This window comes from Dipodomys merriami, unplaced genomic scaffold (genome assembly GCF_024711535.1).
Source record: "Dipodomys merriami isolate MVZ:Mamm:240054 unplaced genomic scaffold, mDipMer1.0.p SCAF_19, whole genome shotgun sequence".
Classification (NCBI taxonomy): Eukaryota; Metazoa; Chordata; class Mammalia; order Rodentia; family Heteromyidae; genus Dipodomys; species Dipodomys merriami.
The window spans coordinates 31,371,812-31,513,811 of NW_027203270.1; the positions used below are offsets into that span (position 1 = coordinate 31,371,812).

The 142,000-nt window shown below is 44.2% G+C and overlaps 4 protein-coding genes across 9 annotated transcripts in view; 1 reads left to right on the top strand and 3 right to left on the bottom strand.

Moving 5' to 3' along the window:
• Window positions 1-244: 244 nt before the first annotated feature.
• Window positions 245-7,468, bottom strand: Slc35b1 (solute carrier family 35 member B1). 2 transcript variants are annotated; one of them, XM_070028315.1, is made up of 9 exons: window positions 7,216-7,468; window positions 6,500-6,603; window positions 5,797-5,927; window positions 5,480-5,510; window positions 4,762-4,919; window positions 3,712-3,838; window positions 2,864-2,970; window positions 1,845-1,998; window positions 245-574 (listed from the first exon to the last, which is right to left on the bottom strand). In XM_070028315.1, the coding sequence occupies exons 1-9, from the start codon at window positions 7,425-7,427 to the stop codon at window positions 522-524; spliced, it is 1,077 nt and encodes a 358-aa protein (XP_069884416.1). In that variant the 5' UTR covers window positions 7,428-7,468; the 3' UTR covers window positions 245-521. The 2 variants fall into 2 exon arrangements, with proteins under 2 accessions (XP_069884416.1, XP_069884417.1); XM_070028316.1 differs by having other exon boundaries at window positions 5,797-5,902; window positions 7,216-7,434.
• A 2,555-nt stretch (window positions 7,469-10,023) lies between these two features.
• On the bottom strand, window positions 10,024-63,149 carry Fam117a (family with sequence similarity 117 member A). Of its 3 annotated transcripts, XM_070028322.1 has the most exons (9): window positions 62,309-62,439; window positions 61,879-62,017; window positions 30,809-30,978; window positions 20,665-20,760; window positions 18,442-18,552; window positions 17,896-18,030; window positions 16,351-16,531; window positions 14,489-14,639; window positions 10,024-11,254 (listed from the first exon to the last, which is right to left on the bottom strand). In XM_070028322.1, exons 2-9 carry the CDS (start codon window positions 61,928-61,930, stop codon window positions 10,954-10,956), a joined length of 1,197 nt encoding a protein of 398 aa, XP_069884423.1. In that variant the 5' UTR covers window positions 61,931-62,017; window positions 62,309-62,439; the 3' UTR covers window positions 10,024-10,953. The 3 variants fall into 3 exon arrangements, with proteins under 3 accessions (XP_069884423.1, XP_069884421.1, XP_069884422.1); XM_070028320.1 differs by lacking the exons at window positions 61,879-62,017; window positions 62,309-62,439 and adding an exon at window positions 62,932-63,149; XM_070028321.1 differs by lacking the exons at window positions 61,879-62,017; window positions 62,309-62,439 and adding an exon at window positions 47,979-48,103.
• Window positions 63,150-84,331: 21,182 nt separating this feature from the next.
• Kat7 (lysine acetyltransferase 7) lies at window positions 84,332-124,978 on the top strand. Of its 3 annotated transcripts, XM_070028317.1 has the most exons (15): window positions 84,332-84,468; window positions 87,855-88,002; window positions 92,633-92,809; window positions 94,145-94,384; window positions 99,840-99,922; window positions 105,910-105,999; window positions 108,360-108,458; window positions 109,579-109,689; window positions 113,585-113,776; window positions 117,790-117,879; window positions 118,106-118,246; window positions 119,463-119,556; window positions 121,903-122,049; window positions 122,671-122,777; window positions 123,348-124,978. In XM_070028317.1, exons 1-15 carry the CDS (start codon window positions 84,454-84,456, stop codon window positions 123,447-123,449), a joined length of 1,836 nt encoding a protein of 611 aa, XP_069884418.1. In that variant the 5' UTR covers window positions 84,332-84,453; the 3' UTR covers window positions 123,450-124,978. The 3 variants fall into 3 exon arrangements, with proteins under 3 accessions (XP_069884418.1, XP_069884420.1, XP_069884419.1); XM_070028319.1 differs by lacking the exon at window positions 108,360-108,458 and having other exon boundaries at window positions 84,341-84,468; XM_070028318.1 differs by lacking the exon at window positions 105,910-105,999 and having other exon boundaries at window positions 84,343-84,468.
• Window positions 124,979-133,596: 8,618 nt separating this feature from the next.
• Tac4 (tachykinin precursor 4) overlaps window positions 133,597-142,000 on the bottom strand; it is a 10,246-nt gene continuing 1,842 nt past the window's right edge. Inside the window, exons 2-4 of the mRNA XM_070026871.1 lie at window positions 139,052-139,145; window positions 136,684-136,716; window positions 133,597-133,955 (exon numbers count right to left, since the gene is read on the bottom strand). Coding sequence (XP_069882972.1) covers window positions 133,867-133,955; window positions 136,684-136,716; window positions 139,052-139,145 — 216 coding nt within the window. The 3' untranslated portion in view covers window positions 133,597-133,866. The remainder of the gene's footprint in view (window positions 133,956-136,683; window positions 136,717-139,051; window positions 139,146-142,000) is intronic.

Genomic DNA, 142,000 nt, shown 5'->3' on the forward strand with positions numbered 1-142,000 from the left:
GAGAACAGAGTTCTCAGGTTTTTCATGACACCTTTGCCCACCCAAGCTCTGGAGAAGTGATTTTCCATCCTCTGGCTGTAATAGCCAGCAGCCACCTGTCTTAGCACATTTAGAGAGCTGGCCCAGGGGAACAGAGGCTGCTGGCACAACCAGTCTCTCAGAGCCCATCTTGGTCATGCACAGGCTAGTGGGGAATTACCCGGCCAACCATGCTAACCACAGAGCAGCAGCGTGGGTTGCAAGCTTCAAGCTCTGCCTCTTCCTCTCTTTATTTGCTTTAGATTGTCCTCCAGGTCATCAGGAACAGAAACTTCCCATGTTAAAATCCAGATGCCCCTCCCTCTTTTTCTCTTCCTTTTCTTTTCTTTTTTCATAATATATGATTTTGTGGCATTTCTTTTTCTTTTTTTTTAAAGACAGAACCCAGTCCCTTATCATTACTAAAGTCCATTCTCCCAAGAGATGTCACTACTGGAGAGAGCAACCAAAGTGTTCTTGGAGTGAAGGTAGTCTCTCTCTTGCTAGTGGGATGTCTTCTTTGCTCCTTTCCCAAACTTGGCATCAAGACCCAGACCTACGGAAAGCAGAAAATGAGCTCAGTTTTATTGGAGGGGAAACCCAATGATTTGAAGGAATCAATTTTAGTTCTTCAAAACTGGGAAGTAGCTCAGTGGTAGAGTACTTGCCTTACATGCATGAGGCCCTGGGTTCAATACCTCAGCACCACATAAGCAGAAAAAGCCAGAAGTGGCACTGTGGCTCAAATGGTAGAGCACTGGCCTTGAGCTGACGAGCTAAGGGCCAACACCCAGGCCCACAGTTCAAGCCCCACAACTGACCAAAAAACCCCACAAACTGGGGCTTTAAATAAAACTCACAACACTGATTTTATATGACCTTCTTAGAGATAACAGATTATGAAATGAAAAAAAAATCCGCCAAGATACTGGTAAATACACACACACACACACACACACACACACACACACACACGTACGCATGCATGCGCGTATGCATGCACGCACACACGCATACAGAGACTTAAGTGTCTGGCTGGAGGCATGGTTCAATGGTAGAGTACCTTTCCAGCACTGTGAGACTGGAGTTTAAACCTCAGTACTGCAAAAGAAACACAATCTCTCTCTCTCTCTCTCTCTCTCTCTCTCTCTCTCTCTCTCTCTCTCTCTCTCTCTCTCTCTCCTCTCCCTCTCAAGCTATTTTTCTCAGCTCATCCATAGCACCATGAGTCAGTAAGGAATAAGCACCTGTCCTGTACAAGATCTGGGGAAGGCCACACTACCAAAAAAAAAAAAAAAGCTTTCTTTTTAGCACACACCTGTACTGTAATTCTAATTTGGCAGGAGGCAGAGATAGGAGGCTACCCTGGTCAAAAAAACAAATAGGGTATAGTGGAATATGCCTGTAATCCTGGTAGATGGGAGACAGAAGTAAGACGGTGGCCTAAGGCCAGCCCCAAACAAAAAGCCAGGGGCTCTAACTGGAAAAATAAAGCAAAAAATGCTAGAAGCATGGTGCAATGTTTGTCTACCAAACAAAAGCCTCAAGCTCAAACCCGAGTAAAAAATTTCCCTCTCTGGGTGTGGTGTATACACCTGGTCAGCACTCAGGAGACTAAGGCAGGAGGGTTTTGAGTTTGAGGCCAGTCTGACCTTTACTGTGAATCCCTGTCTCAAAAAAAAAAAAAAGTGGGGGAGGGAGTGGGTTCTCTAAAACAACTAAGTAAATCTCAAATACACAAGTAAATGTTGGGGAAAATACCATACTAAAGCTCAGCCACTATTCTTTTGTGGCATAAGGAAGCATCTGCTCTGGGTAGAACTTACCTAAGAACACAAGTATAGTGCCCACCCACTGCATGGAACTGATGGGGTTGGCGAAGAGGATCACAGAGGCCAAAATTGTGAAGAACTTCCGAGTTGTAGTGATGATAGAGCAAGTCAGAGGACCAAAATAAACAACTGTCATGAAGATGAAACTCTAGAGGGTGAAAGAAAGGTGGATCAGGCTGGTTATTGGGTGTCTTCTATGAAATCTAAAGACAGATAGATACCAGGAGCTAGGTGCTATGACTCATGCCTATAACCCCAGCTGTTTGGACAGCAGAGATCAGGTTCAAAGCTAGCCCAGGGGAAAACGTTAGCAAGACCTCATTTCAACAAATCAGGTATAGTGGTCACAACTATAATTGTAGTTAAGGCATAGGTAGAAGGGCAAAGAATGGAGGTTCTATCTAAAAAATAACTAAAACAAAAAGGGCTAGAGGCATACTTTAAGTGGTAAAGTGCTTGCCCAGCAAGATCAAGGCCCAGCATGAGGCTGTTGAGCCCAAATACCAGTACTGCCTTACCCCTCCCCTCCCAAATGCAAACTTTTTAGGAAACCAATGCTACAAAAGGGAAGTCAAATTGTCTTGTCTTTAAGAGGGCTGGGAATGTGGCTTAGTGGTACACTGCTTGCCTAACATGAATGAAGCTCTGAGTTTGATTCCTCAGTACCACATACAGAGAAAAAGCAGGAAATAATGCTGTGGCTCAAGCCTTGAGCAAAAGAAGCTCAAAGGACAGTGCCCATGCCCCAGGACGGGTAAAAAAAAAAAACAAAACAAAACACTAAACAAGGGGGGCTGGGAAGGTGGCTCAGTGGTAGAGTGCTTGCCTTGCATGCATGAGGCCCTGGGTTCGATTTCTCAGCACCACATAAGCAAAAAGAAAAAAGCCAGAAGTGGTGCTGTGGCTCAAGTGGTAGAGTGCTAGCCTTGAGCTGAAGAGCTGAGGGACAGCACCCAGACCCAGAGTTCAGGCCCCACGACCAAAAAAAAAAAAAAACTAACCAAGGAACTCACCTGACCCAGGGCACTGGTCAAGCCAAAGAGTACGATGTTATAGATGACAACTGGGTACTTTTCAGCAAAGCTCAAGAACTCCCAGAGCTCCCCAGTGAACAGGATTCCTATAGAGAAATGTCAAAAGGAGAATGGTACATGCTGTATGGCACACACGCACGCTTATACACCGTCTACTGAAGTACCCAAAGGAGATGGGGAGCAGAAGTATATGGAGTGAGTCTGGGGAGCAGAAGTATATGGAGTGAGTCTGTACTGTTCCATCATGCCTCTCCAGTTTCTCCCTTTTTATTTGATTAGAGAAACTAAAGACGATTTTCACAAGAAAGGCGAGTTAATAATTTACTTCAAACAAAGTGATTGCAAACAGAGATCCTCAGTTACTGCAGGGACAGTAAGCCACAAATCTCTAGCTCAAAGAAGTTCCTAACACAGGTCACCTCCAGAAGCTCCTCCAATGACCCCAGAGTGCTGCCCAAAATGCTCTCTACAAGTACCCAGACTTGAACAATTAGGGAACCTTGGTTTCAAAGTAAACACATTCATGACAAACTCTCTTCTATGTGTATCTAAGTTTGTTTCCTGTGAGCACTACACCAATACTCATTTGCCTCTTGAAAGGGAAAGCTCCCAGATACTCCATGTATTTTACCTGGCACAGATCTACCCCTACTGTGTTAGGTAACAGATAGCAACAGACTCTGCTAGTGCAGGTTTTTGGGGTTTTGGACAAAAGGGCATCTCGAACCAAGTCTGGTCTAAGCCTGTGCATCTGAGCCAGGGATGACTATATGAGAGTAGTCTGCCCTCTGGTGCTAGGTGGGAAGAATAGCAGAACTGCTCCTTACCACCTCCCAGTAGCAATGTCGACCAAAGGTTAATGTTCAACATCATGTGGTTGGAGCCTGTTTGGTAATGAGCTCGCATGTGGTCCTGGGAAACACCTGTCAGTCCATCCAGGGTCAAAGACAAGAGCTGGGAAAGAAAAAGGAACAGTCTACAGTGAGCTGACCATCAGGGTCCCTCCCAAACCCAGGACACAGGATTATAATCCTTAGGTTCCTCAAAATGCAGAGTTCACAGGACAAACAGGAAGACATGCTATCTGTCCTTCTCCAACAGAATTGACAGGCTGAGCCACATCATCGTACTGAATTCAGGAAGCCAACCACCTCCAAATAGAATGCCTTGAAACTGCTGTACATGAGACTAAAATAGGCTGTGTGAGCCACCCCCTTCTTTTGCTAAAGCTAGAAAGAAAATCTAGTCCCAGCAGGTTAGCGTTTTAGCTTGGAGTATAGTGACCCAGAGAATGAATTCTGTAGGCAGACTGCCTGGATTGGAATGATGACTCTGCTCCTTAAATAGCATGTGATAAAGGGCAAGGGACTTAATCTCTCTGACCTTAATCTGTAAGATGTAGATTGCTGTAAAAAAATTCAATCAATTAACATGTGAAACACTTGGAACAGTGCCTAATACACAATGACCCCTGCTGTATTATTTCCAACTCTGCTTCCATGTTCTTTAGAAACCCAGTTGAGAGAGATACTAATCCTCCTCAGCTCTCAAGTCTCTATGACTTAACACAAGGATCTGGACACAGGCCTCTGAATTCTCTTCACTAGGGGAGCTTGCCTATAGATAAATATTTCAGGCTTCCCATCAGAAATGAAGCGCAATAGCCTTGAGCTGAAGAGCTGAAGGACAGCGCCCAGGCCCAGAGTTCAGGCCCCATGACTGGACCCACAAAAACAACAACAAAAAACAAACAAGAAATGAAGCGCAAGCAGTACCACACCCTCCCCTGAGAAACACTGGTCTTCTGGCTGCCTTGGTGGGTCTGTCCTTTGGTTGACTTTGCCAGAAAAGGTTTCCCTCTTAGCAAGACCACATACCAGGAGGAGCTCTCCATAGCCAATTGTATGTTCTTCCATTCCAACTACTTTCTTGGGTTTGTACATGAAAAGGGCCACTCCAGCCACAATTAGCAACACACATAGGTACTTGGCCAATGGGTACTTCTTCTTCAAAAGAGTCACCCCGAGGAGCATGACTACAGTGGAAAAAATAGTGAGAAAAATTCAGGCATCCACAAGCATCAATGACCCCAACACCCTTCTCCTAGGAGCCAAGAAAGACTCAAGGAGAAAAGAATGTCTGGGAAGGAAGATCTATAGAGAATAAAAGTAGGGGTGAAACATGTTGGCATCTAGATAAAGATGATTGAGCAATATTGCTGAGTAGAGTATAAGGTGGGGAAAAGGTAGAGAGCAAAGGTGAAAGGTTCAAGAAGGAATAAAGCAGAGATGGGGAACAGTAAAGAAAGGTGAGGTTGAGAGAAACAGATAGACAAATTGAGATGACAATGTAAACCCACAGAATACAAAAATGAGTGAACATGTGAGGCAAAGTAGGTCTGCCTCTAGCTTCTACTGAGAATTACCAGCTTATGCACATCACGGAAGTCACACAGATGACAAGACAGGCAAGGAGAAGGCCTGGAGGAAAAGTCCCTGGAAAGGCCTATAATGGGATTTTGAAACAAAGAGGGACAGAGAACTCTAGCAGAGGAAGAAAAAGGACAGAAGATGGAGACCATCTTCTTGTGCTTACCTGGGATTGGCTTGCAGGATTTACCAAGGACCTGAAATTAAATTCAGCAAATAATTTCTGAGCATCTACGATGTGCCAGGAACTGTACTAGGTGCAACAATAAGATGAATGTCAGGCAGCACCAGGAACCTCAGCCTCAGAAAGCAGCCCTATCATGACCCAACCCACCACTAAAGTTCAGCTGTTTATACACTGAATCCATCAAACACACTCTCTCAGGACTCTTTTATTTAGGTCATCACACACCTGAGGAAAGACTCCTTAGATAATTCCAAAACAATTTCTGAGCCAACCCTCAGCCCACCCTGAGGTTTCACCTGAGTTGGGTAGTTGACAAACTGTAGTGCTGAGTTGCTGGAGACCATGGCACCCAGATAGGAGACAGAACAGGCGGCATAGAGCCAGCTCCGAGTACGATCCACCCTGGCAGTGTCAAAAAACTGGATCACTGGGAGAAGACAAAAAAACAAAAAACAACAAAACATACAAGAGAAACCTAGTGGGGCTAGGATGGACCACTAAGCAAAAGTTGAGGCCACATGAAAAGAACCTATCTGTTGAATAAGACATAAGCTATTTCTGTCCTCTTAGACTGGGAAATCTGTGAAAATTATTCAACTCTCCAATTCCATTTAAGCCCGACACGTGATCACATGCAGGGTGCATGTAGGGATTTCATTCAGTTCAAGAGAGGACTTATCTCTGCTGGTAGACTATAGGGAACAAAGAAAGCTCAAAACATGTTTGAAGCTGACACATAAAGGAAAGTCAAAGGAAAATTTTTTAAGTATTCTCAATAGAAATTTAGAAGCAAAGACCAATTCTCTGAACATCTGTGACTCAGAAGTTGGTCTAATTTGTGGGTATAATATTTTAATCTCACTTTACATTAGACTTGTAGACTACACAGAGTCTGTATGAGGGTCAGGGAAAGTTAGACCTCAGAGTGGAATCAATCAATGCTTAATACCCAGAATGGGGGAGGGGAGTTCCCCAACAAAATATTATCTTAGTACTCACAGATCTTGGCAAACATAGCATTGATCACACACTGGATGAAGACCAAAGTTAAGGCAAAGGTGAATGTCTCCTGTTTGGCTCCCTCTCCATACTTTCCTCTTGTTCTACGATGAAGTGCATAACAGAGCAGAGAAATGAGTATATTTCACTTACTGTCATCTAGAATGTCTACAGCCACTGAAGGCTTTGAATTATCTTGTCTCTGGAGGTAGAGCAAGAGTTCGTAAGGGATATTAAGCTCATTTACAAAAGGAGTTGATGTAATTGGATCTAGATACTAATTACCCTAATGACTCCCCATCTTCCCCCTCAGAAAAAGAATCCGTAGAGGATGGAATTAGCGGAAACGAGGGAAATCAAGCAGTGGACCGAAGAATCCCAGGAAGAAGGTATTCAAGCTAGGAAACAAGGCTGAGGGCAAAACAGGCTGCCCACAAACACCTGGGGGTTCCAAAGAACGCTTGGTTCGGGTCGTGGAAATCTGCTTGAGAATTAGAAGTCCCAGGTTCTTGGAATCAACAAGGGTAAAAAAAAAAATCTAAAGGAAGAAATACTATCAGGTCCTGAGAACCCTAAACATTAAGTCTAGCGTTTTAGAATTATGGGGATAAGAGGAAAGCCTGGGGGCTGACAGGAGGCCCGAGCCCGGCCTCGGGCTGGACAGAGGGTGTGGAAGCAAGGCAGGTCTGTGTTCCCATTCCCAGGGGTCCGCTCACATCTTCTCCTGCAGGATCCCATAGTAGAAATAGCAGACAAAGACACCCAAGAAGCAGAGCGGCAGGCGCAGCCGGTCTGGCACCAGGGATTTGCTAGCGGCCATGAGACGCCCAGACGAGTCGACCGGAGACCCGCTCACAACCGGCAGCGGCAGCGGCGGCGAAGGCGGCAGCTCCAGGCGGACATCGCCGACCGGCAGCAGAGGCCTCATAGGAGCTACACGCGACCGTGCCTTAGTAGGACCCAGCAGTCAACTCCAGAACTGCCAGCTCAGGGTTGCCAAGAGGAAAAGTCCTCGAAATCCAGAAAACACTTGAGGAGAAAGAAAACAGGCTCTTGAGATCTTGGCTCTATTCCTGGTGGCGACAGGATTCAGCTTTCTCGAGGCTAATACCTCGATTTTTTATTTTCAATCAGGCAATATTGAGGACCACTGCAACCCGGAGCTCGACCGAGTGGCCTAGAAGATACGCGGTCGTAGAGTGATGACGTAGAAGGATGTGGAGGTCACCAATTGGTTGGGCTGTGCGAAGACAGGCAGGTGGGTGGGGACGGAGGCGGTGCTGCCGGGGGAGCGAATTAAAAAGTCTCCGGGTGGACATCCCGGCTTCTCCTGGGTCCTAACGCCTTGAAACGTTTAAAGAGCCTCAACGCCCTCTAGCGGATGCCCACGGTCAGTGATTCAACTTCGCTCTACCGAAGTGCTCAAAACCTGGCTTTGGAGAGTCCTCACACAGTTCCTGGGCTTCCTATACTAGGAACAACGCAGTAGACGTCAGCTAGATCCGGGGTCTTGGGAGGGAAAAGGTGGGACAGTGTACACGTGATGCTTAAATTCTGAGCCACAGTTTTCCCAGTCTGTAAACTAGAAATCTTTAGTAACAGCTTTGTCACCCCTTGACTGATCTGAGGATCAAATGAGCTGAGTTTTATTAAAGTGTTCTATAAACTGTAAACGGTGCTATGCAAGTTGAAGGGATTGTCATTACCCTTTCTCAACTCCTATCTTATTTTCTGACATCTTGGAAGTGAAAATGAAAGCTCCCTGAAGTGAAATTTCAAGGCCCTCCAATTTACCAACAATGGACCCAAAACTCCTAACTTCCTCCAGCATCTTTCACATTAAACCCCTCATTCGACCCCTCCTCCACCCAAGGGCTGTGTCTCCAGCCTGCTGTGCCAAACTGGCAGGGGCAAGACTGACCCCGATTCTTTCCACTCAATTCCCATGTATTAGCCCAATTCTCAGGCAACCAGTTGGACTCTAGGCTGTTTTGTTTCTTCTAGCTGCCTGCTCTTTGGCACTGACTCAGGCAAAGGAAGGAAACATTGGGCAGCACCACACCCATCACTGGAGGTCTGACTCACTAAGACTTTGGGGGCAAGCCAGCCACCTTAGGGGGGCTTAGAGAAGTTAGAAATAGATCCAAGCCAGCCCTGGTGGCTGAGGCCTGTAATCCTAGCTACTCAGGAGGCTGAGATTTAAGGACCACAGTTCAAAGCCAGCCCAGGCAGGAAAGTCCGTGAGACTCTTATCTCCAATTAACCACCAGAAAACAAAGTGGTGCTGTGGCTCAAGTGGTAGAGCACTCGCTTTGAACTGAAGAGCTGAGGGACAGTGCCCAGACCAGAGTTCAAGCCCTCATGACCTACCAAAGAAAAAAGAAAAAAAGAAACAGAAGATCCTATCCTAGTCTACTGCCTCTTTTCTATTACAGTGGGGAATTCCCAGCATATGCTCTCTTGCCCAGTGCCTTAGTCTACTGAATCAGTTGGCACATCCAGGGAGTCAAGTAATAAGTAGCTGGGATCAGAGATTTAGGTTCCAGTCCCAGTTTTGGTCTTTTTGCCAACCGTGACCTCAAACAATTCACTTGACTCAGGTCTTGTGAGATTAATGTGAATATAAAAACATGGGCAGTGGTATCAAATGCTAAGGTTTTCAATCCTAGTGCTCCCATTTGCTATCTGTCTGGGAAAAAGCCAATTAAAAAAAATCTTCCCTCACCTTTCTCTCATTGAGTCATTATCATATTTCAATAGCACCTCATGTAAAGCACTAAACATGATAGTTAGGATAGCCTGACAGAGGATTTGTCTTGAGGTCTTATAGATAAGACCCAGTGGTACTCATGATTGCTGTTGGGGTTCTCAATTCGCCACCTGATATAGTAGTAACAATGTGTGTTTTGTGAAAATGCTTTGTAAATTCAGGGCACTATCAGAAAGTTGGGACGGTTATTTCCACTTTCCCCCAAGAGCTCTTATAGAAGCAGCATTGGACTGAGAAGCTGCAGAACAAGAGCAGTTTCTTCCTACCAAGGTTGTACACTGGGTTGTAGGTGCCCACTGAAATGGGAAGAGCCAAAGGGAACATAATGGCCTTAAAGGTGTACTAGGAGAATTGATCTTAATGACATCCCCTTATCTCCTTCCCTTTGCCAGTGCAAGGAACATTCACCATGCCAAATTGTCGTACACTCCCTCCCACCCCCCACCCCCCCAGTCACTCTCATTTCCTCTTAATTCCACTCTCCAGAATCCGGAGCCTTCTCAGACTCAGTGAAGATGGGTCACCTCCCCAATGACTTCCTCCCTCATCCACTCACAGGCAACATCACACTCTTTTCTGGACAGACTTTACATGGGTCTGCTGTTTCTGTGTCTTGTGAAGAAGCAGGATGTCCATCTAGATAGCACCCAGACCCAAGGCATTATGTATTTAATAGTAAAGTTAAATGAAACAATCAATATGATCCTGCCCATCTCCATTCCACTCCTCCCATATACTTAACAGAACCTCAAGCTGCTGGGAATACTTATTTATTTGGTCTATTAACAAGATCTGCACAAAAAAAAAAAAAAACCAACCAACAACAACTTCTAAACACAAGATAAGAAAACTCAAACATTAACATTCTTCTTCAATTGTGTGTAAGCTCTGCAATATGGAAAATATACAAACTTCAAACAGCTGCAAAAATAGTGTCTTTGGGAGAAAATAGAGTTCTACATCGATACAAGAAAAATAGGCATTTTTCTAATCCAGCCCAGCCCTGGGACCGGTGGAGGGTTTGGAGCTACCACTGTCACCTGAAGGAACACTCGCTCTCCCTCTTCCTCCACCACACACCAGCGAGCTGGGCTGCTGCTTAAGACAATCTTTAGTCAGGGTGAGGGTGAGATGAAATGCCACTTGGGAAAACATTTGGTTCCCTGCACTGCCAGCAGCTGAATTGGTCAAGTGTTATGGCCCTTTAGGGCCGCTTTGGTCAGTCTCCAAGAGGAGGGAGGCATGAGGATGGGTACTTATCTTCTGATCTGCTCTTCTGTGTCTCTAGAGGTGGAGTAGGAAGAAAGCTGTGACATCCCTTCCCCCTCAGTCACAGCCAGCCTGCTCCATGCCAGCAAGAGCCTACTCTAATTCAACTGTACTCACACCCTGGGGTGGGGGACTCAGGACCTAGGTGAGTTTCCATCAAATGAGGGAAGTGGCAGGTACACAGGTGTTGAGTTTTGAGTTGCCCAGCTGCTAATGGAGGAAGCAAGACCCCTCACATTCAGAGAGGCTCATATCCATCAGAAAGAAGACTCAGGGCTTTGACACAATAAAGGAAAGTGCTCGAAGGTCGAGAGGGAAAGGCCTTCCATCCCTCAACTCAGGGAGCTAAAGAAAGGCCTGCCACCAAGGCACTGGTCTCCGTAGCAGAGTATGTGTATGTGTGGAGGGGGTCCCCTCAGACTACCAAGGAGCTCTGGAAAAGTACAGACTCTTCTGATGGCGGGTTGTGCTGCCATGGCTCGAATGGCAGTGGGGAGGCCTTGGAAGCCTCTGGATCCTTCCGAAGTGGTGCCCTGGGGCTGGCAGGAGGAAGAGGAGATCCCGGATTTGAGGGGCAGTTGCGGAAGATGAAACCCATGCTGGGGAAGAGGGGCTTCATCAAACTGACAGGGCAGAAGGCTGAGCCGGTCGGATTGAAATGGACTTTGTTCTTGTCAGGACAGGAAGTCAGAAAGGCCAGATCAGGACCTGGGGACCTGGAGAATGAAGAAACACAAAGGTACACAGAGAAACAGCCAGTGAGGAAGGGTTAGACATGTCACTACAGCAGGGGAGTTGGATCTCTCTGCTCAAGCAGATGGCAACTTGACCAAAAAATAAAGGCTATAGTCTTTAGGTCCCTCAGTTCTTACCATTTTTGTGCTGCACTGGGGATAGTACTGCACATAGTACTTTTCAGGTATTTCGCTCATGTTAGGCAAGTACGCTCCACTGAGCTATAATCTATAGCCTATCGACTCTTAGTATGGCTAAACAAGAAGAAATACAAGATAGCTAGAAACAGGAGAGGTAGCTACCCAACAATGTGATTCTAGAAGAGGGAACGAAGGGATTCTTTCATTTGAAAGATGTCATCAGGGAAATGTGTCAGGAGCAGACTATTTGCCAAAAATCAGAGCTCCAAGCACAAATGGCTTTCTTAAATCTGTAGTTGAAGGTGTGGCTCTCAGCTTTTGTCCTATTCACATTAGAGCTGGATAATTCCCAGCTGCAGGGGTAGATAGGAAAGTACTTTAGGATTATTTAACAGCATTTCAGATCTCTACTCACTAGCTGTGAGTAGTACCAGAATGCCCCAGGCTGTGACAACTATGTCTCTTGGGCTAAAGGTGTAGCTCAGTGGTGGAGCTTGCTTACCTACCATGTGTTTCCATCCCCAGTACCACACACACACACACACACACACACACACACACACACACAAAAGGTGGAGGGTGGCTCTTGACATTGCTATTATCTGCTGGGAACAAAAAAAAGTCTCCCACTGAAACCTACTAGCTTAACGAATCTAATTCTTGAACACATTTGAAAGATGTGATTGTGAAATATTTTGCTGTAAGGAAAGACAGCAACAACCATCAGGATGGCAGTTAGACCGTCTCAGAAGACCTAGGTTCTAACTTATCCTATAATCTTGGCCATATCTGTATAACCTTTACTGTGAGAGAAATGGTCTCTGCTCTTCTGAGTGTTAGGGGAAAATGGAAGGATGAAAAGCAGTTCAGCTAACAAATTCCTCAGTGAGGAATCCTGATGATAAACTAGAAGAGCATGTATGACTAGAGGGAAAGAAACCTGAGGAGTTGCTGGCTGTGAGGCTTCTGGTGAGAAGACAAATGGGCGGAGATGGTAAACCTTGGTCACTAATGGTATTATTGAAGTCTAGGCACCGAAAAAATACACTCAGAATACAGATTGACACATTGACTTTCGTTTTAATCCTAGCAACCTCATAGTTTAAAGGCCCAGGAAAGAGCGAGGTGTCAGGTACAGCATGAGAAATGGTGGCAAACAGTGGCAGGCTGGGGGGGAGGGGGTGTGTGTGAGCAAAGGCCAGAGGGCACAGGTACTCGGCAAGGCATCCTCACAGACAAGGGTTTAAAAGAATCCATTCTGGCTGGCGCTGGTGGCTCATGCCTGTAATCCTAACTATCAAGAGGCTGAAATCTGAGGATCAAGGTTCAAAGCCAGCCCAAGGCACAAAAGTCTGTAAAACTCTTATCTCCATTTAACCACCAGAAAACTGGAAGTGGTACTGTGGCTCAAAGTGGTAGAGCACTAGCCTTAAGCAAAAGAGCTCAGGGACAGCACAGCACCCACAACCGAAAGAAGAAAAAAAAATCCTACTTTGTTGGGGGGTGGGAAATGGACAGGAGAAGGAATGTTCTTGGTGTGTGACAGACCAAGAGAACACAGAGCAATACTCAGAGAACACAAATGCAACTAGCAGGACCCTGAGTAACTTGACCGCTTATCTGGGAAATCCAGGTGGTCTTAAGAAAGGGCAGCAGCAATGAGGAGGAAAATGTGGCAAAAGAATTGCTACATGCAAGAAACTTGCCAACAGGTAAAATGCAGAGACCCTGGGAACTGCAGAGTTTCAAACCCAGATTATGTTAACAAATAATCGATGGACTTTGTGGTCCTACATGTGTGTGTGTGTGTGTGTGTGTGTGCGCGTGCACGTGTGTGTGTGTGTGTGTGTGTGTGTGTGTGTGTGTGTATTTGTGTGTGGTCATGGGGTGTGAACTCTGGGCCTGTGTGCTGTCCCTCTGCTCTTCAGCTCACGGCTAGCGCTCTACCACTTGAACCACAGTGCCACTTCCGGCTTTTTCTGCTCATGTGGTGCTGAGGAATCAAAGCCAGGGTCTCATGCATGCAAGGCAAGCACTCTACCACTGAGATACCTTCTCAGCCCACATGTGGACTACTTTAAAACCACTTCTGGCATCAAGAGTCTGAGAAAGAGTCAGGACAAGCAACAACCAAATTTTAGCCAGCATTTACAACGTGGACTGAGGGAAAGCACAGAGTCCAGTCTGCTTGAGCTACAAGAGCTGGTCTCTTCCCTGCATAGCACTCCAGAGATCCAGGGGCTTGAAGCATACCAGGCAGCAAGGATAGTACTAGTAAAGTCCTGCAGGCAGTGGTTTTCTCCAGAACTCCTACCTCATGGTTTGTCCGCTCCCTCATTTAAGATATACATGGTGCTCTTAATACCCCAAACAATCCCACACCATGACTAAACTTCCTGACTGCCATCAAAACCACAACTTCCAGTGTGAATCTGCCCAGTCCAATACGGAGCTGCAGGAGACAATAAAAGAGTTCTTGGGTCTGCTGAGGGAGACAGTGTGGGCCTGGAAAGGTCCCTCTCAGCCTTTTGTTAAGGGGAGGGAAACTGGAAAGAGATCAAGCAGAATGGCTTCTGAACTACCCAATCAGGTTTGGGAATATTCCTTAGTCCCTACTTGTAAGGACTAGAAATTTCTGTCTAGGAGTTCACAACACTTTATACTCTTCTCCCTCCCTCCCCTACCCCTCTGTGTCTGTCTCTCTGTCTCTATCTCTCTCTCACTTCCTTATTATGGTCTAGCAAATCCTCATACCTTCCCCCAGGGATAAGGGTAAAAAATAGCAGAAACAAAGGTTAGGTTTCAGATATCTTTCTTTTCCAGCTCCTGCTGCACTTGTGGCTGCCATGTGGGCAGAGAACAGGTTTCTATGGAGATAATGATAAGCAAAGATTTAAGTGCTCGGAGGAGGTAATGTCAACAAGTTTGATCATGGAAAAAACAGTCATACTCATAATCTGATGTTGACAACACCTCTAAGACAGGAGAGACATCACGACTGGAGAAGGGCCTGTCAGGTGGGATGATATGGGGCTGGCCCTCCATCCCTCCCACGCCTCCACTTGATGTACTCACGTGGCTTCTTCAAACACACGCACTCTCTCACAGCCTTCTGGGGGCTCCCGCTTGAAGACATAGCTGTGATTGGGCCGAGGGGAGGCAGCAAAGGCAAGGACTGGAGACGGGCTGCCATCTTCAAGGAAGGCTGGGTGACCCAGAGAGGAAGCTGTAGACAGAGCAAGGCTGAGTCCAATGAAAAGGAAGGAAAGGCCTCTTTTTTTCTCAGTTCAGGCCTGGGGCAAAGTGGCTCTGCTAATCTGGTTGGTTTCTTTTATATTCTACCTTTAAAAATCCTACTTACTAGACAAGGGCCAGTGGCTCACACCTGTAATCCTAGCTACTCAAGAGGCTGAGATCTGAGGATTACAGTTCAAAGTCAGCCTGGGCAGAAAAGTCCATGAGACGCTTATCTCCAGGAAACTGCTTAGAAAAAGCTGGAAGTGGCACTGTGGCTCAAGTGGTAGAGCACTAGCCTTGAGGACAAACAGGCTCTGGGACAGTGTCCAGACTGTGAGTTCAAGCCCCAGAACTAGCAAAAAAAAAAAAAAAAAGGCAAATAAACAGAAACAGTCCAAGGGGCTTATGTGCTGATGGTTCACGTCTATAATTCTAGTTACTCAAATAGCTGAGATCTGAGGATTGTAGTTTGAAGCCAGCCCAGGCAGGAAAGTAAGTGAGACTCCTATTTCCAATTGATCACCAGAAAACTGGACACAAAGTGATAGAGTGCTAGCCTTAAGCAGAAAAGCTCAGGAACAGCGCCTAGGCCCTGAGTTCAAGTCCCATGACTGACATAAAAGGGGAGGGAAAAAAGCCAAAGGCTAGGATTTTATAGCTTAGTGGTAAGAATATTTGCTAAACATGTATGAAGCCCCAGGTTCCTTTCAAAGCCCTCTCCCTCCAGGAAAAAAAAAAAAAAAAACTAAACAACACCAAAACCAAACAAAAATACATTGATGGGAAAAGGCCTTATACCAATTCTACATTCCAGGAGACGATGGGGACTGGATCTCCAGACCTCAAGACTTATAGGAACCCTTCCTACCATCCTTCCTTCTGAAACTGCAGTGTCCTGCCTGCCAGAATACCCCAGCTGCCTTCTGGCCACAGTCTGGAAAGCCTAGCCCTCCTTGTGGAGAATGCTCCTCCTGTACCAACTCCAAGAAGCAACCTTGACTCAACCCCACTCAGAGGATAAAATTTCTCTCCCTTTCCATACCATGAATGAACTTTCCTAGGTTTCAAATATTGACTTTATCTTTATGTGTATTTATATCGCATTTATTCCTCCTTACACTATGCTCTATTTACTTATGTGTGGTGTTAGATCATGCTCTTTACCAACCTACCATGTGGACTTGCTGGGAACCTCACATCAGACGGTGTGGACAACAGGGATCCCTGTATTAACCTGTCTGTGAAGAGCTGGGGTGCAGGAGGAAGTAGATTTGGAGTCAGTTCAAGTGTCAGCCTGGGTCCATCTGAGGGATGCTGGGCAAGAGATACCTTCTCCTACTTTATATCATTTATAACTGCCTTGAAGCCCCTTGGTAGGAAATGAGTAGAGGGGACACCTGAACAGAGATGTCCTAGCTTTCCATGTTAGTCATAAGACCAGGATGGGAGGACTGCTTTTCTGGATTCTACTGAAGATTAAGTAAAAGTATAGGTGCAGAGACTTTATAAACCACAAATCAGAATGTGCTGAAAAGCACCATTATTATTTTTGGCAGAGGACAGAGTGTAGATGACTCATAGATAGTCTAGATGGCTCAGAAGTCATAATGCTGGACCTGAGACTGCTTGGAAGGAAAAGAGAGTGAAGCACCTCCTGTAGCTTGAAGCCAGCCCCCTGCTACTTCAGCTCCTCGGCTTACCTTTGTCACTGGGGAAGGATGCCAGCTCCTCAAGACTAGCCTGCCCAGAAGGCTGGGGGGATGCCAGGGCTGTGGAGGGAGAACTGGCAAGGTTGCCTGGCTCCAGGAGGAGGAGAGGATGATCGCAGCTGTCCCTCTGCAGAGGAGCCGGTGCCCGGTGCCCATCAGGGACTTCAAGAATCTGATGGGGAAGGAGGGGAGACAATCAGTCTAGGCCTTCTCAGGCCTGCGGCACTGCAGTTAACCCCAAAGTACTCCCTGTGCCCTTCCTGTCAGCCTGTATTCATATTACACAATGACAACAGTACACCGTTTCCCTAAGACATTTCTCTTTCTGACCTTGTTCACTCTAGGAGACACACACCTGTTCCTCCCACGGCACTTTATTCTTTTCCTTCATAGTAGGAATAATCATTTGTTCATGTGTGGGGTGTGACCAATGTGTCACCTCACCAGGCTATGAGCCTCACAATGTCAAGGACTCTTGTGTGCTGCACTCTGGAATAAAATGCTGAGTGATAAATGCAGCGGGACATAGTAGGGGCAAGGCGCCAGGACACAGTACATTCTGTGAGCCACTGCAGGACAAGCAGCAGATAGTTGCCATGGATTAAATACCTGCCACTCTCCTTTTTTAAACACTCCACACTCGGACTCCCTAGCTCATGCATGTGTTTGAGTATATATGAAATTCTGCATGTATCCAATTTAAAACTCAACCAGGGGTAAATCATACATGGAAGCATATGCCCATTAGAATTGTATTAATACTGGATCCAGATGCAGTGGTTCATGACTGTATCCCTAGCTACTTGATAGGTAGATAAAGGAGTGTGGTTTGAGGTCAGCTAGGACAAAAAGCTAGTGAGATGCTCACAAGCTGAGCAAGCATACTTGTACCCCTAACTCCGCAAGAAGCAGAAGTGGGAGAATAGTCTAAGGCTGGTCCTATCTGAAAAGTGTGAGACTCTATCTGAAAAGTCACTAAAGTAAAAAAGGCTGGGCACATGTCTTAGGAGTAGAGCACCTGCTCTAGCAAGCATAAGGCTGAGTTCAAGCTCTGATCACACACACACACACAAACACACACACACACACACATGAGCTAGACACTGGCAGCTCATGCCTGAAATCCTAGCTACTCAAGAGGCTGAGATCTGAAGATTAAGGTTTGAAGTCAGCCTGGGCAGGAAAGTCCATGATACTCTAATCTCCCACTAACCAGAAAAAAAGCCAGAAGTGGAGCTGTGGCTCAAGTGGTAGAGCACTAACCTTGAGTATAAAAGCTAAGGAACAGCACTTAGGCTCTGAGTTCAAGCCCTAGTATCAGCATACACACAAAAAATACTGCTCAACTGGCATTCCTGAATTGTACTGTGTCAGTATGAAAATGTGCCTGAGACTGCAGAAAAAGTAGCATGTAATTCCACCCTGGAGGGGGCAGGGAGAAGGCTCCCATGGCAACTGTGCATGAAGGAGAGATATGTGTCACCAGGTAGAGATGGCATGAGCCCATCGGTGTACTCTGGGCATGGCCACACTCACTCTCAGAAGCTCCTCTTCACCCTGCTCCTTCACAAACACCTCCTCCAGCTCTTGGTTGAGTCCTTCTAGGCTCTTGTGCAGACAGGGGCTAAGTCGCAAGACAGGGGATCCTGAGGAGAAGCTAGGAGAGGCCATCTGAGGAGAGGCAAATGCAAGAATTGCATGAAATCTAACACATCCCATCCAGTTCTCAGTTCTGACCAGGGGATGATGGTCATGCCCACTCATGATTTAGTGACAGCTACAGATTGCAATAGGCCCATTCCAGTGGAGTTTTCTCTAGAAACTAGAGCTGTCAGAGGTCTAGAATGTGCTTTTACAGTCATTGCCTCACTTGCACAGGGATGGGGGTAGGGAAGAGGTATTCAGAATAGCAAGAAGACCAGGCAAGTCCATTTTTGGACTAAAACCTCATTGTGGCCACCCATTTGGCCACCAAAGCATACAATGGTAGGGCTCAGTATTGCAAGAGCAGAGAGAATTCTGCTCAGCAGGAGGCCTGCACTGGAGGACAGCAGAAGGGAGCCAGTGGATGGCAACACATACTCTCACTGATGCCCGCACAGCATGGTCCCCTTGGATGGGAGAACCCCGTTCCTTCTCCCTCCCACTGCGGCTCAGCTTCGTCCTCTGCAATTGTTGCTTCAATTTGGTGATCTGGCAGTGGAGAGACAGAGACAGAGGGGAGAGGAAATGAAGAGGAGAAGAAAAGCACAGGGTCCTTGCTCTCAAGTATGTCCCTCCCGCCCCCAACGGCCAGCGGAGACACATACAAAGAGTGGGAAGTTAATCTTCCATTTTGGAAGAGACCAGTAGTATTGAAACTTGTGAAGATCAGGTCCTCAGACAAGCTGGATAACTAGACTCTTTGATTTTTCTTGAAGTACCACATATTCCCGAAATGGATCTGTCTCCATCTAAGTAAAAATACACAATGCTGGAACCATTTTGTCTGTCACAGATTACAAAGAAGTGGAATGCTATTCTGCTAAGAGCAAAAGAAGTTAGTGGTTGTGAATGTCAAAAGTAGTTCATTCCTTAAAGGACATTCTTGATTATCCCAAAGGCCTGAGACGAGGAAAGATGGAAATATATTCTCCCATTTTACAATAGACCATACCATGAAAGGACAAGCTCTCTAGAGGAATACCACATTTTGTCTTGACCCTGTAACAATTAGAAAATATCATTAACATTTTCAAATATTATCACTGTCCCATTTGTAATTCTGGACTTTCCTGTCATCCACTGGCAAATACTCAGGGATGCAGAATTACATAAATGGGAGCAAAAATGGAATTCAGAAATCAGATCCGCTGCCCATAGCTGCAAACTTTGGGATAACAGCCAAGGAGAAAGTACTTTTAGAATTGCCACTGTGGCTCAACTATACCTTGACTTTGTATCTTTAGTATGAATAACTTGCTTGTTTATCCTGATTCTGAAAATGTTAAATATTTATAAATTTCATGTTATCCTTAAACTTGCAATGCATTCACTTCATGTTTTCTCACTGTTCTCAGAAACTTCCTTTTCTATAGACATTGAGGATAAGTACTAGCAAGCAGACCCCGTCTAAGAGGTACCTTGTGAACAAGTGATAGTTTGAGAACCCTGGAATTTTGTCCTATTTTTTTCTTTTTTTTCTACTCAACCTCAATATCTTGACCCATTCTGAGGCAGCCGGAGGACCAAAGACAAAGCATTAAGGAACACAAACTAACTTTTGTCTTCTATTAAAAATAATGTTAGCTGGGCGCTGGTGTGGCTCACGCCTGTAATCCTAGCTACTCAGGAGGCTGAGATCTGAGGATCGCGGTTCAAAGCCAGCCCGGGCAGGAGAGACCATGAGACTCCGATCTCCAATAAACCACCAGAAAACCGGAAGTGGCACGGTAGCTCAAGTGGTAGAGCGCTCGCCTTGAGCTGAAGAGCTGAGGGACAGTGCCCAGGCCCAGAGTTCAAGCCCCACGGCGGACAAAAAAATAAATAAATAAAATAATGTTAGAAGGCTGAGTGGTAGAGTGCTTGCCTAGCATGCATTAAGCCCTGGGTTCGATTCCTCAATACCATATACACAGAAAAAGCCGGAAGTGGTGCTGAGACTCAAGTGGTAGAGTGCTAGCCTTGAGCCAAAGAGACTCCGGGACAGTGCTCAGGCCCGGAGTTCAAGACCCAGAACTGGCCATAATAAATAAATAAGTAAATAATGCTGGGGCAGGGTGCCAGGGGTTCACACCTATAATCGTAGCTACTCAGGAGGCTGAGAATGCAGTTCAAAGCCAGCCCAGGCAGTCATATCTGAGACTTATCTTCAATAAACTACAAAAAAAGTCAGAAGTGGTGCTGTAGCTCAAGTGGCAAAGCACTAGCCTTGAGTAAAAGAAGCTTAGGGACAGTGCCCAGGCCCTGAGTTCAAACCCCAGGACCGGGGGAAAAAAAAAAAAAAAAGTAGTAAATGAGATTGGGGACTCTTGAGTCACAGGAAATTATTTCCTATCTTGCTTTAGTTTTTGAACCCCTTATCCAAATCCAACCTTAAAGTGAGAATGACACAGGAAGGCATCAGAGCTATAGGCTCAGCCCTTCACTAGCAGGAGGCTTTGGGCTCCTAAACCAAGGTTATTAGGAGGCTAGGAGTCAGTGCTGCTCAAGACAAGGCTGGGTGGAGGCAAAGGAGGTGAGAAATATGGTTGCCCTCTGGGGCAGAGATACAGAGATACTGCATGGTGCCAGGGGACAGAAAAGAGAGGCAAGAGGGTAAGTTACCTCTTTTCGGTGGTCTGTGCTGCCCCAGGATGCTGAGCGCTTGTGGGTGGAGGAGCTGATCCGCTCACATTCCGGCTCTTGCCAGGACAGGGGTGTCTGCAGGGGAAACAGTAAGAGGGAAAGAGAGAGCAGCTTTGCAATAGGTCAGGGAAGCAGACATGCTTTCCTGTGTCAAGGCTGTGGCCTGTGAAGTTGTCTTGCACCTGCTCATCAACTAGCTGTACATGCCCAGCCTGCAGAATGCCTTCTAGGCAGATCCACCCCAGCCTACATCCTCCAGGAAGCCTTTCTGATGGCCTAATAGCGCTGCCCTCCTCTTTTATCTTTTATGGCTTTCATACAGGTTTTATAGCTCCCCAGGGGTGGACCACGTACTGTCTCTCCTCTATCAACCAGCTGTAAAAGAGCATGACATGGGGAACTCTACATCTTTCTCATACTCCATGTGTGCAGCACAGGCCTAGGTGCCTGGAAGTCTAAGCACGGTGCCTCAAGCTTTATCTTTTCCTACATACAGTATGAATGTGGGAGCCTCAAAGTCCTCCTGAATGAGCAGGAAAGAGATATTTTTGGAAAGGAGGGAACCAGAATTCTGTCCTCTGTTCTGAGCTCTGACCCTCTGACCTATCTTTACCATTCCTTATCCTCATCCTCCTTTTTCTCCTCCTACTAACTCTCCTTCCTTCTCCTCCTCGGCCTTCCCAGTCCTCCAAAAGAGCTTTTCATTTGCCACCTTCCCTCCTCTGCTGCATGAAAACAAGGGACCCCAAGTCCAGGGATGGAGGGCTCACTTCCTGAGCCCCACCACTACCAAGGGAGGAAGTTATTGGCTCTAAGCATGAAATCAAAGAGGCCCATATCCCTCCTTACAATCAAATCCTACTTCATTCCAAGAGAGGCCCAAGGCCTGTTCCTCTTTTATGTTCTGTGCACATGCTGCCAAAGACATGAGGGCCTGGGAACCATCTCCTCCAAGAGATCTGCTGACCTCTCCTGAGAGCTGCTGCACACAGAAGGGGGGCATCAAGTAAACACAACTACTCACCACCCAACAGCTGCTGAGAGGAGCTTGTGGGGTATCTAAGCCAGTTGTGAGAGCAGGCTGTGTGCAACAGCTGTGTGGAGAGGAGCCACTGTAGGCTGAGCCTCTGGCTCTTCCTGCCCCCAGCTGTCCATGACCAGGACCTTTAGAGCCTAACTGTACAACACAGCCAGTGAGGGATGATGGTCTCAACTTCTGTGTCCTGATGCTGGCATCACTAGGGAGCACATCCTGAGATGCAACCCCTACTATTCCTCCATTAGAAAAGGGCCGCCAGCATGTTCTGCAGCCCAGAGTCCTCAGGGGACACTGGCTCTCAGTCTCTAGAAACCAAGCAGCTGGTGTTCTTTCAAAGGCTGGTCTTTCTAAAGCAAACATCAGAGTCTCAGAAGAAGCTACTGTCTTTTATGCTGAAAGGGAGAATGCCCATCTCTCCTTCCAGTCACTAGGACCTGGCCAACACATAACCATCTTCCCTTCCCAAGACACTAAAGCCAAATCCATAGATTACCATTTCTACCAGCAAAGCTCTGAGGGTCACAGAGCCTGTTATCCTGGAAGGGTGGCAAAAACAATGATGCTATTTCCCTTCATCCAGGAAGATGCTCTGCTTATCAGTGAGTAGTAAAATGGGGGAGAATCAGCTAGCTGAGGCTGTCATTGGCTATTGATAAACATCTCGCCGGGCGCTGGTGGCTCACGCCTGTAATCCTAGCTACTCAGGAGGCTGAGATCTGAGGATCACGGTTCAAAGCCAGCCCGGGCAGGAGAGACCGTGAGACTCCTATCTCCAATAAACCACCAGAAAACAGGAAGTGGCGCTGTAGCTCAAGTGGTAGAGCGCTCGCCTTGAGCTGAAGAGCTGAGGGACAGCGCTCAGGCCCAGAGTTCAAGCCCCACGACCGACAAAAAAAAAAACAAAACAAAAAAAAAAACATCTCTTCAAACTCTTCAACTTCTTTCTTTCAGTATATGTGAGGGGGTGGAAGGAGACCTGTTGGCTGGCATGGGAGTTCAGAAAAGATATGAAAACCAGAGCTGTTGGAAAATCTCCTCTAGCAATCCATTTACTCCACCTTTCTCTGCTCAGTAACATTTTCCAACTATGGTGCATTCTGACTCGATGTTCTCTAAAGTCATTATTTGTTTGATATTTTTCTTTTCTTTCCTTCTCTTTTTCTGTGTGCTGGCACTAGTGGCTGAATTCAGGGCTTCACACTCTAGCTGGGAGTTTTAAACTCCTAGCTAGGGCTCTACCAGTCAAGCCTCTAGTTCTGGTTTTTTGTTTTTGTTTAATTTTTGCTGGTTAATCAGAGATAAGAGTTGGTTGCCTGCCTGAGCTGACTTTGAACCTTGATCCTCAGATCTCAACCTCCTCAGTAGCAAAGATTACAGGCATGATCCACCAACACCCAACAATCACTGTTTTGTCTCAACACTCACCCCTACCTATAGGTATTACTATCTCTTCCTTCAGCTCAGATTCTTTGTCTTGCCCAAGCAAATTCATTTCCTTTTCTGCTTTCTTCTTGACCTCCAAGCCTTGGGTGAGGGTTTGGAGCCATCTAAGATGCTATGCTCTGTATCTATTCCCAGCCTTGTCAACGGAGAAGACTGTCTTAAGTTGGCTGCCTTGTGTTGGGTGTTCCTCTGTTCCATCTCTTCCACCCAATAGGCTCAGGGTGTGTAGAGCATTCATGCACTCAGTGAGTATCTACTGAATGTATGATGTGTGTGTGCACCAGGTGTAATTCCAGGAGGTGGGAATACAACAGTGCACAGAACAACAAAAATCCTTGACTGCTGAGGTTTGTTCTAAACAGTGATAAGGGCAAAATCTAAAACACAACCCATTGAAGGGATAGAAAGGGATAGTGGGAATGCAATCTGAAATGCCAGGAAGTCCTCATTGGATAAAACCAGGAAGGAGGTGAGGGAGTAAGCCAGATGGACATGTGAGGTAGGAGCCACATGGATAGGAAACAAAGAGCAACTAGAAAGACCCTGCAGCAAGTCCTGTGTGTCTGAGAATCATGAAGCTGCCAGGGTGACAGAAGTAGAGGGAAGCTGGAAAATAGTGGGAGAGGTAGGTAGGTAGGAAAGGTTGAAAACAGTAGTGTCACAATGGTTGGTATTTTTGTGCCAGACCTAGGACTTGAACTCAGGGCCAGGGTACTGTCCCTGAGATTTTTTTTTGCTCGAGGCTAGTGTTCTATCACTTGAGGCACAGCTCTACTTCCACCTTTTTGGCAGGAGATAAGAGTCTCATACTTTCCTGCCTGGCTGGCTTCAAACCACAATCCTCAGTTCTCAGCCTGCTAAGGATTACAGGCACAAGGCACCAGCACCCAGCGCGGGTGATTTTTAATTTCTCTTTTATGCTTTTCAGGATTTTGCAGTCTCTAGTGCTTTAAATCCCCATAAGCAATAATATTAGTTCTTCTAATTGTAAAACAATATATGTCCACTGTAAAATATCAACCAAAACAAAAGCAGGGGGCAAAAGAAAATATAATTGGCATAAAAAATCAGGGAGCAGTTTTGTTTTCTTCAATCAGGCCTTCAATTATATTCTGTTAAATCCTCCTAAGTAACTGGGGTAAAAAAGGAAAAAAAATATGAATAAAGGACGCACCCCTCCCCAAAATATTGGAAGCCTATAAATGTTACCTTATATGGCAAAGTTTTTGCAAATGTGAATCAAGATCTTCAGAGAGGAGGATTACTCTGGGATTATCTGGTTGGGTCCTGAATGCTATTATATGTGTGCTTATGATCGAGGGACAGGCAGAGGGAAGAGGATAAAGCAGTGTGACCACAGATGAACAGACTGCAGTGATGTGGCCACAAGATACCAACAGCCACTGGAATCTGGAAGAGGCAAGGAGCAGGCTCTCACAAGAGCAACTGAGCTGGGTGTGGTGGTGCATACTATAACCCCAATACTTGGGAGGCAGAGAGAGAGAGAGAGAGAGAGAGAGAGAGAGAGAGAGAGAGAGAGAGAGAGAGAGAGAGAGAGAGAGTCCAACCCGGACTACATAGGAAGAGACTACCGCAAAAAATAAAATAAAGAGATTCCTGAGACAACACAGTTCTGTCAGTATCTTGTTCTTGGCCCATGGAAACTGAATTTGGACTTCTGATTTATAGAACCTTGAAGGGAATAAACTTCTGTTGTTTCAAACTGGTAAATACCAAGGTAAACTGGTAAACGGGTTGTTTTAATACAACAGAGCAGGTTAGCCTGAATTTGAAGCTGTTTATATGCTGGCAGTGAGTATTGTTAAAGCAACATGTGCATAAATGTGGGCTTTAGCTCCTCCAAACTGTACTGGGTGTGTCAAGAATGTCCCCCTTGAGCTAGTGACTCATGTCTATTATCCTAACCACTCAGGAGGCTGAGATCGAGAGGATTACAGTTCAAAGCCAATCCAGGCAGAAACATCTGTGAGATTCTGTCTCCAAAATAACCAGCAAAAAGCAAAGTTGGAGGCATGAAAACCTAAGTGGTAAGACCAGCCAAGCAAGGAAGCTGATGAGTATGAGGCTCCGAGTTCAAATCCTAGTACCACCAAAAAAAAAAGAATAAAGATTTCCTTCCTTCATTTTTAGTAGTCGTTGTTGGACGTGTACTTTTCTTTTTTTCTTTTTTTTTTGGTTGGTCATGGGGCTTGAACTCTGGCTGCTGTTCCTGACCTCTTTTGCTCAGGGCTAGTGCTCTATTACTTTGAGCCACAATGCCACTTCTGGTTTTCTGGTGGTTAATTGGAGAAAAGTCTTATGGACTTTCCTGCCAGGGTTGGCTTCAAACCACAATCCTCAGATCTCAGCTTCCTGAGTAGCTAGGATTACAGGCATAAGCCATCAGTGCCCAGCTGTGACCCTCCTTTTCTGGGTCTCACAACAGAGGTCTGAATCAAGGTCTCCTTGGGGTACAGTAAAGTCACAAGTAAGGAAGATCTCCCATCCAGGCAGTCACCCTGGCAGTCAAGCCAGGCTTCATGGTATCACTGTAAGTGGTTATTCTAGATAACCAAGCAGAGGACACTTGTGTTCACAAGACCAAAAGCTCAGTTTGCTAAAGGACTTTCACTGGAACAGACTTATTTCACACCCTGGCCAGAAGGAACAGCTGAGGAAAAAGCAGCACTGCTTACTAACCATGAGTGGCAGCAGCCAGCTGTGTAGCTGATGCTCTCAGATTGTGCCAAAGTGGACATGGTTATACCAAGAAAGCCTTGATGAGAACAGAGGTCCCAGAGGAACATATGGAAGGATAACTGGGACTGGAGGAGTAGAATGCCTGCTCAAAGAGCAGCCCAATAGAATAAGAAGGAAGGGCAGGATGGAACTGAAAATCTTCCACCCTGGAATGTCTTTCTCAGTATCCAATCAATCTAAGTTTCTGTCTGGATTCTTGTGACCAGCGGCAGGAAGAGTCCTTGTCTTCACTGTTTTCAGTATAGAAGCTCCCTGTGCAGAGCTGGACTGAGCCCCAGGAGCATAACCCACCCACATACCTGTGTGGAGGCGAAGGACAACATGATGCCTGGCCTTAGAGAGATCAGCAACTATCAGGAACTGAAATGCAGTCCCTTAGGACTCTGGACAAACAATAAGGCAGGAAAATACTTGGGGTTGGGGGGAGGTCTGCTGGCCAGCACTGAGATCTGGGCTGCAGGTGGCTAAGGCTACCATCTCTGGCCTTATAATGACTAGGAAACTCTCAGATTTTCCATTATTGCCCATTTTCAGATATTTGCTCCTATTGTCAAACTATATACTCAACAACTGGTTCTGGTCATCACTGGAAAACAGGCAATGTGCCCAGGCCCCTTCACCCACCACAAAGAGAAACATTTTTTTTTTTTAATGTGTGTGATAGTAACACTGAATTATGTGTCATTACTGAATGTTACAGCACAAGCTTGGAAAAAGGGAAGGCAAGCAAGAACGGATAGGAAGCCCTCCCAAACCAGCAGACCTGCTTCTGCCTCTGGTTTTCGGGGTGAGGCCTGATTCTGCCCCTGGTTTTCAGGGTGTTCCAGGAGGTTTGAATAAACAACTTCCACAACGGAGGCTTCCCCAATCTCACCTGGAGATTAGGGAGAAAGCAAGGCTTGAGGGGTACCACAGTGTATGAGCAGCAAACGACCAGCAGGGGAACTTTGCTCGGTCATCCCAGCTGTGGTGAGCCCACTTCCTCCCTCCAGAAAAGTACAGGACTCAAATGCTTTGCACAGCAAGAAGGGAGAGAGGTGACCACAGCCACCAGTATGTGTTGCCATTGCTGGCCCTGGCCTGGTCTCAGGCCCTAGAAGGGGCCGCCAGCCCAAGGCATTTAGTGGCCAACTCTATGGAACTTACTGACCTGGGGGAAGGGTGGGCCACAGAGAAAAATGTATCTGGATAAATCCAGGAATCCAGCAAACATCCTCCCAGTCACCAAGGTACCTCCCTCCCATAGATAATGAGGATGCCATTCAGGGCTTTTCCTAGACCCTTTGACCACCTGCTCTGTGTCTACCTCCTGCTGAGCCCCAACTCTTCCCTGCATCCACTTTGTTGACTTCTGGGACACCTCTCCCATTGTTCCTCCTGGCTCAGCCACATGCGGTGACTCCTCCTTTCTACAATTAGCCAGTTCTCAAATAAGAACCATCCACACCCTTCCGGTTCCCCCTGTCTCAAATATGTGGTTAATCTAGCTCCCCACACCAAATCATAAAAGTACCTAAAGACTACCCACTATACCCATTCAGATCTTCAAACATGAATCAGAAAGGAACCCTGGGATTTTGGGAACACTGTGACGGACTCAAGAACTGAAAGTTCTTATGTCTTCTGTCCTACAGAAAAGTCTACACAGCAAGCCTGTTCTCTAATGGCAGGTTTTCTGTGCTTGCTGCCCAGGTCTGAAACTGGCTTAAGAGTGGGCAGGGCTCCTCCTTTCTCTATGGGGGCTGGAGGAAAAACTGCTTAGCCTTTATCAGAACTATGGCTGTTAACCCCACTGCAAGGTAGGTCTCTGGGAGTGCCAGAGTTAATGTGGACTCTGGCTGTAGGCTTTGGGTAGCAGGAATCTGAGCGCCTGCCAGTTACAGTGGATAAGGCAAAGAATAAACTACTCCACTGCTGTGCCTACAAGAAAAGGGCACAAGGCAGAGGAAGCAGAATAGCCTACTCACTCAAATAGCAACAACTGGGGAGAGGTCTACAATCCATCCATTTTGATACTTACAGTTTTCAGTGGGCTGGGGCTGTATCTCAGTGGTAAGGCCCTTGTGTACCCTGGTTTCCATCTCAACAAAATCTTTCAAGGACTTCCACAGATGCTGTTTCTCTTTTCTTCATACTCCCTCCATCTCCCCTAAACATTCTCCTCCATCTCCATTATCTGTGGGTAATTTCCCAGTGCTCAGAAAGGAAGGAACATGCTACTTAAGGAGATAGCAGGAGATACCCAGGCCTTCTCAGTGTTCCAGGGTTCAAGAAGGTGGCTTGTGCCAGGCCAGGGCCTCAAGCAGGAATCTGAACAAAGCCCAAACCTAGAAGCAGAAATTTCCCAGAAGACCAGGAATGAAAGATGGGCAGAGCACATATTTTGGTTTGGATGCCTACACTGATCAGAATTCTCCCACCTCCTGCCTGCAGCCACAATATTGACAGGTTGCTAAGAGTTCCTCGAGGGCTGGAGTCTATCCCAAGGAAAGAGGAAAGCTGGATGGCTGGGCCTTGCCAGACCCATGGAGGCGCATCGCTGACCTCCGTCTTGCTGTGGCAAGAAGCCCAGACTTGTTATATAAAAGATCTGGCCTGCAGCTGGAGGCTGAGCAAAAAACACGCAGCTTAGAGCCTATGCCTTTCCAACCAGCCAGGGAACGTCGGAAGCCAACCCTGCCTTGGGTTGACAGAGAGCTAACAGAGGAGAGGGACAGGGACTGGGGGCTTCCTAGAAGGCTGTAGCCAGAAATGAGAGAGATAGAGATAAGCTACCTGCCTGGGCCAAAGTGGGCCAAAGTTCACACACCTGAAACCACCTTAAGCCCTGCTCCTCCAGGAGACCCTCTTAGAGTAGGTACATCATCTAGCTTGAGAAGTCCCTCTGAAAGTCATGCCAAAAGTGGCACGTGCTCCCAGAGCTTGGGACGGAGAAGCAAAGCCTTCTATTTTCCCTGCCTTGTCAAAGGAACACAGTGCTGGGGCTCCCAGGAACTCCATCTGCTACCTGCAGTGTGTTCTGCCTTCACCTATTACTAGAGCTAATGAGGGCCCTTAATGTTAACTTGTTTTAAACTTCCTGTTTTAATTTCTATTGATTCAAGGTGGGGCATTCCCAGGAGAATCTTGCTTCTCTAAATTCTGTCAGACATTTGGCCCCATCTCATCCTTTGGCTGCATCTTCACTGGCCTTCACAGAACTGGAATCTAAACTCAGAGGCCAAATCTTGTCCTCATTTCCTTATTCTTCATTCCAACATACTAAGACCAGGCATAGGCATCCAAACACTCATTAATAACATTTGAAAATGGATCTCATTTTTAAAAAAAGAAAAATGAGAGAAAGAAAGAGAGAAAGAGGAAGGAAGGAAGGAAGGAAGGAAGGAAGGAAGGAAGGAAGGAAGAGAGAAAGAGGAAGGAAGGAAGAAGGAAGGAAGGAAGGAAGGAAGGAAGGAAGGGAAGGAGGGAGGAGAGAGGGAGGGAGGGAGGGAAGGAACAGACTTGCTCAGAAGAGGAGGCAGAGTGAACTGCAGTAGGAAACATATCACCTGCCTTCCCATGACCTCAAAGTAGGCAGGACAGGCACACTACACTCAGTGTTCAATTATCACTCAGAATGGAGGGCTGATGGCGAGGCCCAATGTTCTTTCCTTCCTGTCTCCACCTGTCCAAGCACAATTTAGGAATCCACTTCAATTGCATCAAAAGGGAGCCTTGACTCTTATCAACTCAACTGCTAAAAATGTTCAAGTCCTGAATCAGATTAAGAAACATCTTTGTGGGCTGGGAAGGTAGCTGAGTGGTAGAGTGCTCGCCTTGCATGTATGAGGCCCTGGGTTCGATTCCTCAGCAGCACAAAAGCAGAAAAAGCCGGAAGTAGGTGCTATGGCTCAAGTGGTAGAGCGCTAGCCTTGAGCTGAAGAGCTGAGGGATAGCGAGTTCAGGCCCCACGACCAACCAAGAAAAAAAAAAAAAAAAAAGAAACATCTTTGTGTGATTTCACAAATAAGATGACTTCTTGTTCAGACTAATACTATCTTACCCCAAAACTAACACATGGACTGGATGGTCCAAGATTCCTTCCAAGCTCAGAATTCTTAAGTGAGCCTGGCATTGGTGGCTCATACATGTGATCCTAGCTACTCAGGAGGCTAAGATCTGAGGATTACAGTTCAAGTCAGCTTGGGCAGGAAAGTCCATGAGACTCTTACCTCTAACCATCAGAAAACTGGAAGTAGCTCAAAGTGGTAAAGGGCTAGCCTTGAGCAAAAGAAACTCGGGACAGCACCCAGACCCTGAGAGTTCGAGCCCCATGACCAAAAACGCAAAAAAAAAAACAAAAACAAAAAATTCTTAAAAGAGAAGAGCAAGTTAAATCAAATATTGAAGGGAAAGAAGAACCTGGTCTCCTGGAACCCTAGAGAGGGCTGTTGGCAATGTATTGTCTGAGAGCTTCCTACTCCTGTCCCTCTATTGGGATCTATCCTGGGTCAGCATACTCACTGGACATTTCCTCCAGCTGTGTGGGGAATACAAACTCAAATGAATGCGGGCCTTAGTTTAATTTTAGCAAGGTCAATCTCCTCTTAAACCTAAATTCCAAAATCAGCTGTTGATTATCCACACATGAACCCTGAATGCCAAACTGAAAACCCCAGCAGCTTGATGCCTTTCCTCCACCAGGCAGGTGGAAGGCAAACTCATTTTCATCTAAATTTGCGAAGAAAAACAAGCTGATAAACAGCAGGTGACAAAAGCTTCTATGTACAACCAAAACCCAGGACAAGTCATCTTGATGACTGAGAGTTGATGGGTGGGCCAAAGGCCTCCCAGCCATCCCTCCCAATCCCTCCTGATCCCATTAGGAGAGAGCTGAATTACCTGGGTGGCCTTGTCATTGGTACAGCAGGTGAAGGCCCCATCGGTATCCCGTGGCCACTGGCCCAGAAGGTAGGAAGTGAGGATGGTGTCCAGGGAGAATGTTCGTCGGACCTGGGGTGGCTGAGGCCTATACACTGACTTTTCTGGGGCCACCGAACATGGGACACTGGCTGAAAGAGAGCACAGCCGGCACGCCTTGTAGTCAACATAAAGGAAGGAGATGTGGCAGCCAGCTTTCTCTCTTCTAGGAAACCTCTGGCTGCCACATCTTTACTTCCTTCCTGAGAGAATTTGAAGCAGCCTAGAAAAACATATGCAGTCTAACAAAAGCTTTCCTGACCTAACTTTATCATTGGGAACAACTCATAGCATTTCAGTTTGGACTTACAGGTTACTTTATACATGTATTCTATCTTGTTCCTGGTGTACGATAAACTGGAACTCCTAAGTCTGCTCACAGTTTCCTGAGAGTAGCACTGTTTCCCATCATAAAAAAGGGAACTCTATGTACATGGACAAAACCCAAACTTTCTTCCCTTTTATTTCCTGTCCTCTTTCCTCCTGCCAGCATCCATGGCAGGGCTGCTATATACAAATCTCACTCAATTAACTGAAGGATTGTTTGTATTTCCTTCAGGACTAGTTCACTCCAGGAAACCTGGGTGACTAGGATGAGAACTGTATTAACTATTTTCAACAATCCAGGATGGAGGAGTCCAGTTCAGGAAAACATCTAAGTGCCTTCTAGCTAAATGGGACAAAAATAATACAATTGTAAGTCCATTCATTTTATTTTACCATGGTTGAAGATTTCAGAATGAAAGCAAAAGCTCATACATTTGATAAAACTTAAGGACTCTGGGTCATCTGGAAGTTTCAGTGGTCCGGGGCTAAAACCCCAGCTTCCATAGCCATATTCAAAACATTTCACTAATATCTCTAAAGGTTCTCTCCTTTAAACAGTACAAAATGCTTTCACCTCTGTAGTAATCCTTTGATAATTTATGTGTATATTAAGCACAGCAAAATGGACTGGGAACTGTAGGTATAAACAGACTTGAAGAACTTCATACTAAAAAGACACTAAAAGGTTGGCAGTTCCTCAAAAAGTTAAACTTAGAATAACTTAGGATCCGGCAATTCTACCTCTAGGTATATACCTTCCAGAAAAATGGAAAGCAAGGGCCTGAAAAGATATTTGTACACAGGTGATCATAGCAACATCAATCATGATAGGTAAAAAGTGGAGGCAGGGGCTGGGAAGGTGGCTCAGTGGTAGAGCGTTTGCCTTGCATGCATGAGGCCCTGGGTTCGATTCCTCAGCACCACATAAGAAAATAGAAAAAAGCCGGAAGTGGCTCTGTGGCTCAAGTGGTAGAGCGCTAGCCTTGAGCTGAAGAGCTGAGGGACAGCGCCCAGGCCCAGAGTTCAGGCCCCACTACCAGACCCCCCCCCCAAAAAAAGTGGAGGCAACCTCAGATGATGCTAAGTGAAAATAAACTAGACACAAAAGCAAATGCTATCTATTCCACTTATAGTTCACTTCTATGAGGTACCTAGAATAGGCAGATTCCTAGGAAATAGGGATAAGGGCTCCCAGGGAGTTAGCAGAAGAAATGGGAGTTATTGTTTAATAGGTACATTTTCTGTTTCGGGGGATAAAATAGTTTTGGAGCCAGTCGCTGGTAGCTCACAAGTGGCTGAGATTTGAGGGTCATGGTTTGAATCTAGCTCGTGCAAACAAATCCAAATAACACACTTATTTCCAATTAAACAGCAAGCCAAAAGTGGAGGTGGGGCTCAAGTAGCAAAGTGCCACCATAAGTGAAAAAATCAAACAAGAGCTCAAGGCCCAGAGTTCAAACCCCAGTACAGGCACAAAAAAATCTGGAAAAGGTCAGTAGTGATGATTGTATACATTATGAATGTATTTAATGCCACTGAATTGCAAACTGAAAATGCTTAAAAGTTTAAAATGATAAACTCTAGATTTTTTTTGTTATCACAGTAAAAAAAAAGACAAATAATCATACACATTCCTCAAATTCAGCTAAACATATTAATGTATTATTTTGATATGCTTGTCATCAGTATAAAATATACATTATGTTCTGCTTTGTTCTTCCCATTTCCTAATAACTCCATTACCAAGTTTTAACACCCTACATTTTGGTTGTGTGTGTGTGTGTGTCCTGGGGCTTGAACTCAGAGCCCAGGAACTATCCCTGAGTTCTGTTGCTTAAAGCTAGTGCTCTACCAGTTATGGCCAGAGCTCCACAACTAGCTTTTTGCTAATTAATTGGAGATAACAGTCTCATGGATTTTCCTGCCCAGGCTGGCTTCAAACCGTGACTCTCAGATCTCAGCCTGCTGACTAGCTAGGATTACAAGCATGAACCATCAGTACCTGGCTTCATTTCTGTTCATTTTTAAAGATTATGATAAAGATTATGATATACCGGGCTGGGAATGTGGCTTAGTGGTAGAGTGCTTGTCTAGCATGCATGAAGCCCTGGGTTCGATTCCTCAACACCACATAAACTGAAAAAAAAGAAAAACCCTCAAATCTCCATACTCAGGGATAATCACTGTTAATATTATGAGGTTTATGTACTTACTTTCTGTGGGTGCGTATACATATAATACTTCAAAATAAATGGGGTCATACTGTACACATTATTTTGTCATGTTTTTACCTAGTATCAATACTCATTCCAAACCAATACAAGCCGACTATAACACATCTTTTTTTTTGTTGTTTGTTTTGAGATAGTGTCTTGCTAAGTCAGACCAAGCTGGCCTTAAACTCAAGATCCTCTTGTCTCTGCCTCCCTAGGGCTGTGAACTACCAGGCCTCCCAACATTTCCATATTAAAACTCTTCAAAAAGTTCTTTCAAAGCCAGGCCCCAGTGGTTCACGCCTGTAATCCTAGCTACTCAGGAGGCTGAGATCTGAGAATCACAGTTCAAAGCCATCAGGGCAGGAAAGTCCTTGAGACTCTTATCTCCAATAAACCACTCAGAAAACCGGAAGTGGCGCTGTGGCTCAAGTGGTAGAGCACCTTGAGCTGAAGAGTTCAGGGTCAGTGCCCAAGCCCAGAGTTCAAGCTCCACAACCAACAACAACAAAAAAGTTCTTTCAAAGATTGGAGTCAAAGGACTTATGTTCTGTCCTCTTACTTTTCCTTTATGCATCACTTCTCTGGATGCTGGACAAAAGCACACTATGTATAATTTCCCATCACTGTCCTGGGCCTTTCCTCCAAGGTTTGGCCCAGTGCTAAAACTGGAGCCATCTGTCAAGCCAGCTCAACTGCCTCTAGCTCCACTCAACCAAGCCTCAGGATCCTGGGAATCCCCTTCAATGAGTGTCTATGAATTTTGTTTCCACATAATACATTGTACTCTTCCATGACATACCACCCTCTCTCTTGGTATTTGGGACTCCTAGATAATAAACAGCCCAAGGCTGAGGCCTGGCTCTGTATCCCAAGTCTAGAGCATAAGGTTAGTAATTGTCAGGCACCCAAGGACATGAATAAAATTAAAATAATAATAATAATAATAATAATAATAATAATAATAATAATAATAATAGAAGGGTAAACCTGCCAGGTGCTGGTAGCTCACACCTGTAAGCCTAGCTACTCAGGAGACTGAGATCTGAAGATCATGGTTTGAAGCCAGCCTGAGCCTCTTTTCTCCAATTATCCACCAGAAAACCAGAAATGGCACTGTGGCTCAAAATGGTAGAGCTCTAGCCTTGAGCAAAAGAGCACAGGGACAGCACCCAGCCCAGAGTTCAAGCCCCATGACCAATTAAAACAAACAACAAAAAAAGAATAAACCTCTAATTATACCCTGGATTCTGGTTTTCTAATTATACCCTAGATCCATGCTCAGCCTACTCACCTTGAGTAAAGACTCCATAGCTATTTGCCTTTTGTCCTCCTTTCTGAGGCTCTGCAGGGCTCAATCTCTTTCTTTCCTTCCCTGTGTCCTTGTCACCCAGTGAGTTAGTAACAAGCCCACTAGTGCAACCCAACTTCATCTCCTACACCAGCATTTAAATCACTCTTTTTTTTTTTTCTGTACTGCATTTAAGATTAAAAGTGGCAATCCAGGCTGGGAAGGTGGCTCAGTAGTAGAGTGCTTGCCTTGTATGCATGAGGCCCTGGGTTTGATTCCTCAGCACCACATAAGCAGAAAAAGTCAGAAGTGGTGCTGTGGCTTAAGGGGTAGAGCACTAGCCTTGAGCTGAAGAGCTGAGGGACAGTGCCCAGGTCCAGAGTTCAGGTCCCATGACCGACCCTCCCCCCCAAAAAAAAAAAGTGGCAATCCAAACTTCTAGGAGCTTTTGCCCATGTAAGAAGCCAGCTCAGACCCTGTGGGCTTCCATCAAATCCATCCCTAAAGAGTCTGGTGATAGGCAGGCTGGACCTCTGGAAAGAAGCTTTGCAACATTACAATAAAAGATAACCAAAGATGCAGGTGGCAAGCAGGTGAGCAAGTAATAGGCATACAGGCTAAAATATGATCCTAAGGGGCTACCTCATCCTTGTATCAAAGGAAAAAAATTGACTGCTGACTGCAGGGTGAAGAAATAAGCTATTGGGAGAAAGATCTCTTGGGGCCCCCTACTTCCATCCCCCAAGTCACTGTGATAATCTCCTTTAGTACTTTCAAGTTGGCCCCATCCCCACAAAGTACTTCATGCGATATAACTTTTTACTTTATTGTCAGCTCCAGAAAGGGTTAGGAAGAGACTGAGGAGGAAAACAAAGCATAGAGAATTATAGTCTTGGGGGAGGGAAAGTGGTCGAAAAACGAGGGAAGGGGAAACAATGTTCAACAAGAAATGTACTCATTACCTTATGTAACTGTAACCCCTCTGTACATCATCTTTACAATAAAATTAAATTAAAAAAAAAAAAAAGACTCATAGTCTGCCAGCTGGGCACCAGTAGTTCATGACTATAATCCTAGATACTCAGGAGGCTAAGATCTAGGAATCACTATTTGAAGGAAGCCTGGGCTTTTCCCGTGAGACTCTCATATCCAATTAACTACCAACAAAGTGGGAAATGGAGCTATAGCTCAAGCGGTAGAATGCTAACCTTGAGCAAAAAAAAAAAAAAAAAAAAAAAAAACTCAGGAAGAGTACCCAAGCCCTGAGTTCAAGCCCTAGGACTGGCACAAAAAAAAAAAAAAAAAAAGAAGAAGAAAGGAGAAGAAAGAAGAAAGAAGAAAGAAGAAGAAGAAGAAGAAGAAGAAGAAGAAGAAGAAGAAGAAGAAGAAGAAGAAGAAGAAGAAGAAGAAGAAGAAGAAGAAGAAGAAGAAGAAGAAGAAATAATTATATTCTCTGCTGCCACTCTAAGCCTCCTTTCTTCTAGGTCAATTGTGCAACTGTTCCCTGAGCTCACTGCCTCTTGCACTGCAGACACTCACCAAGGTTTCAGGGACACCTGCCTGGATCCCTGGAGGATGGATTGCTTTTTAAGCCCCATTCAGGGATAACACATCTAGGAGGAAATAGCAGGTCTGACCATGAGGTTGGCAACATCTTTGTTTTTTTGTTTCTTGAGGAAGCTTTTGGAACCTGGTGTCAAAGATTCTGTGTCTAGGACAATTTTAACCACACTCATTTTATACCAGTTTCTGTTCAACAAGTTAAGAGTTCAGTTTCAAAGGTTCAAAAGGTTCAGTGATCCTAGTGGTACTTTGTTCCCAGTACTCACAGTGGTAGGGAACACTCAGAATCCTGGAATTTAGTATGAGAATCTAACTACTCAAATTTTGCTCGTCTACATTCTTTCTGACCATCTGATTCACAAAGATTCTGTGGTCTTCAGGGATCCTGACTTCTCCATATATATGATCATAGAAATTGTAAAAGGAGGGCTGGGAAGTTGGCTCAGTGGTAGAGTGCTTGCCTTGCAAGCATGAGGCCCTGGGTTCAATTCCTCAGCACCACATAAGCAGAAAAAAGCCGGAAGTGGTACTGTGGCTCAAGTGGTAGGGCACTAGCCTTGAGCTGAAGAGCTAAGGGACAGCGCCCAGGCCCAGAGTTCAGGCCCCATGACCGACAAAAAAAAAGAAAAAAGAAAGAAAGAAATTGTAAAAGGGAAATTAAAAAAGGAAGGAGGGATGGAAGGGGTGAAAGGACTGAGAAGAGAGCTAGCAGCCCATGCACATGGCAGCCTCTGCCTCCCTCCCCACTGCAGACCTGCCAGAACCTCACTGTTTCCAAGTCCAGTTGGAATCTCTGCATTTGCTTCTTTTCCTTAGCTGAGGAAATGGCTAGGCCTCAGCCTTCTCTCCATAGGGACCACATCCCTACACAGGGGGCTGGCTTGCCTCCTAGCTTGCCACGAGACAGAATTACCTCTGTCTCAGAGCCCTCAGCTAGGCACCAATGCCTGCCCACACTCCAAAATTCTTGGCATGTCCCAGTGCCTCTGAGACTAAAATGTCATGTTTCTTTCATTCCTAAGAAATAAGGGAGGGGCCCTTTTATAAGGTTTTAATAGGAAAAAAAAATCTGCCTCTTATTTCATAAACCTCCCCCAAATGGTTTGGTAAGCACCTGCTGCTTTGAGCACCAGAACTGATTAAGGGATAAACCAAGGTATTAATTTCCCCCAAATGTAACACAAACCAGAGCCAAAGTCAGACACTGATGTGTTTCTGTGCCATCCTTAAAGGGGCCACAGGCTGGCAGGCATATTGTGGCCCACAGTATCTGGACAAGGACTAAGATGTCAGCAAGAGTAGGTTTTCCCTAGCTCTGTTTCACTGTGATGTGTCTTCCGCCAACACTATCCCCCTCACTGGGCCCACTCTACCTCTGCACCCAGGGCATCCTCAGCCTGAGTTGCCACCCAGGGATGCTAGGAGGCAAAGAAGAGATGAAAACATTTTACTCCTTTAAGGTTGAAGATGGGGGTGCAATGGGGAAAAAGGAGACTACCCAGAAATAAGTGGTGATTAGTTTTAGCCACTTTACCTATAAATAACTAATCTTTTGGTCTCCTGGAAGGTACACATCTTTAGTGATAAGATACCCACCCTGCCACCCCCACCCCTAGTCCTAGGGCTTGAATTTGGTGCTTGGGCACTATCCCTGAGCCTGTTTGTGCTCAAGGCTAGCACTCTACCACATGAACCACAGAGCCACTTCCCACTTTTTGTCAGTAGTGTATTGGAGATCTCAGCCTCCGGCATAGCCAGGATTATAGGCTTGAGTTACCAGTGCCCGGCCAGGTTCTCTTTACTAGTGAGTCTAATGCAGTCTTGGACACCATTTGAGATAAATGATGCAGGGAGAATATAAAGCTGCATATAACTAACTGTACATGGTGGCACATGCCTGTAATTCCAGTTTTTGAGAGGCTTAAAACAGGAAGATGGAAAGTTCAAGGACAGCCAGAGTTACATAGTGAGATCCTGTCTCAAAAAAAAAAGCAATGAAGGTGCTTATAGAATTGGGTGGCAGCAGGACAGGTCAGCACTTAAGTTCTGAGTGCAACTGGAGGCTGACCTCAGCTGAAACCAACCTCAGCTGAGACCTACCTTAGCTGAGGATGTCTGCTAAGAAATCTCACATGTGGGCTGGGAAGGTGGCTCAGTGGTAGACTGCTTGCCTTGCATGCATGAGGCCCTGGGTTTGATTCCTCAGCACCACATAAGCAGAAGAAGCTGGAAGTGGCACTGTGGTTCAAGTGGTAGAGTGCTAACTTTGAGCTGAAGAGCTGAGGGACAGAGGCCAGGCCCAGAGTTCAGGCCCCATGACCAACAAAAAAAAGAAGGAAAGAAATCTCACATGTGAGTGTAGTTGTGGTCATGGCCATGGGCTTATCCTTCCCTTATGTGCAAACTGGAAAGATCTGAATAGTGGGTTCTGCCCTGTGCGATTATGGCTAAAAGATAGGAAGTGTTGAGAGGTGACAACGGTTGCTTGTGGTTGGAGGATGAACTGGTTTCATTTTTGGAAAGTACCCCTCTCAGATTTGGGAAATAGCACAATCAGCTCTTGTATCAAAGAAGAGAAGGCCCTATCATGACAGGCCATGACAAAGCAGCAGGCGCTGGGGCACCAACTGGGTGGCTGCTGCGGGAGGGTGGAGTGTCCTGTTTACAGCACCATGGGGTATTATCGGCCCATCGCATGCAGCAGCCTTCACAGCCCAGCCACCTGGCGAAGTACCCTGGCACCAGGCCAGGCCATTTCACCATGCAGCTGAGCAGTGGCGGATGCTTTGGTTCTCGGGCAACAGCAAATGGAGAAAAAAAAACAAAACAGCACACACTGGAGATAAGAAGCCTTAGGTACTATCTTCCAGAGCCACTTGGCCCTGTCTCCCAACTGCTATGCTTGTCTGGCTTTGAGGAGAGGGGCCAGGAGTAAGTGGTCAAGTGTCTGTCTGTTGATGGATAGTCAACAAGATCAACAGCACACACAACAGACAAGACATTGAACCAAGGGTGAAAGTAGGGCCCAGCACACAAGAACAGATGGCAGACTCCTTCAGGAAGCAGGTTGGCATGCCCACTGTGCACCAGCTCTGTGATAAACACTGCTGATACAAGAGGACTAAAGCAAGAAGCTGCTGGCAGGGTCCAAGTGAAAAGGCTGATGCAAACGACCCATCTGTTACAGTTACCCCAGCAGGAAGCCCCCTCGAAAATGCCCCATCAGAAGGGCCACCAATTCCTTTCTCCCATTCGGAGTCCCTTACTGGAAATCAGCTCAGGTCTAATCACACCAGCCCCGAGGAATCTGAAGAAGATGACAGCTCTTAGAAGGAGAGGACTGGAGAGAGAAAGGAAGATGATGATTCAGGAAATGAGACCATTGGAGCTGTTCTTCTCAACTTCACCACAAGCAGACTGTGGGGTGGGGGGTGTTGAGCAATTTACCAGGAGAAATCAGCCCAGGACCAAGAGGCTCTGGTTGAACATCTGGGGAGGCCATTCCACAACTTCACTATCTTTGGAACACTGCAGTAGAGAGATGCTTGGGATACAGACAAGACTTCTCTGTAGTCCTCTATTAGCATAAGGCCTAGTCATCCCCAAAATACCCAAGAGGGACTACAAAAGAAAGAGACAGCCAGTAAGATCTTAGGCATGGCAAAAACTCAACAACTAGCTGGTTCAACAAACAAGTTGTGAGTCATCTTGTCTTGTTGTCAGTCTTTGAAGCATTATTAGCACTGCTCTTGTAACCTCCGGTCTTAAAGAGAAAATAATACTTATTATAACAGAAGCAACACATATGTTACAGAAAGTAAGAACATGAGGGGCTGGGAGGTTGGCTCAGTGGTAGATTGCTTGCCTTGCATGCATGAGGCCCTGGGTTCGATTCCTCAGCACCACATAAACAAAAAGCCAGAAGTGGTGCTGTGGCTAAAGAGGTAGAGCACTAGCCTTGAGCTGAAGAGCTGAGGGACAGTGCCCAGGCCCAGAGTTCAGGCCCCACAACTGACAAAAAAAAAAAAAAAAAAGAAAGTAAGAACATGATGAACCAAAAGTAAAAGACAAATATGCAATGGCCCACTCAGAGATCACCATGGTGTAGTATCTACCCAGCTCTTCCTTCATGCACATATGTAGGCATATAGATTTTTAATAAAATCAGATTGTATAGGTTTTTTTCCTTTTTTTGTCAATTACCTTTGCCTAGGGAGGAGAGGCAGGCAGGGACAGGACAATATGGTTGAACATTGAGGGAGCAGGTCCTGCTCTAACACGTTCCCCTATGATGTAACACTTTTATTTGGGAATTTGTGTGTGTAGTGTACGTATGTGTGTGTGTGTGTTTGTGCATGCGCGTGCGTGTGTGTGTGTGTGTGTGTGTGTGTGTGTGTGTGTGTGTGTGTGTGTGCGCGCGCGCTCATGCGCACATGTACTGGTCCTGGGTCTTGAACTCAGGACCTGGGCACTGTCCCTGAACTTAAATGTTCAGGCTAGTGCTCTACTACCACTTGGGCTATAGCTCCACTCCAGCTTTCTGGTGGTTAATTGGAGATAAGAGTCTCACAGACTTTCCTGCCTGAGCTGGCTTTGAACTGCAATCCTCTCAGATCTCAGCCTCTTGAGTAGCTAGGATCACAATGCAGGAGCCACTGGCACCTGGTTTATTTGGGCAAATTTTAATCTGGAGAAGAACAAAGTAAAACAGGGATTGAAAATTCGAAATACTTCCCCAAGAACAGATTTGCAGTAAGCAGGGGAAGTTCCTTTGAGTAGCATGGCAGGGATTATTATTCTATTTCAGGACATGTGCTGGGATTAAACAATGCAGGCGTTCTCCTGCGCTAACTGTGGCCCAGGGCCACGTAACTGCTTACCTCAGAGACGTGGGTTTTGAAGGGAAGTTGTGGTGAAACTGAAATCTTCAATATGACTATTCAAGAGTTAGAAGCCTTCTGTGGAAATCCCATGGAGACCCCATTCATCCCAGCTGGTAAAATGCAATCTGGGGCTTTGAAGAGTTGCTCCCACCCAGTACTGCTAGGGATTCAACTCAGGGCTCTGAACTATATAATTCCCCAGCCCTGAATACCTCATTCAATACCAAGTCATAGCTAACTTTAACCACAACAGGGAGAAGCTCAAACAACTAGACTCAAAGGAAAAATAAGTAACATTATGTTTCCCATACCAAGAAGACTAATTACCTCAAAAAAAGTATAATGGCAAACCAGACACCAGTGGTCCATGCCTGTAATGCTAGCTACTCAGGAAGCTGAGATCTGGGGATTATGGTTCAAAGCCAGTCCGGGCAAAAAAGCTGAGACTCCTATTTCCAATTAATGATGATAAAAGCTTGAAGTGGAGTTGTAGCTCAAGTGTAAAGTACCACCATTGAGCAAAAAGGCTCAGGGACAGTGCCCAGACCTTTACTTAGTTCAAGCCCAGGACAGGTACAAACATCCACAAAAAAGAGGGATGGAGGCTCTTAAGTCACCTAGCCCAGGCCTCCCATTTCCCTAATGGTCTATCTCCACCTCCATCTCTGTCTTTGTTTCTATCTGTCTTTCCCCCTCTCTCTCTCTCACACACACACACCCCAACAAAAAAGGAAATGGTATTTGTGTATACCCAAAGACCTTCTCAGAAAGGCCCTCACTCAATCACTAATGCTATATTTAAGTGTACAGCTCAAGTGGAGCCAATGAAAGCATTTTTGGCTGCATATCTAACTTCTGAAAAATGCAAGCCACATCTGGAGACAGCTGGAGAGACTGGACAAGAGAAATCACTCTAGAGATGTCACTGTGAGAAGAAAAGGTGAACACTAACTCTACATCATCCAGGAAACAAAGGGTAATCCAAAGCATACACATGAATGCAACAGCAAAAAAAGTAGACTACAGTCCCACTGCTATTTTTTTTTTTTTGGGGGGGGGGTCCGGTCCTGGGGCCTGAATTCTGGGCCTGGGCACTGTCCCTCAGCTCTTCAGCTCAAGGCTAGCGCTCTACCACTTAGGCCACAGCGCCACTTCCGGCTTTTTTTCTTTTTGCTTATGTGGTGCTGAGGAATCGAACCCAGGGCCTCAGGCATGCAAGGCAAGCGCTCTACCACTGAGCCACCTTCCCAGCCCTCCCACTGCTATTTGTTCAATTCTCAAAAAAAAAAAAAAAAACTGCAGTTAGAAGAAAAGGAAGTACCATGAACTTTTCACCTTTTTTTTTTTTTTGCTGGTCCTGGGGCTTGAGCTCAGGGCCTGGGCACTGTCCCTGAGCTTCTTTTGCTCAAGGATAGAACTCTACCACTTAAGCCTAGCACAATTTCTGTTTATGCAGTAATGAAGACTCAAATCCAGGGCTTCATGCATGCTAGCCAAGCATTCCACCACTAAGCCACATTCCCAGCCCAACTTTTCACCTTTTATCTGAATTCTCTGAAGAGGAACTCTATAGAGTATCAACTTACTTAAGACAAAACCATCAGTTATTGATTGAAACATGCTTTTCATGTAGAATGGACTTGGTTTTGCAAGAATAGCATATATAGCAAGTAACCTCACCCCTGCCCCATTTAAAAAATAAAAAATCCGAGCCGGGCGCTGGTGGCTCACGCCTGTAATCCTAGCTACTCAGGAGGCTGAGATCTGAGGATCTCGGTTCAAAGCCAGCCCGGGCAAGAAAGACCATGAGACTCCTATCTCCAATAAACCACCAGAAAACCGGAAGTGGCGCTGTAGCTCAAGTGGTAGAGCGCTGGCCTTGAGCTGAAGAGCTGAGGGACAGCGCCCAGGCCCAGAGTTCAAGCCCCACAACCGACAAAAAAAAAAAAAAAAAAAAAAAAAATCCGGGCTGGGAAGGTGGCTCAGTGGTAGAGCGCTTGCCTTGCATGCCTGAGGCCCTGGGTTTGATTCCTCAGCACCACATAAGCAAAAAGAAAAAAATCCGGAAGTGGTGCTGTGGCTCAAGTGGTAGAGCACTCGCCTTGAGCTGAAGAGCTGAGGAACAGCACCCAGGCCCAGAGTTCAGGCCCCATGATCGGACCCAAAAAATAAATAAATAAAATAAAATAAAAAATCCTCACTCCTTGGTTTCTAGGGAGTAACAGATTTCTGAGTGGCCTATAAACTCAAAGAATAGGTAGATACCCTTCATATCATCAAGTCTTAGCAATCTGATTCTTATACAACAGAAAAAAGATCACAACACTCAGTCATCTCTTATGTTGTTTTTTTTTTTTTTAAGAGAAGTGATAAGGGAGAACTGGAGATTGGAGAGGTTTAGATAAATCTTGCAAGATGATAACTGTGTAACTGTACTCTGATTTGTTCTGAATATGTGTAGCTCACACAATCATAGATTCCTCTTTGGGAGACAGAGAGACAGAGTTTCCAAAGTGTTATAAAAGGTGAGGTGACATCCCCATGAAGTAAGGTGAACTGATTTCTCCAAGGCCAAAGAGTAAAATGAGGACCCTTATTTCTCAAACCTAGGACTTTTCAAAGTACATTTCCAGCACTTACATTGCTTTACAAGTGCAAGGTCCCTACTTCAAACCCCAATACTGAAGGAAAAAAAAAAGATTTAAAACAATAGGTAATTTTCAAATAATCAAAATGATTTCTGCTATAACCATGATTTATTTTTAGTTCTATCTAGCCTACCTTCTCCCTACAAGTAAACCTCCAAGGCGTAATATATACTTAAGCAACTAATGTTTGATTTAGTCAGTTCAAGTCACATAAAATATAAATGCTGACTAAATTTGATAGGCTCCTTTTGTTGCCTTCCCTCAATATCTCAAAAGCCACAAAAACATTTTTCTTATTCTTTTATTGAACTGGTCATATCAACATTTATATCCATTAGTGTTAATCAGAAGAGTCAACAGGTGTCAGCAAGGTTTGGTAGTACCTGCCTATAATCTCAGCACTCTGGAGACTGAGGTAGGATAATTGAAATTTCAAGGCCAGTCTAGGCAACATAGTCTAGTTTATGTTGTTGTTTTGTTTATTGTACTGGTCCTCGGGCTTAAACTCAGGGCCTGGGTACTGTGCCTGAGCTTTTGTGCTCAAGGCTAGCATCCTACCACTTGAGCCACAGTTCACTTCCAGCTTTTTGGTGGTTAACTGGAGATAAGAGTCTCACAGACTTTTCCTGCAATCCTCAGATCTCAGTCTCCTGAGTAGTTAGGATTATAGGCATGAGATACTGTTGCCTGGCTGTTTAGTTTAAAAAAAAAAAAAAAAAACTGTAATCTTTGCAACTTGGGATTCAGAGATCTGGAAGGTAAAAACACTTCAAGGTTAGTCCAGGCAAAAAGTTCATGAGACCCCTATCTCAAATGGTGGTATCTGTCTGTTGGCCTAGCTACAGGGGAAGCTCAATGCTAAGCATGTAAGTGTACAACTACAGAAGTAAAATGGCCTTGACTGTCATATCAGTTCCATGGGGAACAGAAATAAGAGGATCATAGTCCAATCCAGAGTAGACAAAAAAACAAAACCTTGTCTTGAAAATGGCACAAATAGGGTTGGAAACATGATTCAATTGGTAGAACACCGGCCTAGCAAGTATAAGACCCTGAATTCAAATTCCAATATGGCCAAAATTTAAACAAGACAAAACAAAACCCAGTCAGTAGAAATCAAAACCACTGGGCCAAAGGTCGTCAAGTAGAGCATATTTATACAATGCCAAACTATCACCTCATAAAACACTTTCTAGGAGATTAATGTACTTTTTTATAGTGGAAAACTTCCTGGTCATCATCTTAAGTGATCAAACTTAGCATGACTAGAGTGTAGCTTGGTGGCAGAACATGTGCTCAGCATGTGTAAAGCTTTGAGTTCAATCCCCAGCCGCCCTTACTCCACCCTCAAAAAAACCTTGGTACAATTAGTTATGGACATTCTTGCACTATATGCAAAATGTCCTCAAAATGGTTATTGTGAAGCCCACAACTTAACCCATAAAATGCTCTTGTCAGGAATATTTAACCTAATTATTCCAATCAAAACCAGACCTGACTTCCCATTTACAGGAAACATGGGATAGGAAAACAAGTTAAATGCCACAAAGAGGAAACAGGCAGAAAAAATTCAGAGTGTGGAAGAGTTATGATTACTTCTCAAAGTGTTATAAAAATGGAAAACAAAAATGAGGGATAGAGGATACTTCTAGATAAAGAAGCTTTTAACCACATGAGATTTTTTTTATTTAGTCCTAAATCACAAACAAAGCAACCAAAGAGGAAATGTGAAAATGGACAGAGTATTAGAAAATATAAAATTAGTTAATTTCCTTATGCACAATAATGATTATGTACAAAAATGTCCTTATTCCCAGGAGATGCCATTAAGGGCACAATGTATGATATTTGCAACTTACCTTCAGATAGTTCACCCAAAAAGTATGTGTATGGCATATATATGGGTATATCTAGACACACATACATATACAAGATTGGAGAAAAGATAAATAAGACAATTTTGACAATAAATGGGTATGCACAGTGCTCACAACTTTCTGTATGTTTGAAGTTTTTCCAAAATAAAGTTGTGAGAAAAAATTAATGACCTAATTTGAAAAGACAAAAATTCAATTCAAGCTGGGCACTAGTGGCTCACGCCTGTAATCCTAGCTACTCAGGAGGCTGAGATCTGAGAATCACAGTTCAAAGCTAGCCCAGGTAGGAAAGTCCGTGAAACTCTTATCTCCAATAAACCACTAGAAAATGGAAGTGGTGCTGTGGCTCAAGCGGTAGAAAGCTACCCTTGAGCTGAAGAGGTGAGGGACAACACCAAAGCCCAGAGTTCAAGCCCCATAACCAACAAAATAAATAAATAAATTCAATTCATTCTCCAACAAGCTCTGAATGCTTTAGCATTTCAACCTTTGAACGTTTGCAGCCAACTTCAATTGGGGCACTGCTCTGAACTCCTAAGTATAGAAAAGAAAAGGTGAGCAAGAACTAAAACCATGAATGAGATGCAAGGAATAAAACTCCCAAAATGATGTAAGTCAAAGCAAGGTAGAATAAAGATTCTAAGTGAAGGAAGACATTAAGAATGTTTTGTTGGGGGGAGGGATGGTAAGGGGGAAAAAAGGAGGAGGCAACAACGCTCAATAGGAAATGTACTCATTACCTTGCTCATGTAGTGTAACCCCTCTGTACAACATTTTTACAATAAAAACATACAAAAAAAAATAAGTGTCATGGAAGGGGTACTGAAGAAACATTAGGTTGAACCAAATGATAAAGTCAAATAAGGACAATGAAAAAAAAAAAAAAAGAATGTTTTGTCATCCCAGGAACAAGACCAACACTGTAGGCAGAATTAGAAGTTCCTAGGGATTCAGAAATATGGATAAAATTGGATATGTGCAGCCAAATAGACCCCTGAGCATCCATTTGTCATTGCTGCTCTTCAAAAGGAAACTAATGACTGAGTGAGCTCCTAGGGATCGGTAAAAGTGGCTTGGTGGGATGACTGGCTAGATCCCAGTAAGAAGGTAAAAAACTCATTAGAATTTATCAAAAGACTATTCTGGGTGAGTGTAAAAATGAAGGACAGCAAAAGACTTTAGCCTTTTGTCTAGCTAGACAAAAGGAAGAACTTGCTAGTCAGAATCAAATAAGAAAAATTACAGTCTGCCTCTGAACAGGGCCAGGGCGAGAAGATTGCATGTCTCAGCTGTCTCGATAGTCACCCCCTGAAGGCAGGAGGTATCACCAGATGAGCCTGAGCCTCCTCTAGTTCTAAACTTCGTCAGCTATAAAAGGGTAAATAAGAGATGGCTATTGGAATGTCAGAACCCATGCTATTATCTGGGGCAAGATGAATTACGGAGAAAGAGAAACATGCAAAAAGGAGACTTGTCTTACCTAGGCTGCTTAGACAGCTGTGTTATGGACTCCCAGATGATCTCTCCCCCATGTAGAAGAATATAAATAGTGCTCAATTTACCTGTGGCTAGCCACAAGCAGAAGGCCTGGTCACATGACTGAGCAAACAGGAGTAAACCACCAAGCAGTTCTCAGAGGGCAGACAGGTTTGCTATACCTCACTGACTTGTGCTCTGTCAGAAACCCCTGCTCTTAACCCTGATTCTGACTCATTCTGCCCTGGGCTGCAGGAGGAGGGAACTTATAAGGGTCAACTGCTCAGTTAAGTTCTTCAGAGGTAAGAAGGAGTCACAGATTCTGCTGGCTTCAGGATCTGTGATCCTGTTAGGGTCACTCTCCGCAACCCTTACATCCTTGGAAACCTGGGTGACCTTTCTGCTCCCACATCCAGAAAGTCTTCTCTGATCATCACTCCATTCAGTCTCTACTTTGTATTCCCAATTTCAGAGGAGACACCTAAAAGAATACTACATCCTACACAGAAATTCTTTCCCTGGGCCCTGACCTTCTAGAACTAACCTCAAATGAGTGGCAAGTTCCCATGCTATGTCTAGCTGTGGAAAAAACCCAAAATGTGCTGGGCGACATTCCAGGGCAGCCCCTGCTCCAGAGCTCTGGTCTTGCCATTTGTTCAGATTTCCTAAGAGAGGCACAAAGGTTACACCATGCCTCTAGAGTAAACTAGGCAGAAAAGCAAATTACATGGCCCCTCCAGAAACAGTCTCCTACCCTCAACAGATGTCTGAGGCCACTGATGGCCTTTCTAGCAGAAGGCTGCTCTGGGATTACCTCTCCACATGGGCTTCCAGAAGCAGAGGAGGGTGTGACAACATATATCACTGGTAGGTGACACCATCTTCCCCCATATGTGATGGATGGGCTTTGGATCTGGTTCAAAAATCAGGAGCTTCTTTTATCAGTCAGGTAAATAAAAGGCTTCTCCTCTTGAAGAAAAAGGACAATTTAATCCAGGGAAACAGTGTGGCAAGTTAATTACCCATTAATCCTCTCCAAATCTCTGGGAACAGGAAAGTAAAGACTCAGCTGTCACCATCATCTCCAAGCAGATAGCACAGCCATTTGTAGAGCAGCTCTAACAGAGGTATCAAAGCTTCAGACAAACTCCCCAAAAACCTGAAGGACAATCTTCTTTCATCCTTCTCTACCTTCCTCTGGTTTTGGTTGTCATCATCCATCATTTACTTTCTTTTTGCCAGTCCTGGGGCTTGAACTCTGGGTCTGGACATTGTCCCTGAGTTTCTTTTGCTCAAGGTTAGCACTCTACCACAATAAGCCACAGCGCTACTTCTGGCTCTTTCTGTTTTAAGTGGTGCTGAGAAATCGAACCCAGGGCTTCATGCATGCTAGGCAAGCATTCTACCGCTAAGCCATATTCCCAGCCCTACCATCATTTACTTTGGAGTAGGAGCCAGAATAGTGCAAAATATGGACAGAAGAAAGAGAGAGAAAATCATAGGCATAGTACATAACTCAGTAACTGAAATGCTAAGTAGTATTACTAAGGTAATATTACTTTATTACTAAGGTAATATTGATGGTTGGGGAATAAACTGGATGATGGGGAACTGGGTTGGAGGCAGGTACTTCACTGCATATTTTAGAAACCTGGTTTTTCTAGGTTAACTAGAATAGGCCTTACCCCACAGCTCTGGCAGTTGGGGGAGGGGAGGATATACTACAAAGTAATAATAATGGAGCAATTCACTGCCTTCAAGGAGCACATACAGATGTTCAATGTATGCTTTGTTGTGAAATCACAGAGCTGGAACCCAGCAGGGTCTGATCCTCTAACTCTGTCTGCCTACCAATGATTCTCACATCCAGCCTTCCTTGGGCTAGGGCTAAAAGGAAGCCTGACTGAAAGGAACCATTCCTTTGTGGATGAAGTTGTAACTCCTGGTCCATTCCCTCCCCGAAGACCTACCACATTCACAAAGGCATGAATATACCAACTGCCTGGTATTGAGCAGAGGAGAGCTCTCTGGCCCTAGGCCTGTAACCTAGCATCATTTTTCTAAATAGAACTTGCTGCTTTCCCCCGCAAGCTATAAAGATGAAGTATCTATTACTCCATGGTTGTAGCACAGAAGAGCCTTCCAAGTCTGTGTGTTTTAAAAAACGAAGAGCTGAGTGGAGAGTGCTTAATCCTGAAGTAAAGGAGGCAGCTCTCTCTTCAAGGTACTGGCATCCAGAGCATTCTCAGTGTGGCACACCCACTTGGCTGCTAGGACAATGTGGGGGCATGGGCTGCTAACTCATGGCAACAGATACCTACCTAGTCAGCTCTCAAAATCTGATGCTAACCCTATCCAGCTTGAGAAGTAAAAAGACAAGCTGCAGTCTCCTGAGAGGTGGCCTACTACAGGTTCAATACCTGAGCCCAAATTCTGCCTCTGCCCCAGTGTTAGGTAAACTCAGAGGAGTCCCATAAATTCTCCAGGTGTCATTTGTTTCATCTGTTAAACAGGGGAGAAGAAGAGATGTTATAAAGATATAGAAGAAAATCTCCATTTAAAAAACTTCTAGTAACCAAATTCATCTAGCACATACTCATTGGTTAAGCATCGTACTTGGAAATAACTTTAAGAGTCGTAGATACAAGAACAATAAGAATAGTAAACAGAACACCCATATAACCTTAACCTAGATGTGCTTACTGATATTTACCCCATTTGCTGCACTGTTGACTTTTCTTTCATGTGCATGATGTTCTTACACACACTCATATTTTATACCCACATATTCATATCACACACACACTGTCCTTCATGAATTTTTGCATTGTGTTGTATTTGAAAACAACTGGGAACTATAGGAGGCTGGAAATGAAGAGAAAGCAAAGTCAGCCTTCTTCCTAGGCTCTGCTCCCTTCCTTGCCTGTCATGCAAACAGCATGCACTCCAAGACCACAGAAAGTACAGGAAAGTAACATGAGATGGTTGGTTACTTTTTCTTTCTTTCGTTCTTTCTTTTTTTTTGCAAAACAAACCCCACAAAAAGACAACAACAAAACATTTATATGAGCCACAGAAACAACTTTATTATAGACAAGTGGGTTTTGTGTGCATATGTGTGTATATGTGTTGTATAAGTGGGTTCTGGGGCTTGAACCCAGGTCTTAGGTGCTGTCCTTGAGGGTTTTTTTTGCTCAAGACTAGTACTCTAGCCTAGCCACAGCTAGCCACAGCTCTGCTTCCAGCTTTTTGGTGGTTAATTGGAGATAATAGTTTCACGTACTTTCCTGCCCTGGTTGGCTTAGAACCATGATCCCTAAATCTCAGCCTCCTGAGTAGCTAGGATTATGGGTATGAGCCACCAGTGCCCAGCCAAAAGTGTTTTTGGTAATATTTGTTATAGTGAGATTTTACCTGATGAGGGTAGAAAGTAACTGAGAGAGAAAAGCTCACACAAGCACATGGATATTAGAACATTAAAGAATGCTATGGCAAAATCTGCTCTGGAGGTTAAGAACTACCCATAAAACTGCACAGAAGGATAGACATCTCCAAGAAGGAGACCGGACAATTCTTCCTGATACCAAGACTAGGGCTTTCTCACAAAATTTAAGTCACTGTTGTTCTATTCCCCTTACTGGGCACTATCATGTATCATAAGGACCTCATTCCCAGTTAAACTATAGCAAAGAGGAGACATGTTCTAGCAGATCACATGCCTCAGGCTTCTTTCCCATCCAAAGTAGGGGAGGATACCACCTCCTTGTACATTCCTCTACAAAGAAGACTAAGTTGTTATCATGACACAGTGCTACTTGCCCCCCCCACCCCCCCCCCACACATACAAATGTACCACCCACATTTTTCTCCAGGTGTTTTTTTTTTTTTAATTTCATAATGTCACACACAAGAAAGGCACTTTCTCCTATAAGCTCCATCTTATCATGTCTTTCTAACATGGCCCCAGATTAGTAACCATGATCCCATAGAGGCAGAAACACCCCATCTTCCCCTGAGCCATATCTGCCTTTTGTTATCTACTCATTCCATATGAGAACTGCATATCTCAAGTCAGCTAGAAACACTCAAAAGCCACTACCATATTACACATACCATAATGTAGTCACCACCATCATCTTCCAACTATTTATACTTATTTATACCCCACAGGGAAAACAGATGTAGAAAACCTATAATGTGCATGGTCTGTTTGGGGTACAAAGGATCAGACTACTTTGCAGCCCATTCTCTCTCTCTTTCTCTCTCCCCCACCCCACTTTGTATTCAGGTTGAACTCAGGGCCTGGTAGTCTCACTTAGCCTTTTCACTTAAGGCTGGCACTCAACCACTTGAGCCACAGCTCCACTTGTGGCTTTTCAGTAGTTAATTGGAGATGAGTCTCATAGGCTTTCCTTCCTGGGCTGGCTTTGAACTGCAATCCTGAGACTCCTCAATAACTAGGACTATAGGTATGATTCACCGGCACCTGGCTTCTCTCTCCCTCCAACTATTGACCAAAGGTCATGTTATACAGCTCAGGGTAGCCTGGAATATGCTGTGTAGTCCAAGCTGTTCTCAAACTTGAGGTCCTGCCTCAGCCTCCTGAGTCTTTGCTCCTAGAATACAGGTACACAAACTGAAGGAAAACGAAGAGTAGAGATATATTAGATAGGTGGCAGGGATGCTAGTCTAGTATGAAATGTGCAACAAACTCCCCATACATGTGGGAAGAGCCTTTTGCTTAATAAAGCAAAAAGACATTATCAATCACATGGTCTTGGTCAAGTTATTTCCTTTCTAGGCCTCTATTTCCCAATCTGCAAAAAAAAAAAAAAAAAAAAAAATCCAGGAAATGATAATCCACCTATAGGACAGTTGTAAGAATTAACAAGAGACGGGGCTGGGAAGGTGGCTCAGTGGTAGAGTGCTTGCCTTGCATGCTTGAGGCCCTGGGTTCGATTACTCAGCACCACAGAAGCAAAAAGAAAAAAGCTGGAAGTGGTGCTGTGGCTCAAGTGGTAGAGCGCTAGCCTTGAGCTGAAGAGCTGAGGGACAGCGCCCAGGCCCAGAGTCCAGGCCCCACGACGACCCCCCCCCCACAAAAAAAAAGAATTAACAAGAGATACCTGAGTATTAATTGTTAGTACCAAGAGCCAAACAAATGGAACATACATACTGTCAAAACTACAACTAGCTACAGCCTCTGAAAAATACAAGTGGATTCTGGAACTTTCCAGAGTTGGGATTCACAGGTTCTTTCTATGAAAGCAGCTGTTTCATTTTCTGCTGTGAATACAAAACTAACTACACAAGATGACTGTTCCACTAAGAAAGCATCCAGGTATTGCTGTCAAGGTTAAGATGAGTGCATGCCCCATGGATGTAGCTGCCACAACCCACTTCTCCCCATACTCTCAATCCACTCTATGCCATATTTATTGTGAAAACCCTCTGGGTGCATCCTTGTCTATCATCCACATGCTATCCACGCCCACCCCACTCCCAGCTTGTATGTCATATCTGATAGGCACGAGTTAAACAGACAATTCCCAAACGGGGGCTGTGAGGCAGGTTTCTGCCAGCCTGCAGCTGTGGGGCAGGGAATGCACGTGTTATCAGCAGTGGTTTTCTCAAAGCCGTGTGGGCGATCAAACATGCACTGAGAACAGAAAACTCTTAAAGGGAAGGGAGTGTGAAGGAGGGAGGAGGAGGTAAGAGAAGCTGCCTATTCTTCTAGTCACAACTTTACTTTGTTCAAAGTTATACCCGGCTGGGCTGGTTAGCCACTCTGACTGACATCAGGCCCATGGTTGGCAACCTTAGGACAGGGAACACAGACTCTGGATGACAGTTTAAGTATCTAGTGTTTGAGGAAGGACAATGAACACCTCCTTCCTGCATAGTACCATTTGATGGGAGGAGGAGGAGGAGAACAGCAATGACTGGTACCACCGGATATAGCCTGACAAGAAACAGGGGAGGGGGGATTTCAGCCTGACTGCAACTCAGAGGCTACCCTAGGGCTCATAGGTAATTCTTCTCCCTGACCTTACTTGCTATATATGATATAGCATCACTAAGAAGTTGGCATCAATCAACCCAAGCAAAAAACATCCAGCCCTTGTCTCCTGTCTCCTTGGCCCATCACCAATAACCATTTCTAAGCCTAAATCCAGATAGCTCAACTTTTTTGATGTTATTGGTGGTGGTCATGGGGTCTGAACTGTGGGCCTGGGCACAGTCCCTCAGCTCTTCAGCTCAAGGCTAGTGCTCTACCACTTGAACCACAGCACCACTTCTGGCTTTTTTTGCTTATGTAGTGCTGAGGAATTGAACCCAGGGCCTCATGCATGCAAGGCAAGCATTCTACCACTGAGCCACCTTCCCGGCCACACCTTTTTTTTTTTTTTTTTGCCAGTCCTGAACGCAGGGCCTGAGCACTGTCTCTGAGCTTCTTTGCTCAAGGATAGCACTCTACCACTTGAGCCACAGTGCCACTTCGGCTTTTTCTGTGTATATGGTACTGAGGAATTGAACCCAGGGGTTCATGTGTGCTAGGCAAGCACTCTACTACTAAGCCACCTTCCCAACCTAGCCCAACTTTTTAACAAAATCTTAACATAATCTTACACACTGGCTGTTTCCATGGATCATACCTGTTAACTGCCCAAGTTCACTCTCTGGCTCAAAGAGAACCTACAGCCCTAGCAATGACATCCATGGAAATGCCACCTCTTTGCCACCAGCTGGGCTTCAAGCCCAATGACCAGGATGAATAGGAGACCAGTGATTTAAAGAAAGAGAGAATGCTAACACTTGAGGTGGGGGTGAAGGAAGGGGAGGAGTTGCCTTGCAAGTAGCTAGAGTGGTATTATAAAGGGGGAACAGTGCATAGGGACTAGAAGTGGGAGAGACTAAATACAAGTGAGACTCGGAGGAGGTGTGGCTCTCTCTCCCCACCCCACTGCCTTTCCAGCAACTCAATCCAGCAAGTATTTATTGACCATGACACTCCCCATCTGCCCTGGCCCTCCCTCTGCAAAAACACTCAAATCTGTTCAAGCTGCAGGGTGAGTTCCATTGCACTTGAACTTGAAACATGAGGTGCCTACCTCTTAAAAAGGCAGGCATACAATTTCCAGGATGGAGCAGAAGGGACTAGGGAAGTTTAAGAAAACTAAGGAACACAGCAGATGAGACAAGACTATATTTTTTCTTTTATTTATTTATTTTTAATAGTGCTGGGTATCAAACCCAAGGCCTCCCACATGCTAAGCATATGCTCTACCACTCAGTTACATTCCTGGCCTCAACAATGTCACTTTTGAAAGGGAAGTGAGAGAAGACAGTAGAAGTTTAATTTAACTTTATAGAGAATACAATGGCCAATTTTTTTTAATCCTATTTAAAACATCCTTGCAGTTCTGTAACTTCAGCGCACACTGGGTATTCCTGCTTTCTCTGTCTCCTCCACCTTGAATTGGCATTTTATTCATTCTGGGATGCAACAGCATCTGCCTTTAGAACTGTGTATCTAATTCTTCCTTGGGCTCTGAAGGAGGTAATACCTCAGTGTTCTCCACAGGTCTTCATTTAATTTGGATCCACTGAAGAAGTCGCCAGCCATTCACAGGATAAGGAGGTCAGGTAGAAGTACTGCAAACTTGTAAGTGCCTTGCCAAATACTGTCTACTATCTAAGAAGCCACATTCAGGCAGCCCCAAGTCATAGGTCAATTGCATCAGAGCAACCAAAGCCCTCAAGAAGAAATCTTCCCAGCGCCCCAATCCTTTTATTAGGAAGCTGGAAACATAAACTGCTAATGTGCAGGCAGGGCTAAGCCAAAGGCACTCTATCCACCCCCAGTGTCAGCTATCTGCTCATGACCAAACCCAGACTTCTGTGCCTGAACAAAGCAGGATAAATGTCTGTACAAGGTCTGGACTTCAGTTCCAGGTCCCCTGGGGCTGGGCTTGAAGTTTTCTTATTATAAAATACTTTGATAGCATTCTTTTAAGTTCATTAAAGCTGCCCTTGATTGGCTGTGGTGCTCCCACACAGTAAGTCAGTTGAGGTTTATTTGGGCCTGAGGGTAAACACTTAAAATGACTCTAGAACTAGGCATTCAGCTTTGTCTACCCTGGGGGAGAGTGAAGTATCAGAAAACCAGGTAGTTTGGTGGGCACCATGAGCTGGAGGCCTGTGTGTTCACAGCCAGCTGTGCCAGAGTTCCCTACCACATAGTTGTGCTCATAAATGACAGCCCTGGCCTGAGTTCCACATGTCTGCAAAGGAACTGGAGCACAGATAATTTATGAACTTCAAACAGCATCCCAAACTCTTTCCTCTCTGAGATCAGAATTTGTTTTTGACCTAACCATGTGAAGAGATTTGGCTAATGTTTGGTTAATTCATACCCTGCAAAACAAATAATGAAATCCTCTGTGAGGATATAATTCAGGCAGAGAGGAAAGCTGACCAGATTTCCTATTCAGCCTTTCTTGGCTTCTACTCACGCTTCCCTACTCCCTCTTCTAGGACAGGGAAGAGCAAATTCCATCCTGGAGGAGGGCAGAACTTATGAAGCCATGAAGAGATTGTCTACTCTCATTAAATTGACTCGCTGGTGGGCATCAAACGTGAGCTCTGAACTGGGAAGAACATACCATTTTCTCTTCCAGTGTCTAAAAAGGTTACAAACTGCCCATAGAATAAAAGCTAAGTCTAGTCAGAGCACTTGAGCAAGGGTCAAATAATATTTGATATATGTGTTCATAAGAAACCCAAGGGACTGAGAAGGTAGCTCAGTGGTAGAGTGCTTGCCTGGCATGCATGAGGCCCTGGGTTCGATTCCTCAGTACCATATAAAAAAGCCAGAAATAGCGCTGTCGCTCAAGTGGTAGAGCACTAGCCTTGAGCTGAAGAGCTGAGGGATGGTGCCCAAGCCCAGAGTTCAAGCCCCACGACTGACCCCCCCCCAAAAAAAATCCAAAACCAAGCCGGGCACCAGTGGCTCACACCTGTAATCCTAGCTACTCAGAAGGCTGAGATCTGAGGATCACAGCTCAAAGCCAGCTGGGACATAAAGTCCATGAGACTCATATCTCTAATAAACCACCAGAAAACTGGACGTGGCACTGTGGCTCAAGTGATAAAGCACTCACCTTGAGCTGAAGAGCTGAGGGACAGTGCCCAGTCCCAGAGGTCAAGCCCCACAACCAACCAAAAAAAAAAGAAAAAGAAAAAAGAAATCCAAAACCTGATTTGCTTCCAGAATATGCCTGTGAATCCTTTAGTATGAATCCTTTAGTGGAAAGGTTCTCCTTGATAGTAAGAACCTAGAGGTGATACATGTGGTACTGGTGGCTGAAAGTCTGTAATCCTAGCTACTCTGGAAGCAGAAATCTGATGGTCATGGTTCAAAGCCAGGACAGGCAAGAAAGGAGAAAACTGGAGTAGAAAATTAGACTTTTATCTCCAACTAGCCATCAAAAAGTCTGAAGTAAGATGGGTTTTAGTGGCTCACGACTTAAATCATAGCTCCTCAGGAGGCTGAGATCTGAAGATCGTGTTTCAAAGCCAGCATAGGCAGGAAAGACCATGAAACTCTTATCTCCAATTAATCACCAGAAAACTGAAAGTAAAGCTTTGGCTCAAAATGGTAGAATGCTAGCCTTGAGCCAAGAACCTCAGGGACAGTACCCAGGCCCTGAGTTCAAGCCCCACAGCCCACCAAAAAGGAAGGAAGGAAGGAAGGAAGGAAGGGAGGGAGGGAGGGAAGAGCGAGCCAGAAGTGGAGCTATAGCTCAAGTCAGAGAGTTTGAGCCTTGAGCAAAAAAATAAAAAAATAAAAAAATTGCCCAGGCCCTGAGTTCAAACCCCTCTACTAGTAAAAACAAACAAAACAAAAAACCTACTCAAAAAAACACCTAGAGATGGGCACTCTATTTTTTAATAATTCCATCATAGCATAGCCCTGTGGTCCATCATTCCATTCAGTATGCTCTGATCTCAACAGAGAATGCAAATAGGTGTTTTCTCAGCGTCTACAGTCACTTTGGCAACACTCCAACTATCACTGTGAAGTTTTATAATCGTGCCTCAAGTTTCCCACCAATCTATATTTGGGACCAGAGGGAGTGATGTTACCTTACCACCACACCCCACTGATGCACTCACCTCTCCTCTATTGACCTTGAAGGGATTATAATCTCTTACATCTAAGGTTATATAAATCAAGAATTTCCCATACTGTCTAATCCTGTGCTATCCAAAAACATCCTAAACACACAGAACCCTCACTATTTTAGGTACAAAGAGATAAAGACAGTTGGGAAATTGGCACCAGTGGTGACATCCTAGAAATTGGAAGCATTTAATTTCAAGGATGTCATCATTGGTGGTAACATTTACGTCAGGTCCTTCGTACATTTTGCTGACCATGAGCTTGGAATTGGCAAAGCTGTCAAACAGCAGTTAGCAATGTCAGGTTAGAAAGAGCCTGGGTTTTAATGTTTTCCAAATAGAAGCTGCCTCAATCACAGGATGTAGAAAGGCAATTGTACCTCTTATAGAATTTAACTGTACCCCCAAGTCTCATTATAGCAAAAGAGTTCCCTGCCATAGACAATTTCAACTTTTATCTCTAGGCTGTTTTGGCACCAGGGTTCAGGAGGACCAGTCTGAGGAGGATTCTTCTCTCTTGATCATCAATATATCACTTCTTTGATATGGCTCCATACCTATCTAAATACCCTAAGTTTTCAAAGCATTTTGAGGAAAGGAGTTTAATAATTATCAATAGCTTTTTTAATAACAATGCTGCCTTATATTCACAAAATTGCCATGCTGGGGAACTTAAATATTTGACATATGACATATACTGTTCTTCCTATGTCCCTATGGGGAAATCAGTATTTTAGGACAACCATAAATACTGCCAGCTCTCAATAACCTATTCAGAAAACGAAAAGGTAATGAGAAAAACGGAAAACAGGGGATATTCCTAAAGTGATTTCCATCTGATTTTGAAATGTATTCACTGAAAACAGTTGGAACTGTGGGGTTAAGGAGAGAAGGAACAAATTTGCCTGACAGTTAAGCTTTATGAAAATTCAAATTAGCTATGTCTACTGAACACATGTCACCTGACAACTGGAGGCTGGGAGGAGTCTAGAGTCATACATGCTGATCCTCCACAAAGACTGCAAACTGACTGGAAACAGATTGTCCCCTTTCTCCTAAAAATGAGTAGGGAATACAGGATTATTAGTTTTCTTTCCCATCTCAGGGTTTTATGAGGAGGTCTGCATTCCCCTCATTTGAAGCTGATCTTTACATAGGAGTAATTATAGTTAGGTACATTGTTAGGGATAACAGTAGGCAGAGCTTTCTATAAAGAGCCACGTTTAATTAATTAGGATTTTTTTTTTTCTGATCACAGGACTTGAACTCTGGGCCTGGGTGCTGTCCCTCAGCTCTTCAGCTCAAGGCTAGTGCTCTACCACTTGAGCCATAGCACCACTTCTGGCTTTTTCTGCTTATGTGGTGCTGAGGAATTGAACCCAGGGTCTCATGCATGCAAGGCAAGCCCTCTACCACTGAGCCACCTTCCCAGCCCTTAATTAGGATTTGTAAGTACTTAGTTCTACCACCAACAGTATAAAGGCAGCCAAAGATAATGCCTTAAATCAAAGTGACCAGGTTTCAATAAAACTTTATTTAAAAAACAGGCATCAGGCCATACAGTTGCTCAAGCTATAATCCCGCTGCTCAGGAAGCAGAGATTGAGGAAATCATGGCAGGAGAACAGTCTGAGCATAGAAGTTTGTGAAACTCTTACTCAATGTCTGGGAGCAGTGGTAAGCACCTGTCATCCACAGCAATATCCTCAGCAACACAGAAAGCACAAGTAATGGGATCACAGCCTAGGGCAGCCCAGGTACAAAGCAAGACCCTATCTTAAAAATAACCAAAGCAACCAGGTGCCAGTGGCTCCTGCCTATAATCCTAGCTACTCAGGAGGCTGAGATCTGAGGTTCAAAGCCAGCCCAGGCAGGAAAGTCTGTGAGACTCTTATCTCCAAAATAAACTACTAAAAAAACGGAAGTGGCGCTGTGGATCAAGTGGTAGAGCACTGGCCTTGAGCTGAAGAGCTGATGGACAGGGCCCAGGCAGAGTTCAAGCCCCATGACCAACAAAAAAAAAAAAAAAAGAAGGTTCTGGTGGGTTATAGAGGCTCTACAGCATTTAGCTCCAAAGCCCTAGTGGGGCTATTCTATTGGAGGGATAATTAGCAAAGCTATATTAAATTTATCTTCATGGGGCTGGGGGTATAAAGCAGTAGTAAAAACCTTATCTAGTGTATAAAATGGCTCAAGTTCAATCCTAGGCACACAAAACAAACAACAACAGTAAAAATGCATTATTTTCATTCTGAAGATGGGTAGAATAGAACCCAGAAAATTTTGCCTCCTAGTCAATTTTGTTTTGTCTATTGTTAATAGTCCTGGAAGAACACAAAGTTAGCAGCCCCTAGCTGACCTAAGATACAAAAGTGAACTTAATTCCAGGGCAACTGCAGTAAGAAATGTATCCTGGTTCCTATTACCCACTTTTGGCTAACTCTTAACTTAGACTTGACCCTTGTTTTTCTCTTTACTCTCTGTCTTACTAACTCCTTGCCTAGTCTCATAAAAATGAAATTGTTCCTCACTTTATGAAGACATTCCTTATGGATGAATGATCGCAGAAGGTAAATTCACTCTTTACACCATAACCCTTTATACAAGGCCTAATCTATCTTGTCAAGAACCCAGCAGGGTGTGCAGTGTGAGATAACTGCACAGTGGAGTGTTACATCATTTTGGGATGAGAAACAGAAACAGTGACGACACTTAATTGTTCCTGAAACCCAGTCCCAGCTCATATGCTTTTTCAAACAGTTGGGCTTCAGAATGCTGTTTAAGAGAGCTCATTTTAAAAGATGAGGGAATAAAAATGCAACAGGAGGCCTTGAAATTCTGAAACCTGCAGTACTGGTTTCAAACCAATCTGGGTTTGCTCTTTGAAGCCTGAAAAGGCAATGGGCTCTAGCCAACAGTGCTCTCACGTTGGTTCAGCAGAGGGAATAACAATGTAAGCAGCCACAAATACTTCTAACAGCATCTTCTGTGTTCTAGGCACTGTCCTAAGCACTTTGTTGATTTATTTGATTCTTAGCATGTAGACATTATCCACAGATGAGGAAAGTGAAGCACAGATGTCAAGTAACTTCCCCAAAGCCACACAACTAGTAAATGGCAGAACCTGGATCTGAAACGTAGGCATTGTGACTACCAACATCATTCTCTTAAAGTGTTTAGATAGTAAGGGGTTTCCCTTTCTATTACATATGTGCTATTAGTCTAAAGAAAACCACACACTTCATGAAGCCACATTCCAAAGCCATGTGAAGGTTGAGAGTAGAATACAAAAGACCTGATGGGCTCCAAACCAAAGACCAAATGCATTCCCTTAATTTCTGACCACAAAGAAGTCCATTGGCCCAGGCTATTCTTATTTATTTATCTATTTTTGTGCTAGTCTTGAAGCTTGAACTCAGAACCTGGAACTTTTGTACTCAATGCTAGCACTCTAGCACTTGAACCACAACTCTACTTCTGGCCTTTTGGTGGCTAATTGGAAATAAGAGTCTCATGGACTTTCCTGCCTGGGCTGCCTTTGAACCTCCATCCTCAGAGTAGCTAGGATCACAAGCATGAGCTACTGACACCTGGCAATCAATTCTTTTACTTTTTTCTTTCTCCTACCTTACTGAAAACCCACAGATAATCTCATTATACAAAGACAAATGCTTTATTAATACCTGAACATATTAATAGGTGGAAAAAAATGGATGAACCCAATATATAATGAGTCCACTAAATTTTTCCTGAGCCACCTGCCAAGTTATGCAGAGCTGCAGCTATGTTTTCATCAGTATGTTAGGACCCCTGACCCTACAAAAGGAGCAAATCATGTAAAAGACCCAAGCATCCAAACCTACATTCTTCCCTGTTGCACAGCACCTACCAGTGTTTGTCCTTTATACTAGCTATGTAGCATGCACCAAATAACTTCTCTTAAAATATGATTGCTAATCAGTTTCCAGCTACTACACAGGAAAGCTTTCTGTTGATTTCTACTGAAAGTGACCAAGGTTCTGGTGCCTGTTGTTCTAATAACTTCCCTTGGTTTCAAGGAAGCCCAAACAAAACCAACAGGTTTGTAGTCTTGTGGTTTGCTTTACAGTTCATGATAGGCATGAATTTGTCTAGGCATTGCCTTCTTCTACTCCACCAGATTCTACAAATACTTTTACTGCTCGGTCACCATCTTACCAGATTTTTACCAAGTTTCTGCATTCTAAAATGTAATATTAAGATACACAGTGAGGTCCAGAAAAACAGGAGGGCATTCTACCTCAAAGACCTCAAAGACCATTCCTATCTAGCAAGCCACTGTAACACCTATAGTTTCCAGAAGAGGACATGCAGCAACTAAGATTAGCAATCTCCAGAAGCTCAAGAGACCATGGTATAGACAATATCATTAACTGTTAAGATGACAGAGCCATGACTTTTGTACATTTGGTACAGACTGGGGCTTTGGAAGTGTGCAATGATCTTTTCACATCTGGTGTAAATCAAATGCAAGCCTCACTTTCAACTTACTGCCAACCTCTTCACACAAGTAGGTTCCTTTTCCGTTTCTAAGTGACTGCATTTGTGGGTCCCCTCACAGCTTTGAGTGTGAAAGCAAGGTTCAGCTTGCTCCTCCTTAGTTTCTCCACACTCACCATACACCAAGTTACTATTAAAACAAAAACAAAACAAAAACCTGTTTCGGTGTTGTTCAGAGTGTAGGGTATTTGCCACAACATATTTGATTGCAGCCCTCACCCCACTGCCACGTTGGCTGGCAATGCTCAGGACAATACAACATTGGGGGGAGGGGGAGGCAGAGGCAAAATGCCCAAGTCCTAAACACATGCAGGCACGAACAGGATAGTTGGAATCAGACAGCCATATTAAGCAGGTCGACGATCTGGGAACCTACAACTGTAGGGAATCGGAAGCGGAGCATTTGCACCGCGGTACAAACCGTTAAACTAACTTATTCCAACCGGCTGTGATACAATCTGCTCCAGAAGGTGGCATAAAGGGAAGCGCACGTGAAGTGAAGTGGTGGAGAAAGGAACTCCAGAGCTGTAGAGTGGGATGCTGGGGCCAAACTCAAGCTGGAAAAGTAACACATGGCTCCAGCGGGCTCTCCTCCATGCCCCTCCCCCTCTCGTGCAGACAGACGCCCAGCGCCCACCGGCTCCTCGCTCCCAGCACAACCCACAGCACCGGGCGCATCACCCCCCCCCGCCCCCACCCCTCCTCACACCTCGCTCCCATCCCCCGAATCTTCCACTCATCCCCATACGGCACTTCTGCCACTTTTCGGTTACGCCCCCCAAACTAGCCTCGGTCCGCCAGGTTCCTCCCCTCACCTCCCGGCCCCAACTCCGGCACCCTCAGTCTCTGCGCTGCACCCCACGTCCAAAGCTTTCCGCTCCTCCGCCCTTGCAGATTTTGCGCGCCCCCCCCACCTTTCCTCGTCCCCCCGTCCACTTTCCTCTAACACTTCTCCCGGTACCCCTCCCCCCCGTCCCCTTCACCCTCTTACCCCCTGACCCCCAACGGCTCCTCCCCCCGGTACCCGCTCCAGTCCCGGCTCACCTGCACGGCCACCCCCGTCCCGGCGCTGGTGCGGCTGCTGCAGCTGGAAGGGGACTGTGGCCCTGAGCGGCTGCAGCCCAGCCCTGGGGGAGCCGGCGGGGGCTGGTGGAGAACAGCCCCGCCGGAGTCCCCCGGCCCCTCCGCGCCCCGGCCCCCAGGAACCTCCGCCCCTGCCGCCTGCTGCGGCCCCTGCCATCACCCTCCCGGCCACCCGCCTGCCTCGGCCCCACAGCGAGCCCCACACAGCCCCCAACCCCCGCCGCAGCTACTTATCTGCCCTACGGGGCGGTGATCGACTCTCTCAGCTCAGAACTCTAATTGGCCTACGGAGCCCCAGACTCCACCTCTCAACCAATTAACTGTGAGATCTTCCGTTTCCAAAGATGATTGGTCGACGTTCATAGCGATCCAACCCAAGACCCCACCCCCACCCCAGTCCCCGCCTGCTTCCTTACACCCAAGAAGGTGCTGATTGGTCCTACCCGAGGAGGGCTGGTTCTCCAGAGCCGCCAATGAAAAGTCTCAGGAAGGAGGAACGTTACACCCAGACCAGGTAGTATGCAAATATGATGTCACGTGACGTCAAGCTCTGCAGGGGGCGGGCCTGGGCGTAGGTTGTAATAAAATACTAGTGAAATTTTTATAGGGGTGGGGTGTCCAACTTTGAGCAGTTGAATCCCAGTAACATAAAGAAAAGGGTAACTTCAAAAGGCATTACACTTAGTTTAACTTAAAAACATTAGTTGTAATCTTCATGGGATCTCTGTGGTGCTTGCTAGGATTCTGCAAATTAATGCAAAGCTTGTAAAGCATTTGCATGTGATTTGTATTATACTCTCACGCTTTATAGCTACCTTGTCTCACGTGACACTCAACATTTGTCTTTCTCCACGTTTCCATTTCTCTACTTCGATAACAACTATTATCCAATGGATTGGAACTCTGAAAGGGAGTTAAGAATTTTCTCTTCAGAGTGGTCCACTGGAAGTCTATTTTCACAGAGTGAAAGGAACAAAGTGACTGAGAAACTTGCCCAAGTTTGCATAGTAACTCCATTAGCAAAACCTGGTCTTCCCTGTTCAATGCTCTCTGCCCTACAAGTCAAAACAAGACTAATGGTCCCAAAAGAGAATGCAAGCAGTTGTGAAAATCACATGCTATAAAATATATGAAGAAATTGAGGGAAGAAAACAGCAATTAAGTACTACTAAGAGTCATTACTCTTCAAAAGAAAAAGATATTATGCTTAATATATGTTAATTCATTTTGTTCTATATTGGCAAAAACTAGTCAATCAACTCTGGATTGTCTGTGATTAGGGACCGTCCAAGTAATTGGATAATTCTCTCTAGACTTATATTTAGCTGAGTTCTATTTTTGATCTTGCTTCAGATTTCTTGAAATCTATTTCTGTTTTTGCCCAGCGTAGTGTTAAAAAGAAGGTATTCCCTAAAGCCACACTAACTAATCAGAGAAAGGAGGTAAACTGGGAACGCGCTATGAGGCAAAGAGAGGTCATTCTGGGATTAAATATTGAAAGCAGACAATACTCAAAGTGGGAATTTAAGTGTTGGTTGAATATTAAAATTAGCCTACATCCACAGAACAAATTGAGGCAATAGGACATACTATAGAAAAGTTTTCTTTGCAAAGACAGTACTCTTGCAGGTGTGAAGGATTTGCTTCAAGATAGATGAATTCTATCTCTTCTCTTTTTGATTGGCTTTAGAAATGCTATACTCCTTTTCCATAAAGAGGACAACCTTACCAAAAGCAGACAGAAATAAACAAAACTGATGAACTGATAAAGTTCATTAGTCATTAGTCTGTATAAAAAGCCAGAAGTAGGGCTGGGAAAGTGGCTCAGTACTTGTCTCACATGCATGAGGCCCTGGGTTCGATTTCTCAACACCACATAAACAGAAAAAGCTGGAAGTGGCACTGTGGCTTGAAGGGGTAGAGCACTAGCTTTGAGCTGAAGAGCTGAGGGACAACACCCAGGCCCAGAGCTCAGTCATGGGTCTGACAAAAAATTAAAATAAAATAAAATAAAAAGCCAGAAGTAGAGTTGTGGCTCAAGTGCTTGAGCACTGTCTTTAAGTACCGAAGTTCAGAGTCCTGAGCTCAAGCGCGAGTACTCTACCGCCCCCCACATACACACACACACAAATATGCTAGAGTGCTTGCCTAACAAAGCTCTGTGGTTCAATCCCAACACTACACACACACACACACACACACACACACACACACACACACACACACACACACACACACATACACACACACACACACACACACACACACACACACACACACACACACCATAAATTATATTGTCTCTAAATTTCATTCAACTCAAAGTTTTCACGCACTTTAAAAAAATCCTCATGGTGGGTGCTAGTGGCTCACAACTGTAACCCTAGCTACTCAGGAGTCTAAGATCTGAGGATCCTGGCTCAAAGCCATCCTGGGAAGGAAAGTCTGTGAGACTCTCATTTCCAATTAAGCATCAAAAAAGCTGGAAGTGGGTCTGTGGCTCAAGTGGTAGAGCACTAGCCTTTAGGGAAAATGCTCAGGGATAGTGCATAGGCCCTCAGTTCAAGCCCCAGGAGCAGCACAAAACAAATAAGAACCTTTATGATTTTCTGGAATAGGAAAACTGTAAATTTTTATCATAGTACAAATAGGGAACTGAAATCCAAAGAGTGTGAATCTTTTTTTTTTTTTTTTGTCGGTCATGGGCCTGGGCACTGTCCCTGAGCTCACTCATCAGCTCAAGGATAGAGTTCTTTCACTTGAGCCACAGTGGCACTTCTAGTTTTCTGGTGGTTTATTGGAGATAAGAGGATAAGAGTGTTACAGACTTTCCTGTAGGGACTGATTTTGAACCTCAATCCTCAGATCTCAGCCTCCTGATTAGCTAGGATTACAGGTGTGAGCCACCAGCACCTAGCTCCTGTGTTTCTTTACTTCTTTCTTTCTCTCTTTCTCTCTTTCTTTCTCTCTCTCTTTCTTTCTCTCTTTCTTTCTCTCTTTCTTTCTTTCTTCAGTTGTGAAGCTTGAACTCTGGGCCTGGGCGTTGTCCCTCAGCTCTTCAGCTCAAGGCAAGGCTCTACCACTTGAGTCACATCTCCACTTCCAGTTTTCTGGTGGTTGACTAGAGATAAGAGTCTCAAGGACTTTCCTGCTTGGGCTGACTTTGAGCCACAATCCTCAGCTCTTAGCCTCCTGAGTAGCTAGGATTATAGGCATGAGCCACCAGTGCCTGGTAGAGGGTGAATCTTTTTTATTCCCAGTTCAGATCTCTGTCTTATTGTGCACATTTTCATTAATAAATTCAGTAAAGGTTTCAACTAACATTTATTAAATTCTTTTCTCTATGCCAAGGACATTTTAAACATTGTACACACATTATTTCATTTAATTCTCAAGATCACATCTAGGAGATGGGAAATGCTCAAGGTTATCCAGGCAGCCTGACTCCAGAGATAAGCTACTAATACCTTTGTAAAATATTTTCAAGAACAAAGGATTACCATCTTTATTTTACATAAAGAGTCTCCAAATATGTAAATTTGACTGAGATGTTAAAGTTAACACTTCTCTGGTGCTTTATAGTTCTCACATACATCATCTTGTTTAATTCTTACAATAGTCTTTGTTCTACAAAATTTAAGTTGCAGAGGCTAAATGTCTTGCCCAAGATCTTCTAGTGAGTAAATGGCAAGTTCAGGACTTACATCATGTCTTTTGATTCTAGATTTCCCCACCTTGTAGAGTTGTCTGACAGGAAAAGACTGCTTGGTCTCTTGACCTTGCCTGATGACTTATATTATTTGAGGCCCCTCACATGTAGATTCTGAGAGAAAGAAAGAGAGAGAGTATTATTTTTATAAGCAGAGCCTTCTACTGTGAGTAGAGGTAAAAGCCTTGAGATGAGGGATCTTGAAACACTTGGGCAAGTAAGTGGCTTCCTCTTTCTGTGCCATAAATCACCCCTGCTTTTTCAACCTTACAGACTTGTTCTAAAGATAAAATGGTATGTTGTAAAAAGCTATTGTTTCTGGAAAGAGGAATAATATGGTTCAAACTTTATTCCAAAACCAAGGTAATAGGAATCAGGGCTCTGGACAGAAGAAAAAAGAGACATTAGAAATAACACCGCACCAGTGGAACCGGTGGCTTGTGCCTTTAATCCTTGCTACTCAGGAGGCTGAGATCTGAGGATCTCTGTAAGAAGCCAGCCTAGGCATGAGAAGTCTGAGATTTTTTTTTTTTTTTTTGGGGGTCCGGTCGTGGGCCTGAACTCTGGGCCTGGGCGCTGTCCCTCAGCTCTTCAGTTCAAGGCTAGCCCTCTACCACTTGAGCTACAGTGCCACTTCTGGCTTTTTTTCTTTTTGCTTATGTGGTGCTGAGGAATCGAACCCAGGGCCTCAGGCATGCAAGGCAAGCACTCTACCACTGAGCCACCTTCCCAGCCCCAGAAGTCTGAGATTCTTATCTCCAATGAACTACCAAAGCAGTCAGGAGTGGAGCCATGGCTCTCATGGTAGACTGCTAGACTTGAGCTAAAGAAGCTCAAGGATAGTGGCGCTGTGGCTCAAGTGGTAGAGCGCTCGCGTTGAGCTGAAGAGCTGAGAGACATCGCCCAAGCCCAGAGTTCAAGCCCCACGACCGACAAAAAAAAAAAAAAAAAAAAAGAAGAAGTTCAAGGATCATGTTCAGGCCATGAGTTCAAGCCCCAGAATGAGCACAAAGAAGAAGAAGGAGAAAGAGAAGGAAAAAAGAAAAAGAAAAAAGAAATGAGATAAGGAATTGAATCTTCTGAGTCCAGAAAGTTATGGTCTTTCCTGATAAATTGCTAGCAAAAAAAAACACTGAAGTTAATCATAGCTAATAGATCAGAAGTCAGGCATGCATAGGAGAATTCTGCCCTCTCTTTATAAGGTATCATGCCCAACCAGCTGGCTCTTGTTCCGTTCTCTATCTCTGATAGGTTCTCCTAGCCTGGGCATGATGGGATCATAAGGACTTCATCTAAAGATAAGCCTGAAAAAAAAAAAAAAAAAAAAAGATCAGCCTGTTTCCTCTAATGAAAGAAGCCATAGTTATTGCTTTGGAAAGACTGTGTGCTAAGGAGAGATACCCTATTTATAAAACTATCTATTGCTGGGCACCAGTGCTTTATGCCTGTAATCCTAGCTACTCAGGAGGCTGAGATCTGAGTGTCATAGTTTGAAGCCAGCCAGTGCAGGAAAGCCCGTGAGACTCTTATTTCCAATTAACTACCAAAAACACTGAAAGTGGAGCTGTGGCTCATGTGGTAGAGTGCTAGCTTTGGCAAAAAAGCTCAAACACACACACACACACACACACACACACACACACACACACACACACACACACACACACACAAATTTCTTTTGTGTGCTGGTACCAGAGCTTGAACTCAAGACTTTGCACTCTCATTCAGCCATTTTGCTGCCACATGCCAGGCACTGATGTAGGAATTAAGGAATAGCAATAATATTCAAGGTACCCAGCAGACCTAGAAGACTGCAAACTGAAGCAGCACTAGGTTAGATGTTATTCTGACTAAGAGATATGACCTGGTTTCTACTTTAAGAGACTTTGGGTTAGCAGGCATTCAATAACATAGAAAGTTGAGGATTATATTTACTAAGTATACCAAGTTTTTCACCTCTCAGACGCTAAGTTTTATGGGGTTCCAACAGCAAATGTTTGAATACTTGATCCCAGACTACTCTTGGTATATACACAGTGGTCACAGATAAGTGATGGCTTAAAGAATTAGAAGTGTCCTACAGATACAAGTCAGAGGTTTAGCCACTTCCTAAGCAGTCCCTATCTGGACTAAGATCCAAAAAGCTGTAGGATTCTGAGGTATTACCAAGGACAAAAGCCTTTGGGGGAACTGTAGCAGATAAGTCAGCAGAGTTATCTGGCTGGCTATTGAATAGAAAAAGCCTAGAGTTACCATTTTCAAGAGGAACTTTGTAGTTATGAAAGTGCTCTCTGGCCCTGTACCTAGACATCTTGAGTTCTTCCCTGTGGCTCATTTATGCCACAACAACCCACAAGGATATGACAACCAGTAGCAATTGTTCGGCACAGACTAGAAAAGTTTTGCTATTCCTTGGCCTCTAAGGGATTATCTCTGAACTTCCTGGTAAATGTCTGTGTGTTTACATAGTTGGCCCCTGAGTCCCAAAATAATAAGACAGAATATAAGATGACGCAGACACACAGTGTCTCTTTCTGACCTACCTCCTTTACTCAGCCTCTGTCTGAAATGTCAGGCCCAGCTCCTCAGGGAACGAAATCCTGAGGAAATGGGGTCAGAGCTGAAGGAGCAGAACAGCCGGAGAGGGAATGGGAAGGAGGGTTGAGGGAATGAATGAGGTTATGGGAACAGAGTAGGGAGGGGGTTCCTATCCCTCAGCACCTCTTCCCATTCTGGTAGCCTCCCTCTCCCTGTTACTCCCCTTCCCTCCTATTCCCAGGGTAACCAACTGGCCTGGATTTTGACCTTCCATATCTCTCTGACATATTTCATTTCTTATGTGGCCCACTACATTATGTCTTCTTTATTACCTTCTCACTCCTCTCCACTTGTACTAGATGATATTTACTCCTTAACTCTCCTTTTGCTCTAACTGGTAATCTAATTTTCTTGTTAAACTGCAGTTTTTGAAAAGACTTTCCTCATTCCTAACAATAGAAATTTTCAAATCTGCAAAAAGTAAATGCAAGATCAAAGATCTTTTATCAAGCCTAATGACACTCCATAAAAATATAATTTATATTTGTTTTTAAAAAAATAAGTAGCCATGTGTGGGTGGTTCATGCCTGTAATCCTAAGAGGCTGAGAGGCTGAGATCTGAGGATTGTGGTTTGAAGCCAGCCTATGACACTCTAATTTCCAATTAATCATGAAAAATCCAGAAGTGGAGCTGTAGCTCACATGGCAGAGCACTAGCCTTGAGCAGAAAAGCTCAAGGACATTGCCCAAGCCCTAAGTTCAAGCCCCAGAACTGGCACCAAAAAAAAAAAAGTAGAAGAGACAGTAGAGATTGCATGTGATTCAAACCCCTCGTGTTCAAACCCCAGACCAGGGAAAGACATGCCAAGGGTCCCTCAGCATAACAGAAGCGGGACAAGGGACCAGGTCTCTTGCATTTTGTTATTTATGATTCATTAAAAATATAACTTCTATGGGCTGGGAAGGTGGCTCAGTGGTAGAGTGCTTGCCTTGCATGCATGAGGCCCTCAGCACCACATAAGCAAAAAGAAAAAAGCCAGAAGTGGTGCTGTGGCTCAAGTGGTAGAGCGCTAGCCTTGAGCTGAAGAGCTGAGGGACAGGGCCCAGGCCCAGAGTACAAGCTCCATGATGGACCAAAAAAAAAAAAAAAAAGAAAAGCTTTCCAAGAGTAACATGTATGTTTTGATCATTGCCATAAAATCCATCACTGTGCCCAGCATAAAGGAGGTACTTCACAGAAAAATGAAGTAATATATATTATGATTCCACTGTGCCATGTAATTTATGATACCTTTGGGATCTAGCTGGTTTCTAGAGAAGCACCTTGAGGGAAGCAGTTTGCAGCCTTCCCCCCATGCCCAACTTTCCCAGGCACTCCCACCCCAGAGAGAAAATTCTTTGGAGGGGAGATAGTGATTCAGTACATCACCAGTAGACTGTGAGTAAATCAAAAGACCTATTTTCTTTACTCCTCCTCTATAGTCCTCTTCACTCTATTATCCCCACTTCCTTCAAGTATGCCTAAAAAATGTAATTGCAAGCTGGGCTCTGGTGGCTCACACCTGCCAGGAAGGAAAGTCCATGAGACTCTTATGTCCAGTAAACCACCAGAAAACAAGAAGTGGTGCTGTTGCTCAAGTGGTAGAGCATTCTCCTGGAGCTGAGGAGCTCAGGGAAAGCACTCAGGCCCAGAGTTCAAGCCCCACGGCAAAAACAAACAAACAAACAAAGTAATTGCAGCTGGATACCAGAGGTACTCTGAAGGCTGAGATATGAGGATCAAGGTTCAAACCTAGTCTGGGAGACTCTTATCTCCAATTAACCAGCAAAAGGCCAGAAATGGAGCTGTGGCTCAAGTAGTAGAGTACCAGCCTTAAGTGGAAAAATCCAAGCAAGAAGGGAAGGCCCTGAGTTCAAGCCTTTGTGATGGCATGCGTGCGCGCCTGCACACACACACACACACACACACACACACACACACACACACACACACACAGAGCGAGAGAGAGAGAGAGAGAGAGAGAGAGAGAGAGAGAGAGAGAGAGAGAGAGAGAGAGAGAGAGAGAGAAAAGGAGAGAGAGAGAGAAAGAGAGAGAGATTATTATTGTTTTCTTTTTCTGGAACTTGGTAAATGAGATTTATCCTCTTCCTGCAACTCTGTCTTCTACACCATAGTTTGATTCAATTTCCAGTTGATGTGTCCTCTATCAGACACTAATGCTTTGCTTAGGACTGTGGTGTTTAGTTTGTAGCTCATTATTATATACTAGCTTGTAGGCAGCTTTATAATTTCTTCTGAGCCATTTCATATATTTTGTCCTTTTTCCAAAATTCTGAGTAAAGTGACCTGTGAACTCCGGTATTTCTTATCAGCAGTGAGGGTAAGCCACTGCATCTAGCAAGGTCAAGTTGATTTGTATAAGTTGAGTATTTGGCTGTTATTCCAACAAAATTTCTAATCCCTCTTGAAACTTGAGGCTAAAAGCTCTACATATTAGAAGCATAAAAACTCCAGAGATTTTGGAGGTATGATTTTTGTTGTTGTTGCTGTGCTGGTCCTAGGGCTTGAACTTAGGGCCTGGACACTGTCCCTGAGCTTTTGTGCTCAAGGCTAACATTGTAGCACTTGAGCCACAACTTCACTTCCAGCTTTTTGGTCTTTAAGTGGCAATAAGAGTCTCTTTGACTTTCCTGCCAAAGTTGGCTTTGAACTTTGATACTCAGCCTCCTGAGTAACAAGGATTATAGGCATGAGCCACTGGTGCCTTCTGAAGGATGATATTGTTGCTGCTTTCTTTTTTCTTTCGTGTATGGTAGGCAAGGGCTCTTCCTTTGAGCTATAACCCCAGCCCTCCTTTTTTGAATAATGCTTTTGGAGTTCCTCTTTAAGGCAAAGAATAAGGAAACTATAAACACAGAATTAGGTATAGGGCCTTGTAAGGAATCTGTGCAGGAGAGAGGCTCTGATTTTGCATTTCATTCCACTACTGTCAATCTGCTTGTAATTGAAGGAATGGAGACTACTCACATTCTAGCCATCTCTTCAGCCCTGACTGAATTAGGTGTCTGTTCCTGGCTTTTCCTGTCGATTTCCTGTTCCTAACACATCTACTCCAGAAGATGGCTCTGGCTCAATAAAATGGCCTGACAGCAAAGTTTTTCTATTGGGAAAGTCTCAAAAGGCTGAATTGGCTTTCCTCCCATTTAGCAACTTGGTAGCAATTTCTTTCAGAGTAGGTGATTTCTCTTGCTATGCATGGCTCAGGATGAGAGACTTATATCCAGTTCCAGAAGCCCTGATGATTCAATGCCTCAAGGAGTTGTGTGGTGCCTCAGAAGGCTCTGGAATGTTCCAGTACATTCCACCAGTGGCCTCTGTGACCCCAGCTTCCATTCAACTTTGGCAAAAGCTGAGTAGTTTACAAAGTAGTCTGTATGCTGGTGGGGTAGGAAGTAGCTTGGCCTTGCTTCTTCCCTGCCACTCTGATAATATCACATAAGCTGGCACCTTTCCTAGAAGTCCCACCCCAAAAGCTCCATCCAATTCTCTAGCCTCCTGAGTGTTGGCCTAGAATGTGGAGTCAGAGTATAGATACCAACTCAGTCAATTCAGACTTCTTCCCAAATACATGAGACACACTGGAATTCCTGTGCCAGTGGTGGCTCTGAATTCCAGAGAAAGCCCAAGAAGCCTTTTCACCTATACAACAGTAACACCAGGAAGGAAGTGACATAACCACACCATGACATTTGCCACTACTATCCAGAATAGAAGGAAACTTCTACTTGTTGGAAGCATACATTCTCACTGAACCACTGTCCTCAAGACCATGTGACACAATAGGCACCATATCATGGGTGAGGAACTTGAGCCTCAAATCGATTAGGAAACATGTTGAAGGTTATATAGTGGAAGTGACAGCTCCACATGCTTCCAGACTGTATGCATAATCATTACAGCAGGACTCCATGCATTTGATCAGAGGGAAGATCAGACATGTTTTACCCATTTCCCTGCTTCCCCAGATCTAAACTCTCGAGAACTTGATTGTGTTTCTATTAGAAATTATAGATCTGTCTGGTGGGATCTAGCTGTAGGAATACTTTCGTGCATTGTTGTGTCTGTGTCCAATGGTTAGACTAGGGCCAAATCCATTCCCATTTTCTGAGCTCCCTACTTTTCAGGAAGAGAAAAGGATAGGGGGCTCCCTTTGAGGAAAAGCCAGAAAGGACCAAAGAAGGTGGCAGGGTAGTGCTGGCCTTTAAGAAAGTGCCAGCATGAGGGAACTAGAACTCTTAAGGCAGTACTGTTCTAGGGCAAGTGAGAGAGCTCTTTGTGGCATCAAAAGAGAAGCCACTAGAGGAGGCCTTAGGGGAGACTTAGTAGAAAAGGATAAGAGAGAAGGTAAGAATCTATCCAGGCCTAAAAGTGTGTTTTAATTTTGAAATGATGAACAAATCAAAAGAGAAAAAGATTCAATTTTTTGACTCTGTCTCCCCATCTCCAGGGTGGAGCAGTCAAATAAGGGAATTCTTGCTGGATTGTGCTCTCCAGTGCCAGAAAATACTGGCTACATTGCCTGCCCAGCCTGCCAGAACACTACTGGGTAGTGGCTAGCCTTTGTGCCTGGTATATAAGTGATGGGCACCCCGCCTGCTGCCCTTTCTCTTTTTTCTCCATGAATAGTTTGAAGCTTCTGTCAGGGAGCTTCAGAGTAGAGATGAGGAAGCATGGTCCTCCAGTCAGTATTTAATACTTGGTGATTTATAGGAATTGGAAGGATAAGGGTAGGAAGCCAAAAGAAGGCCTGAGACTAGGTTTCATGAAACATCAGCAAGCCATTGACCAGAGCAAGGTATCAATTTTCTTGACACCTGTGCCTTCAGGCCAGCTTTGGGATAGGATGTTGCCTTTACCCTTCCTGGAGCCCAAGACTCTGATAGTATTTTGTATGAGACGAGTGGAACTAGCTGAAATAGGCTAATAGACACTGGTTCAAGTCCTCAACTTTTTCTTTAAGCACCACATTGTTGCAAAGGGCAAGAAATAAGTAAGGTGAGTGGCTCAATAGCTGCTGGGTTTAGAGGATTTACTTTTTTAATGTACAAGAATTCTTTTGAACTCTCCATGGCTTCAAGGAAAACTATTTGAAATGTCCCTTCTTATGAGGCCAGCAGGTTAAGTGCCAGGGATGAAGGCTAAATGTCAGGGATGCTGGTTTCATGGATTCTTGGGAGCAAGGCTAATGGTCTCCCTGCTGTGGGCTAAGGAATACCAGGCCCAAGCACTGGTTGCCCTGAGAGATCCAGCCATTTTTACTTCTGATTGAAGGACACCACCTTCTGGGATTTTTCCTTCTGTGGTGGGAAATGGAGTAGAATATACCCGAGGGATCAAGAAGACCTATACACAAGAGTATGGAAAGCAAGGAAGGAAATCACATCGACTCAGGGAGAGAGTGAAAGCAGTCAGTGATTTATACAGTTTGAATTTGGTCCCTGCTGGTGGAAGGAAGATGCGTTTTGTGAAGAGCTGCATGGTAATTGCCCTTCATAAGGAAGATCTCAAAAGGTCAAGGGATGGATCTTGAATAGCCTTAATGTCCCTGAAACAGTCCATTGTGTGGTTATTGTCTATACATGTAAAAGGAACTCTCCTTGACCCTATTCATACTTTTCTTCTTTTGCCTCTGGAGTTTCCCAAGTGAATTACTGCGTACTACCTTATCCCTAGATCTAAGTCTATCTCCTTTTAAAAAATTGTGTGTGTGTGTGTGTGTGTGTGTGTGTGTGTGTGTGTGTGTGTGTGTGTGTGTGTGTGTGTGTCCCTACGCTGGCTTTGAACAGTGATCCTCAGATCCTAGCCTCCCAATTACATGTGTAAGTCATCAGCACCCAGCTTAAATTTCAACAACTACTTTACACACATCTATGGAGCCCCTACTATGTCCCAGGCATCATGCTAGGTTTGGGGGATATGCAGATAAATAAAACAGTCCCCTTGGGGCTGGGAATGTGGCTTAGTGGTAGAGTGCTTGCCTAGCATGCATGAAGACCTGGGTTTGATTCCTCAGTACCACATACAGAGAAAGCCAGAAGTGGCGCTGTAGCACAAGTGGTAGAGTGCTAGCCTTGAGCAAAAGCAGCTCAGGGACAGTGCATAGGCCCTGAGTTCAAGGCCCATGACTGGCAAAACAACACCATCAACAACAAAAAGTTCTCTTCTGGGGAATCCACAGTCTTTTTTTTTTTTTTTTTTTTGGTCATGGGGCTTGAACTCTGGGCTTGGGTACTGTTCCTGCACTCTTCAGCTCAAGGCAAGCACTCTACCACTTGAGCCACAGCACCACTTCCAGTTTTCTAGTGGTTTATTGGAGATAAAAGTCTCACAGACTTTCCTGCCCAGGCTGGTTTTGAACCGTGATTCTCAGATCTCAGCCTCCTGAGTAGCTAAGAGTCCAGGCATGAGCCACCAGTGCCTGGCCCTTCACAGTCTGGTTTTCTAAAGATTTCCCTTAGCAAGCACCTTTGGATATGACAAACTAATTCAAGCCTATCCTTTATACTTCACACACATGGATCGTAACCTCAACCTCCATTTTTTCCAGTCTTTAATTTTGCTTCATATAGTAGCTTCCACTTTGACCAATTTGAATGACCTTCCTTAGACTCTGATGTCTCTCTTCTTTTTTTTTCTGTGTGTGTGTGTGTGTGCGTGTGCGTGTGTGTGTGCCAGTTCTAGTGTTTGAACTCAGGGCCTGGGCACCTGTCCTTGAGCTTTTTTGATCATGGTTGGCACTCTACCACTTAAGGCATAGCTCTACATCTGGCTTTTTGTTTGATATGTCTTTCTTAGCAAGTAGAATAACCTACTAAGGAATATAGGCACTGTATTTCACATGCAAATACTCTAAAAATGTATGACTATATTAACTGATCTCCTTTATTTGTATACTCATCATTTATTTATAGACTCAGTAATTACTGAATGCCTACTAAGCGCCATACACTGACTGGTGCTAGAACTGTAATGGTAGGTAGTATGAACACTGCCCTTACACTTTGCCAAACTGTGATATGGCAAACAATACAAATGCCTCACAAATATGTCACTACAAATGGAGAAAAGTACACTGTGCAATCAGTGTACACATGGGGACTCTGATCTAGTCTGGAAGGCTCAGAGCGAGCTTTCCTGAGGAAACAACATTTGAGCTGATATCTGAAAGATGAATAGAAGTAGGCAAAGCAGCATATGGGTAAAGAAAATTCCAGTCAAAGAAAAAAAAATGCAAAGATCCTGAGGCAGAAGGAACCACTGCATCCCTAAGGAACTGCAGGAAAGTCAATGAAGGCTATATCCCTGAGAATAAAGCAAAGGTTTGTATAAGATGGGTCTGAAATTAGCCAGAGAACGGATCAGAAAAGACTAAGCCATGTAAGGACTTTGGTAATTATCCCACTTTGGATAGCAAACAGAATGAAAAGCTTCACAAGCTGGGCACTGGTGACTCACAACTGCAGCTACTCAGGAGGCTGAGATCTGAGGATTATGGTCTGAAGCCAGCCTGGGCAGGAAAGCCCATGAGACTGCAATTGACTACCAGAAAGCCACAAGTAGAGCTGTGACTTAAGTTGCAGAGCACTAGCCTTGAGCACAAAAACTGAAAGACAGAGTTCCAGCCCCAGGACCAGCACAAAAAAATCTGCATAGAAATAGAAATCGCTTTTTCCCAGGTTACTAATGTTACTTACTTGTCTGAAAGGAGCAGTATAGAGTCTGAACTGCTAGGAACTTTCCTAGTATCTTAACAAGATGGGGCTACATCTGGCTAGCACTAATGGACCAGCTCCAGCTTACAGCTCTCAGGCAAGTGACAGCCACTGCCAGGGTGGACAGAGGCAGGGTGGAGTGCTTCTGCCTTAAGTATCAGCGTCACAATGATGTTTGGAACAACCCCAAGACTATAGGCCTTACTTTTGGAAAACTCTGTCATGTACACCCTCCACTTAAATGGTCTCCTTACCCTGCCTTCCCTCCTATAGCAGCTATACTCCCTACCCAATCCAGAGAACCTCTCTGGATAAGAGCTCTACCTCTACCTGAGCCTTGGTTCTAGACCTAGTGAGTTTAGGGTCCCCATCTGTTGGGAACTATGTATCTATATGTACATATACACATATCCTTAATTGTTTTCCAAGTTCTAATGGAAGCCAAAGGGAAAATATAGGAGTTTAAAATGGATGAATTCATGCTGAGCCTTTCCTTTTATCCTAGATATATCGTTGGAGAAGGTGGCTTGGTGTAGTGACATCTGCTGGCAAGGCTTGGCAGGTAATAAAATGACCAGATGCCCACTCACTCTCATGGAATTTCCATACTAGCAAAAAACAAAAAAAAAAACCCTTAACAGTTGAGATTGTGCTGGAGTTAATAACTTCAGATTGTTCCTGACCGACTAAGAGTTCAAGGTTGCGTGTTTGAACCATGTATAAACTACCCCATGTTAAGTACAGAAGATGCTTTTTCCTAGCTGTAGCTTGCATCTCTCACATTGGCCAGTTGGTTCACATTTGGGTACAGTTAGTCACAAAGGAGTTTGAATAAACATATGTAAATGACTGAGGGAGCACCCTATTCCTAGTCACCATGCCTGGTAAAGCATCTTACAATACGACTTTTACAAATGGCAGAATATTTTTCATCCTATTGTGGTTGGCTTGAGAAACAAAGTTTTTCCATGTCACCAGGAAAACAGTGTCTACAAAACCATCTTTATGGTTGTTATAGTGGGTGAGAGTAACCTTGGCTTTTTTTTATTATTATTATTGTGAAAATACTGTACAGAGGGGTTACAATTACATGGGCAAGATAATGAGTACATTTCTTTTTTTGGGGGGAGGGGGGGTCCGGTCATGGGGCCTGAACTCTGAGCCTGGGTGCTGTCCCTCAGCTTTTCAGCTCAAGGCTAGCGCTCTACCACTTGAGCCACAGCGCCACTTCTGGCTTTTTTCTTTTTGCTTATGTGGTGCTGAGGAATCAAACTCAGGGCCTCAGGCATGCAAGGCAAGCCCTCTACCACTGAGCCACCTTCCCAGCCCAGCAGTGAGTACATTTCTTATCAAGCCTTGTAGCTTCCTCCTTTGTTTCCCCTTCCCATCCCATCCTCCCCCTAACCTTGGCTTTTAAAGTGGCCTCTTGGGCTGGGAAGGTGGCTCAGTGGTAGAGTGCTTGCCTTGTATGCCTGAGGCCCTGGGTTTGATTCCTCAGCACCACATAAGTAGAAAAAGCTGTGGCTCAAGTGGTAGAACTCTAGCCTTGAGCTGAAGAGCTGAGGGACAGTGCCCAGGTCCAGAGTTCAGGCCCCCATGACCGACCAAAAAATAAAAAAGAATAAAATAAAATAAAGTGGCCTCTCAACACCTTTTCTTTTTTTTTTTTTCCTTAATGTTTATTAAGGGGTTTCATCGTGATATTTCATACACATTTATAATGTACTTTGAAAAATTATTCCATTGCCTTTTCTTATTTCTGTCCCCCTTTTTAAAAAACAACTTTTAAAGGGTCTCACTATTCCATCTTCATATATGCATCTAGATTAAGTTGTGGGTAAGATAGTTCATAACCAATCAGTACTGGGGTTTAACTCAGGGCTGGGAACTGACCAGGTAGGTGCTCTACCACTTGAGCCACAATACTAGCCCTTAATATTCTGAGAGCAGACTTAACCTGCTTAACTGCTGTCCTCTACATCTATGCAGATTGTTCTCAATCTCAGCGTTTCTCAACAGCACATATACTTGGCAGAGGTCACTACCAGTATAATTGGAAGGTCAATAGGAAAGAGGTAGCCAACTGGGAGGGGGTGGGGTGGTGGGGAGGGGGATGGCAGGGCTCAAGCCTGTAATCCTAGCTGCTCAAGATTAACCACCACAAAGCTGGAAGTGGTGATGCAGCTCAAGTGGTAGAGCACTAGTCTTCAGCCAGGATCCAGGCCCTGAGTTCAAGCCTCAGGACTGGCATGCATGTGCACATGTATGGGGGCATGTGCATGAACACACACAGAATATTTCTGGGTGGTAGTAAGATTAAATATGGATTATTTTCCTTAAAAACATTACTGTTATTATTACAATGTGTTAGTGATTTTTGAAGATGTGGAAGGGGCTGAGGACAGTAAAGTCATGCTCTTCTAAGGTCTTCATATATATATATATGTACATATATATATACATATATATGTACATATATATATACATATATACATACATACACACACACATATACATATATATATATATATATATATATATATATATATAAACTAACGGGGGAAGGCACATAGGGGCTTATGCAGTGTACATTCAGCTCCCAGCTCAATATCTAGCCAATATCAAATGCTCAGTAAATATTTAGTCAGAGAATAAATAAAAATGCCTTCAATATAAAGTCTCAACCTATGGTTTCCGGGAACATGCCATCCTGGGAAGGAGGAATTTGGTTTTACTGAAATCAAAATATGAAGACCCATCCATAATGGCAATTCCCTAGTCTTCTGGGTAAGTAAATTTGAGCTTGGAGAACCCAGAGAGAGACAGTCTGTTAAGGAAAACCCAATTATACTGAGGAACATATGTTGCCCTGAGGCCTCTGCTGCCATAACAACATCACGTAACTATAACTACAGCCCCGAGGGCTCTGGCCCTGTCAAATATGGAAAAGGATGTCTTCATCCTAAAACAGCTTTGTGCTCAGATTGACTCCCCTAGAGGGCTTGGATCAGGGAAGTGAGGTAGATAAGTGGAGGAAAAGGGGAGATGAAGGGTAGGGGTGGGAAAATAACTGTTATTGAAATAGGATAGTGAATTTTTAAAAAGCAATTTTCAAAATGTGGTTATTTGACTGTTTAGCTTTGGTGGTTATTTATAACCCCAACTGGAGAGGCCAGGAACTGTGCCTGAGCCTGCTGAGATCTGTCCAATAATTTCCTCCAGGGTCGGCTGGGGGTCAGGGGCAAAGGGTGATTCCAGAACCAAATTAACAAATGTCCCAACAGTAAGAAGAACTCAAGGCCATCTCCTATAAGAGAAAAAAAAAAAAGCCCATTAGCGATTGTTTCAACATTATTTTTAAGGTGCTACAAATGATTTTTTTTTTTTTTTTGCCAGTCCTGGGGCTTGAACTCAGGTCTTGGGCAGTATCCCTGAGCTTCCTTTGCTCAAGGCTAACACTCTACCACTTGACCCACAAAGCTACTTCTGGCTTTTTCTGTTTATATGGTACTGAGGAATCGAACCCAGGGCTTCATGAATACTAGGAAAGCACTCTACCACTAAGCATATACCTAGCCATGAAAAGATTTTAATATGAATTCTGCCTGCATCATAATCTTTGAAATTGTCCCATGGGACAGAGACATACCAGAAGTTAGGGGATGCACTTGGCTATGCTAACTAATATTGTTTAATAAAGGTCTAGCCAGGTATGGTGACTCACCTATAATTCTAGTAACTCAGGAGGCTAAGACCTGAGGATCATGATTCAAAGCCAGCCTGATCAGTAAAGTCCATGAGATTCTAATCTTCAGTTAGTCACCAAAAAGATGGAAGTGGAGCTGTAGCTCAAGTGATAGAGCCCTTGTCTTGAGAGAAAAAGCTAAAGGACAGTGCCTAGGACTTGAATTCAAGTCCCAATACTGGCACATGCCAAAAAAGGCCCAAGCATGCTTACTTCATAAAGACAGTTTATCTGCACACAAAGTAAATGTCTGTCCTTAATCTTGCCTAGGCACAAAACTGGACAGAAAAAGAGGACTGAATTCCCCAGTACTGGAAAGGGGTAGGATGTAAGGGCTGCAGGGGTAATTATTAAAAGAAAGGCTTAGAGAAAAGAGCATGGCTGAGTCCTTGTCTTTCCTGAGGCAACATCTTGCAAAATGAGATAGAGAAGATTAAGTTTAGTGACATACTATTTACTAAAATCCTAGGCAGAAGGGAGAAGGTGAGGGTAATGTGGTCAACTAGACAAGGCTCCCTTCCAGAGCATACTGTACTCTTTTTTTTTTTTTTTTTTGTTGGTTGTGGGGCTTGAACTCTGAGCCTGGGTGCTGTCCCTGAGCTCCTGAGTTCTTCAGCTCAAGGCTAGCGCTCTACCACTTTGAGCCACAGATCCACTTCCAGTTTTTGAGTGGGAGATAAGAGTCTCACAGGAGGGCTGGGAAGGTGACTCAGTGGTATGAGTCCTTGCCTTGCATGCATGAGGCCCTGGGTTTGATTCCTCAGCACCAAATAAGCAGTAAAATCTGGCAGTGGCGCTGTGGCTCAAGTGGTAGTGTGCTAGCCTTGAGCTGAAGAGCTGAGAGGCAGCGCCCAGGCCCAGAATTCAAGACCCACGGCTGACAAAAATAAATTAAGTAAGTAAGTAAGTAAATAAATAAATAAATGAAAAGAGTCTTACAGGGACTTTTCTGCCCAGGCTGGCTTTGAATTGTGATCCTCAGATCTGTCTCCTGAGTAGCTAGGATTATAGGCGTGAGCCACTGTAGCCTAGATAATCTTTTAGGCAGCTTACAAACATAACTGAAGAGGTAAGACACAGGAGCTGGGAAGGTGCCTGAGGCCCTGAGTTCGATTCCTCAGCACCACATAAGCAAAAAGAAAAAAAAGCTGGAAGTGGCACTGTGGCTCAAGTGGTAGAGCACTAGCCTTGAGCTGAAGAGCTGAGGGACAGTGCCAAGGCCCTGGGTTCAGGCCCACGACCGGACCCCCCCCCCCAAGAAAAGAGATATGACAGAGATACAAGTAAGAAAATATACAAGGGCACACACAAAAGATTACCCTACTATCACAGGCTGATTTTAGTTCTGCCTAAGGATATTATTACAACAGCATTTTAGCCAATCTCCTGCCTCTACACTCTCTGACACTCTCATCATTCCCCTAACAGCTGCTAGAATGAGACTTCTAAAATATAAATCTGATCATGGGTTTGCTCTGCTTTAAGTCCTTCAGACACTGCCCACAATCTCCAGTCCTGTTTCTCAGGGTCAGCTCCCAGGCCATGAGTTTAAATCCCAGGAACTACACTTTACACACACACACACACACACACACACACACACACACACACACACACACACACACACTCATACAGACACAGTGTTTTGTTTTGTTTTGTTTTTTTTTAATAGGAAGCCAGAACATCCAAGGGTGATCTCAGGATCACAACAGTAAGGGCAAATAAAAGTAGTGTAAAATTAAATGCATGAGTGCTGAAGTTCAATGAAAGAAGAAATCTAGGCTAGGAATGTTGCTTAGTGGTAGAGTGCTTGCCTACCATGCACGAAGCCCTGGGTTTGATTCCTCAGTATCACATAAACAGAAAAAACCAGAACTGGTGTTGTGGCTCAAGTGGTAGATTGCTAGCCTTGAGCAACGAAGCTCATGGACAGTGCCCTGAGTTCAAAACAAAACAAAACAAAACAAAAAGCTAAACAACTTCAAATAAGTTCTTTTTTTTTTTGTCAGTTGTGCAGCTTGAATTCTGGGCCTGGATACTGTCCCTGAGCTCTTCAGCTCAAGATGAACGCTCTACCACTTAAACCACAACACCACTTCAGGTTTTCTGGTGGTTAATTGGAATTAAGAGTCTCACGGATTTTCCTGCCGTGGCCGACTTTAAACCATGATTCTCAGATGTCAGCCTCCTGAGTAGCTAGGTTAAGAGGCGTGAACCACTGGCGCCGGGCTCAAATAAGTTCTTATGTTCAGTTCAACCCAAGTATGTTATTCAAAGCTATTTATAGTAAGCACTAAAAGCTAAATACTAAATAGTAAAAACTGCCCATGTCAACAATGGCCCAAGATATCCCCAAGGACCATGCTGGCTAAAGGTCTGGGACTTTAACTACTAAGTCTTCCGTTGAGCCATCAATTTATCTTCTGCTGCTTTGTTCTTTTAAGTCCCCCTAATGGAGCACCACCTCAGCTGGCCTCAGGTTGAACTTTGAGTCCAGAATCCTAACTTAAGTGACCAAGCTTGCCTGGATTCCACCCAGCTGCTTTGGTCAAGCCTCGATTCTCTGAAGGCTTTTCCTCTAGGGAGGTCCAGTCGCCAAGTTTCCACATTCCGGCCTTTTTTTTTCAGGACCTTTCTTCCCAGTTTAATATCCTAGACCAACTAAACTGCTCGTTGGTAGGCATTCTCCTGTTTAAATACCCATTCCGTTTGGGACTCAAACTTCACCAAAAATATTCCTTCCTCTTTCCCCGCCCCCGCCCTCAACTCTTATTTCACCCATCGGGATTCCAGAGGTCATTTTGAATGAATGTGATTCAACAATTCTCCCACCGTGTACCCTCATATTTAAGTCACACCCCCCCCCCTCTCTACCGCGGCCACCTAGTGTTTTCAAGCCAAAATACAATAGGGCTAAAAGGTGGGTGCTCAACATAGAACTAAATTGGGGATTCTTTGGAACTACAGCTCTTGGAAAATGGCTTTGCATCATACTTGCTGTTCGCTTAAGGGAAGGGCAACGTCTCCTCTAACCAGACCTAGGAAACTTCCTCATGATGGCCGCCTCCCTTTCGTTCTTTATAATCCCCATCACCACCCGCTTTGGGACAGGCTAGTAAAATACAGTTTTCGTGCAAAATGCCTCTTCACAATTTCGAGTGTATAAAGGATAAACGGAAACATTCTTTAGCCAACTCGGCAACGAAAAGGTTAAACTCTGCAACCTGACGGATTCTGGGAGTTTCCTAGCTCCACTCCAGAAAGTAAAATGACCAGGAAGGGACATTTTGCCCATGGCAAAGATGAAACCCGTTAGCTTCATTAGGTTTCAGCCCCAAACAAAAATGGCAAACCACGCTCACCAAGGCTGCCACTCACCTAACTAAAAATGGCTGGATTGACGGTTCCAGAATGGGCGTCAACGCCTGCCCGATTCCAAAATGGCGCTCGCTGGCCTCACTAAAAGGAGTTAACCTCCCAGCATCCTCCTTGGCCCTCACGTCAAGTGACGCGACCCCAAACGGAAGTGAGGGAAAAAGCGCTTCAGCCCGCGGCGCGTGCGCAGAAGGGTCTAGGCGCTGAGAGGCAGGAGGCACTTGGGATCGTCCGCAAGATTGGGACTGTTAGAGAGGCCGCCACGGAGCCCGCCGGAGCCACCGTTCCTTCTGCTGCTGCCGCCGCTGCCCGAGTTGGAAGCGTCGGGTCGCAGCCGCCGGCAATGCCGAGAAGGAAGGTAAGAAAAGGTAGAAGAAGGATGGCGGGTTTTCGAGGATAGTCGGCTGAGTACCGTGACGCACTTGGCCACGCCTCGAAGTTGTCGGTTCTAACTTCCCGCTCCCCTGAACCTCGTTTAGCCACCCTCTCTTCTCTCGGTACCCGTCAGAAAAATGTGGGCCCGACTCTGGTCTCGGCCTACGCTTGCAACTATTCCCGCCCTCGGCTTTCCCGGATCGGAGGCGTTCTTACTGTTAATTGGCCGCTGTAACGTCTTTAAGCGTATTGATTGGCTAATGACGCCGCCTATTTGGGCCCAACGGTCACCTGCCCGCGTGCGGGGGCGGCGTCTGGACCAGGCCCGAGCTTTCCGCGACTGGTTGTAGAGAACGGTCCTCCTTCTTCTGATTGGTGATTTTTCTCAGTCTGTCCCGTGGGGAGGGCGAGATTTAGCGGGGCCTTGATTGGATGGTCCTTGTCCCGCCCTTCGGGATGCTGATAGGTTCAGAGGCGAGCTTGGGAGGCAGCTTTCCTGTCCTGGTGAGAGGTACAACAAAGCGGAGGTCTTGGTGGTGGGAAACCAGCTCCCTCTCTCGAGGGATCCCAGTTCTGATCTGAAGCAGTTAAAGCCTTCGTCCTCCACTATTTGCTTGGTTTGCCATTGTCGAAAAATAAAGATTAAACACAAGCGCGCGCGCACATACACAAACTAGAAAAGTCTTATGAGGCGACTGTGGAAAATCTTCGTCTCCTTTTTTCACGCAGAGGCCGACCTGGAGTGCTTTTAGCCCGGCAGCTGCCGTGACAGAGCCAACACTCTTACAGAACAAACGTTAGGCAAGTCAACAGATGTTTATTGACCAGTTAACTAAGTGCTGGTTGCTGGGGGATTCAGAAATTAATTAGGCATAATCCTGGCTTTAGGATATCACAGTCTAATGGGGAAAAACAGACTTACAAATAACCTTGCAAAAATGTAGTGAATCCTCTACTTGGAGGCGTATTACAGTGGTATAGTAGGGAAAGTGAAAGAGTAAGATTGGAAAAAGGTATTCGATTGGAAGTAGATTGGCAGAGACCAGAAAAGAGATGAATTTCAGGGTCAACCCAGGTCAGAGGTCATGTATTCACCTAGCTGGGCAATTAGACCACATGACCTTTAAGAATCTCTTTTATTCTGGTGATTTTTCTGTGACTCTTTACTCATATCTGTGACTTCACTTATATTTGAGTATATTGACTTGTATTTGGAAAACTGGAAGATATATTGTGCTTTGAAATTTCTCTTCACAGACACTTTTACAAGTTAAGTATTTGTGTTTTTAATGTATTCTACAATGGTCCCAGTTAGGCTGGAGGCATGGCTCAGATGTAGAGAGCCTGCCTTGGAAGGTCCCCAAGGTCAGATTTCATTATGGCAAAAATAATAAAATGACTTGAATTGGTGATATTTATATTAAGGCATATCAAATGCAAACATACTATTGGTGCTATAGAATAGGTCTCCAGCCCCCCTTCCTGTGGTTTCCAAGTACAGTGAGTTCTTAAGTAACTTATTTGGTGGCAAACCTGTAGGCTACTTATATTTTTTATGTATCTCATTTAAGTTGTGTATTTTGCTCCAGAAGTAATATATTTGATTATGGCCATTACTTGAAATATATGCGTGTGTGTGTATACACATATAAAGTGCTGTCTAATACTAAATACTGAAAAAGTTATGAATTTCAAACACATTTAATCCTGAGGGTTTTATTCTTTTGCTGAAGAATTGGGACTTGGGGGCTAGAGGCGTTTAGTTCAGTGATTTTTGTTTTGTTTTGTTTTTTGTTTTTTGGGTCCGGTCATGGGGCCTGAACTCTGGGCCTGGGCGCTGTCCCTAAGCTCTTCAGCTCAAGGCTAGCGCTCTACCACTTGAGCCACAGCGCCACTTCCAGCTTTTTTCTTTTTGCTTATGTGGTGCTGAGGAATCAAACCCAGGGCCTCAGGCATGCAAGGCAAGCGCTCTACCACTGAGCCACCTTCCCAGCCCCTCAGTGATATAGTCTATGTTACCATCCTCAAATCCTTGGGCTCAATCTCCAGTACCAAAAATAAAAAAATAATTTGAAGCTTTGTAGGTTTTTTTTTATTTTAAATTGTTAAAAAATTGGTGTACAGAGGGTTTATAATTTCATAAGAGGTAATGAGTACATTTCATTTTAGACAGTGTTTCCCCTTTGTTCTCTCCCAGTTTTTCTATCTTGTCCCCACCCACAAGTTGTATTTTTAAAATGGTGTCTAGTGAGTACCACTGCTGCATTTATTCACCCTTATGTCCTTCCATATTTGTGCCCCTTATCCCCACCCAAAAACAGTAAAATAAACAGGATTAAAAAAAAAAGAAAAAAATCCTCAGGTTTGCATTTCCTGGAGTTCATATCTTCCCATCCCCGCCACCCTGCCCCAAGCTCTTTGCTCAAGGCTAGCACTCCACCACTGTGAGCCACAGTGCCACTTCCGGTTTTCTGGAGGAGAGAAACTTATCAGAGTCTCATGGACTTGCCTGCCAGGGCTGCTGAATCACGATCCTCAGTAGCTAGGATTATAGGCATGAGCCACCAGCACCCAGCTGGAGTTCATTTCATGTGAATATTATTTTGTGTGATCAGAGGCACTGAGGCATTACACATCAGTGTTCCTCCCCTTAGAGTATCCACCTCTGGTGTCACTGTGTGAATGCCTAGATGTAGTGTTTTTTTGCAGATAATTTTCCTTTTCACTTTATCAAAGGGCATAGTGTTAAATACTCAATTGTAAAAGTATTCTTTTTGGCCTGTCATTACTCAGGAAACTAATTGGTAATTATTGACTGAAATGTGATTCTTTTGGTTACCCATGATCCCTTAGTATTGGCTGCCTTTTAAATAATTATGTTTGTCATTCATGTATAGAAACTTCAAGAATGGATGACATAAGAAAAGAATTTGGGGGGGCTCAAGGTGTAGCTTAAAACATTAGAACACCTACCTGCTCAAGCACAAAGAAAGCCCTGAGTCCAAACACTCCTACTACCCCAGAAAAGAATTATTATGATATTTTGGATGATGCTTTTCTTAACAACAAAAAAGTGACTTTGTTCTTTTTGTTGTTGTTACTGTTTTTTTTGGGAGGAGAAAGTGCTTTTATTTAGTTTTGGTACTGATCTCCAAATGGAGTTCAGAATTAGTGATAATATTTTACATTTATTAAGCAAAGATGTCTTATTTGTAGATTGTTTCATTTAATTGCCCTAAGCAAGGGGAGTTGGCTTTGGGCAGGGAGAGAAATGCTTGTGGGATCTTTTGTTAGGCTTGAGCTTGATGTTTCCAGAATCATAGTGTTCATTTAATTCCAGTGCTAATATCTGAATCTATGTTGTTACAGAGGAATGCAGGCAGTAGTTCAGATGGAACCGAAGATTCCGATTTTTCTACAGATCTCGAGCACACAGACAGTTCAGAAAGTGATGGCACATCGCGCAGATCTGCCCGAGTTACCCGCTCCTCAGCTAGGTTAAGCCAGAGTTCTCAAGGTAAAATTGTTTGTTTTTCTTGACTAGTACTCACAGCAGATTAATTGGTCATCATATCGTGTTAGCTAATATGCAAATTGCTCTTTGGGAATGGTATAGATGCCATAATCTAGCAAATTAAAGGGCAAATACAGAAGTGTCAAGTATTTAAAAAGGTTTCTGTTAGATTCAGTTCCAGTTCCAATTTGTAGATCCCCCTTTCTTTTTTCTTTCTTTCTTTTTTTTGGGGGGGGGGGAGGCTTGGTTATGGGGCTTGAACTCTGGGCCTGGGCACTGTCCCTGAACTCTTCAGCTCAAGGCCTGGGCCCTATCACTTGAGCTACAGTGCCACTTCCAGTTTTCTGGTGGTTAATTGGAGGTAAGAGTCTCACAGACTTTCCTGCCCTGGCTGGCTTTGAACTACAATTCTCAGATCTCAGCCTCCTGAGTAGCATGAGCCACCAGCGCTCTGCTAAACCCTGTTCCCCCCCCCCCCCTTTTTGTGCAATTCTTTATTGTAATTAAGTGATTACATAATTTCACAAATTTCACAATATTGTGGGATAGTGATGCTTAGTTAAAGTCACAAACACATTCTAACTTTCATGGGGCAAAGTGTCTATCGTGATCTATAAAGTTTATGAGTTCTATTTCTTCCACATGGGATGATATGTTCATTTCTTTCCTTTTGCATAGTGTCAACTGTTCCCTCTTTCCCACTCGTTCCCACCCTCCCATCACTGCCATTGAGTTGCTTAGTTCATTTTGATCAATGTCCATTGCAGCTGATGGGTCCCACTGTTGTATTTTTTTCCTGATTCCCTCTAGTTCTGTGTCCTCCTCCTAGTTTCCCTCCGGTGTGCACATATATACCATATATGTGATCAGATGAGTGGAGGTCATTTGTTTCTTAAGTCTTGTTAACTTTGTTGTATCACCTTATGTTTTGGATTTAAAATCCACTTATCAGGGAGATCATGTGCTGTTTGTCTCTTTGCTCTTGGCTTATCTCACTCAACATGATTTCTTCTAGTTCCATCCATTTTCCTGCAAATGTCATTATTTTCTCCTTTCTAATGGCTGCATAATATTCCATTGTGTATAGCTACCACAATTTTTGGATCCATTCATCTGTGGTGGGGCATCGGGGTTGTTTCCGTGTCCTGGCTATTGTGAACAGTGCTGCAATAAACATGGAGGTGCATGTGTCCTTGTATACTGGTTTCTGTTGTTCAGGATAGATGCCTAGGAGTGGTATGGCTGGGTCATAGGGGAGGTCTATATTTAGCTTTCGGAGGACCCTCCAGACTGCTTTCCAAAGTTAAACCCCCTTTCTTTTTTCTTTTTTTTTGGGGGGGGGGTGGTCCAGTCGTGGGGCCTGAACTCTGGGCCTGGGTGCTCTCCCTCAGCTCTTCAGCTCAAGGCTAGTGCTCTACCACTTGAGCCAGCGCCACTTATGGCTTTTTTTTTTCTGCTTATGTGGTGCTGAGGAATCGAACCCAGGGCCTCAGGCTTGCAAGGCAAGCGCTCTACCACTGAGCCACCTTCCCAGCCCCTGGTTAAACCCCCTTTCTTGATGACTGGTGTTTCTATAAAAGATGGAAATATTATTGCATTACTCTAGGATGATTTAGCAGCTTAAAACAGTCTCATAACTAGTTCTAGAACATTATTAGATATACATTTAGATATAACAAGTTGGACTCAAGTATCAGTGTTTAAGTACCCCAAATTTTGGTAAGAAAGAACAGAATCTCAGGATTAGAAAAGAGTTTAAAGGTTCTTATCATACATTTAGACATTTGGGCTTCAATTTGGAGGTTACTTATGGCTCCTCCTTTCCCAGGGTAGGAAAGGAAGTTCAGTTAATACATATAAAGCTTCAATAATAGATTAAAGGAGAATTATAATATTCTCTGAGCACTTGGGTAGTATTGATTAGCTTATAACAAGAGAGAAAATGGGAGTGTTTTCTTAATAACTTCATCTTAATTTAAGATTTTAACCAAAGTATAGTGATTTTCTCTTGATTTCTCAACCCAGGGGTTCTTCTCTCTTCCCCCACTCCCCCTAAGACTTGATAAATGGCTACTATAATTCAAGCATTATGTTACATGCTAGCCCAGATACTCTGACAGGACAATCATAGCTCATGCCCTTAAAGAGCTCACAATTTAGTGAGTTGTTAATGGTAAGGCTCTTAAAAAAATGGGTGAGAGAGATTGGCTTAGACTACTATGGAAGCCCAGATGTGGAGAAGCCAATTTAAGCTGTCTTTCAAAATGATCAATTAAGAATCTAGTAAGAGGGCTGGGAAGTTGGCTCAGTGGTAGAGTGCTTGCCTCGCATGCATGAGGCCCTGGGTTCGATTCCTCAGCACTACATAAGCAGAAAAAAGCCAGAAACGGCGCTGTGGCTGAAGTGGTAGAGTGCTAGCCTTGTGCTGAAGAGCTGAGGGACAGCACCCAGGCCCAGAGTTCAGACCCCATGACTGGACCAAAAAAAAAAAAAAAAAAAAAGAATCTAGTAAGAATTGACAAGTTGAAAGATGGGAAAATGTTACTCCATGCAGAAGGAACAGTATAGGCAAAGAATTGATCATCCCTGGACACTTGAAAATTGTGAATTTTCAAAGCAGCTAGGACATGTATGATATATGGATCTCTTTCATTTGCTTTACTTTGAGACCACAGAATTGTACAAACCCGGCACATCTTCACAGTAAATGACTCTCTAAAGCAGTCATCTGATAAGAAATGTGGACAGCCTGGTAAAAATACACAAACTTATAGACTGGCTATGTGCTAACTTTTCTCTCTAGAAAGCTTGAGAATTGGGACTGGGAAGGTGGCTCAGTGGTAGAGTGCTTGCCTTAAATGCATGAGGCCCTGGGTTTGATTCCTCAGCACCACATAAGCAAAAGGAAAAAAGCTGGAAGTGGCGCTGTGGCTCAAGAGGTAGAGCTCTAGCCTTGAGCTGAAGAACTGAGGGACAGCGCCCAGGCCCAGAGTTCAGGCCCCACAACTGGACCAAAAAAAAAAAGCTTGAGAATTCCAGTTTTCTTCTTTGGAGAATCATTATGACTTATACATTATTGAAAAAATTTATTATTATTTTGCCAGTCCTGGGGCTTGAACTCTGGGCCTGAGTGTTGTCCCTGAGCTACTTCTGCTCAAAGCTAGCACTGTACCACTGAAGGAATTTTTCTATTATTCATTCATTCATTCATTCATTCATTCATTTATTTATTTATTTATTGTTGGTCATGGGGCTTGAACTCTGGGCTTGGGGGCTGTCCCTGAGCTCTTCAGCTCAAGGCGAGCACTCTACCCCTTGAGTGACAGTGCCACTTCGGTTTTTTTGGTGGTTATTTGGAGATAGGAGTCTCATGTACTTTTCTGCCTGGGCTGGCTTTGATCTCATCCTCCTGTGTAGCTAGAATTACAGGCGGGAGCCACCAGTTGCCCTGGTGAAGGAATCTTTTTTTTTTTTTTTTTGTCAGCCGTGGGGCTTGAACTCTGGGCCTGGGCACTGTCCCTCAGCTCTTCAGCTCAAGGCGAGCGCTCTACCACTTGAGCTACAGCGCCACTTCCTGAAGGAATCTTTTTTGTTGCTTAAAATATACTTTGACTGTGCATGGTGTCATATGCCATAATTCTAGCACTAAGGAAGTAAAGGCATGAGGAATGAAAATGTAAGCCCATCCAGATGACCTAGCAGACTCCAAATCAGCCTGGGATACACGTCAAGACCTAGTCTCAAAAAAGAAAATGTCTCAGCTGGGTGCCGGTGGCTCGCGTCTGTAATCCTAGCTACTCAGGAGACTGAGATCTGATGATTGAGGTTCAAAGCCTCAAAGCCAGCCCGGGCAGGAAAGTCCATGAGACTCTTATCTCCAATAAACCACTAGAAAACAGTGTGGCTCAAGCAGTAGAGCGCTCTCTGAAAGCGCAAGGACATCGCCCAAGCCCAGAGTTCAAGCCTCATCACACACACACACACACACACACACACACACACACACACACACACACACACACACACACACACACACACACACACACACACACACACACACACACACACACACACACACACACACACACACACACACACACACACACACACACACACACACACACACACACACACACAAAAAATAACCTCCTCATAAAAGGAAACAAATTACTATGCTGTTAGTAATAGAATGTCAGTTTCATGATGAGTTTGAATAAAGGAAGACAAACAGGAGGAATCTAATACATGGTACATACTCTCTATATTTTCTCATGTTCCTCACCAGAACCTTTGAGGAATGTATGCCTAGTATTTTCCTTTGTTGTTGATCAGGAAACAAGCTTGGTGATACTGATGTGCTCAAGAAGCACATCAGTGTTGATTATGGAACCTAAACTAGTAATACTATACATACTATATCTATACCTGAACTAAGCTCTTTTATTTATATGTAATTTAATAATCTATACCCAAACTAAGCTCTTTTACTTATATGTAATTTAATAAAATATATTTTAAGGACTTTTTGGATTTTATGAAGTACAAAGGAGGAGGAGAAGCTACATTTTCATTATATGGATGGGAAATAAAATGGATTTCCTTTTATTTTGCAATCTTTTAAAATCCGGATCAGATTCGAGCCCTGTTCGAAATTTGCAGTCTTTTGGCACTGAGGAGCCTGCCTATTCTACCAGAAGAGTTACTCGTAGTCAGCAGCAGCCTACCCCAGTGACTCCGAAAAAGTATCCCCTTCGGCAGACTCGTTCATCTGGCTCTGAAACTGAGCAAGTAGTGGACTTTTCAGACAGAGGTAACTGAGTGTTGTAAACCTGTATGTGTACTAATCACTTTCATTTTAAAGAGGGTTTGGGTACTGCAAATAGATGCCTAATACTGACAGAATTCATGTAGACAAATGCTACCTGATTCCTTTTTTTGGGGGGGGAAGGGTTGGTTGTGGGGCTTGAACTCTAGGCCTGGGTGCTGTCCCTGCACTCTTCATCCCAAGGCAGGGGCTCTGCCACTTGAGCCACAGCACCACTTCCAGTTTTCTGGTGGTTAATTGGATTCAGCCTGGGCTGAATCGTGATCCTCAGATCTCAGCCTCCTGAGTAGCTAGAATTATAGGCATGAGCCACTGGCATCTGGCCTCTTTTTTTTTTTTTTTTCCCCTTTTTTGAGGCAGTAGCTGAGACTGGCCTGGAACTTGAGATCCTCCTGTATGTACCTCCTGAGTGCTGGGATCCCAGGCATGCGCCAGTATACCCAGCCTGTCTGCTGTTTTCTTATAATTATATGCCTTGAAGAGGACAGTTTAGTTACCAGTATATTGGTTGAAATCCACAGCAACCAGAGATTACACCTGTAATAGAAACAAGAGAGTAGGACACTTTCATCCATGGATGAAGAAGGTTTGACTTTTTTTTTTTTTTTGCCAGTCCTGGGGCTAGCACTCTACCACTTGAGCCCCAATGCCACTTCTGGCTTTTTCTGTTTGTGTGGTAATGAGAAATTGAACCCAGGGCTTAATGCATGCTAGGCAAGCACTAAGCCACATTCCCAACCCTACTCAGATTTTCTTTTTTTTTTTTTTGTCGGTCATGGGCCTGAACTCTGGGCCTGAGCACTGTCCCTGAGCTCTTCAGCTCAAGACGAGCACTCTACCCCTTGAGCCACAGCTCTACTTCCAGCTTTTTCTGCTTATGTGGTACTGAAAAATCAAATGCAGGGCCTCATGCGTGCAAGGCAAGCACTCTACCACTGAGACACCTTCCCACCCATAAAGTCATAATTTTTTTAAGGACTTCTTTCCATCCTGTTTTCATTACTTATGATCAGATGCTTAAGAGAAACATGGAGAAATGCATTAAGTAAACCCCAAGTTTTTTTTTTTTTTTTAATTGTAAAGATACTATACAGAGGGTTACAGTTACATGAGTGAGGTAATGAGTACACTTCCTCTTGAACATTAGTAAACCCCAAGTTTAATTTTAATCAGAATTTAAGTTGCACCTAAGAAATGGTATCAGTGTCTCATGGTAGATAAGTAAAAAACAAAAAGAGAACCAGGAAGCCCATAAACTCTTCTGACAATCAACCTTTAAATGAACCCATTCAGACATTCTACCAATTGCTGTTGCTTTAGAAACTAAAAATACAGCTGATCATGATGAGTCACCACCTCGAACTCCAACTGGAAATGCACCTTCTTCTGAATCTGACATAGACATCTCCAGCCCCAATGTGTCTCATGATGAGAGCATTGCCAAGGACATGTCCCTGAAGGACTCGGGCAGTGACCTCTCTCATCGTCCCAAGCGCCGTCGCTTCCATGAAAGCTACAATTTCAATATGAAGTGTCCTACACCCGGCTGTAACTCTCTAGGTAAGTGTGACCCACCTTCATGACTCCATTCTGTGGTTCTCTCTCAGAATTGGGACCATCCAGAAATATTTTATGTTCTGTTGTGATCTAGCTGCTAAGATTATATATTTCTAAGTTATATACTCAGTAATGAGTTGCCCACATAAATAAAAACAATTCTGCTTCTTGACCTGTTGTGCATAATGATAAACAGAAAGAAATTACCAGTAGTGAAATTGGAAGCTTTTCCAAGTGAAAAACCCTTTTTCTCAGCAAACACAAAAAGATCAGTTGTCTTTAAATACCTCATGATATTTCATCACAGTTATTGCTTATGAAGACTGGTAGAAGCTGTGCCAGTGGCTCAAGCCTACAACCCTAGCTCCTCAGGAGGCTGAGATCTGAGGATTTCAGTTCAAAGCCAGCCTCAGCAGGAAAGTCTATGTGACTCTTATCTCCAGTTGACCACCAAAAAGTCAGAAGTGGAACTGTAGCTCAAGTAGTAAAGTACTGATCTTGAGTGAAAAAGCTAAAGGATAGCAGTGTCGGGCCCTGAGTTCAATCCCCTTTATCAGCACAAAAAATAAATTAAAAAATAAAGGACTGTGACTACATAGAGCTGTGAAGGAAATGATAAATGCTGTTTTTTTTTTTTTTTTTTATCAAGAGGCTATAAAGACTGATAAAGTACACGTGAGACTCTGGCCTTCTGTGACTTCAGTAGGTTTATTTGGTCATGGGACTTGAACTCAGGGCTGGGGCACTGTCCCCGAGCCTCCTTGTGCTCAAAGCTAGTGCTCTACCATTTGAGCCACAGCGCCACTTCCAGCTTTTTTGAGTAGTTTATTGGAGATTAGAGTCTCGTGGGTATTTTTCTGCCTGGGCTGGCTTTAAACCAGTCAGATCTCAGCCTCCTGAGTAGCTAGGATTACAGTATTCAGTTGACTTCAGTAGATTTTAAGTCTTATAGTTTTATGTACTTTGTAAGTATAAGCAAGATAAAATATTTCTTTGGTGCCTGAAATCAGCAGCGACAACAAAAAGACTTATCTGCCAGGTGCTGGTAGCTTACACCTGTAATCCTAGCTGCTCAGAAATCAGTGATTGAGAGGATTAGGGCATGAGGCCAGCCCATGCAAAAAGTTTATGAGTTGCCATTGTAACTGATAGCTGGATATGGTGACACATACCTATAGTTCCACGTAGATGAGATTCAAGGCATCACATCTCCAGACCAATGCAGGCAAAAAATGTTCCCAAGACCCCATCTGAACAGAAAAAGTTAAGGCATGGTAGGTAAGCCTGTCATTCCAACAACATGGAAAGCATAAAGAATTATAGTCAAGGTTAGCACCAGCAAAAAGCAAGACTCTGTAAATAACTAGAGCACAAAAGGTTCTGGACATGGCTCTCGCCATAGATTGGCTACCTAGCAAGTGTGAAGTCCTGAATTCAAATCCCAGCACTGTTAACAAAAGGAAAAAAAATATGTTAGTAATCTTCAGAGCTTTTAGAGAAATAGTGCCAACAGACTTTTTGTTTGACACAGAGTTGCCTCAAACCTGCCATTTGTTTTTATAATATGCAGTATATATGAATCACAATAAAATGAGAATGACTGTATCTAATAGCAAGTTTTCACCGAAGTTGCACTATGTTTTGCTTTTGTGTCCAAGAAATTGTAATATATTGCTTGGTAGCAGGGGTGCATTCTTTGTATATGTGTATATGTGTATGTAGCACAGCTTACTGCGTTTATGCCTCTGATGAATTATAAGCAAGTTTGCGATTACATTAAGTGAAGTGGTGCTGTTAAGAGAAAATTTACAAGCTTACTGCTAGTATAATGTATACTGTTTTAAAATTCTTTTGGGGGGGGGAGGAGGTTTGAGTAGTTTTGTGCCTGTCCCGGATCTTGAACTAATAAGGGCCTGGGCACTTTCCCTGAGCTTTACCACTTGAGCCACAGCTCCACTTCTGGTTTCTGATAAGAATCTCACAGACTTTACTGGCTGAGTTGGCTTTGAACCATAAACCTCAGATCTCAGTCTCCTGAGTAGCTAGAATTACAGGCATAAGCCACTGGCTCCCAGCTTTGAAATTCTTTTTGATAAATTCAAAGAATACACTTAACAATGAAGGATACAGTGTAGTAAATACATGTGTATAATGTAGTGATAACCATTGTCAAGTATTGCATAGTAGACATAATTATGTGTGCTATGCTTTCTGTGAGTAGCTGCTGGTAGGTTTGTTTATACAAGCATCACCACATACACATAACAGTGTACCCTGCTACCATGTTATAGCAACCAAGCTTTCTTTTTTTTTTTTTTTTGGTCGGTCGTGGGGCTTGAACTCTGGGCCTGGGCGCTGTCCCTCAGCTCTCCAGCTCAAGGCGAGCGCTCTACCACTTGAGCTACAGCGCCACTTCCGGTTTTCTGGTGGTTTATTGGAGATAGGAGTCTCACGGTCTTTCCTGCCCGGGCTGGCTTTGAACCGCGATCCTCAGATCTCAGCCTCCTGAGTAGCTAGGATTACAGGCATGAGCCACCAGCGCCCGGCTTAGCAACCAAGCTTTCATATGTAAAAGTGGTCTGTTGTTAATGGAAACATAGCTAAGTAGTGCATAACTGTAAGTGGCTAGAATTGCCTTTTAATAATAAAGTTTTAGCGAACTGGCTCTGAATGGTCATAAAGGATGTTTTATTATCCTTTAAAGTTTGCTCTGGGGCTGGGAAGGTGGCTCAGTGGTAGAGTGCTTGCCTTGCATACATGAGGCCCTGGGTTCAATTCCTCAGCACCACATAAGCAGAAAAAGCCAGAAGTGGCGCTGTGGCTCAAGTGGTAGAGTACTAGCCTTGAGCTGAAGAGCTAAGGGACAGTGCCCAGGCCCAGAGTTCAGGCCCCATGACTGACCAAACAAACAAATAAGGTTTGCTCTATAAATTACTCTGTGTGTGTGTATAATTTATTTTTATTTTTATTTTTTTTATCGATCATGGGTCTTGAACTCTGGGCCTGGGTCCTGTCCCTCAGCTCTTCAGCTCAAGGCTAGTACTCTACCACTTGAGCTACAATACCACTTCCAGTTTTCTGGTGGTTAATTGGAGATAAGAGTCACACGGACTTTTCTTGCCTGGGCTGGCTTTAAACCATGATCCTCAGATCTCAGCCTCCTGAGTAGCTAGGATTTCAGGCGTGAGCCACTGGCACTAGGCACTAGGCAAAAGAAGCTCAGGAACAGTGCCCAGGCCCTGAGTTCAAGCCCCAATACTGGCAAAAAAAAAAAAAAAAGCCTTTTTTCACCAGCAGGTAATAGCTCAAATCTGAGGATGTGGTTCAAAGTCCAGACAGACAAATCTGTGAGACTTTTATCTTCAACTAACCAGCAGAAAGCGAAAAGTAGAGATATCGCTCAAGTAGTAGAGAGCTAACCTTGAGCAGAAAAAAAAAAGCAAGGATGCGAGGTCCTGAGTTCAAGCCCCATTATTAGAACAAAAACAATGGTTTTTGTTATTGTTTTTCTTCATAAAAGAAAGGTGAAGATTCTTTTGTATACTTTTACCTTACCCTAGCATATCCTTACATCACTAATTAGCATTGTCTCATCAGCCCTTTCACTCCATGGTTGATATTTTATAAATTTTCTTGGTTAAAGAAATGTATAATAATGTAAAATAACGTTCAACATCTTGAGTGTTTTTCAAAAATTGTACATGAAAAACAGAAGAATGGATTAGGAATGTAGCTGTGTGTTAGGGCCTATCATGTGTAAGATCCTGTTTGTTTGTTTTTTAAATCTCCAGCAACACAAAAAAAGAAAAGGTACTTCTTAAGATAAAACAAGCTTCTGTATTCTAACATTTTCACCTCTTAAGCTCTTGTATCTATTCCATAACTATATATAGATATTTCATATCTATTTTTTAATCAGAATTATAAAAGAAGCCTAACTTTTTAAACTGAACTAGTCATCCCTCAAAATATGAGTATGATTAGGCCAGGCACCTATAATCCCAGCTACTTCCGACGTGGAAATCAGGAGGATCTCAGTTGAAGGCCAGCAAGAACAAAAGTTTACAAGACCCTTACCTTGTTAATGAGCTTGGAGTGATGCTGCATCTCTTATTAACTCCCTACACAGGAAGCATCATAGGATTGCAGTCCACACTCAGGAGAGAAATACAAGACCCTATTTGGAAAATAACTAAAGTAAAAAGGGCTGGAAGAATGGCTCAAGTGGCAGGACTCCTGCTTGGCAAGACTGAAACTTGAGGTCAAACACCAAAAGAGATGGTGTGTTTACTCTTGTGTCAGTGATTCACACCTATAATCCTAGCCACTCAGGAGGTTCAGATCTGAGAATAACAGTTCCAAGCTGCCCAAGTAGACAATTTGTATGTGTGTCTGTCTGTCTGTGGTGGGGCCTGAACCCTTGGCCTGGGCGCTGTCCCTCAGCTCTTCAGCTCAAGGCTAGTGCTCTACCACTTGAGCTATAGCACCACTTCCAACTTTTTCTGCTTATGTGGTGCTAAGGAATCAAACCCAAGGCTTCATGCATGCAAGGCACGCACTCTACCACTGAGCCACCTTCCCAGCCCCCCAAGTAGACAAATGAGAGATTCTCATCTCTAATAAATCAGCAAAAAGCTAGTAGAGGTGAGACTCAAGTGGGAGAGTGCAAAAAAACCCCTCTGAGATAGCACCTCGGCCCTAAGTTCATGCACTAGGACCAGCACAAAAGAAAAAATATGTGTACTTACATGATAGAAAAATGCCATTTTCGCCAGGCACTGGTGGCTCACACCTGTAATCCTAGCTGCTCAGGAGGCTGAGATCTGAGGATCATGGTTCAAAGCCAGCCCAGGCAAGGAAAGTCCGTGAGACTCTTATCTCCAATAAACCAGTATAAAACCGGAAGTGGCACTGTGGCTCAAGCGGTAGAGTGCTCGCCTTGAGCTGAAGAGCTGAGGGATAGCGCTCAAGCCCAGAGTTCAAGCCCCATGACCGACCAAAAAAGAAAAAGAAAATTGCCATTTTCTTCTCCATTTTTCATGTTTCTTTAATTAAAGGGATTAAATTCTGTTTAGGTTGCTCTGCACAGTAGAAAAAGTGGTACATTTAATTTATGCATATTACTTGATTAACATAGAGTGGAATTCCACAAAAAGAAAAGGTTCTTGTATGTAATGTTTTGTGGATATATGACTTTATATACTTTAGTTTTGACAAAGCATTTGACAATTATATCAGAAGTAACAAAAACTTGCATTGAATATATACAAGAATTTATAAAGATTATCAGATCTGTCCTGCAGAAGCAAAGAATTTATAGTTGATTCAAGTCACTATTTTTGGTGAATGTATTTGATGTAAATGATACAGCAAGAAAATAAGTTTGCTATAGAGAAAAATCTGGACTTTCCAAGTGAACATCTTCTTTCTGGAGATTAAGTTTTCCCTCCTTTAACAGGACATCTTACAGGAAAACACGAGAGACATTTCTCCATCTCAGGATGCCCACTCTATCATAACCTCTCAGCTGATGAGTGCAAGGTAATTGTATTTTTATTTATTTAGCATCTACTTACTGAGGGCTTGCTGCTTGCTCAACACTTGGCTAACCATTGGCTACAACAGTGAAGAATTACAGTAAGTAATGGAAGAAAACAGGAGATTGTCTGTACAATGTTTGGAACTTTAACCACTATTGTAATCATCTGTTGACAGTTGACTTTGAAAACTGCTAGGAACATGCCTCTGCTTCTGAGGCATAATTTGCATAAATATGTGATTGCAGCATTGTGCATTAAGTTCTCTTAAAAATCTGTGAAGTTAATTTACTCGCGTGAGAGCGCACATGCGTGCGTGCGTGCGTGCGTGCGTGCGTGCGTGCGTGCGTGCGTGGTTTTAACCCAGCCAGGCCAGCACTATCCCTGAGGTGTTTTGTTGTTTTTCTTAAAGCTAGTGCTGTACCGCCACAACTCCACTTTTAGGTGTTATTTTTTGTTTTTTTGGCAGGGGTAGTTAATTGGAGATATGAGTCTCATGGACTTTTTCTGCTGGGGCTAGCTTTAAACACAACTATCAGATCCCAGCCTCATGAACAGTTAGGATTACAGGAGTGAGCCAGCCAGTGCCTATCTAATTTGCTTTTTAAAATATTTTCACAATTTGTTTCTTCTTTGTCCATTTCTGCAGAATATTTTTCCTTTTGGTTACTCTGACATCTACTCTTGGCTAATTCTTTTAAATTATTGAAAAATATACCTCCTAAATAACCTTTGGGACTTTGAGGAAGCATTAAAAAGTAGAACTTAAAGAATTTTACAGAAGCAACAACTGAAAATGCTAATCTAATGGATTGTTCAGGTAGTATTTTGACAAGTTATCTATATGAAATAATTTGTTTAAACAAAGTATTACTAGTTGTTTATTTTACTTTGTGAACTAGGCCTCGGCCACAGATTTTTACTTGTCTGGGAAAATTTCATTAAAAATAATTATATTGGGCTGGGAAGGTGGCTCAGTGGTAGAGCGCTTGCCTTGCATGCATGAGGCCCTAGGTTCGATTCCTTAGCACCACATAAGCAAAAAGAAAAAAGCCAGAAGTGGCACTGTGGCTCAAGAGGTAGAGTGCTAGCCTTGAGCTGAAGAGCTGAGGGACAGCGCCCAGGCCCAGAGTTCAGGCCCCATGACTGGACTCCCCCTGCCCCCCCCCCAAAAAAAAAGAATAATTATATTTCTAGCTAACATTAACTTTCTTCAATTCAAATACTTGTTCTATCACTTACAAGTAGATCACAGGATGAAAATTTTCTTTAGTTGTTCTTTATGAAGAATAGTTTGTTTCCAATTATATATGTATTCTTAAGATTAGAATAGTTTTCTTCATTCCAGATTTTTTTTTTTTTTTTTTTTTTTGGTCTGTGCCTGGAGCTTGATCTCTGGGCCTGGGCTCTATCCCTGAGCTCCTTTTGCTCAAGGCTAGCACTGTGCCATTTCCAGCTTTTTCTGTAATTAATTGGAGGTAAGAGTCTCATGAACTTTCCTTCTCTGAGCTGGCTTCAAACCATGATCCTCAGATCTAAGCCTCCTGAGTAGCTAGAATTAAAGGCATGAGCCATCCAGCTTCCAGATCTTTTTTGTTGTTCATGGGGCTTGAACTCAAGAGTCTGGGCACTGTTCTTAAGCTCTTTTGCTCAAGGCTGGCACTCTACCACTTTGAGCCATAGTGCCACTTCGTTATCTAGTGGATAATTGGAGATAAGAGTCTCACAGACTTTCCTTCCTGGGCTGACTTTGAACTATGACCCTCAAATCTCACCCTTCTTAGTAGCTAGAATTATAGGCATGAGCCACTGGGGCCCAGCCTGCTCTTTTTTTTGTGGGCAAGGCGTCTTCTCTGTGTAGGGTCTTGCCATTATCTTTGGCCCGATTAGAGCTATAACAGCTCTCCCAACATCTAAATCTGAAGCTGATGAGACATCCTTCTCTGACAACTGATCTCTGTATTTTTATAATCCTCTTCTACTACTTGTCATTAAATTAAACTATCTGAAACTTTCGTTTTGCATAAAAATCCTCCTAAGATATAACTAAAAAATTATTGACTTGTAATATTATACATTTTAAGCAGTTTATTTTATTTATTTATTTATTTTGGGGGTCTAGTCGTGGGGCCTGAACTCTGGGCCTAGGCGATGTCTGTCAGCTCTTCAGCTCAAGGCTAGCACTCTACTACTTGAGCCACAGCGCTACTTCCGGCTTTTTTCTTTTTGCTGAGGAATCGAACCCAGGGCCTCAGGCATGCAAGGCAAGCTCTCTAACACTGAGCCACCTTCCCAGCCCCAAGCAGTTTATTTTAGAACATGAAAAATTTCAGTCTAAAGCCAGGCACCAGTGGCTCATGCCTCTAATCCTAGCTGCTAAGGAGGCTGAGATCTAAAGATTGTTGTTCAAAGCCAGCGCAAGCAAAAAATATCCTGTGAGACTTTTTTATCTAGTTAACTATTCAAAAACCAAAAGTGGTACTGTGGCTTAGAGTGATTGAGCGCCTTGAACAAAAGAAGTCAGGGACAGCACCCAGAACCTGAGTTCAAGCCCCATGACCAATTTTTTTTGTCAGTTTTGAGGTTTGAACTCAGGGCCTGAGCGCTGTCCCTGAACTCTTTTGCTTAAGGCTAGATGTCTATCACTTTGATCCACAGCTCTGCTTCCTGTGTTTGAGTGGTTAATTGGAGATAGATTTTTCTGCCCAGGCTGGCTTTGAACTGTGATCCTTAGATCTCAGCATCCTGAGTAGCTAGGATTATAGGTGTGAGCCACCAGCGCCCAGCCCCATGACCAAAGTTTTTTTTTTTTGGTCGGTCGTGGGGCTTGAACTCTGGGCCTGGGCGCTGTCCCTCAGCTCTTCAGCTCAAGGCGAGTGCTCTACCAATTGAGCTACTACAGCGCCACTTCCGGTTTTCTGGTGGTTTATTGGAGATAGGAGTCTCACGGTCTCTCCTGACCGGGCTGGCTTTGAACCGCGATCCTCAGATCTCAGCCTCCTGAGTAGCTAGGATTACAGGCGTGAGCCACCAGCGCCCAGCTAAATTTTTATTTATTTATTTATTTTTGAGTCCAGTCATGGGGCCTGAACTCTGGGCCTGGGCACTGTCCCTCAACTCTTCAGCTCAAGGCTAGCACTCTACCACTTGAGCCACAGCTCCACTTCTGGCTTTTTTCTTTTTGCTTATGTGGTGCTGAAGAATCAAACCCAGGGCCTCATGCATGCAAGGCAAGCGCTCTACCACTGAGCCACCTTCCCAACCCCCCATGGCCAAAGTTTTAAAAAAGATTTCAGTCTAGGGAAGAAAATTCTGGTGGGGGGAACCCACAAAACATTTTCTTTTCTTTTCTTTTCTTTTCTTTTTGTCAGTCATGGGGCTTGAGCTCTGGGCTTGGGCGCTATCCATGCACTCTTCAGCTCAAGGCAAGCACTCTATCGCTTGAGCCACAGAGCCACTTCCAGTTTTCTACTGGTTTATTGGAGATAAGAGTCTCAGGGACTTTCCTTGCCTGGGCTGGCTTTGAACCTCGATCCTCAGATCTCAGCCTCCTGAGTAGCTAGGATTACAAGTGTGAGCCACTGGCGCCCAGCGCACAAAACATTTCTGTTCTACATTTTTCCTCTTTTGGTCCCCTCTTTCAAAAGGTGAATCAGGCTTACCATAATTCATTTTTCCTGCAGTACACTTAAAGGTTGATAGAATTTTTTTTTTTTTTTTTTAGTTGTGGGGCTTGAACTCTGGGCCTGGGCACTGTCCCTCAGCTCTTTAGCTCAAGGCGAGCACTCTACCACTTGAGCCACAGCACCACTTCTGACTTTTTTCTGCTTATGTGGTGCTGAAGAATTGAACCCTCTCATGCATGCAAGGCAAGCATTCTACCACTGATCTATCTTCCCAGCTCCAGTTGATAGAATTTCTAAAACAAGCTATGTCTTACATTTAAAATCTCATATGGAAAGATTAGATTGGTTTCTTACGTTTATAAATGTTCTAGAATTTTTGTTTTGTGTTCTTGCAAAATCAGGACCCCATGCATACTAGGCTTGCAGCACTAGGCTAGATCTCTAACCTAACAAAAGCTCTTGAGTTTTAAAACATTCTGCATCTACATGATTGCCCTTGAGTTTTCCAGTAAACCTCTGTAGTCAGCAATATTACCATTTCTATTCAGTCTTGAACTTCTGTGGCTATGTGTGCTAACCAGTTACAAATATTTAAGGACTCACTCAGTGTCTTATTTAGTGACACTTATCAGGTAAGTGGCTTACACATATACTCCCAGCAATGAGGAGACTGATATCAGGAGGATTGAAGTTGAGGATAGCCTGTATAAAAGTTATGGGCCCCCATTATACCTGGTGGTTTGCCCTTGTCATTCTAGCTATGAGGCAAACATAAGTTGGATGATCATGGTTCAAGCCAGCCTGAGGAAAAATGCGAGACCTTATCTCAAGTATAACCAAGCCAGAAAAGACAGGAGGTGTGGCACAAATAATAGAATGCCTTTGTGACATGTGCAAGCCTCTGAGTTCAAACCCCAGTACCACCAAAATCAGGGAAGACTGCAAAAAAGGGGCTTACCTTAGGGAGGGAGGCAATGCATACCTATAAATATGTCAATAAGAATTTTATGTAGTAATATGAGAGACCAAAAGGCTGAAGATAATGACATGGTAGATTCTAATGTACTGGTTTTGATAAAGGAGGTCAAAGAAGATGTTCCTGATGAGTTGGCATTTGATCTCAGATATGGATAGTGGCAAAGAAACAGTTCTATAAGGATCTAGAAGAAATGGCTGTGGAGAAAGATTCACTGAATTTCAGGGATTGAAGTCTGTGGCTAGAACATGATGGGAAATGAGGAAGCAGGGCTCAGGTCAGGAAGGCCTGAGGTTTGGCACAGGAATGTTTCCATTCTGATGGCAATAGGAAGCATTGCCTAAGCAAAGGCATGATGTAATTTTGTGAACATTTTGTTGAAATGACATCTCACTTGAGGATAGAACTAGAAGAAGGCTGCTCAAGAAGTTGTGGCAATAGATGGATTCTGGACTAGCATGGTGTCTGTGGAAAGTCTAAGAATAGGTTGCATTTTGGAGTGGAGCAAGCTACTAGACTTGCAGGTGGATTCGATGTGAGATATGAGAAAAAGAAGAATCACAGATGACGTCCAGTTTTTACCTGGTCAACTTAAGATGGTGTGTAGCTGTTATCAGGAAGATTTGGGATAGAGCAGATATGAAGGAAGTGCTAGTTCTGACATTGCTAAACCTTAGTGAAGCTGAATAGGTAGTTGGATTTGAGGTCTCAATTCGCAGATGATGAAACTGAAACTGTAGTGATGGGATTTGTCTGAGATTAGGTAACTGTTTAGAGTTTTCCTATTAACTTGAACCCAAGTTATCCTTTTCTTTCTCTTTCCCCTTCTCCCCTCCTTTTTCTTTTCCTTTTCTTCTTTACCCTGTCACCTATCTATATCTGTATATCTATATCTATCTGGTCTTACTATGTTGCCCAAGCAATCCTCCTGTCTCAACATGCTTAGTATCTATGACTACAGGTCCCTACCACTATGCCTGGCTCTACCTAGGTTTCCTAATGTTTTCTTTGTATTTTCTCATTCTCTTCTTGCACTTCTTCAGTTATTTTTTGTTTGTTTGTATAGTTTTTTGGTCTTTTTTTTTTTTTAACTAGTTTCTTAACAGTTTATTAGCCCGTACAATGATAGGAATCCAGATTCAATCATCAGACTTGTGGTAAAGCTTTCCCACCATTTAGCAACAATAATTTCACTTTTCTAATTTTCACTTAGTGGCTGAAAAAGGATGATAAGAGGCTTGCCTTGTCTCTTATAGAGATTGTGATAATATGTGTACCTTTTACTTTCAAAGTACAGCCTAAACGAAAGGGATTATCATGAATTCTTTTACTTTAAGTAAATGTAGTCTTAGAAACAGGTGGATTTATTGACATTGTTGATGGTTGCAGGTGAGAGCACAGAGCCGGGATAAGCAGATAGAAGAGAGGATGCTGTCCCACAGGCAAGATGACAACAACAGGCATGCAACCAGGCACCAGGTATGGGCCTTGTGAAAGCTCTGGCTGGCCATTCAGTTTGAGATCCCCATCTTCAATCTCCTTTGACCCATGATTTCTCTATAGGCATATCCATGCCTCTTGTTGCTCAAGGTATGGCTAAATAACTTTTCTAGACATCAGCCCAGGATATTTACTTCCCAGGTAGTAAATTTCTATAAATAAATACTTCTACCTCATAAATAGTAGAGTCAAGCTACTTATTATAGAAATAGTAAGATACTCTTGATTATTTGAAAGATTACATTGTTCCATTTTCTAATTTTTCCCTCATTTTTTAACCCCATTATAGTTTGCTTTCAAGCCACCTCTACTTAGCTGGCTTATTTCTAAGGTCAGCAGTGATATTTCCTTCATATCTGATGTTAATCAGCTAGGTTGCTTTTCTTCTTTTTTCCTTTGATTTCCAGGAAGCATCCTTGTTCTAATCCTCTGAACATTTGAGTTGCATTGATTCCTTGTTCTTTTATAAATGGCTTTGGTCTTTACTTTTGGCTGTTTTTCTGCCTGGAACTCTATACCTGACCAAGAAGAAGAGATTATATTTATTCTTTTAAGGCCTTGTCCAATTCTTAGCTCTTACAGGAATTCTTTCCAAATCTTCACCTGCTATTAGTGAGCCACTTCCTTTAGTGTAGTCCATTCTAGTGTTCAAAAAATTTCAGCCTTTATCACATATTATTCATAGTTTCTTATCTAGGTGTCTGTTTTTGTAGTTAGATTTTAAGTGGATAACTGGGAGCATGGTAGTGAGGAAGTTTTGCTTGGAAGACAAATTGATCTGGATCTGAATACTGTGATTCTTTCTCTTGCTGTTTTGTCCTGGGCAGACCATTTAATCTTCCTAAACTTTATTTCCTTGTTAATATAAATGAGTGACAATACAGAATAGTCAGCTGAACCTTGTATATGTAATAGCTATCACATTGCTTGGCAATAAAAAGGACTCTAAGAAATGGCCATCTTTTTCATTATGTACCTTAGGTTCTCTTCTTACTCAGTTTCTTTGTTATTCATTTTGTATCACTATCAGATCAGTAAACATTACTTCAAAAATAGTATTCAATAAATGCTTACTGAGTTGTGATCTTCATCTTATTTCTGTTGCTTTGAAATAGGGCTTGAACTCAGAGCCTGGGCACTGTCCCTGAGCTTCTTTATGCTCAAGGCTAGTGTTATACCACTTGAGCCACAGTGCCCCTTCCACACCTTGAGAGAGAGAGAGTGTGTATGTGTGTGTGTGCATGCGTGCTCAAGGCTAGTGCTCTACCATTTGAGCCACAGTGCCACTTCCACGCCTTGAGAGAGAGAGAGAGAGAGGGAGAGAGAGAGTGTATGTGCGCGTGCGTGCGTGTGCGTGTGCGTGCGTGCGTGCGTGTGTGCGCGTGCTCAAGGTAGTGCTCTACCACTTGAGCCACAGCTCTACTTCTGGCTCTTTGGTACTTAATTGGAGATGAGAGTCTCATAAACTTTCTTGCCTGGCTGGCTTGTAACTTCCATCAGATCTCAGCCTCCTGAGTAGCTAGGGTTTCAGGTATGAGCCACTGGCACCCAGCTTGACTTGCATTCTTAATTCATATTAATGTTAGGATAAGTTTACAGCCAGGTGTATGTGGAGCCAAGTGCTGGTGGCAGGATGATCAGTTACAGCCCAAGCTATACAAAAAGTTCTCAAGACCCCCCATCTCACCTGGCACTGTCTTAGCTCATGCCTATGATCCTAGCTACTCAGGAATCTGAGATATGAGGATTGTGGTTCAAAGTTGAGTGATTCTTCAGTTAATCAGCCCCCCCCCCCCCCAAAAAAAAAAAAAAAGAACTGGAAATGGAGTAATCCTTAAGTGGTAATACACTAGCCTTCAGTGAAAAAGCTAAGGGACGGTGCCTAGGCCCTGAGTTCAAGCCCCAGTACTGGATTTTTTAAAAACCTATTTCAACAGGAAAAACTGGACATGATGGCATGCCAGACAACTACAGTGTCCCAGGTATAGTATGAAATACAAATAGGGAGATCAGAATCCAGGCATGGCCCAGAAAAAAAGCAAGACCTTGTCTCATATATAACCACAGCAAAAAGGACTGGAGAGCACTTGCCTAGCAAGCACAAATTTCTGAGTTCAAACCTTAGTACTATTAAAAAACAGAACCTATGTTTAACTAGCAGTAAATATAGTTCGAGTGTGAAGGAAATTAATGTTAAATTATAAAATGGATACATTATTCACAGGTAACTAAATTTTTGGCTCTTTTTTCTTTATAAAAATGTTTATTAAAATTTTGTAGTTTTGAAGTTTAACTCTTGTAATGAGTTTTCCAGCTGACTTCTCAGTTTTTTCTTTTAGGCACCAACAGAGAGGCAGCTGCGCTATAAGGAAAAGGTAGCAGAACTCAGGAAGAAAAGAAATTCTGGACTAAGCAAAGAACAGAAAGAGAAATGTATGGTGAGGAAAAGTTTAGTTCTTAATTAGCATGAATTTAGCTCATTTGTTTCCCTTTCGCTTTTTAAGCTTTTGCTTTGCAGATTAGCCAATTGCTGTTTTTTACAAGAGACCATCAGGTAAATATCAGAAACTCTTTGCTGGCGCTTAGAGCTTACTATAGTCCCCAAACTGGGTTGTTGAATGGAAACAAGTCTTGGAAAAATTTACAAAAAGTTCTTCGAACCTGTCTTGTGACAAATTCCAAACTGGCCAGAACCAGATTAGCATGGAAGAAATGATAATAGGAACAAAGATGCAAATGAATAGTTCTTCAAATGCTAATGTATGCTTGAAATCTAGTGTGTTGTTCCTGAGGTAAACCTACTCCTTCAGTTAAGTACTTTTGTCTCTTTTCTGGGGGAGGTGGAGTCTAGTGCTGCAGGGAAGGGCTAGAATCCAGATTTAAAAGAGAAGTCTCTCCCCTCCAGTTTCTTTCCAGGGACGGATTACTTGTATCGAATGTCATGGTAAGGCTTGATTATTATTTAAAGTTGGACTGTTATTCTCTTAATTCTGTGTTTTTGTCCTTCATCTTGCTTAATATAGTGTCTAGCCTGCATTTTCTGTACACTTAGGCTCAAGTTTTAAGTGGGAACCTTACACAGTTGGTAGGTAGTACTATGTGGCCACAGCAATTCAGGTGAAAGAATTTGGAAGACTGCTTAGTCCAGCTGCCTCTCTCCCTACTTGCAGGTTTCAGTCTAGCATCTCAAAATACTAAGGCTTGGAGAATTTGGTTTTTATTTCTATTTGTCTTGCTTGTAAGTCAGGGGAATATCTTCCTGGGTTTGTTGTCCTTCGTTTCTTACTGTCCTGTATGTTTTCTCTGGAAGAAATAGAGGCCTAGAGTCCTGATCATGGACCTTAGCAATAGAAGGTACTCTCTCCTGGACCTTTCAAAGCATCTCTACTGACTAACTAGGACTTTGGCAGTACCATGCAAATAGTCTACCTGTACTCTATCCCTGGCATCTAGGGTGTAAGCACTGTGTAAATAGCTTCTAGTTGTGGTTGGCATACTTTGAAAGGCAGTGGACTACATTTAGGAGCAGAGAGTATCATGCTCTGGTTATTTTTCTAGGAACATAGACAAACCTATGGGAACACTCGGGAGCCTCTCTTGGAAAACCTGACAAGCGAGTATGACTTGGATCTTTTCCGAAGAGCACAAGCCCGGGCTTCAGAGGATTTGGTGAGTGCTAAAATCTCCAATTGAGGGAGGACCCTTGTAAAAGGCACTTAAAACTGCCAAGAAAAATGATTAGCAATCATTTTGATGGGAATTAAATGTACCTTGCTGCTTGAATCTCTCCCTTTACCCACTTGTCCTTTTGAGATAGCCCACGCATATTTAAAATGAATAATCCACTTCTCCTCCCCCCATACTCCTTACAATATTCACCTCCTTTCACTCTGAACTGGAACTTCCAGTTGGGCTTGAAGTTATAAGGCTGGTTAAAAACAGTAGATGCTCCTTTGTCTCTTGAAATTTGCAATTCTGGAAACCTCTGAACGGTTGAGGTGCAGTGCACCTCGCCTTATGTAGAGAAAGCTTCCTTAATACACATCCTACAGTTACTCTAGGAGCATGAAATTAACTGACAAGGAAAATAATTGGGAAGGCTAACTTTCAGATATTTTATTGAATTTGTTTACTTATGAGATGGGAGTTTCACTATGTTGCCCAAGCTGTTCTCAAACCCTTGGGCTCTACCAATTCTCCTGTCTCAACTCCCCAGTGCTAAGATCACTGGTGCTAGCCTAACCACTACTCTTGGCTGCTGTTTCAGAATTCAACTTTTTTTTTGCGGGGGGGGTCCGATTGTGGGGCTTGAACTCTGGGCCTGGGCGCTGTCTCTCAGCTCTTCAGTTCAAAGCTAGCGCTCTACCACTGTGAGCCACAGCACCACTTCCGGCTTTTTTCTTTTTGCTTATGTGCTGAGGAATTGAACCCAGGGCCTCATGCATGCAAAGCAAGCACTCTACCACTGAGCCACCTTCCCAGCCCCAGAATTAAACTTTTATAATTAGCTCACACTTAGGTGTGATGCCCTAGGCATTATTGAGTTGTACAAAGGATTTATAATTCCATAAGTTAGGAAATGAGTACAGTGTTTCCTGGACAATGTCACCCCTTGACTTTGCCTCATTTGCTGCTCCCTGCCCATAAATTATATGGTTCATTTTTTACATCGGCTATATTGAATACCATGATACATTTGTTCAGCCTTCTTCCATTTCTGTGTCCCCTTCCCCAAAATAAAAAGACAACAATGAAAATAAAACCAACAACAACAAAACCATGTTTCCATTTCCTGGAGTTTGTTTTGATAAGTATTGTTTTAGATGTCTGAAGGAGTTAGACCCTTGAATACCTCCTCTAAGTATCTTGTAAATGCACAGAGCCCTGTATAAGTTATCATCTCTGGTTGTGTTTTAGAAGTAATGTTACATAGAACATCCTAGGCTGAATTTTTAATAAGGTTAGATCAAGAAAATTCTGGTGCTTGAATTTACCTCAGAGTTAATAATGTGGTCAGGGAAATTTAATATGTAAAGTGAATCTCATCTTCACCCCTCCCTTTTTTTTTTTTTATTGTATCAAATACTAGAGAGTTGAAAATTTATAGGAGGCAAGGTTTGATGGTTGCAGTAGGCTGGCTGCTTTCCACTGCTGATTTTCTCTCCTGTTCTGGAAAGACACTGTCTAGGCAGTTTTTCACAGCTTTCCACCTGGGTATGTTTACAAACTATTTCTGTAGTCAGCTCATAGCCACTTTAAGAAAAAATGATACACAGAAATATTCTCTACAGTCTCACATACCAGCGTTAAATACTTTTTTAAAAAATAACTTTTATTGTGAGACTACTGTACAGAGGAGGGGTTACAGTTACATGAGCGAGGTAATGAGTACATTTCCTTTGTTTTTCTCCTACCATCCCTTCCCTCCCATCTCCACAACTACACTCCCCGCCCCCCCAAATGCTTTTTCTTTTAATGTCAGTCAAGAGGCTTGAACTCAGGGTCCCTGAGTTCTTTTTTGCTCAAGATTAATGCTCTACCACTTTGAGCCACAGCTCTACTTCTGATTTTCTGATGGTTAATTGGAGATAAGTGTTAGGTTTAGGTTTTTAAAGAACTGCACCACGCACGTGGTATTCAGGTAAGGGGTAGGTTTATTCAGTAGACCTGATGGGACCAGGCAGGGTTGGCACTCCACAAGGCTGGCAAAAGAGAGAGAGTGCGTCTGGCCCCGGGTTAGGCCTTATATAGTGTAGGGAAGCTGGGGGGGGAGGGGGAAGGGAGGGTGTGTCCAGGTAAAGGGAAGTGGGATCAGGTGGGAGAAAGGTGTGGCCATATCAGGTTAAGATGTGACCTCTTCCAGGTGTCCCAGTTGCCTAGGGAACGCAGGTACTGGGCGAGGTCTGTTCGCTGTCCAGGAATGGACCTTACAATAAGAGTCTATTATTTTCCTGCATGGACTGGCTTTGAACTGCGATCCTCCCATCTCAGCCTCCTGAGTAGCTAGGGTTATAGGAGTGAGCCATTAATGCCCAGCCAAAAATATCTTCTTTTTTTCTTTTTGGTGGGGGTGGGGGAGAGATGCTGGGGCTTGAAGTTGGGGCCTGGGCCCTACCCCTGAGCTTTTCTGCTGAAAGCTAGAGCCAAAGTTCCATTTTAGTTTTCTGGTGATTAATTGAAGATAATCTCCCAGCCTTTCCTGTCTGGGTTGGCTTTGAACTGACATTATTATGCCACTTGCAAGAAAAAAATGATAAGAACTAGATAGTATCTCGCGCGTTGAGCAAGATAAGCCAAGTTCAGAGGGTCAAATATGACAGGTTTTTCTCCCAAATGTGAAACCTAACCATAAGTGGGGACTATTAAGGGAAATCAGTGAAAGCGGGAAAGAAAGGGGAGCAGTTGAAGGCAGTGAATATAATCCAAATATATTATGTATGTTTATGAAAATAGCTTGTAGTTAAAAGCTGTAAGAGGCCAGTGTGGAGCTAAAAAAGTAATGGGGGATAAATGAATTAAATGAAAACTACATTTAATATATATTAAAACATTTTAAAGGGGCTGGGAAGGTGGCTCAGTGGTAGAGCGCTTGCCTTGCATGCATGAGGCCCTAGGTTCGATTCCTTAGCACCACATAAGCAAAAAGAAAAAAGCCAGAAGTGGCACTGTGGCTCAAGTGGTAGAGCGCTAGCCTTGAGCTGAAGAGCTGAGGGACAGTGCCCAGGCCCAGAGTTCAGGCCTCATGACCGGACCCCTCCCCCCCCCCCCCCCGCCGCCACCCCCCCATTTTTTTTTTTTTAAAGAAAAAAGTAGACATTGCAAATTTGTCAGGGATTCACAGGCCTTATAGAAGCTTTTGCAAATGAATGAAACACGTTCTAATAATCTTGTCTTTAGTTTTTGGATTTTGTTGTTGGTTTTTTTTGGTCAGTCATGGGCTTGAACTCTGGGCCTGAGTGCTGTCCCTCAGCTCTTCCACTCAAGGCTAATGCTCTACCACTTGAGTCCCAGTGCCACTTCTGGTTTTCTGGTGGTTAATTGGAAATTAGAGTCTCACGGACTTTCCTGCCCAAGCTGGCTTTGAATCGCAATCCTCAGATCTCAGCCTCCTGAATAGCTAGGATTATAGCAGGAGCCACCAGCTCCCGGCTAGAATATTTTTTTATTTTTGGGGGGGGTCCAGTCGTGGGGCCTGGGCTCTGTCCCTCAGCTCTAAGAGTTAGGAGTTTGTAATAGATTACCTTCATATAATTTAATTTGGCTTTGGCTGGTAAAAATGAAGTATAATAGATTACCTTCATATAGTTTAATTTGGCTTTGGCTGGTAAAAGTGAAGTCATATCCAAGGGCTTACTCTGATGGGACCCAGAATGTGGGTGTAGACAAACACCTGTTGAGATCTGTGTAGCTAGTAAGTTTTCTAGAAGACTGCTTGGTTTTCCAAGCTTAGCATGATGGCCTCAAACTATAGTCTTCTCATTTTCAGCCTCAGGAATAACTAGGATTACAGGTAGAAGTCGTGATGCTTGGCTCTTTTTGACTTTGATTTCTTCCTTGGCAACAGGAGAAGTTAAGACTCCAGGGCCAAATCACAGAAGGGAGCAACATGATTAAAACAATTGCTTTTGGCCGCTATGAGCTTGATACTTGGTACCATTCTCCCTATCCTGAAGAATATGCACGATTGGGACGTCTCTACATGTGTGAATTCTGTTTAAAATACATGAAGAGCCAAACAATACTCCGCCGGCACATGGTAAGTTGTGGTGGGTGCCTTTGCCCTGACTGAGATTGGGATGTTACAAGATCTCTGGATTTTGTTCTAGAGATGGTATCTGTCCAAGCAACTCAACATAGCAATGGGAATTGAAAGCCATATAAGGGAGGTCAGCCTGTAACAGAGGATGAAAGACTTGTCTGATTTTATTGACAGTCTGTTTATTATGTTTTTTTTTTTTGGGGGGGTCCGGTCATGGAGCCTGAACTCTGGGCCTGGGTGCTGTCCCTCAGCTCTTCAGCTCAAGGCAAGCACTCTACCACTTGAGCCACAGCGCCACTTCCAGCTTTTTTTTTTTTCTGCTTATGTGGTGCTGAGGAATCAAACCCAGGGCCTCATGCATGCAAGGCAAGCGCTCTACCACTGAGCCACCTTCCCAGCCCTTTTTTTTTTTTTTTGGACTAGCTGTGAGAAAGTCATACAGGGAACTGGCCACCTACGGCTTATACCTGTAATCCTAGCTATTCAGGAGGCTGAGGTCTGAAGATCATGGTTCAAAGGCAGTCAGAGCAAGAAAGTCCGTAAGACTCATCTCCAGTTAACCACAGAAAAAAATAACGAAGTGGCTCAAGTAGTAGAGCACTGGCCATGAGCACAAAAGCTCAGGGATAGTCTCAGACCAAGTTCAAGCCCCAGGACTGGCAGGAAGAAAAATTCATAAAGGAGATTTTTGTCATGTAGCAGGGATAGAGAAAAGGGTAAAAATTAGTTTAATTTGTTTTTTCCCTGTCTGCTGAGACAAAGTCTTACAGCATAGTTTGTGCTAGACTGGAACTCACCTCAGCCTTCTGAGTGCTAAGATTATAGACTTGTACCTTGTTTTGAGATACCTCTTAGATATAGGTCTGTTGTTCCCATAGTCATAAAATAATTGTGGCCTTTAGTTTGCCTGTCTTCGTTGTGTTGTGCATCTTTGTGTGTTTGCACACATACATTCATGTGTTTGACAGCACTGGGGGTTGAACTCAGGGTGCTGTCCTTTATCTTTTTCACTCAAGGCTGACACTGTCACTTACGCCACAGCTCTACTTGTGGCTTTTTAGTGGTTAATTGGAGGTACCTTTTCTGTCTATGTTGGTATGAACTATGATCCTCAGATCTCAGCCTCCTGGAGCTAGTATTATAAGTCTGGGTCCATCTTCCTGTCTATTTTCTGTGGTTTCCATGTGCTAAGCACCTAAACATAGACTTACTAGGGTTTCTCTAACAGTTTTCTTTAGTTCAGTGATGGCACTTTTTCATGTTCCTGGCTCTAGAGCACATAATACTGTCTGTAATTTTGTAGTCCAGTGCTGCTACTTTGACTAGTATGGGGATAGAATAATAGAGTAAGTGCAGGTGGAGGCAAGGATTGGTGGAGACAGTTAGGCAGAGTGAGTAGTAGTGGTGGCAGCCTAGACAGATTGTCCAGTAGGGAGATAAGTAAGACTGATATTACAATTATAATATGATGTTAACTACTTGTCATTTACCTTTTTTTCTTTCTCGTTGTTTAGTAACACCAACCAATAAAAACCAAAAAGGCAAGAAATAGAGAAAACAAAAAGTCTGGATAGCTCTATGAGCATACTGAATATTTTATGGTCTGTTGTATTATATAAGTATAAAAATCAGCTGGGCACCAGTGGCTCATGGCTGTAATCTTAGCTATTCAGGAGACTGAGATCTGAGGATCACAGTTCAGAGCCAGCCCAGACAGAAAAGTCCCCATGAGACTTATCTCCAATAAATTACTCAAACAAGCTGGAAGTGGTACCTGTGGCTCAAGTGGTAGAGTACTAGCCTTGAGCACAAGGAATCTCAGGGACTGTGACTAGGCCCTGATTTTGAACCCCAGGATTAGCAAAAGTGAATAAGTATAAAAATCAAATGTCAGGAAATGCCAATCTATTAATCCAAACCTATTCTGATTTCCTATTGCTTCAGGTATAATCACTGAAATGGCCTTGGATTAGTTTGGTTGTTGTTGGAAAGAAAGTACTAGCATGAGGAAAGGGGTAGATATAATCTTTAGATTATAGGTGTGAGCTACCCAGCACCAGGCCATATATTTTTCTTTTCTTTTTTTTTTTTTTCCATCAGTCGTGGGGATTGAACTCAGGGCCGGGGCCCTCTTACTGAGCTCATTTGTTCAAGGCTAGTGATCTACCACTTTGAGCCACTGTGCTACTTCCTGTTTTTGAGTGGTTAATTGGAAGTAAGAGTCTTACCTGGACTTTCTGCCCACTCTGGCTTTGGACCACAATCCCCAGATCTCAGCCTCTTGAGTAGCTAGAATTACAGGTTTGAGTCACTGATGCCTGACTCAGGCATTCTTGAAAGCAGTATTTATTAATCTTTTATTTTTATTTTTTGGCCAGTCTTAGGGATTGAACTCAGGGCCTGGGCACTGACTCTGAGCTTCTTTTTGCACAAAGGTAGCATTCTACCACTTAAGCCATTATGCAGTTTCTGGCCTTTTTCTAGTTATGTGTTACTGAGGAATCGAAACCAGGACTTCATACATACTAGGCAACCACTCTACCACTAAGCCACATTCCCAGCCCCTAAAGCAGTATTTTATAATGTATTTACATTAAAACCTTTCAAGGCACACAAATGTAATTCTAGCACTTAGTAGACTGAGGCAGGAGAATCAGTTCAAGATCAGACCTGGATACATGGTGAGTTCTAGGCCAGCCTTTACTAAAGATCAGACTCCATTGTTTTTTGTTTGTTTGTTGGTTGGTTGTGGGGCTTGAATTCTGGGCCTGGGCACTGTCCCTGAGCTCTTCAGCTCAAGGCTAGCGCTCTACCACATGAGCCTCAGCCCCACTTCCAGCTTTTTCTGCTTATGTGGTGCTGAGGAATTGAACCCAAGGTCACATGCATGCAAGGTAAGCACTCTACCACTGAGTGTTAAGATTGCCAACTGGGGGTTGGGGGAACAAAAGCTGGATGCTGGTGTCTGCTGAGGTCTGAGGATCATGTTTGAAAGCCAGTGGGGCAGGAAAGTTCAGGAGACTTTTATCACCAATAAATTTACTAAAAAGCTAGAAGTGAAGCTGTGGCTCTAGTGGTAGAGCACTAGCCTTGAGTACACTAAAGCTCAGGGACAGCACCCAGGCCAACAACAACAAACAAAAAAACCTGAAACTTGGGCACTAGTGGCTCATGCCTATAATCTTAGTACTCAGGAGGCTGAGAATCTCAGTTCAGAGACAGCTGGGGCAGGAAAGTCTATAAGACTCTTACCTCCAATTAACCACCAGAAAAACAGAAATGGCACTGTGGCTCAAGTGGTAGAGTGTTTGCCTTGAGCTGAAGAGCCGAGGGACAGTGCCCAGAGTTCAAACCCCATGACTGACAAACAAGCTGTTGGCAAGGCTATTACTTCAGTGGTAGAGCAGTTGCCTATAGCTATGTAAGTCTCTGGGTTCCATCCCCAACACCACAAACCAAACCAAAATATTGGCCTTTTAGGTACCTTGTGCCCTCTTGTGGCCATGTGCCTCCAGCTTTCGGCTGCTCAGCCAGGTTCCCTTGCCTTCTTATATAAAGTGCTGGAACATATACATAGTTCCATAGTTGTTATCATTGTGAGTTAGATTTTCTAATCTGAAAAGGAGATGGTAATGATGAGTAGTTACTGGTAAAGGTGAGTATAAAGTACTTAGTAACACTAAGCTGCTAGGAATAAGCTGCTTAGGAATTTCCTGTTTAATAAGCAAAGGTATTCTTATCTGGCTTTTGTGTAGTAGATGATTTTAATCTCCTGGGCTGAGGTAATGCCAAAGTATAGCCCAGAAAACCTGTTCCAAACAACTATAAAATGCCTTTAAGTATATTGTAGTGACTTTAGAAGCCTTTATTTTTCTGGAAAAAAAAAATCTCTTTTGTTTACTAAGGTGTGTTCAACTGACCTTAACCACATTTGACCTATGATTTCTTTTCCTACTAAGGAGTATCTCATAGGGAGACTTTTCCTTGATGAAAATTCCATTCTCTTACAGGCCAAGTGTGTATGGAAACACCCGCCTGGTGATGAGATCTATCGGAAAGGCTCAATCTCTGTGTTTGAAGTAGATGGCAAGAAAAATAAGGTAAAATGTCATAACTTAAGAGAAATGGTGATGCACATTCATGGTTTTTAAAGAAGAATGTGTAGTTTTTGTTATACCTTGTAACAAGCTAGAGATATTGTATGTTATAGCAATGGAAAAAGTCTGCCTTATGCAGGATAGTGGTATGATTATTATTTAAAAATAATTTTTTGTTGTTGACTTTAGAAGTCAACAGCCCTCACATAAATTCTTTTTCTCCTTCCAGATCTACTGCCAAAACCTGTGCTTGTTGGCCAAGCTTTTTCTGGACCATAAGACATTATACTATGATGTGGAGCCCTTCCTGTTCTATGTTATGACGGAAGCAGACAGCACTGGCTGTCACCTGATCGGATATTTTTCCAAGGTCAGCAGGATCTGGTGATTAAGAAACTAATGGCCACAGCAGGGATATGGGTATTAATAATTGAGGGCTCACGTAAATCCCTAATACTTTCAACAGTAATAGCCCTTCCCTAAAGTTGAGTTGGGGTTGATATTATGGATAGTTTAATGAAAATGCTCAGTTCTTTACTGAAAGCTTTATCCAAGCCAGGTGCTAGTGGTTCACACTGTAATCCTAGCTACTCAGAAGGCTAGACTTGAAGGACTGTAGTGCAAAGCCAACTCATTTAAAGTATGTAATTGACTGGTTTATAATACATTTTCAGAGCTATATGAACACTAGGCACTTGTCACAGTTTTCATAATTTCTAAAGGAAACCCTGTGTGCATTAGCAATCTACATTTCCAGTCCTTCTGTATATAATAAATTTGCCTATTTTGGACATTTCTTTTTCTTTCTTTTCTTTGTCTTTTAAATTAAAAAAAAATTTTTTTTTGTTTTGTCCTGGAGCTTGAATTCTGGACCCAGGAGCTGTCCTGCTGTCCTTGAATTCTTCAGCTCAAGGGGAGTGCTCTACCACTTGAACCACAGTACTACTTTAAATTTTCTGAGTGGTTTATTGGAGATTAGGGTCTCACAGACTTTAGGTTGGCTTTGAACCATGATTCTCAGGTCTCAGTCCCCTGAGTAGCTAGGATTACAGCCATGAACCACCAGCACCTGGCTTGGACATTTCTTATATATAGAATCTTCAAATATGTGTTGTAATTTTATTCTGATCCCCTTTCAAAATGAAGGCGGCTTGTATTTTGTTCCTTTCCATTAGGCAGGTGACTAGCCTTCTGAAAAAATACCTCTAAAGAGAGCTTCAGGGACTAGGAGTGTGGCTTAGTGGTAGAGTGCTTGCCCAGCTTGCATGAAGCCCTAGGTTGATTCCTCAGTAGCACATACAGAAAAAAACAGAAGTGGCGCTGTGGCTCACGTGGTAGAGTATTAGCTTTGAGCAAAAGGAGCTCAGGGACAGTGCTCAGGCCCTGAGTTCAAGCACCACTTCCAGCTTTTTCTATTTATGTGTTACTGAGGAATGGAACCCAAGGGCTTCATGCACGCAAGGCAAGCACTCTACCACTGACCACCTTCCCAGCCCCCCAGGACTTTTTGTAAGCCATCTTATATTGTATATGAGAGAGGCATGAAACCTTTGGTTCCAAATCCAATCTGTTTGCTTTGATTTTAGGAGAAGAACTCATTCCTCAACTACAATGTATCCTGTATCCTTACCATGCCTCAGTACATGAGACAGGGCTATGGCAAGATGCTCATTGACTTCAGTAAGTGAAACTGCTAAGTCTTATCAGTTCTACAAGGCAGAGATCCTTTTAGTGGTATTCATCATTTTGTCCTGTGATCTTTATAAATTCTGGCATGTAGTGGTAATAAGTAAACAAACAGTGGGGAAAATCTGAACTCTTGGGTCTGAATTGAACATTGATCATTCAATGAATGCAGGAGCCTAAATTGATGCTTAATAGGCAATACTGACAATTACCATGTAAGCGCTATAAGATTGTCCTGATTTGAGACTTTTTTCAGCAGAGCACATACACACCTAATGCTTAAAATCTGTTCCTTTGATGTGTGAGATTTCTCTTTCATAAAGACATGTTTAGAGGTAATCCATATACCAGATAGAGGCTTTGGATAGTACACTGTACTCACTGAAGTTGATTTGTAAACTTTATTAGTAATGTTAATCATGACACAGTTAAGTCATTAGATACACACATTTCCATCTGTCTTCAAATAAGATACCCTGTTGCAGTTCTCATGCTATGAATAGATGTCCTTTCCATGGTCTGTTAATGCCTGTTTTTCCATGGTTTTTTTTTTTTTTTTTTTTTAATTTCTGTTGGTAGTTTAAAATAGTCTCTTACCTGGGCACAGGTGGCTCATGCCTGTAATACTAGCTACTCAGGAAGCTGAGATTGCAGTGCAAAGCCAGCCCAGCAGGAAAGTCTGTGAAACTCTTCAATAAACTACTCAGAAAAAGCTGGAAGCAGAGCTGTGGCTCAAGTGGTAGAGTGCTAGCCTCAAACAGCTCAGGGACAGTGCCCAGGCCTGAGTTCAAGCCCCAGGACCAGCACACACAAAAAATAGTGCTTAAATATTGTTCCTTAGTGCAAGAAGAAAGACTGGGCAAGGCACTGATAGCTTACACCTGTAATTCTAGCCACTCATGAGGCTTAGATCCAAGGACCATGGTTTGAAGCCAGCTTTAGAGACTTATTTCCAATGAACTACCAAAAAGCCAGAAATGGAAGTATGACTCAAGAGGTAGAACTCTTAACTTTGAGCAAAGTAGCTATGGGACAAAGCTGAATTTCTGAGTTCCAGCCCCTTTGCGGCACACACAAAAAAAAGGCTGACAAACCTATAGAGGTTACATGAACTTTCTACAGGTTATAGTGCTTTCTGGCTGTGAATACGATGTCACTGAACCAATAGAATGAATTAAATAAGGTGTTTTCAAAACACATAAAATGAGGTTATCCTGTACTTCCTTGAGTAGTTGTTTGGTGTTTGCAATTTCAATGGAACATAACTGCTATGACTTAACAATCTACTCTAAGCCAGCCGCTGATGGCCTGTGCCTCTGTAATTCTAGCTACTCAGGCAGAAAAATCGGCAAGATTCCTATCTCTAACCAACACAAACAGGGCTAGAAGTGTAGCTCAACTAGTAGAATACCACTACTAGCTAGGTTTCTAAATTCAAGGCCAAGTACCAAGGGGAGAAAGATAAGGAATCTTAAGCTGGTGTGGTGGTACACACCTAAAATTCTAAAACCTGAGGCTAAAGCAGGAATATCAAGATTATGAGGGCTGGAAAGGTGGCTCAGTGGTAGAGTGCTTGCCTTGTATGCATGAGGCCCTGGGTTTGATTCCTCAGCATCACATAAGCAGAAAAAAGCTGGAAGTGGCGCTGTGGCTCAAGTGTTAGGCACTAGCCTTGAGCTGAAGACTTGAGGGACAGCGCCCAGGCCCAGAGTTCAGGCCCCATGACCAACAAACAAAAAAGATTATAAGCTAACTTAAACCTACACGACAAGAACTGCCTCGAACAACAAAGCTATGTTATGCAGTGAGGTGGCTTCCTATTTCTGTTCCCCATCTACCTGTTCATATACCTACTAACCATACACTTACACAGAGCCATTGTTAAAATTCCTAGTGAAGGTTTCCAGAGATTTTTCATGTCTATTACAAGTAACTGCACATTTACAATCTTCCCCTTTTTATCCATATTATATTTAACAGTATATTGAATGACTGACCACTAGTTGATACTGCAGACTTTACTTCTTTTTCTTTTTCTTTTTTTTTTTTTTTTTTTGTCGGTCATGGGGCCTGAACTCTGGGCCTGGGGGCTGTCCCCCAGCTCTTCAGCCATAAACCAGCGCTCTACCACTTGAGCCTCAGCCCCACTTCTGGCTTTTTCTGCTTATGTGGTGCTGAGGAATTGAACTGAGGGCCTCATGCATGCAAGGCAAGCACTCTACCACTGAGCCACCTTCCCAGCCCCCAGATTTCTTAAATCTTCCATGTTGGCACACTAGTCTTTGCTATTAGGATGCTATTCAGTGTTGTTGGAAAAAGTCTATGTTTGTTCTCTGGCAGGTTATTTGCTTTCCAAAGTAGAAGAAAAGGTTGGCTCCCCAGAACGTCCACTCTCTGATCTGGGGCTCATAAGCTATCGCAGTTACTGGAAAGAAGTGCTTCTCCGTTACCTGCATAATTTCCAAGGCAAAGAGATTTCTATCAAAGGTTGGTTTTTATCTCTTGTAAAAGGTGGTTAACCCCAGTAGATAGTCTTAACTTTTCCATTTGGCTCTGTTCCTGCTTTGTCACCTGCAGAGTTAATGCCTATTCTGTGTTCCTTCTGAATATGAGGAGGGAAGGCCTCTTAAGTATTTTGACATACACAGGAGCCTCAATGAAAGATATATCTGTACATCTTGCTGGGTGCTAGTGGCTCATGCCTATAATCCTACTTGGGAGGCTGAGATATAATAAGGATTATGGTTCAAAGCCAGCCTGGGCAGGGAATGTCTGTGACTCTTATCTCCAGTTCACTACCAGAAAACTGGAAGTGGTGCTGTGGCTCAAGTGGTAGAGCACTAGTCTTGAGCAAAAGAGCTCAGGGACAGTACCCAGGCCCTGAGTTCAAGCCCCACAAACGGAAGACACATCTCCTTTGGAAAGGTGGAAGAATTTAGTGTGGTCTATATTTGACCTTGATTTCTGAGGTTGCAAGAGTAGCTTCTTGGTATAACATCTTAAGTACCAAAGATTCTGGTCCTTTTGGATTTCTCTAAGTGAAAGGAGGCCTTGGTTGGGGGTATTATCTATACTGTGACCCAATTTCAGTAACTCTTGTGTTTACAGAAATTAGCCAGGAGACAGCTGTGAATCCTGTGGACATCGTTAGCACTCTGCAAGCCCTTCAGATGCTTAAATATTGGAAAGGAAAACATCTGGTTTTAAAGAGACAGGTGAGGTTTTCACCAGTTGCTTGTTAGGTTAGGTGTCCTGGAAATTTAGCAGAGCCTTACCCTGCCACCCACAAAGTAATTCCTCTTCTTGGCGGGATTTGACTATATAAGCACCTTCCATTGGCCTCATTTCTTAAGCTGATAGGAAGAGCTCTATGACCTTACGTTACTAATCTTACTTATCTCCTACCTTGTCCTAACCAGGAAATTTTGGTAAGCTTCTGTCTCAGATTCTGATGACACATGTTAAGCAGCTTTCTGTTGTACAGCACTTCTGTTTTCTTAGGTCAGTGAAATGGCTATCTGTAGAAGGGAGTCCTCAAAAATTCCGAGTTTGTGATAATGGTTTTAGATTGTTTGAATAGGTTCCATCTCATTTAATATGCCCACTTTAGGTAAATAATGATTTTTTTGTTCCCACTAAGGGCAAAGTAGGAAGACAAGGATTAGGTAGGAGAACAGTACAGATCAAAAGAATAATATCTTATATCTTAATATATTATTAAATTTGGCAATTCCTTCTCCGCTAATACTCATTTGTTCTCGTTTTTTTTTTTTTTTTTTTTCTAGGACCTGATTGATGAATGGATAGCCAAAGAGGCCAAAAGGTCCAACTCCAATAAAACTATGGATCCAAGCTGCTTAAAATGGACCCCTCCGAAAGGCACTTAAAGTGTTCTGTCATTCTGAGCCAGCGAACCCCAGCAGTAGGAATCCGTACCCTAGGGATCTGTCTGTCATTTCTGTTGTTCTTGTGATTGGCAAGTACAGTATCCTTTGGGAAGGCCATCCCCTCAGGACTGTCCTGGCTCCGCCTTTTGTGTACACTGCAGACGCTGGTTCTGAGGAACTATTGTTTCGGCCTCAGTGAGGTTGCCTGGAGAGATCTGTATTAGACTCAAGTGCAGATCCCTCATAGCACTGACCCAAGGAGTTCTGTTATGGTACTGTACTTGTCCAGTCACTGGTTCCCTCCTCATGTCCTTTAGCCCCATGAGGTGTATCTTGTCCTCTGAACTTTGTACTCAAGCTTCTTCCCATCTGGTTACCAGATCTCCAGACATGGCTACCACCACAGGGACCCTTCTAGTTACTCCTTACACACGTATTTTGTGGAATGGTAGGGAAGAGGCAGCATTTGTGAGTACGTGTGTTTGAGGGGTCCATTCACCTTGGATTTTGTCTTAAAACTTCTTTCTGCTATTTTTATGGAAAGACTTATTTTTGATCACCATCGGGCTGATCAGAGCCAAGTAATTCTGACGTTTCCCAGGGATTAATCTTTAAAATAGCACCTACTCCATCTGAATGAGATGGGGAGAGGAATAAGAGGTGGAGATTTTGCATTTTGATTTATGTTCTGTGGGCAATGTCTTGGTGGAAGGGAATTGGTAATTCTTGCTTCACCAGGAAATGTCTAGCAGTAAATGTCTTCTCTTATTCGCTGGCCCTTTTTATGTTTGCAGGTGCCAAATAGTTTCGAGTTCTTTCATACTACATGTTCACTGGTTAATAATACTACAGAACCTTTTCACCAATCTGTACCAGTCTGGTATAAGATACCTACTTTTTCCTCATAAGTTGCACTGATTTTTGTCCAGAGCGTCCTGGAGAAGTGGAAAGTGGTCTCAGCCCATGACTCAGCAAGGCAGAATGGCCACCCTGCCACCGTTTGCTCATCTTTTCAACAGTGCCTCACCTTCCTCTAGGCTAAATGCTTCTGCCCCTCCAAGAACTCCTCCTCCGTTTCCTTTGTGGGATGTACCACCATCCTCCTAGTCTCTGGTCTCCTATTTTTGGTGGTGTTCGAGGAAAAGATGTTCCCTCTAATTTCTCCCTAGCCGGTTATAATCTGTTATCTTGGGGCAGCTTTTGATGTCTTAACATGTCGCCCTTCCCAACTTGGTCCCAGCACTGCTGTCTTCATGTGGCGCCCTCACCACAGTCCCAACTCTGGTCATTTGTGCCTTTCTCTTGTCATCTCTGTACACTACTTATATTCACTGTGGGTTGAGGGGAGCTGGTGTTAAGCATGTTCAGTGGAGGCTCCCCTCCAGTTTCAGTGTCACTGTTCAGAGTATCCAAAAGCAACTTTACTGGGGGTTTTCTTAAGGGGTAAGGCCTTTTACATGCTAAACCCTTCCCCACATGTGGTAGAATGTGCTCTCAGCATCTACTCAATAAAGCATGTTCTCTGCACATGTCTGATTCATCTGGAGTGCTCATTTATGTATGGAAAGATGCAGCTGCTGATAGCCCATTGAGGGTTTGTTTTCTCTAACAGTGTTACACATTCTTTCATTGGATTCATCTTAGGATTTTAGAGGCAAATGAATTATGGGGCAGGGGAGGACCACTAAATTCCTTTCTCAAGAAAGGAAAATAATAATTGCTGGAATGATTTTGCTCACAGACTGCAAGTTATAAGAACATAGCCTTGTGGGCAAACTAAGAGTCCTCTGCAAGGCTGGAGTCTTAGTTGTGCTCCTTGGTGTAGGGCTTAGGGGAAAGATAGGGAAGGAAGTTTGAAAACCTGGTACTGGTGTCTCATGCTTGTAATCCTAGCTACTCAGGCTGAGAGCTGAGGATTGTAGTTTGAAGCCAGCCCAGGCTGCAAAGTCCATGAGACTCCAAATAGCCACCCCCAAACCAGAAGTGGAGCTGTAGCACAAAATGGTAGAGCAAGCTGGGTGCTGGTGGCTCATGCCTGTAATCCTCGCTACTCAGGAGGCTGAGATCTGAGGATCATGATTCAAAGCCAGCCCGGGCAGGAAATTCCCTGTGGGACTCATCTCCAGTTAACCATGAGAAGACCAGAAGTGGTGCTGTGGCTCAAGTGATAGAGTGCTTGCCTCAGCTGAAGAGCTTAGGGACAGTGCCCAGCCCCAGAGTTCAATCCCCACGACCAACCAAAAAAAAAAAAAAAAGCGGTTCAAAGCCAGCCCGGGCAGGAGAGACCGTGAGACTCCTATCTCCAATAAAAACCACCAGAAAACCGGAAGTGGCGCTGTAGCTCAAGTGGTAGAGCGCTCGCCTTGAGCTGAAGAGCTGAGGGACAGCGCCCAGGCCCAGAGTTCAAGCCCCATGACTGACAAAAAAAAAAAAAAAGTAGTAGATCACTAGTCATGTGCAAAAGAGCTCAGGGACAGTACCCAGGCTGGGTTCAAGGCCCCTCTCCCCCCCAAAAAAAGAAAAACTTTAGGTAGAATAAAGACCCTAAGGGGTCCATCAGCTGCTGGACATTAATGAAAGTGAACTAAGTAACTCAGGAGCAGAAGACCCTAAGACCTTTGGGTTGGTGGCATGGCACAAGTGGTAGTGCATCAGCCAGTGAGCAAAAGTATGAGATACTCAGTTCAGGTCCTGGGTAGGCAGGGAAAGTGGGAGGTGGAGGTGGGGGGTCTGTTGTGGGGCTTGAGCTTATGCTGGGCCCTGTCTCTGAGCTCTTGCTCAATCAAGGCTAGTCCTCTGCCACTTGAGCCATGGCTCCACTTCCAGCTTGAACACTAATTTTTCAGAAGGAAATCTCAGGGTTTCTCAGAAGGAGCTCAAGATGATGCATAAACAGTGAAGACAGAATACTCATTCTACTCTGACTCACTTGATACAATGCCTCCTTGCTACCACTGGCTTCCTCCGCTTTTTGATTCCTTGATGAGGAGTCATCCCTTCTAGTTAAGATAGATCTCTTTACAAGTAGCCATGTTTCTAGATGCTTTTATTGTGAAGAATATTAATGAAGTTGAAGACTTTGAGATGAGTTGGTTTTAGTTGATCTCAAGAAGCAACAAGTTGGGGACTACAGTTTGAAACAAGGAAACAAGATGTACCTCACTCTAGTACTGCTTCTGATTTAGGAACAAACTACTCCTTTGCATACATAGTTCCCTTCAGTTTTCCCAATACTGGAGGGAGAGCCTTTTTCAGATGAGAAAGAGTTGAGGCTCATGAAATCTCACTGCTGAGTCACAGCAACAGACAAGCCTTGCTTCTCTGCAGCCAACTCCCACACTTTGCTGTCATGAGAGCTGGTCACCTGATGCCCTCTGTTGCTTTTCCATGTCTCACATGGGAATGGTGAATCATTCGGAGTAATTTTTAGCAATACAGTCCCCTGTAAATGTCAAAATGATGCTTTGACTTGTGTTTTAGCTTTTATTCCCTTTTTCAACAGGTTGCATGGCTGGGTTAGGAATAATCCAGAAAGGAGTTATCCACCAAGGACATGGGCAAGTTGGTTGACCCAGATCAAGGTTGGGTCTAGCATCTAAAATCAATGTACACAAACCACAGCTTTCTGGTTGGACGGACACATTCCTTCTAGAACATAAGAAAAATCAGTATTTAGATGTATAGATCATTTTCAAGGGTAGTTCTAGACCTACCTGGCTTTTTTCCTTTTAAAAGCAGTTGCCAGGTTGGGAACATGGCTTAGTGGTAGAATGCTTGCCTAGCATGCATGAAGCCCTGGGTTCAATTCCTCAGTACCAATAAACAAAAATCTGGAAATGGTGCTGTGTCTTAAAGTGGTAAAGTGCTAGCCTTGAGCAAAAAGAAGCTCAGGGACAGTGCCCAGGCCCTGAGTTCAGTCCCCAGGACTGGCAATAAATAAATTGGAATACCTCTGCTAAAAGCATGTGATGTGTGCTAGGAACTCTAGATTTGGATCTTAACTGGTTTTATTCTGGCACTTTTGGCCACAAACTTGTGTATGACTGCTTCTTCCAGACCGTTTCCTGCTGATGGGGGCAGTGTAATTACTCACTTCCCTTGTGGTGTCTTCAGCGATGCCAATGAATGTCACTAAGCAGGAAATGGGATTGCCCAGAGGTAAAAAATGCCCCTGGGATCAAAACATCAGTTTGTCTCTTCCTTCTTGTGTAATACATTGCAATGCAAGTCATGCTGCCACCATTTAAGGGCTTGAGAGTTTGTTTACTTGTGCTGTTCCTCAGGTTGGCGCCAAGTCTTCTTCCCAGTGTTCTAGTGAGATAGAAACCTTCATCCTTGTCAAATCAGTCTTTCTTTTTTCTTTTTCTTTTTTTTTGCTTTCAGTACTATTTAAATAGGGTCTCACCATTATGGGGTGGAGGGGAGTGTAACCTGACAATGATCCTCACATTTATGCTTCCCTTTATAGCGGTGATGACAGGACCAAGCCACTGCACCTAACTTTATTCATGTCTTTTTTTTTTTTTTTTTGTCCGTTGTGGGGCTTGAACTCTAGGCCAGGCACTGTCCCTCAGCTCTTTAGCTCAAGGCAAGCGCTCTACCACTTGAGCCACAGCGCCACCTCCGGCTTTTTCTGTTTATGTGGTTCTGAGGAATTGAACCTGGGGCCTCATGCATGCAAAGCAAACACTCTACCACTGAACCACCTTCCCAGCCCAAATCAGTGTTAATTCTTGAGTATGCTTTTCTGAAAACCTACTTCATATTTGCTGCATTCCAAAGTTATCTGACACTCTGCTATAGAGGTATGGTTGATATCCTGTTCTTAGATGGGTGCTGCTGCTTCTAGTAAGGGGTCCTCTTTTCCTTTTTATGAAGTGATCATTCTGGCAACTTCCATATTACTTGGAAACAAGCTGACATGTTTCTACACCAGAAGCTTGGGCTAACTCCCAGGCTAACTCTCAATCCAGGTATGAGTAGAACCAGGTGCTCCAACTGGATCTTCAGAAACTCTTGGGTTTTACTTGAGATTCTTGAAGGATTTTTGTTTTGCTTTTTGTTTTGGTTAGTCCTGGGACTTGAACTCAGGACCTGGGTACTGTGCCTGAGTTCTTTTGCTCAAGGCTACTGCTCTACCACTTTGAATCACTGCTCTACTTCCAGTTTTCCTGTTGTTCATTGGAGGTAAGAGTTTTCAGACTTTTCTGCCCAGACTGGCTTCGAAGCTGTATCCTCAGATCTCAGTTTTCTTGAGTAGCTAGGATTATAGGTATGAACCACCAGCACCCAACCTTAAGCTACTTGGAAGGTTTAAGGTATGTTTTTATGTTATTTAATACATAGAAATGAGTGAGACAGGGAGACCTGTGGAACTAGGGAAGGCCCTGTAGTTTCCATTAACTGCTTGAGCAGGCTTGCCTCCTTGTGCAGTCCCTTTAGGACATCACAGCTGCAAAAATAAGGCCTTTGCTTGACTTCAAAATTCTTAGCTGGCACTGAAAGTGGATTAGGAAAAACTAACAATGTCCTACCATCAAGACGTGCCATCGCTTCCCTGCTCAAGAATTCATGTGGCTTTACATTGCGCATTGGGTTACATTCTTGTTTGTGCTGGCCTCTGAGTCATTCCTTAAGCTGACTCAGCCCACATAGCTTTCATCAGCCCCTTACACATGCCCTCAAGTGTACAGTTGTGTCAGTCTTCTCCGTATTTACTGGGAAAGCATCCATTTCAGCATTCTCCAAATGTTCCATTAACTACAAAAGTATGAGCAAAAGGGTACGATGGTCAAATAAATTTGGAAAACACTGAATTAAATAAAAGTTAAAAGCTGGGCTCTGGTGCTTACACCTATAATCCTAACTACTCAGGAGGCTGAGATCTGAGGATCACAGTTCAAAGCCAGCTGGGGCAGGAAAGTCCCTGAGACTTATATCTCCAGTTAACCACCAGAAAACGAGAAGTGACACTGTGGCTCAAGTGGTAGAGCGCTTGCCTTCAGCTGAAGAGCTGAGGGACAGCACGCAGACCCAGAGTTCAAGACCAATGACCGACAAAATAAAAGTTAAATATCATTGTTTCTTCCAAGCTTCTCAAAACCTTTGGTAGGGGGCTGGGAAGGTGGCTCAGTGGTAGAGCGCTTGCCTTGCATGCCTGAGGCCCTAGGTTCGATTCCTCAGCACCACATAAGCAAAAAGAAAAAAGCCGGAAGTGGCGCTGTGGCTCAAGTGGTAGAGCGCTAGCCTTGAGCTGAAGAGCTGAGGGACAGCGCCCAGGCTCAGAGCTCAGGCCCCACGACCGGACCAAAAACAAAAAACAAAAAAAAACCTTTGGTAGGCTGGTGGCCATTGGGGTTTTCTGTTTATTATTTTATTTTTTTATTTTTATTTTGTCGGTCATGGGGCTTGAACTCTGGGCCTGAGTGCTGTCCCTCAGCTCTTCAGCTCAAGGCGAGCGCTCTACCACTTGAGCCACAGCGCCACTTCTGCCATTGGGTTTTTCTAAGAGAGAGAATGTCACATTTCCTAAGGTGATCTGGAAGGATCCTCTTGGGGGTTGGGTCTTTGGAAATGTGCTACCCAGATAAGCCCAGCTAAGAAGGAATTCATTTGAGGCCCTTGTGATTCTTTCTGATACTTGCAAGTGCCAGGAGTGGGAATGTGTAGTCAAACCATCCTGCACCAAATCCCTGCTCTTCCCTCTCCTATATGGCTTTGAACCTCCCAGATTTCAAATGTGAGACTAAAGTCTAAATCCCTTTGCTGGCTGGGTGACCACAGTGAACCCTTGGAAGCACAGCCATGAATGGGTGCTCCTCCCATCACAGCTGGGACACAGGCCTGCACCACCATGCCCAGTTTCTGAAAGGCCTCTGAGAATGATGGAAGTTGCAAGGATTGATTAGCTTGTGTATTATCTGAGAATCAGTCAGTTAACAAATATGAGTTTCATTAAGCCCTGGGAAACAAGTAATCTGGAGCAATCTGGAGCTTTGAATTTGAACTATGCAGGTGCTATACCACATGAATCATACCTCCAGACCTTTCTTGCTCTCTAGGTGTTTCTTAGGTAGGATCTTGTGCATCTTGCTCAGGGCAGCCTCAGACAGTGATCCCACCTATGCCTGTCACTTTGCTGGGGTTTCCGACACGTGCCAGCACATTTAGACAATACATATTTGAATTGTGGTTAATGCACTGTAAGAAAGGGACAAAAGCTATGGCACACCTGTATTCCTAGCTACTCAGGAGGCTGAGATCTGAGGATCAAGGTTCAAAGCCAGCCAGGGCAGGAAAGTCTGTGAGACTCTTATCTCCAATAAAATCCACTAGAAAACCGGAAGTGGCCCTGTGGCTCATGCGGGAGAGGGCTCCCCTTGAGCTGAAGAGCGCAGGGACAGCGCCCAAGCCCAGAGTTCAAGCCCTACGACCAACAAAAAAAAAAAAAAGAAAGAAAAGAAAGGGTGCTGGTGGCTCACACCTATAATAGTTACTCAGGAGGCTGAGATCTGAGGATCACAGTTCAAAGCCAGCCTGGGAAGAAAAGTCCATGAGACACTTATCTCCAAGTAGAGCTTTGAGAACCAGAAATGGCACTGTGGCTTAAGAGGTAGCTCACTTTGAGCTGAAGGGCTGAGGGACAGCGCTCAAGCACAGAGTTCAAACCCCATGACCAAAAAAAAAAGTGGGGGGGGAGACAAGTGCCGGGCACCAGTGGCTCACATCTGTAATCCTCGCTGCTCAGGAGGCTGAGATCTGAGGATCTGCCAGCCCAAGCAGAAAAGTCTGTGAGACTTACCTCTAATTAACCACCAGAAAACTGGAAATGGCACTGTGGCTCAAGTGGTAGAGCACTCACCTTGAGCTGAAGAGCTGAGGGACAGCGCCCAGGCCCAGAGTTCGAGTCCCACGACTGACCAAAAGAAAGAAAGGGACAAATATGGACAAGTATTGTGAAAGAATAGGAAGGAGTTAATTGAACCTGGAAATAGGGAACTTCAATCAGGTTCATGGCCTCAGGTAGGTAGGCTGGTATCAACTCCTGGGAGTTCAGCCTTCTGAGTGCAGGTATATGGCACCATTCCTGGTTCTAAACTGTCTTTTAGGGGCTGGGAAGGTGGCTCAGTGGTAGAGCGCTTGCCTTGCATGCATGAGGCCCTGGGTTCAATTCCTCAGCACCACATAAGCAAAAAGAAAAAAGCCGGAAGTGGTTCTATGGCTCAAGTGGTAGAGCACTAGCCTTGAGCTGAAGAGTTGAGGGACAGCGCCCAGCCCAGAGTTCAGGCCCCATGACCGGACCCAAAAACAAACAATAAACTGTCTTTTAAAGGACTTTGAGGGCTGGGAAGTTGGCTCAGTGGTAGAGTGCTTGCCTCGCATGTATGAGGCCCTGGGTTCGATTCCTCAGCACCACATAAGCAGAAAAAAGCCAGAAGTGGTGCTGTGGCTCAAGTGGCAGGGTGCTAGCCTTGAGCTAAAGAGCTGAGGGACAGCGCCCAGGCCCAGAGTTCAGCCCCCACAATTGACAAAAAAAAAAAAAAAAAAGATGGGACTGAAAGTTGTTAGCAAGGGCTAGAGTGGAGGGGTATGGCAATGTCCAGATGGAAGATCATATTTGCAAACCACACAGCAGGGAATATTGTTGTGAGGTTAAGAACTCAGTAGTAGTCATGAGGATTGAGGGGAGCACAGTGCCTTGGAAGCTTCAAGAAGAATATCCTTCCTGAGCTGGGATGTAGCTCACTGGCAAAGTGTTTGCCTAGCAAGTGCACTGTCCTAGGTTTGCTCCCCAGTACCAAAAAAAAAAAAAAAAAAAAAGACCAAACAAAAACAAAAAGTTAAAAAGTATATCCTGGGCTGGGGATGTAGCTTAGTGGTACAGTGCTTGCCTAGCATGCATGAAGCCCTGGGTTCGATACTTCAGTGCCATATACACAGAAAAAGCCAGAAGTAAGTTTGTGGCTCAAGTGGTAGAGCGCTAGCCTTGAACACAGAGAGGCTCAAGGACAGGACCCAGGCCCTGAATTCAAGGCCCAAAACTGGCAAAAAATAAAAATATATGTCCTTCTTGCTTATCCAAGGACTGCATTGGATTGGCTAACAAGGGATAGATGGGATCCAATTGCCCACTTTAAAAGATCATGGTGGAGGGGCTGGGAAGGTGGCTCAGTGGTAAGAGCGCTTGCCTTGCATGCCTGAGGCCCTGGGTTCGATTCCTCAGTACCACATAAACAAAAAGAAAAAAAGCTGGAAGTGGCCCTGTGGCTCAAGTGGTAGAGCACTAGCCTTGAGCCGAAGAGCTGAGGGACAGCACCCAGGCCCAGAGTTCAGGCTCCACGACCAGACACCCCCCCCCCCAAAAAAAAAAAAAAAGATCATGGTGGAGTCAGACACTGATGGCTCATACCTGTAATCCTAGCTACTCTGGAGTCAGATATCTGAGACTTGTGGTTTGAAGCCAGCATGGGCAGGAAAGTCCATGAGACTTTTACCTCCAATTAACCATCAAAAAAAAAAAAAGAAAGAAAGAAAGAAAGAAAGAAAAGAAAAGAAAAAAGCCAGAAGTGGAGTTGTGATTCTGGTGGTAAAGCAAAAATGCTCAAGGACAGTGTCCAGGACTGGCACCAAAAAAGTTTAAAAAGGCCACGATGGGGCTGGATGTTGGTGGCTCATGCTTGTAATCCTAGCTATTCAAAAGGCTGAGATCTCAGGAGTGAAAGCAGAAAGAGAAAAACCATCTTGGCTCTCTTAAAGAGCATCAGTGCTTCTGTGACAGTTTATGACAATTTCTAACCTTGAGCTCGGGGCCTGGGCACTGTCCCTCAGCTCTTTAGCTCAAGGTTAGCGCTCTACCACTTGAGCCACAGCACCACTTCCAGTTTTCTGGTGGTTTATTGGACTTTCCTGCCCAAGTTGTCTTTGAACCATGATACTCAGATCTCAACCTCCTGCGTAGCTAGGAATACAGGCGTGAGCCACTGGTGCCTGTCTTCTGCCTGTCATCTTTACCTATATTTTAAACTCTTTACCTACCCAAGGACAGACCCAGGCTTGTAGTCTTTCTCTTTGCAACTTTGAAAAAGGCCCTTTGGATTGATATCCCACCTTCCACCTTGCATAACAAAGGAAGCCAATCACTGGTCATTCATTTATTGAGCCCCATACTGGGTGCTGGGGATGGGTTACAGAGTATATGAGGCTCATCTTGGTAGCACACTGAGCTGGAGCCTCAGTGCAAGGCAGGGCAGTCTCACTCTAGCTGCCCACAGGCTAACAATGTATTTGTGCACCGTAAGTGTTTGACACTGGCTGAGTCCTAGAAGAAAGGCATTGAATTTCTCCAGTACAGGCCTGACATCTGATGCTTGGGTTGAGGACAGGAGACACATGGAAGATGGAGTTGGCCTGCAGCTGATCAGCTGTGACATCCAGTGAAGCGAGGGTGTGCAGCCTCCTCTGGGAAGCCTTCTCTGGGACTCTCTGAACCCTGGCTGTCCTCTGCACCTAGGGAGAGTTCTTTATGTGACTGGTGGTTAAGAAGTCTTATCTGCCTCTCTGATTTCCAGAGGCCTTCCCACATGTCCCCTCTCCTGTTTCTCCTGGCTGTACGCATCTAGAGTGATGGAATTATAGGTTCATCTGCTAGATCGTCAATTATTCAGTCATAAGTGTCTCCATAGCAGGGACAAAGCCCACCCTGTAGTCCTTTCTGCAAAAGGGGAGTGGAATTCCACAGTCCCCAATACCCTCTGGAGACATGGGAGGTACTTTAGTCCAGTAGACTGGAGCTTTAGCTTTCAGTCCTGCTCTGTGGGCAGCTTTGAACAAATTGATCCAAAAGCTGCAAAGTACTCAGTGCTCTTGGCTCACACTTATGATCCTAGCGACTCAGGGAGCTGAGATCTGGGAATGGGGTTCAAAACCAGAGCAGGAAGGTCCACGAGACTCCAATTAACTAGAAAAAAAAATAGCTGTGTTGGGTGCTAGTGGCTCACACCTGAATCCTAGCTACTCAGGAGGCTGAGATCTGAGGATCATGGTTCAAAGCCAACCCCAGCAGAACAGACCCTGTGAGACTCTTATCTCCAATTAACTACTCAAAAACAGAAAGTGGAACTGTGGTTCAAAGTGGTAGCCTCAAGCAAAAGAGCTCAGGGACAGTGCCCAACAGTGTTCAAACCTTATGACTGATAGAGAGAGAGAGAGAGAGAGCTGGAGCTCAGGTGGTAGAGCACTTAAGTGAAAAAGCCAAGGAATAACACCCAGGCTCCTGAGTTCAATGCATAAAAATTTTAAAAATTAAAAAGCTTTCTATTTACACCATGACTGGAGGAGCATGTGTGTGTACTTGATAATAGGTGACTTCCAGGGCCTTTTGAAAGAAATGACTCAAAATAACTTTGAGAAAATTAGTCTGTTCCCATCTTTCTTGGCAATACCAGTATTGGAATTAGCAGAAGTTCTAGGGAGAAGAGGTTAGACAGGAAGGAAGGTAGTCTGGAAGGCAGCTTGACTAGGGTCAGACCACTGGCATACCTGCTGCCCTCCTCCTTGCATCCTCTCACTAATCCTGAGCCTGGTTCATTTAAATTGATGCCGAACCTTGGGAACCATGGGGATGCAGCCCTGTCTGGGGGCATTAACTGGTAACTTCTTAGACTATCACTTATCCCAGAGGCATGCACACTTAAAGATAATCGTAGAAGGCAGAGAATCTCTTAAGACTCAGAGGTTGACCATCTAAGGATCTTGTCTAGGATTTTATACACAGTGAGGGAATAAGAGAATATTTCAAGGTCTGGAAACCTCATTGTCCTCTGGATCAGCTGGCTCTGAGGTGTGGGGAACAGGTGCCCTGTGCAGTAGACATGGGCAAGGTGCAGCTTTAGATCAGCAGGGACCCACCCACTACCTCCTCCTATGGGCACTTCCCTTTGATGTTGCGTGGGAGTCTCTTCTGTCTGATGGCAGCAGAGCATCTAGTTGCTTTCCCATGATGCCCTTGCTGCCCACTAGAGGCTCTTGCCCACCTTCTATGGATGGTCCTGTCCCACACAGAAGGCCCTGAACCATTTATCCCAAATATACTCCAGTAAGAGAGAAAAGGTAGACAACAGAAAGGCAGCAAAGGGGGGGCTATCTTGGAAAGCATGGAAAGGCAAGGCCAACCTGGGGCCTGGCATATAGAGATACTTTTTCAATTGTCCTCAGAGTTGTGGAAACACCTTGGATTGGTCCATTCATTCATAGACTTGTTCATTCCTCCTCCATTCTCATCTCTTTTTCCTTCCACAAACATCTAGTGGTGTTTCTTATGGACAGAAAAACTGCCCTGAGTTTTTGGGATAGACCTGGTGTCTATCCATGGGAAGTTTCCAGGCTTGGGACAGCAGCTGTGTGAGCCAGCAGGACCGTGTTGTACAGTGTGCTAGCGAGAGCATTGTGCCCAGGCCATGGAGATGATGTCTGTGCAGGCAGGGCAGGGAGGAGAGCTATTAGAGGTAAGGTCAAGATGAAGTCAGTTAGGGTAAAGGGCATGAGAGGCAGTGCTTGATCCTTAGCACACAAGGGTCATGAAAAATGAGGACACATTAGGCATGGGTTCTTTCTCTCCTTCCTTCCTTCCTTCTTTCCTTCCTTCTTTCCCTCCCTCCCTCCCTCCCTCCTTCCTTCCTTCCTTCTCTCCCTCCCTCCTTCCTTCCATCCTTCCTTCCTTCTTTCCTTAGGCTTGACCTCAGGACCTGAGTGCTGTCCCTGAGCTTTTTCACTCAAAGCTAGCACTCTATAACTTTTTTTTTGTCATGGGACCTGGGTGCTGTCCCTCAGCTCTTTAGTGCAAGGCTAGCACTCTACCACTTGTTCGACAGCACCACTTCCAGCTTTTTTTTTCTTCTACATATATGGTGCTGAGGAATCGAACCCAGGACCTCATGCATGCGAGGCAAGCGCTCTACCACTGAGCCACCTTCCCAGCTCAACTCAAGGTAATTTTGAAACTTCAGAACTAGCTTCAGCCTTGCCTCCTCTTTCCATTACAGGCACATGCTAGGCATGCATAGTCCATCCTCTAAGGAAACAATCAGAAAAACCAGGGTATGTATGGTCAAGCCTCTCTTACCCTACCCTTCATCTAGCCCAGTAATGCCAGCCAGCTGTGTCCCTAGCCACCTGCCTGGTTTGTTAGTAGCTGGGATAAGCCATACCCTCCCCAGGGGGGCCTGGTGACACTCACCTGTTCTTCCCTCTGGCTGGATCGAGGGTATTCCTAGGAGAAGGAGAGAGAAGAAATGAGAATGTCACCACTTCCACCGGGGGCTTGGTGAGGTGGGGGTGGGGTTTTCATAGGACCTCTGGTCATTCTCTGTTGTCCTTGGGTGGCGTTGGGGATGTGCTCAATAGGAGCCAGGAGGGAGCACTGGGGTTCTTTGGGAAAGCACTTAAGCTATTGCTGCCTCAGTCCCTGCTAGGCAGGGATGTTGCTGTGGAGATCTGAGCAGGTATGAGCATCTGTCTTGCTCAAGAAATCTTTTCTTGTCTACCACTCTGAATGGGTTGTTGGCTTTGTAAGAAACTGTGCAATGACTCAGTCCCAAACTCATTTTTGGAAGAAAAAACAAAGACCAAAAGGCTAGCGCTCTACCACTCCAAGAGGTAGAGCACTAGCCTTCAGCAAAGAGCTCAGGAACAGCACTCAGCCCCCTGAGTTCAAGCTCCACAACCAACAAAAAGAAAAAGAAAAAAAAAGACCAAAAATGTTTAGTTACAAGTTTGTTTTCTCTAAATGTATATGCACATTTTATTAAACAGCCCTTAAATGCATGCTTAGTATTTCATTATTCTTCATTTATCTGTGATGGTACCAGGGCTTGAACTCAGGGCCTGGGCACTCTCTGTTAGCTTTTTTGCTCAAGGCTAACATTCTACTACTTGACCAACACCTCCATTTATGACTCTATGGCTCTTTGTAATTAACCAGAGATGTGGACTTCCCTGCCCAGGCTAGCTTTGAGCCAAGATCCTTAGATCTCAGCCTCCTGAGTAGCTAGGAATATAGGCACGCAATGGCCAGTGGCCACTGTCAGTGGCTCATGCTTGTAATCCTAGCTATTACAATATCATATCTACTTGACAGACTAGACTTCCTGACTTGAGACTATTAATCAAAGGAATGTGTGTTTCTGACTTCAATGGATGTGGCTAAGGTGTCCTCCAAATGGACTATGAATAACTGCAGGTTCCTCACCCCTCACCAACACTGAGCTTAGTCACCTAAGAAAATAAAATGTTAGCCTGGCACCAGTGGTTCGGTTCACACCTGTAATCCTCTCAGGAGGCTGAGATCTGAAGATTGTGGTTCAAAGCCAGCCTGGGCAGAAAATCTGTGAGCCTCTTTTTTTTTTTTTTAGTCATGGGGCTTGAACTCTGGGCCTGAGTGCTGTCCCTCAGCTCTTCGGCTCAAGGCTAGTGCTTAAGCCACATCGCCACTTCCGGGGATAAGTGTTTCACAGCCTTTCCTGCCCGGGCTTTGAAGTAGGATCCTCATAATCTCAGTCTCCTGAGTAGCTAGGATTACAGGCGTGGGCCACCAGCGCCTGGCATGTGAGACTCTTATCTCCAGTTAACCACCAGAAAATCAGAAGTGGAGCTATGGCTCAAAGTGGTAGAGTGCTAACTAACATAGAGCAAAAGAGTTCAAGGATGGTGCGCAGGCCCTGAATTCAAGCCCCATGGCCAAAAAAAAAAAAAAGTTAGCCAGGTGCTATAATCTTTGCTACCCAGGAGGCCCAGTCCTGAGGATTGTAGTTCAAAGCCAGCCTGGGCAGGAAAGTCTATGACAGTCTGATCTTCAATTAACCACCAAAAAGTTAGAAGTGAAGCTGTGGATCTTGAACCCAGGCCCTGAGTTCAAACCCCAAGACAGGCAACAAAGAGAAAACTATTTTCTTTTTCTTTTTTTTTTTTTTTTTTGTCGGTCGTGGGGCTTGAACTCTGGGCCTGGGCGCTGTCCTTCAGCTCTTCAGCTCAAGGCGAGCGCTCTACCACTTGAGCTACAGCGCCACTTCCAGTTTTCTGGTGGTTTATTTGAGATAGGAGTCTCACGGTCTCTCCTGCCCGGGCTGGCTTTGAACCGCGATCCTCAGATCTCAGCCTCCTGAGTAGCTAGGATTACAGGCGTGAGCCACCAGCGCCCGGCTGAGAAAACTATTTTCTACTTAGCCTGTTTCCTCCCTGTCCTCCCAGGACAGGACTACCTCATTGAAAATGGAAACACAGAATTTTAATAACATTCTGGTTGGGCTGCACAGAACCAACTAGAAAGCTTTGCTTATGGCTTTGCTCACATCTACACTGGGACTTCTAGCTTCACTCACCCAAATCACCCAGGTACAGTAGACAAGGTCACCAATCAAGATGCAAAGCATTGGCTCTACCCAGCTCCTCAGATGCCTACAAAAGGCCTCTGTTGTCATTGTTAATGCATCTTGGTTAGATGGTGTTGAGAGCGACCTCTACTGGTTTGGAGTAACTGCTCTCAGCTCTTGGGCATCAATCTAGATGCTCTGCTTAGTGTTGCAGCTCCTGCTGCCTTCCTCACTCACCTTTCACTCTCTTTCCCATGAGCCCAAAGAACTGTCTGTTCTTGCTTCTCTTTGCCTTCTGCAGCTGGAGTTGAATGCTAGGACCAGCACCTCCCTAAAGAAGCAAAGAGTTAGTGTTAGAATAGAGGGAGGCTGCCAGGGGACTGAGCAATAATCATCTCAACAGTAGCTCACAGTCATTGGACATTGCTCTGTGCCGGCACTGGGCACTCTTTTTTTCTATTTCACACCATATTATGCATAGTTATTAGCTAACATTTTATCTCCTATAGTCTTGACACTGTTCTGTGTACTTTACTATAGTAACTCACTTGATCCTTACTAAAACCCTATGAAAATAAAACCCAATACAATTACTGTCACCATTTGACAGATAGAAATATAGAGAGATGAACATGTCCCAAGTCATCCAGCTAAGCAGTGAGAGATACAGCCAGAACTTGAACCCAGGGCCTCTGGACCAAAGGCTGAGCTCTTGGGCACTATGGTTATAATCTTACTCTTTCCATGTCCACAACCACGATCAGGAAGAGAGACAAGGATCTCTATCTATTTTCCAAACGTGGAAACAGAGTGAGATGGTTTATTTGTCCAAGTTCACACGAGTAGCTGGATCAGGATTCAAAGGTCTGCCTCAGCAGGGAGTCAGTGGCTCACGCCTGTAATCCTAGCTACTCAGGAAGCTGAGATCTGAGGATCACAGTTAAAGCCAGATAGTCAGGAAAGTCCGTGAGACTATCTCCAATGAACTACCAGAAAACTGGAAGTGGTGCTGTGGCTAAAAGTGGTAGAGTGTTAGCCTCAAGAAGAGCTCAGGGGGCTGGGAAGGTGGCTCAGTGGTAGAGCGCTTGCCTTGCATGCATGAGGCCCTGGGTTCCATTCCTCAGCACCACATAAGCAGAAAAAAAAGCCGGAAGTGGTGCTGTGGCTCAAGTGGTAGAGCGCTAGCCTTGAGGCGAAGAGCCGAGGGACAATGCCCAGGCCCAGAGTTCAGGCCCCACGATCAGACCAAAAAAAGAGAAGAGCTCAGGGACAGTGTTAGCAAAATGAGTTCCCTTCTCAGAGCTGAGTCCACTCCTTCCCCTTTCCTAGGCAACACTAGGCCCATGTAGTAAAAGCAGTAAATAATCAGCCTCCAACCCCCTCTACTTTGGGATGGCAATTCTCTGGGGCAGCTACCACCATATAAGGCAACAGGAGCCCCTTAGAGTGACTTTCAGGTCTGGGAAGTTGTAGGACCCTTATCTACTATTTGGACAGCAGCCAGAAATCCTAGTCCACCATGATGAAGCCCCTGGCCCACATGTCCACCCCAGGGTTTCCACCTCCTAGCCCATTCTAGCCCCTCCTAAGCCTCCTAGTTATGTAGCTCACTTCAGACAATAGTCAGTGCTTCTTCTCACTTCTCCCTTGTGAGAAGGAGTCTTGCCCGCCCCTTTCCAGACAAAAAACCTTTCTTTGTTCTCTGTACCTGGATGTCTGCATGGTTCTCTGGCAAAGTCTAATTTACCCTATCAGCCCACACCCAGGCCTTGAGTTCACAACTGACCCCCCCCCCAAAAAAAAAATCTACCCCGGAGCCCATGTGATTCACCTTAGGAAATGTTTCCAACACAGACAATGAGGGGTGATCACCACTGAATTCAAAGGGGTTTCCCCTTCCTGCCCCCCACTCTAATTCTGGCTCCTCCTGTGTTCCCCAGGTTCTTGTCCCTAGAGTCTGGTCTCTCAGGAAAATCATGGCTGTGGTATGGGGTAGAGCTCTTGCTTTGGACAGAGATTATTTTTTTGTTGGTCATGGGGCCTGAACGCTGGGTGCTGTCCCTGAGCTCTTAAGCTCAAGGCTAGCACTCTACCACTTGAGCCACAGCGCCACTTCCGGCTTTTTTTTTTTTTTTTTTTTTGCCAGTTGTGTGCCTGAACTCTGGGTCTGGGTGCTGTCCCTCAGCTCTTCAGCTCAAGGTTAGTGCTCTACCACTTGAGCCACAGTGCCACTCCCGGCTTTTTCTGCTTATGTGGTGCTGAGGAATTGAACCCAGGACCTCATGCATGCAAGGCAAGCACTCTACCACTGAGCCACCTTCCCAGCCCCACTTCCGGCTTTTTCTGCTTATGTGGTGCTGAGGAATTGAACCCAGGACCTCATGCATGCAAGGCAAGCACTCTACCACTGAGCCACCTTCCCAGCCCCACTTCTGGCTTTTTGTGCTTATGTGGTGCTGAGGAATCGAACCCAGGGCCTCATGCATTGCAAGGCAAGCCCTCTACCACTGAGCCACCTTCCCAGCCCCTGGACAAGGACTTTTTAATCCTTGAGTTAAGGTTAAACATCCTGACCTAAGGGCAGTGGATTTAAGTTCCCACTCCTCCATTAGCTCTGTGGTCTTGGCCAAAGCTCTCTCACAGTGTCTTGGGACACTGAAGAGAAAGTCTAGGGCAGTCTGGTGATGGGGGTGGGGAAAGGGATGGAAATGGGGTTGGTCTCCTTTTCCAGCAAGGCTGAAGACAGGTGAACAGCTCTGGAGACATGCAAGTTCCAGCCCAAGGCTAGGATGCATCAGGGACTCTCTTTATGTTTCCTCAGTGACAGTGCTAGGCCCCTGAGACCCACAGTGATGACCCATGTGCTTTTTATCAGTCGTCTCATCCCAACTTTCAGGAGTGCATTGTTCTCTAAGCCTTGGACTAATTCAGTCACTTCTAATTTGTCTCCTCCCAGGGATGTCAATGGCTGTCTCTGGCTGGAGTCTCCCAGCCTGGCCAGAAACCAGAAAGGTCTCTTTGGAGATTTAGACCCATTTCTGAAAAGCTCATGAAAACCACTTTGCCTTGGTAAGAGGCAGCCTTCAAATGCAAGTTAGAGAGAATGGCCCTTTATGAATTAAAATAGGACTGACCCTTTTCTCACCCACCAGCTTTTTGCAGGGGTGGGAGGTGGGGGGTAGGCAG

Coding starts and splice junctions, on each gene's coding strand:
- Slc35b1 (XM_070028315.1), bottom strand. CDS start 7,427: ATGAGGCCTCTGCTGCCGGTCGGCGATGTCCGCCTGGAGCTGCCGCCT. Junction 5,511..5,796: donor TTGTCAACTACCCAACTCAG/GTGAAACCTCAG, acceptor ATTTAATTTCAG/GTCCTTGGTAAATCCTGCAA. Junction 4,920..5,479: donor ATCCTGCAAGCCAATCCCAG/GTAAGCACAAGA, acceptor TTTCCACTGTAG/TCATGCTCCTCGGGGTGACT.
- Fam117a (XM_070028320.1), bottom strand. CDS start 63,127: ATGGCAGGGGCCGCAGCAGGCGGCAGGGGCGGAGGTTCCTGGGGGCCG. Junction 30,979..62,931: donor GGACGGGGGTGGCCGTGCAG/GTGAGCCGGGAC, acceptor GCTCTCTTTCAG/CCAGTGTCCCATGTTCGGTG. Junction 16,532..17,895: donor GTGAAGAGGAGCTTCTGAGA/GTGAGTGTGGCC, acceptor CTTCCCCATCAG/ATTCTTGAAGTCCCTGATGG.
- Kat7 (XM_070028317.1), top strand. Junction 88,003..92,632: donor GTTAAGCCAGAGTTCTCAAG/GTAAAATTGTTT, acceptor AATCCGGATCAG/ATTCGAGCCCTGTTCGAAAT. Junction 92,810..94,144: donor AGTGGACTTTTCAGACAGAG/GTAACTGAGTGT, acceptor CTGTTGCTTTAG/AAACTAAAAATACAGCTGAT.